General features: G+C 38.8%; 4 long non-coding RNA genes across 12 annotated transcripts; 1 reads left to right on the forward strand and 3 right to left on the reverse strand.

The window, feature by feature from the left end:
* Positions 1 to 20,091: 20,091 nt before the first annotated feature.
* LOC135718187 (uncharacterized) lies at positions 20,092 to 51,590 on the reverse strand. Of its 4 annotated transcripts, none has more exons than XR_012337815.1 (6): positions 51,174 to 51,590; positions 50,115 to 50,195; positions 49,901 to 49,974; positions 49,191 to 49,283; positions 21,062 to 21,292; positions 20,092 to 20,242 (listed from the first exon to the last, which is right to left on the reverse strand). It is a non-coding gene; the product is annotated as an uncharacterized lncRNA (long non-coding RNA). The 4 variants fall into 4 exon arrangements; XR_012337812.1 differs by having other exon boundaries at positions 50,766 to 51,590; XR_012337813.1 differs by having other exon boundaries at positions 50,760 to 51,590.
* Positions 51,591 to 54,398: 2,808 nt separating this feature from the next.
* LOC135753675 (uncharacterized) lies at positions 54,399 to 59,476 on the reverse strand. Of its 4 annotated transcripts, none has more exons than XR_012337818.1 (7): positions 58,721 to 59,476; positions 58,074 to 58,154; positions 57,870 to 57,943; positions 57,499 to 57,591; positions 57,308 to 57,371; positions 57,143 to 57,241; positions 54,399 to 54,549 (listed from the first exon to the last, which is right to left on the reverse strand). It is a non-coding gene; the product is annotated as an uncharacterized lncRNA (long non-coding RNA). The 4 variants fall into 4 exon arrangements; XR_012337817.1 differs by lacking the exon at positions 58,721 to 59,476 and adding an exon at positions 58,331 to 58,622; XR_010533817.2 differs by lacking the exon at positions 58,721 to 59,476 and having other exon boundaries at positions 58,074 to 58,622.
* A 7,837-nt stretch (positions 59,477 to 67,313) lies between these two features.
* On the reverse strand, positions 67,314 to 73,920 carry LOC135718186 (uncharacterized). 3 transcript variants are annotated; one of them, XR_012337811.1, is made up of 6 exons: positions 73,475 to 73,920; positions 72,499 to 72,624; positions 72,215 to 72,248; positions 71,957 to 72,035; positions 69,516 to 69,584; positions 67,314 to 68,313 (listed from the first exon to the last, which is right to left on the reverse strand). It is a non-coding gene; the product is annotated as an uncharacterized lncRNA (long non-coding RNA). The 3 variants fall into 3 exon arrangements; XR_012337810.1 differs by lacking the exon at positions 71,957 to 72,035 and having other exon boundaries at positions 72,507 to 72,624; XR_010520653.2 differs by lacking the exon at positions 71,957 to 72,035.
* A 54,889-nt stretch (positions 73,921 to 128,809) lies between these two features.
* LOC135718447 (uncharacterized) lies at positions 128,810 to 135,698 on the forward strand. Its single transcript, XR_010520806.2, has 8 exons — positions 128,810 to 128,873; positions 129,018 to 129,090; positions 129,404 to 129,500; positions 129,616 to 129,765; positions 133,915 to 133,982; positions 134,104 to 134,198; positions 134,265 to 134,364; positions 135,147 to 135,698. It is a non-coding gene; the product is annotated as an uncharacterized lncRNA (long non-coding RNA).
* Positions 135,699 to 144,179: the final 8,481 nt, after the last annotated feature.

Below are 144,179 nucleotides of genomic sequence, written 5' to 3' on the forward strand. Positions count from 1 at the left end.
ACATTTAATCGAGGTCACCTCCTAAATCCGTAAAGAATGTATAATACACGGAGCTAATGTCATCAAAACGTCTAACGTTAAATTGCGTATACTTCACCTTATAATGTAATGCGATTTATAAAACCATTTACTGTATTATTATAATAATATAATTTAAATACATTTAAATGTTTTAAGTTTAATTGGACAGTACCTTTTGCTATTGTAAATGTCACGGATAACAGAGTTTCATTATAATTTTTATTGATAATGTTCCACTTATTAATACATTTGAATGACAGGTTTAATATGCAATAGTCTTAGTCTACATAGACTATACATTTAGTAATATTACATTGTTCTTTAGCCCTTGCTCATCAACACAACTTGATATTAAAGGTGTCCAGATTTTATAGATACTTAAAGATAAATAAAAGAGTCACATTTTACTTCATTGGGTTTTATTGCATTTATAATTTTTAACAAAAAAAGTAATCTTATTTTTGGAACATGGCATGGACCTTCATCCCCTGTTGTTCATTACAATTAGAAATAAATGTGTCCAGGTCCTCAGCACATTCAAAAACAAATAAAAAAACATCCCTCGCATCATCTGATTCTCCCTGCAGGTAGTCCTCGATGGCCTGCTGTTGATTTTCCCTGTCCATTTGGAGAAAGGCAGGCTCTGTCACCTCCCCACAAAACAAATTGCGGTTCATCTGTATCCAGGACCATGCTGGACCAATGTCCCTTACAAACTTCCACTTCATGCTTTTTTGGTACTCCTGTAATAAATAGAGAATACATGTATGTTTATGTGTGGGGAAAGATGTTGTAGTTCTGCTGTGGAGATGAGTATTTACCTCATCATTGTCCTCTTCAACCATCGCAGGATCCCTTGTGGGTGACTGCTTAGTGGTGGTGGACTCTGACACCCTGAAGACAAGCTCAAGGGTTAGGTAAACAGACTATTTGTATAAAACCTTTATAGCTTTCTTGACATTCAAGACATTGAAAACATTCAACACCGTGTTCCTTCTGGAGACAGATAATTTTAAAGGGATGGTTCAGGGAAACAAAAAAAGGATGGTTCACAGAAACAAAAAAAATCTGTCATTTACTCACCCCCATGTTGTTACGAACCTGTATAAATTTCTTTGTTCTGATGAATACAAAGATGTTTTGAAGTACATTATGACAAAAATTTTCATTTTTGGGTGAACTATCCCTTTAACATTCCAGGAGTGTCTCTAGGTGAGTGTACCTTGCAGGTGACATGTTTTGTAGGAGCAAATGACACCACCACCTACGGAGCTGAGGGATGTCATCCTGGCAGATATGAGACAAAGCTTAGAATGCAGCTGAACAATTTACTGGAAGAAAGAAGAAACTCAGAATTTCATGTTTTTACCTGATTGAAGTCAAATGCCCAGTCCATGGCCATATACAGTGCATACTGAAATAGACAACAAAAACCATTTAGAAATTTTAAACACTAGAATTTTTTGCCATCACCATAACTGCCCACAATCTGTATTTCACAACTTGCCATCAGCATGAACACACCACTATCCTTTCCGTCTGTCTGGTTTGGAATATTCTGTCAAATAAGCATATTTAATTTATTTTACCATACATAAAACTACTGAACAATGACTGGAAAAAAGACTGGTAACTGCATTCCTGTACCTTGGTTTTGATGACCTTCCATGGTCCAGGGAGCAGCCGCATTGCAATTAAGCTTTAGAAGGATATATGGGGGGATAGAAGAAATATTTAGCCATTTTGTTAAACTGGAAGAAACTCCAGGGAATGTGGTATGGTGTAAAACAGAAAGAAAATTCATACTTAGTGGGGCAGCTACGTGCAAATGATGCAACCATAAAGCCTACTTGAAAAATGTTGTCAATTGAATTTATACGACTAAGAATGTAAACATCCCACAAATCCAGATGATATGCATATGAAGGGACCATGACCATTTTTGAGCTATGGCCTACATTGTTTTTGTACATGTTTTTTGACATATGATATCTAGCAGCCATCTTGTAAAGTGATAGTTATAAAAGATTAACTGTTTACTGATTACAGTTGCATCAACAGAATGATTTGCACTGTGCTGCCCCTTAATCACCCCACCACTCCCATCCCTGAAGCCATAGACAGGTGCCAAAGACTTACGTGATGGCCAAATGAAACTGGCCTGATTTATTGCCATTGTTTGCACCTACAAAACTTTTAAGGGCAACCGTCTAGAACTTACAGAGCAAGAACAATAAGGAGAATGTCATTTGAGGAACATCATGCAGAGCTCAAACAACATTCAACCTTTAAAACTTCAGAACACAAACTTACATGAACAATGAACGTTTTTTCCAGAACATCATGTCATAAGAAGCACTGAACCATTCAGAATATTTAAAAATTCAACCTGAACATGTTTACATAGTTAATGTCACCATAACCATTAACACTGGCTGAGTCAAGCTGATAAATCCAAAATCGCTTTGGAAGCAGGACCTGTGAAATACAGTGTTGAGTGCATTTGACTCATTAATGCCTTGCTTTTCATAGCAGACACAACCTGGTGTATCACAATCTATGGTCATAGGGAGAACCAGGGAATTCTCTGCTAACCATAAACACCATACTTGCATTTAATGTGGATCAATTAACACCTCTAGCAATAAATCAACATGATCTCACAAAGTTCCGTGGGATAGTCACGGAATTTTTTGCTCATTTTTCCGTGGCATTCTCACCGATCTCCGCATATTTCCGTGGCCCTGCCACGGACTTTCTTTTCCGTGGCATTCTCACGGATTGGTTACTCAACTGCTTTTTCCTATTTTTAAACCATTGTCGCTTCGGTTTAGGGTTAGATTTGGTGTTTGCGTTAGTATGTCACTTTAAGTATTGGTTTATACAATTTTTTTCTGATCTATTCTTTTATATTTTCTAAACTTTAATCAATTGTCGCCTGGTGTTGGGGTTAGAGTTGGGTTTGGGTAGGGATGTCAGTTTATGTAAATCTAACCCTAAACCGAAGCGACAATGGTAAGAAAATAGGACAAAACAGTTGAGTAACCAATCCGTGAGAATGCCACGGAAAAGAAAGTCCGTGGCAGGGCCACGGAAATATGAGGAGATCCGTGAGAGTGCCACGGAAAAATGAGCAAAAAATTCCGTGACTGTGCCACGGAAATTCGTGAGATCAGGTTGCAATAAATCTGTGTTTTCATGTCAAACAGTTTTTTTTCAGCACAGTCTCACAGCTGGATCAAAAGCTCACGCGCCATGTCTGTGACCACTGACACATTACCTTGTGTGCTTTTGGTAGAAGTCTTTTAAGTTACACATTCATTAAAAAATTGTCATTGTTTTCATAAGAAAATACATGCGTCAAAATACCTGGCTCTATACTATCAATTCTACTAGTAGTGCTGAGCATTTAAAGACTTACACTAAGAAACCAATGTCCACGTTTCCACACAGGGAAAAGGATGCAGTCTTTTGATGCTGCATTATCCTATAGGTGAAAATTGAGAAAAGAAAAACAATGTCTCTTTTAAAAAAGGTCATATTGTTTTGCTTTGCACACTTCACATACCAAAGATACTGTGACTAAATCCAAATTTGCAAAGGTGTTTTAAATATTACCCCAATAGCACCCATCCCAAATATAAATAAGAAAGCAAACACTAAAAAAGGCCAATATTCAAGTAATAACAAAAACAGCATGTAACAAGGTGCAGATATTGGCACAAAAAGAAGTACTTACAGGTAGAATCAGAAATGGGTCTTGGTAGGGATGTGACGAGATCTCGTGCGACGAGATCTCGCGAGATTAAATGTGTATCGCGAGATTAAGTGTGTCTCGCGAGATTTCTTGTGTAGGTGAAATTCTGGCCGTTTCTCAAATAAAAGACTGCATCCTTCGGAGGTCGCATTTTTAAACTGCATTTACTTAATAAAGACTGTCTTTTTAGAGACTACTAACAATTATAAAGTTTACTAATAATTTAGTTAATCGCAAATTGTTGTAATATGCTCACGACTTGCGAATGTGATGCTCAGTTAATGATCTGAAATAAACCTTATGACGTATGCAGCCTGCATTTGCGACCTCCGGAGGAGGCAGTTGCAGGCGCCTTTTTTAAATGATATTCTATGGGCATGGAGCGTTTATGGCAGTTGCAGGCGCCTTTTTTAAATAATATTCTATGGGCATGGAGCGTTTGCGCGCTGTTTATGCGCGCTGAGCGCCTTGCGGTTTTTGCCGGCGGCCGCAGCACGCGCCTTTGAAGGAGCGCTGAGAGCGGAGAAGCGCCCGACGTCATTCGCGTCTTTCCATTGTCCACTCGAATGAGGGGAGATGCGGGCCTTACGTTGTGGTGATGAGGGAAGTTTACAGTTGCTTTGAAGAACCGGACTCCACTCGCTCACTCTCTCCTGCGTGTTTGTGCACCTCTCACCCTCAAACAAGGTCAGAGCAAGCGTCATCTTTTTAAAGTTTCTGCTAATATGACAGTTAACAGCAAAAGAGCGCACGCTTTAATATTTGATTGACAAGACAGCTGACTAGGTGGTTGCCTAGCAATATTAAAAGCCGCGTCGACACGCACTGCTCTTTTTTTAAAAAGACAGTGCATCGCGCCTTGCGTTTCCAAGCGTTTAAAGCGTGGTTGGTAAAATTAGCCTCTTATAGTGCATGCATTATATTCTGTCTTTTACTGCATTTGCTTTTTTGTTTGGGTTTCCAATAATGTTCGTTTGGGAGCTCGTATGAAGTCTGAGACGTGTTGTGTTTGTCTGTTGTCAGTGTCAGATGTGAAGTCTCAGCAGATTAAACCATCACAGAGTTTACATGATTTAATGTCTGCATGTTCATTTCTATTGTAAAGAAATGGACGTATATTAAATATTCAAATGGGCTTCTTAAAAAGTGTAAAAATATCGTCTCGTCTCGTTCTCGTGAACCCAATCTCGTGTCTCGTCTCGTGGATTAAGTGTCTCGTCACACCCCTAGTGCATGGGTTAAAATGATCGGTGCAAATCACTTAATTAGAGTTAAAGAAAGCAGATAGCAGATAGAAAGATCAGCAAATAATTAAGGTAACTTTACGTGGGCCACACTACACTTTTTTGTGAATTTATTGATGCCCTTTCTATCAAGCATATATATAATTACTAATATAAATACTTCTTGGAATTACATTAGAATTGCAACCAAACACATATTTACTTACCGACATAGCTAATAACTTCGTCCACTTTCCTTCGACTGTATGTCTGTCTGGTGCGCGCGTCTTTTCTTTTTTTGTGTTATCAAGGCGAACCTTAAGGTGCATTATCACCGTCTGCTGTGTTGGAGCTGCTTTCTGGGTCCTGTTAATGAGAATGTGACGTATATGGACATGGGCGTGGCTTCTGAAGTGACGCTTGGATGTGGGCGGGGTTGGATGTCCACCGCAGGCTGCAGCGAGACCCTTCTCACTTTATTTCCAAACGTATCATGCATAAACTGCTCCAATTCATCCGCTATGCCTTAAAATGATCATTTATATTAGGGGTTCCCAATAAGTGCGTTGCACAGGGGAATAAGGTGGGTCATGCAGGTACTTGGCTGTGCATTACACTTAAAATATATAAAAACAAACTGCAGTTGTTCATTAGTTCACGCGTTTATTGTGCTTGGACACTGGATGCGCAAGCAGCATGCTACAATGCGGATAAAGCTTAATGGACGCATTTCTTAGACTTGCTGCATGCACTCCTTTCCGCCCTGAAAAATATTTGACTGACTGAAAGTACATAAATTAAGTACATTTCACTTTATATCGCATAGAAGTAGTTATTTTAACACTAATAATATTTCATAATATTGCCGTTTCACTGAAAATTAAATGCAGCATTGGTGACCACAACATTACAAAAACCTTTAAGATAACCATTACAGGTTAACCTTAAAGGTTATAACCTGATCTGTAACCTTTACAGATCAAAACTTTTGAATTGTATGTTGTGAAAATATTACTCACAGGAAGGTCTGCTTGTTGTTAATGCTTTATAAATATTTGTCTTGTTTTGCTTTCTTTTGCGGCTCATCATCCTCATCTAATTAAGACAAAGATATTTAAACCTCAGTGTATTTCTTAAAAAAACATCATTCCAGTCAAACCTATACCGCGATGGTTTAAACATAGGTTGTCTGGTTGGCTCATCATCACTTTCTTAGTTTGATGTCACTGTAGCCATCTTAACCTTTTTTTAGCTTTATATTTGTCTTTTGAAAAAATAATATTGAATATTAATTCTTTCCCCGCCATTGACGAGATATCTCGTCAATTAAGAGAAAACGCTTCCCCGCCAATGACGAGATTTTCCGTCTTTCCGCAATACCGCTATTATCCACCAGGTGGCCTTCCGCAACTTTTTAAAACCGGAAGTATTGCTCTATGGCAAGCTGCTGCATGTCCGTGTCTGTTTTAAAGATCGCTCTGAATGGGATCTCTATGAAAAGTCGGTCATAAAAATGGAATTATCTCTGTTTTTTGCTCAAAATATGGTGTTTTTGCAAAAACCTACCCATATTCAAAAGCTGATTACAAAAGAACCACTGAAGGTAGATTGAAACGTTTTTTGAAACCAGAGGGTCTGTTCTTTTAATTTGGTATATTGTATGTTTATATATTTAAAGAAGAACATTTTCTGGAAGGCATTAAACTTTGGTGAAAATCATGAAAAACGCTGGCGCTGGCTGGCAACTTTTTTTAAAAACGCTGGCGGGGAAAGAGTTAAAAGGCACCTATTATGCAAAATAAACTTTTACAATGTGTTTGGTCATAATGTGTTTGGCAGTGTGTGAGCACAACCACCCCAAGATGAAAAAAATCCACCCTCTCCTTGTTTTTTTTTTTTAATTGCCATTAAACCAAAGCAGTCTCTTTAGACATGCTGTTTTAATTTTCTTATCAATGTGTGGTCATTTTTAACCGAAAGTTCACAGAGACTTTCAGAGCACACCTGAGATTTATATTGCATCTTGTAAAAATGCCATAATATGTACCTTTTAATTGGTTAATTGACAACTGATACTCTTCATTTAAACTATTAAAAACAATTAATTGATCGATGATTGGTCATTTGACATGCCTGCATATCCAAGAATAGATACTCTGTATCTCTCCAAGGTTGCCTTGTCAGGCATCTCCTTTTTTATCCTCACCGACACATTTTTTCGTGGCCAGTAGCAGAAAACAGCCTACAAATAACATTTTAAACACACATTTTATTAAAAAAAGGATTTGGGATTAAAGACATAGAAATTATAAAAAACATACAAACTATGATGTCTTAGGTCCACCCACAGAACAGCTAAAATTGGGCACAGCTGACAACAATACAAAAAGTGTATTGGTCTCCGGTACCAAGCTATAGTATTTTTCAAAGTATCATGCTTACAAAGTTGTAGATACAGTTGTATTTTCATACCTTTTGTTTAACAATTTAACTTAAATTTTGGTACTTCTGTTGACATTAGACATAGGGTTTGTATCTAATAGTTTTGCATTTGTAGCTACGCAGAATCATGAAGACTCTTAGCAATGATGAAAGCATTTAAGACAATGCAGAAACAAAGTTGCAATGACAAGATCTCTGCAATCATGTGCAGTCTCTGCTTAATGCTTATCATTGCCATCGCAAGGGCCCCTGTGGGGGCGGTCGCGGCTGCGATTCTGGCTTTGATAAGTGATTGTGAAGGTTGTGAGTCTGTTACAGTATGGCTCGAAGAGATTTGGGGGGGGGCAGCTTTGAAAAGTTGCTGGTGCTGGCTTCTGTTTAATTGGATTGAGGATGATGCTGGTTTTATGTGGTGCAGTGTTATCTTGTATCTATTCGCTGGGCTGTGAGTGTTTGGTGGGCTTCTTTGATGAAAGTAGGGTCCGCCCTGATGTAAGTTTTGGAAGCTTCCAAAGACCAGCAACCTGGGGTTTGAATCTAGGAGTCCATTTTGGGCGGCTGTTGTGGCTGCTCCAATTCGGAAGTAATGACTTGACAAAAACGCATTACTGGACAGTTGAATTCATCTCCAAAAAGTGGGTCAGAAGAGGATTTAATCTGGGGCGATGGTTAAAGGTGTAGACTTTGAGAACTTGGTAAAGTTGGGTGTGAGTTTGAATGTTGAAGATATATATATAGATATATATATATATATATATATATATATATATATATATATATAGATATATATATATAGATATATATATATATATATATATATATATATATATATATAGATATATATATATATATATATATATATGGTGTCCTTGCCTTATTTGATCCATCTTGCTGTGTTTAACAAAAAATTAGATGGTTTCGTTGACTATTACAGCTAGATCAGAGACTGTTGGGTGTAGGTTTGGGTCGAAGGTGGCTAAAGCGGTGAATTCTGAACAACGAAGAAAACCAAAAAAGGCTAACATGAACATGGCGTCTAGGGTTCGGGCAGTATGTACTGAGGAGTAGCTTTTGCGGAGTATAGCTAGACATTTTGACAGAATTTCTAGGGTTATGGGTAGCCTAGAATCCAAGCTCTTGGGTTGGGTTTTTTCTATGCCTTTTAAAATCATGGTGGTCTGGGGATTGGTGATGGCAGTTGAGGGTGAACCTAGCATAAGTTTGTGAAAAAAATTGGATTCCGCTAATGTACCCTTTAATTGTGCTGATTCGAATGTGTTTGACTGTATGCAGGTACGATATAAATGAGGTTATAGTGAGTAGAGAGAAGTTGGCTAAAGGGATCTGGTGTGAATTATGGAAAACTCTGAAGCTTCTCCAGGCTGTCAGATAGCTTTGAAGAGTTTTCAAGGAGACTGCTTGGAGTATAGTATCTAGAGAGGCGGTCAGAAGGTCTTTGAGTGGATGATCTTTGGGAATATTAGTGTTGAATAGGGAGGCACTGGTGTTGGGTGAAGATCCGCTTCTGGTGCCAGCTGCCTGAATTTCTGCTAGGATCTGCTGCCTGATGTAACTGATGACAGGGGAGGTTCCATAATCAATGCGTTGGGGGGATGGGCATCTGTGACACGTGGCCAGCATGAAAGGTTGACGTGCCTGGGGGAAAGAATCTTGTAAAAAAGAAGCCACTGGAGCCACTTGCAGAGGCAACCTCACGCTTTGGGTCGATCCTTGGGCGAAAAGTTGAGAAAAAGTCATATAGGTCATATAAGTGGAAGAATCCTCACGCTCGTGTCGGCTCCTGCGGCAAAAGAGGGAGAAAAGTGAGGAGGAAAGTGCGTGAGACCGGCGCTGCTGCTGAATGCAACCCTGTATGATAGATAGACGGAGGGGCAGCAGGCCATTCGCCAGATGAAGAAAGCAGTGGTGGGAGGAGCAAAGCCATTGCAGAGGCTTGCCCTGTCTGGCTGGCTTGCTAGATGCCTTGTTTGTGGACTAGCCTCTAGAGAAACCGGCAGGCGGTCTAGATGATGGTATTTTGCGACGTCTTTGGGACCTCCTGAGTTTTTGTCGAAGTCTTTCTGGAATAAGGGGGTTTTTCGTGCTTGCTGGGATGAGAAGTCTTAACTTGCTGGCTCCACTACTTGCGGATGCTGCGTAGCCGTTCGACTAGAGCAGAGGAGGCCGAACAGTTCCGCCTTCGTTAGCCTCCTGGAAAAAGGAAAGTCCGCTGTCTCGGGCTAATTTGAGACCTTGGACGGTCCGTTTTTTGATGTCGAGGATCCCTGGGGAAACTGAAGCATGCGGGGTGTGGGAAGAAGATCTTTTTCTCCTCAGGGTTCTAGATGTGGTGCAGGAAGATCGCCCGGCCTGTGGGGTAGCCTCAGGCTCGAGTGAACTATCACTGCTGCCTTTTGTAGAATCGGGAGGATTCTGCTTTGTACGGTGCATTTCTTTCGGGGAGTTTTCTTATCTGTACATCTTGCGATAATTCCGGAGAATGAGGGTAAGGAGTCTTGATTATTAATAGAGCTGGTACTAAGTTGTTGTGTTGATTAGTGATTGATAACCAGCCGTGTTCATTGATTAATGATCGAGAGCCAGCCGTGTTCATTGATTAGTGATCAAAAGCCAGCCGTGTTCATTGTTTGATAGGCTCCTCCCAAACCTTGTTTATAAAACATCATACATCAACATATATATATTTTTTCATTTTAAACGATTCCGTCTTTTATAACTACTTCTGCCTGAAATACACATAACAAATATTAATTACATTTGTGGAAATTTGAACCCTTTATATGCCCATTTGTTTACATTAACACTCTGGGGTCGGCTGCGGCGCAGGCGCCGCAAACTCTTTATTTTTCAATCACTCCCCAAAGAGACTTAGATAACTCTGCTGATTTTGGACATACAGATATGATTTATACATCATTTAAAACGTTAAAGTGTCTAGTTTTTTTCTGTCCACTCCCAATAAAAACAGAATGTTGTGCTTTTCGCAAAATTAAGAAAATAAACATGATGCGCGTTTTGTTCTCTCTCCCTCAGTAAAGTCCTTTCAGAAACACGTCAGAAAAATTAACTGTAACTTAACGAATACTTGTCATACAAACAAAAGATAAATGTCTACATAATGCTTTGAATGTCTGCTTTTAAATGATTTAAGTGAAATCGAAAATAAATATTGTAATTCGTTGTTAAAGGGATACTTCACCGATTTAGCATTCAGCTTTGTATCTGTAGAAACCCGGCAGTATTACTGAATGACCATGTTTCCCTCCATCATTTCCCCCTGAGAGGAGAGATATCTGCATTTTGGTTCTGCAAAAAAGTCCTCCGATGATGCAAAAATCGTCATATTACATCATCGGAGGACTTTTTTGCAGAACCAAAATGCAGATATCTCTCCTCTCAGGGGGAAATGAGGGAGGGAAACATGGTCATTCAGTAATACTGCCGGGTTTCTACAGATACAAAGCTGAATGCTAAATCGGTGAAGTATCCCTTTAACTGTATCAGAAGAGAGAGATGTACCGTCTTTCTTCTGTTGCTTCATTATCTATAATGAGCCACGCCCCGCTCCATTGAAGAGAAGAGCAGAGATCATCCATATTCATTAGTCAACCCCACAGTCAATGGACATTCCGTCTCTGCAGCCATTCACTGCTGTATTGAGTTTTAATCCGAGTGCTGGAAGCATGACATCTACTTGTTTACTCGTGACTGTAACTAAAGTTATCTCCAGACGCGAGTGTGACTCGATCGACGTCCAAACACACACACAAACAAACACACAATGCCTCATATTTGAAGCGCTTTGTGGTATCATTATAAAAGATGCGATTGCACACATCACATAACTGTTTACTCGCGCCTAAATCTCCAAGACAGACGCGAGTGTGTGTGCTTCGTCAGTGTGATGGGATCGATGTCCAAACTCACACACAAACACACGATGCCTTATATTTGACGCGCTTTGTGGTATTCTTGTAAAAGATGCAAGTGTGTGTGCTTCATCTGTGTGACGCGATGTCCAAATGCACACACAAACACACGTTCCCTTATATTTGACGCGCTTTGTGGTGTTCTTATAAAAGATGCAAGTGTGTGTGCTTCGTCTGTGTGATGCGATGTCCAAACTCACACACAAACACACGATGCCTCATATTTGACGCGCTTTGTGGTGTTCTTATAAAAGATGCAAGTGTGTGTGCCTCGTCTGTGTGACGCGATGTCCAAATGCACACACAAAGACACAATGCCTCATTTGACGCGCTTTTTGGTATTCTTATAAAAGACGAATAGAACATCACATCTACTTGGTTACTCTTGCCTAGTAAATAAAAGTTATCTCCATGCGCTTATGTTTTCTTTGTGCTTCCGTCAGACGCGATCAACGGCCAAACGCATACACAAACACACAATGCCTCATATTTGACGCACTTTGTATTAAGACACATCTAAACACATCTAAAACCCAGTTTATTCGCGTATATCTCTGCACAGTAAGTTTATTTAACGCAGGATCATGCATGTGAAGGCATTTCTTTTGTGTTGCTTTCACAAACAAACACGTAACAATAATGGCATCTTCACATTCCTGCCTAAAGGCTCATTATGCAGCTCATTATGCAAGTGTATTGTTCTTCAGCTGTCAATCACAGATTATTCAAGAGCTTCCAGCCTCCTTGCATATTGCCTTCCTAACCAAAAAGTGACTTTGAAATTGTAAATCAATATATTGTGTTATGTGAAGGAGTAAGCAGAATGATTTTCACATCATTTTAAAGAAAAAACTCTAGACTACTAGATCCTGTTTTGAAAAGTCTTGGGAAAACATGTTTAGAATGAGTTTTGTGGACTTATATCAGCCACTTAAATTTTTTTCTTTTTCAAAAACCACGCATAAACATTTTTCTCTCAAAAATACAAACATGTACATACATGTTAATCATATAATATAGTAGCCCAGTTTGTGCTGAATGCAGTGTTATAAGACTTTTGCCATTATTATGTTTTTAAGCAACTGAAAAAAGCACAAATGTCAAAACTTCTCCAGGGCCCTAAAAACCCCTTAGACCCCAGAGGGTTAACCCTTGTTTTTTTAACAGAAAAAAAATGTTTTCCAAAAAACACATTTGAACAGCCTGATCTCACGAATTTCTGTGGGGTAGTCACAGAATTTTTTGCTCATTTTTCCGTAGCATTCTCGCGGATCTCCTAATTTTTTCATGGCCTGCTATGGACTGTATTTTTCCCTGGCATTCTCACAGATTGGTTACTCAACTGTTTTGTCCCATTTTCTTACCATTTTCGCTTCGGTTTAGAGTTAGATTTACATGAAATTACATCCCTACCCAAACCCAACTCTAACCCCAACGCCAGGCGACAATTTTTTTAAGTTTAGAAAATATAAAATAATAAATCAGAAAAAATAGTATAAACCAATAGTTAAAGTGACATACTAACGCAAACACCAAATCTAACCTTAAACTGAAGCGAAAATTGTTTGAAAATAGGAAAAAGCAGTTGAGTAACCAATCCGTAAGAATGCCACGGAAAAAGACAGTCTGTAGCAGGGCCACGGAAAAATGCGGAGATCCATGAGAATGCCATGGAAAATGAGCAAAAAATTCTGTGACTATCCCACGGAACTTTGTGAGATCAGGTTGCATTTGAACTACCTATTGATTATTATTATTATTATTATCATACCCTAGGATGGGTCAAGGATTGGTAGCAACTAGGGGTGTGACGAGACACTTAATCCACGAGACGAAACACGAGATTGGGTTCACGAGAACGAGACGAGATTTTTACACTTTTTAAGAAACCCACAATGATAAAATAAATGAATAAGAAACTGAAATAAAAAAAAGAGAAAGTACACGGAGGAACACGGAGTTAAAACACAACGAGAGAGGGAGGATGGAGGCGCGCTGGGCACTCGCTGCAAGAATTAAGCCGTTTTAAATAGTAAAATTAAAATGTAAATGGGAATCATGAAAAATCTATTTGTGGCGGCCAGTGTTGATTAATCAACATATGGGAGTAAATGCAGTTTAAAAATGCGACCTCCGAAGGATGCAGTCTTTTATTTGAGAGGCCAGCATTTCGCACGAGATCTCGTCACACCCCTAGTAGCAACTAGTGTTGCACGATGCAACGATACTTCAAACGTACCGCGATTCTCGGAAATAAAAAACTACATGATTCCAAAATATATTAATATCGATACTTCTAAGAATGAACGCGGCCCAGATTTGTAAGACACATTTCATGTTGGTGTGTGCAACGCACGTTTCCATTGTCTCCCTGTGGACGTCTGTGTTTTTTCTCCTCACACACGCAGCCAAAATTGCAGCTGTCATTTGACAAACACAACAGCGAGATGGCTGCATGTGCAAGCACAAGTGATACTGTGGTCACCGTTCTAGTCGATCGCAAAGTCAAAGCCTGTAGATCGCACACAAGTTAACTTTATGCTGCTCCACGAGCACCTGCGCCTTTCTTCTCAAATGTGTTGTTATACATCTTATGCATGCCCTCTGCAGCTCAGTCGTCTAACTTCTGAAATTCAACAGGATGCGCTCTCTTACCTTCAAGCTTTGTTTATTCTAGCGCTTTGGTCCGCAACATGAGCTTCCGCTGATCGCGCGTGCGTCATAAAGAGATGATGCACGCGCAGGGTGCGCGAGCGATAGGCAGCGGAGCTCGTATTTATAGGCTTCTGATATAATGTTGTCATTTTCTTTCAGTTTGTTTCACTAAACCGTAACTCCACTATTTTAAAGGAGCGGTGAATCAAATACTCAATTTTAACTTGATACTTTGTTATATAAGAGGTCATCATAGTTAAATGAACATCCTGCAAAATAGCGTATAACTTATTGTTTTTGATGTTTTTGAATGTAAAAACCACGCAAACATCATAAGTACACCTCAGACAACAGCATAAAACAATAACATTTACAAATTCATCGCCCCTTTAATGAATACTCGACATGCACTCAATGATTTTTTTTTTAATTCCTCAAAAAGAATGGAGTAATTAGTAAAAGGTTAATTCAACATCTCTAAAAAGGCAACTTTCATAAATGACATTAAGAATTTGCAAGCTGCTAAAATAAAGCATACAAAACATCAGCTAAAATGATCTATAGGCTATATGATTATAATCAGAGCATGTGCATGTTTGTCAGTGATTTATTTATATTAGGTTATTATATTAAAGCATTTAAAGAGCACAGACCAACGCAAAGGTGGTGTATTTCATTTGTGAAAAGCCTTGTAAGAAATTATGGACTCAAATTTAACTTGTTTGACTCTGTGGATTCTGTACCAGGTCCAGAATTATCTTATTTTGACTTAATATAAAATATTCCTTTAATATTTAATGGTCTGTCATGGACCCAGTACCACATATGAGATACTGTTTGAAAGCGTAGACTCTCTACTTTCTGCAGATATGCAACACTTTGAGATATCTTTTACTGTAAGAAAGTAATTTACACTTAATTTACACTATCCCCCCCCCCGACAATTTATTATATGATTTAATATTCACATATTTCATATTTTTCAAGTATGACAAACATGGGGAAGTCTTATATCAAATGAAAGCCCTCACTCTCAGGAATAAGGCTACAGCGTTATTTTTGTTCTATTCAACATATCTATTTGTCATCACATATCCAACAATCGTCGAATGAATAATGAGGTAAAAAAATCGTCTTTTGTAAACATACAGAAAACGTGAGTGTGAACTGCCTCAGATAGCACAGAAAGCCACAAATGATACACCATCTTTTATCTAAGGTCCTACTCTAAACAATGAATCCATTCAAAGCATTTTCTTTGGTTGTGTGCATGAATAATCCCTTGCTATTTTTATATGTACAAAACAAAAAATTCATATTTATATGAAAATTGTATTTTCACACCCTTCAGTAAAATAAGAATAACTTTTGAATGCGACATGCTAAAGAGTTCATTCTTTTTTGGAGTGTTAACTGTCTGCTGCTGCTAACAACCAGAACTGTCTGCAGTCTGCTAGAGCTCACAGAACCAGAGTTATACACTATCAAAGACAGTGTTTACAACATAAAATAAGACAATTTGGTGTTTCATCATATGAAAAACAACATAAATAACAATATTTGTCACAAACAGCAGCTTTTTATGTAACTTCAAAGGGTTTTCTGCAAAATGATATGAAGATATTGCATTTATTCCACTGTATGTGGTTATGGGAGCACTTCAAATATTTTTAGGCGGAAATTAAATACAAAAAGGGTATTATTCCTCCCTTCAGTTGGAGTAAAATAACCTTTGCATTTATTATGCTAGAGAAAAATTCCTTTTTCCTCTGTAAGCTGGCAATTGCTGGAATCAAACAAAACTGTCTGCAGGTTTCGTTACCACCCAGGGCCAGAGTTATACACTTTTAAATACAGACTTTAGAAAAAAAAAACATAAAAAAGCGCCTATTTATTTTTGTGTTTATTAGAGGACTGACAACACATACAACCATGTTGAGCATGTTTAACAGTGTTTTATGAAATTTCAAAGGGTTTCCTGTAAAATGTGACCCTTCACGGAAACCAGGGGCACAAGTCGGCAGCACAAGTTTCGAGAAAACGAGAAACAAAGGTTTTTTTTTCAAAATTTGTGATTTTCGTTTTATTGCAGAATCTGTTAGTTGAGATCACGAAGAAGCCTCTCCATGTTTGAGATAGCAGTTTTTGTATATTTAAAAGCGTACATTTTGCGGTTAAAATAGGCTTGTTTTTCCGGAGATTCTAGCGTGCAGCGGGGGGCGTCATTGTCTGTGTGTATATTTACATACTGTATAAGCTTTTGTTTTCGCCTCCGCCCCCAAAAGGAACAGCGTGACTACTAAATAAGGATAGTTCGCCCAAAAATGAAAATAATGTAATTAATGACTCACGCTTATGTCGTTCTAAACTCGGAAGACCTCCGTTCATCTTCGGAACACAGTTTAAGATGTTTTATCGTTAGATTTAGTCCGAGAGCTTTCTATCCCCTTCATTGAAAATCTATGTATGGTTTCCATGTCCAGAAAGGTAATAAAACATCATCAAAGTAGTCCATGTGACATCAGTGGGTCAGTAAGATTGTGTTGATGCAGTTTGGTCCAAAAATAGCAGAATTACGACTTTATTCAGCATTGTCTTCTCTTCCGGCTCGAGTGTGAAGTCACGTGACTGTAGTGCCCTGTTCCTCAGACATGTTTGCTAAGTTTTTTTTTAGTTTTTTTTACTTATAGCGTGCGTCTCCCCAGACTGTAAAGCTCGGGCGCACAAAACAAAAGAAAAATACAAGAAGCTGGGGCGGAACAAATAACAGTCAGCCGCATCGTACGTCAGCCACGTCACTGACTTTATGCGGCGCCGCAGTGGGATGACGTCAAAGTACCGCGAGAGCTCTTCAAGAAATCTTACGCAGTAGTTTAATTTCGACTCGCTCTCGCGGTACTTTGACGTCATCTCTATGTCAGTTCTTGCAGCGCAGCATGAGTCCAGACACAAAGACGTTACACAGATATCGTTGTATTCTTCATATAATTGGCTACATGTTTTGTTTATCAATATTTTCCATGAAGTCATTGGCTGATGGAGGAACGAGCGAGCCATTGGTAACCTCTCTAAAGGATGTCACGTTTTCGACGGCGCTGTTTGGATGATCTATTATACTACTTCCCTATTTTAAATACAAACTTTGAAGGCGGGTTCATGTGTTTAACGGAGTGTAAGCTCATATACCCTTACATGTTACGATTTAAATAGTCTTCAGATTATATATTATATTGTATTACCAGACATTCATGCGAAATCTGATGTAAACAATCTATATTTCACGGATTATACGCATTTGTGGACAAATATGGTCATTGGATAATCTGAAACAGACTGGATTCGACTTGTGATCCCCACAAAGGTAAAAGAGTCATGTTTATTTTTGCGGGTTGTCATTTGGTCATAAAATACTACATATGATGCTAGAACATCTCAAAAAGGGTTTTCAGGGGGTATGGCTTAGCTAAATGAGATGTAAATTAGCCCTATTGTCTCCCCCAGCTGAAAAGAAGAGTCCCTTTCGTCTCGATTTTCTCGGTTTGAGTATTTCTGAGTTCCTATATTCAAATGGCCACAACTTCTCTAAATCTTATCAGATTTCCATGTGTTACACATCGTTGGAAAGCTTAGAAACTGCACTTTCAGAATCTGTGAATAACTCAAAATGCCCAGATCCGACTTGTGTCCCTACTTTCCGTGACTGGTCACAAATGATACCAAACTTTTGTATGTGCACCTCTTCTTGTGGATAGGCCAAATCCAGGTGGAAATCCCTAAAATAGCCTCAGAGTGTAAGAGGATAAAGTTAACCACAGATAAATCAGACATTGAAGTACAGGAAACATTAACCTATATGAATCCATATATCACAGCATAAATCATAAGCCTTTCAAAATGCGTGTTGCAACTATGGTAGCCGTTATGTAATCACTGATCTCCTTTGTCCGTTGCAGCTGGTTCACGTGTTCTGAATGAAAACACGTTGTGGAAATGCGTTGGTAGCCTCCTTTGACTTCCCGTTCAATGTAAGTAAAAAGGAGAAATTCTAAGCTTACAAAGAAACGTCAGATCACTTTTCACTTTTTCATCAGGTCATTTGACACCAACAAGGACATATTTATGAAAAGACATTGATTTTGATTAATAAAACCCGTATAACCCTACTTACTGCCCCTTTAACCCTTGATTTTTTAACAGAAAAAAACCCCTTAATATTTTCCAAAAGACACATTTGAACTACCATGTGATTATTATTATTATTAGAGCCTACCCTGCTGAAAAAAAACTGCTTAAACCAGCTTAAGCTGGTTTTAGCTGGTCTCCCAGCCTGGTCATAGCTTGTGTATCATGCTGGTTTAAGAGGGGTTTTGGCGACTTTTTTTAGCTGGTCAGGCTGGTTTTAGCTGGTCAGGCTGGTTTTAGCTGGCCAGGCTGGTTTAAGCTGGTCTTAGCTGGTCAGGTGGCTGGTCTTAGCTGGTCAGGCTGGTTTTAGCTGGTCAGGCTGGTTTAAGGTGGCCAGGCTGGTTTAAGCTGGTCAGGCTGGTCTTAACTGGCCAGGTTGGTTTTAGCTGGTCAGGATGGCTGGTCTTAGTTGGCCAGGCTGGTTTTAGCTGGTTTAAAGGGATAGTTCGGGCAAAAACGATATTAAACCCATGATTTACTCACCCCCAAGCTGTCCGAGCTGCATATGTCCATCGTTTTTCAGACAAACACATTTTCGGATATTTTAGAAAATATTTTAGATCTTTCTGTTGATTAAATGTAATGTTACGGGGTCCAGCAATAGTCCACGACCTTTAAGTCCAAAAAAAGTGCGTCCATCCTTCACAAATGAAATCCAAATGGATCCAGGATGATAAATAAAGGTCTTCTGTGGGTAATCCGTGCGGTGTTGTTGTAGAAATATCCATATTTAAAATGTTATTAACGTAACTAACTTCCTTCCGGTAGCGCCGCCATCATGGAATCATCCGCATTCAGGATGAGAGCTTACGCAGCGTACATAGTTTCTCTGCTGCTGCACTGTCCCCCCGCCCTCCGAATTTGTCATACGTCACTAAGAAAAGTGCGTACACTACGCTAATACTCTCTCCTGAGTCTAAGATGGCGGCGCTACCGGAAGGTAGTAAATTACGTTAATAACATTTTAAATATGGATATTTCTACAACAACACTGCACGGATTACCCACAGAAGGCCTTTGTTTATCATCCTGGAGCCGTTTGGATTTAATTTGTGAAGGATGGACGCACTTTTTTTGGACTTGAAGGTCGTGGACTATTGCTGGACCCCGTAACATTACATTTAATCAACAGAAAAATCTAAAATATTTTCTAAAATATCCGAAAATGTGTTTGTCTGAAAAACGATGGACATATGCAACTCGGACAGCTTGGGGGTGAGTAAATCATGGGTTTAATATCGTTTTTGGCCGAACTATCCCTTTAAGCTGGTCTTAGCTGGCCAGGCTGGTTTTAGCTGGTTTAGGCTGGTCTTAGCTTCTCAGCCGACATTTCAACGTTGAATCAACGTCAGGGACCAACGTTGCATCAACGTTGAATTACCTTTTGGTTTTGCAAAGTGAATCAAAGTTGACTTCACAACGTTGTTTCAATGTTGATTTCAAAACATTTCAATGTTGTTTCAACGTCACACTTTCAACATAGGTTAGTCAAGGTTGATATCACGACGCAGTTTTAATGCACTTTTTAACACTAAATGTAGATTTTTACTTTACATTTCAATATTTACCAAATGATTTGCTGTACATATCATGATTTTAGTGTAATTATTACAAGAATGCAACTTGCTGCTCATTACCTACAGTACAACCCCATCCTTAAAACTAAACACCTAAAGTAGGTAAAGTTTGAATGTGAATGATGGCATGTGCCTACCCTTTCTAAATAAACATGAAAGCAGCTGATATAATTGATCTTTTATAGATAAAAACAAATTCTTTCAAACAGTTAGGTTTCAAGTTAGTAGTGCGGAAGTGGAATATTCCATACACAGAATAAAAACATAAAATAAACAAAATAATATTTAAAAGTAATTTATTCATCTGAATAGAAAAAAATATTCTAGGAAAACTGCAAATATGAATTTTGTTGTAGGTTTAGCTCACAGTCTTCTTATGGCCACCAACACCCTTCCATTCTGGCTAATACTGTACTTAAAACCTGATGACAGCATCTAAAGAGGAAACAAAAGTAATTTCATTTTCCAAAAATGATGAATTTTTAGCCCATGTATAAAAAAATCTTGTTATTGCACATCAGAGTGTTTGTGTGTTCTTTAATAGTCTGACTAGAAACATAGCATAGCCATCTGATGAAGGAAGAAAGCTGTTGTGTTTACAAAGGTGACAATAAGCTTCAATCAAGATCACCTACGGTGCATTCAGAAAGTATTCAGGGTAGACCCCTTTCACATTTAAATTTTAAGGTGGTTGCATGATACTGTAATTGTTTAGATATTTTCCTCATAAATCTACAATACATACCCCATGACAAAGTTAAAAATGGAATTTTAGAAACTTCTGCAAATGTATGGAAAAAGAAAACTGCAATATTATATTTACATTATACATATTCAGATCATTTGCATCAATATCTGCAATTTAGCTCAGCTGCATTCCAATTTCTCTTGATGGTTGCTGATGGGTTCTGATGAACACATGAAGATATTTTGAGGAATCTCTGTAACCAAACTGACCGGAAGCACCATTGACTTCCATAGTAGGATAAAAGAATACTATAGAAGTGAATGGTGCTTCTGATCGCTTTGGTTACAAATGAATCCAGGAGTTACAAAGATTGCTGTGTCATACCCAAAAAGACCTGAGGCTGTAACTGCTACTTCAAAAGGTGCTTCAACTAAGTACTGAGTAAAGGGTCGGAATACTTAGGTCATATCAACTTTAACCCCCCCCCCCAAAGAGATGCTGAACAGAGCAAACATTGACTGGTTGCTTTACATGTGGGTCAAACAAGCTTTTGTGCAGTCACTTACCAATAAAAGCTAAGATGGACTCCAGACCTTCTGGACTGTCTGTGAGAGACTTCAAACTCGCCCAGACCAACAAGGCATCTTGTTAGCAGATATCTCGACCTGATCAAAAAATTTGATTAGGAGATATTCTGGTCCTATTTTTAATATATGTTTTACAAACTTACCACAGGTGATCTGGCAAAGCAAAGACTTATAAAACAGCATCTTCCCAAATCTCCTCTTCAGGCTCATCTTAGCTATCATTGCATTTGAGTAAGTTCAGAAAAATAAAAACATATTTCAGTAGTATATGATCATAAATGTAATGTTTTGGTTAGAAATACAAAAAACTGTGGCCCAGGTACAACTTCGAAAGAAATAAAGAATGTTTACATTTTTTGTCATGGTACACTGTCACTTCATTACTTTTTGAGTGGTACAGATTTGGGCATCTGGAAAGACACATGACTTCACCTCTTTGTATTTTATCACACTTCTTCAAATTGCATGGTAATCTGCCTACAATATAAAACACATAATGAAATAAAAAACATAATAAGTAGAATTTGATCTGAATACAAAACAAATATAGCCTGGGTGCCAGCCGATCTTAGCCCCGCCCACAACATTTTGAGGAACGGGAAGATCGGTCTGGAGTTTCACCGTTGAGTTGCTACTATGCTCGACCCAAAGCTGGTCGAACCAATCAAATTGTCAGGGCGGGCTTTATATGATGATGGACAGATGATCAGTAACGTAAATCAACCACGTCACCAAAGAGCGCGTGTGTTGAATCTGTTGTTTACAACGAAATGGCTGCCGCGGTAGAAATCAGATGTGTGGACTCTGACATTGAGTCTGTTCTAAAAGATATCGACAGAGCATTGATTTTAAAAGAGGAACAGAGAAACGCGAGCAAGGCATTTGTTGATGTTTTTGCCGTCCTACGGGATTCGACAAAAGTTGTCGCACTTATGAAAGATCAAGTTAAAGAAGCAACTAAAATGGGTATCACGGCGATGCAACTCGGTGTGCACGACGAGATGGATATAACAAGCAAACGTAATGGGTATCGTCGTGGATGAAGTTCAACTAATGTACAAATGGTAAGAGATAGTCTTACTGTATGACTTAATGTGATATAAATGAAATGTTGTAAACATAGTAGGTAGTGATGGTCGTTTTCGAAGCACTGCTTCATGAGGCTTCGAAACATTTACGAATCTTTTGTTTCGAATCAGTGGTTCGGAGCTTGTTTCAAACTGGCCAAAGTCACGTGATTTTAGCAAACGAGGCTTCATTACGTCATAACTGTTTCGAAACGTTTCGAAAATCCGATGGTTCACCACTAGGGGGAGTTGATCACATGACCAGTGTTTAATATGTTTAGGTGAACTCGGGTCAGTTTTATTATGAAAGTTCATAAAACATTTATCCTTCTGACTAATAACACTGCCATATTGTCTACTTTTTGTTTATAAACAGATTTAATGACAAAAATGTGCATAATTAAAAGGGTAGTTAATTTTATTCATTTGTGTGCCCTAAATAAAACTAAAACACATAATACACTTTTAACTATGTCTTAATTAAGTTAAATAATTTTTTTAACATATTTTAATTAAAATGTTGCTATTATTTTGTAAAAAAAACTGTAAAATGTGTGGACAGATCTGCTTTTACACTGTTTTGACCAGCAGGTGTCGCCAGCGTGTGTGGGTTTCGAACTGCTTCGAAAAACTGAATCAATTTTCGAAGCAATTGGTTCAATTGATTCGAAGCTTCGAAAAGCTTCGTTTCTCCCATCACTAATAGTAGGTGTTGATGTACGTTCGCAAACTCAGACTTGTAGTGTGTGTCGTAGCGAAATAACTAGCAGTTCGGTCAAGCTGCAAATACGTCATTTCAACATACGTCTCACACCCCGTTGCTCTGATTGGTCGTAGGTCTATCCAATTGAGTGCAGAGGCATTTTTCGGTTGAGACACGCCTCATAATTATAGCTCAATGGAGCGGTATCAGACTCAAATTCTGACTAGAATTGAGTATGACAACGTCAGGCTAAAACAAATACTAAACGCATTGTAATGTTGTAGGGGAGATGCTTCAAAAATAAATAGTAAATTATTAATTTCTATTACAACATGCTAGCTTGGTGGTGCGTTACAATGGTGGGTGGTAGCTCATGGACATAGCCATCATTTAAAAAATTATGATTAAAACCATAATACATAAAGATAGAAAAAAATGCTGTTATGTACACCACCACAAAGACCAATTTTATATGTCAATATGAAGCCTCTCTAAAACTTATGTCAACATCCACTCTGAACTATGAATTAACTTTTGTATCTGTCTATTGAAAACAAAGGGTTTGAAATATGTAAGCCTACATACTGTAGAAGGAATAGTGACATACAAAAGAAATGAATTGCTGTGCTGAAATGACAATGATAAACCAGATATGCACTTTTTGAGCACTTATGTTTTGGATGAAAATATAAACACAAAGTAATACTTACTCTTCAGCCAATGGAAAACACAACAAGAAAATGACCTGTAAAGAAAAGTGAACATAAATATACAATAGTTATTGTAGTAATTGCAACAGATAATGTAGGCCAGAGTATGCTAACATTATATATTTTGGGGGACATTTTACAAATATTGCAGGTAGGCCTAATACATTAATAAAAAATATATTAATACTATATTCTAAAACATAAAAGATGAGGGAATCATAATGTTTTAAGAGATTAGTTCATAGTTATTAGTTATCGTTTATTAGTTTTTTAACAAACTTTAATATTCTGTATATTTTGTAATGCATTGTAAGTCGCTTTGGATAAAAGCCTTAATATTTTCATAAACATATAAAAATAACAGTATTTAATCTGTATTTAAATACATTTTACAACATATGACACTCTTAACCCAATGCAGGGTTTCTAAATTGATGCTTATATATTTTAGTCAAGGAACCTAATGTCAAGTACTGTAGGTGGGTAGTGCAGCTCTAAATATGACATATGAAATAACTGGCTTAATGATTTTAAACAGATTTATTGTCAGTGCAGTTTTGACATACAACGATGGCCGGGCAAATTGTAAGTTTCGAGCCCTGCGATAAGTTATTAACATAATTTACAAGTTCCTGTTATTTAACAGTGCTCACTTTGTTTGACGTCTTTGCTGGAAACTGTAGCGGGACAGGCTGAATCTCTGTCGGCATCCTCGCTGACTTGGGGTGTGGGAGGCGGATGGAGCGGACGAGGGCGCTTGGCAATCGTTAGCTGAGCTGCTGGTTAACAACATTGATGTGGATTACTATCGTTAACTTGAACTGCTAGCTAAAAACGGGGATGTAGCATTGCGAGGTTATTTGTAAATCTGAAAAAATGTTTCAGTAGTTCGCTTCATCTTTCCTATTAATGATGGCAGGCAGTGAACCAGGTAAGTGATTGACAGTTCTCTAATCCAATTGCGTTGGACATTGTCAGAATGACGGCAACCTAGCCCAATGGCGTTTTGGCTAATCATATTTCAATCCTTATTTAGTTGCTTCTAAGCCTATATCTCCGCACAGCAAGTTTATTAAACACAAGATCGCAAAAACACACAAAAGTAAACCTCTCGCTGGCCAACCAAACACTAACACTGTGTTTATTTTTACCATGGCCAAACAGTACCTTTACCATGTTTAGGCTACTATGGTTTTTAAAAGGTAACTATGTTTGTGAAATTAATAGAAAATATTTTTATAGAAATATATATATATAATGTGTGTGTGTATTTACATTATATTGAATTTTTTTTATTATAATAACTTTCCAAATAAACCTTATCATGGTTTTACTACAGCGAAAGTTACATTCCTGTTGAACATTCCTACAAGGCTCATTATGTGGCTCATTATGCGTCTCTTTTGTTTGCCAGCTGTCAGTCACTGATTATTCAGGAGCTTTCCCGCCTCCACGCATACGGCCTTTCCCAAGCAAAAGTGTCTTAGAAATTGTAAATCATTATATTGTTTTATGTGAATGAATAGGCCGAATGATTTGCACATCATTTTGAAGAAAAAACTCTAGACTGCTAGACAGAGATGGGACCAAGTCACACATGTGCAAGTCTCAAGTAAGTCTCAAGTCTGAACCTTCAAGTCTCAAGTAAGTCCCAAGTATTTTTTTTCTTGGTCAAGTCAAGTCGAGTCACAGGCTATGTCAAGTCAAGTCAAGTCCTGTAGTATGTCAAGTCAAGTCCAAGTCAAGTCACCTTATTATTGTAATTTTACCTGCAGAATCTGATCTTAATAAAGTGACAAGATATACAGTAAGTAACTATCAGTAAATTACAATAATTTGGATTTGCATTGTAAATAATCATGTTTAGTAAAATACATCTTTGAATCAAACAAAATTGTAACTTCATAAATTATTTATTTTTCACTTCTGCCAACCGTGTTTGAAATTTTCCACATTGAGTCCATAAAACAAATAACAGCTTAACATCCAACAGACCCCTCTCTGAACACCTCCCTCTCTCTCAAACACAGTTTACGTACAACGTTACGTTCTCTGTGTGTGTGTTCAGGTGGCAAACTTGAAAAAGAAGTATTCAAAAATAAAAATAAGTATTTAAAAAAATAAATCAAAATTATTTTGCCCACATTTGTCCCCAACACAGTATGATGAGGGCTACATCAGCTATTATTCCATTAGATAACTACCAACTAACCAGATATTAACAAATTGACAAGCACTTACTGGGCATAATGGCTCTTTAAATGACGACCAAAATTGGAGGTTGCCGTCTGGCTGCCTGTGATTTTAATGTTGCATGTCTTGCAACGCACTTTTCGTCTTTTGCCATCTTGTTGAAGCCAAAAGCGATGACCCTCCGTACCCCTCCGGCTGACATGTTAATATCTGATCTAAGTGGGCGTGGTGTGCGTAAGGTACGAGGGGGCATGGTGTGTCGTGATTCAGTCATGACAACACCATTCTCAGCCTGCGCTCCAGCTGGGTCAACTTTATTTTTTAAAATAATTTATATATTTTATATTTAAACTGAAAACATGATGTGATTAACACTCAAGTCATTCAAGTCATCGTGTCTCAAGTCAAGTCAAGTCCCGAGTCTTTAACTTCCAAGTCCGAGTCAAGTCTCAAGTATTTTATTTTTTGTCAAGTCAAGTCACAAGTCACAAAAATAGCGACTCGAGTCGACTCGAGTCCAAGTCACAAGTCCCCATGTCTGCTGCTAGATCATATTTTGAAAAGTCTTGGGAAAACATGTTAAGAATGAGTTTTGTGGACTTATATCAGTGACTTAAAAATTGTGCTTTTTCAAAAAACACGTATAAACATTTTTCTCTCAAAAATACAAACATGTTCATACGTGTTGATTATATAATATTGTAGCCCAGTTTGTGTTGAACGCAGTGTTATGAGACTTTTGCCATTAATATGGTTTTAAGCAACTGAAAAAAGCACAAATGTCAGTGCATGTCAAAACTTCCCCAGGTCCCTAAAAACCCCTTAGACCCCAGAGGGTTAACTAAACAATGTCAAATAAATTTGAAGAACGAGGATAACACATTTTTATAGACAGTAAAGACAAATAAAAGATCTGCACTACATTAGCTCAGATGCGTCACGAGCTCAGTCAAACCACTGCATCAACAGTCAACATTAAAGTTAATAATATTTGAGTCATATCAAGTTACTAAAAACAAAATAAACATAACTGTGAACTTATTTTAATGACTTAACCAGGAATTAATAAAAACTTACCTCAGAATTTACCATAGAAATAAAAACTGTCGTCTGAGGTAAACGGTTAAAATCCACTTTGAACTCACGAGGACGGAGGCACGCGCCCGCAAATACGTGTGTTCAACTTCTTGCTGCGCTGACAGGTTGATAACGTCAATGTACAGCGAGAGTGTAATTTGTTGACTCGCTCTCGCGATACATTGACGTCATCAACGTATGATGTCGGTTCTCGCAGCGCTGCATGAAGTCGAACATGACTAATAATCATAGCTAATAACACATAACAAAAGACAACATGTTAAAAAAACAATAAAGATGGTAAAAAAGATGTCCCACGTCCAGACTGAACTGAAAATTAGAACTTGTTCAACAATAAATATTTCTTGTATTAAAATAAACAGAAATATTGTGCTTTTAAAACATAGCTTTTTAGATCTTTTCCCCATCCTGCATCTGCTTTAAAAATAATTATAAATGTGAATAAAATCATGTTTAACTAAATTTGCCATACATGGTGATTAATAACATTATTAATGTTAAATACTGTATTCTCCAAAGTTTAGCATGTCTGCACAAACACTGTTAAAAGTGATATTACTGTTAAATAGTGGGAGATGGAACCCACAAATGACATTCTGTTATCATTTACTCAACCTCATATTGTGTCTAACCTTCATGATTTCTTTCTGAGTGAAACACACACAAAAAAAAATTGAGAAAAAAAAATTGTTGTTTTTCCCTGACTAGCAAAAAATACAATGGAGTGGGGACCAGACACTGTGGTTATCAACACTCTTTAAAATAACTTGTGTATCACACAATAAAGAAACTCATAAATGTTTGGATGGTCTGTTCTGTTATGTAAACTATGACTGAATTACATGTTTTAAGTTAACTATCCCTTTAAGACCATATTTTAGAGTTAACACTGCTTTAAATTCAACCATAACTGTGACAGTAGTACTGTTAACTGTATGTCTGTCTGTAATTTATTGTAGCTTTGTTTACAGTGCAGTACAGTACGGCATAGGCACCTATCACGTGGGCGCTCGAGACACGAGATATTCTCCATTTATAAAACTTTATTTGATGTGGTTTGTATATGACGTTTTATTTTATTGACAATTATCAAGAGCGATTTATTTCAGAACGCATTTAATCCGCTTCACTCGGATGTCAGGTGGATTCACTGAGAGTGAACTTTCCGTTTTTATTTGACTAAAACTGGATGCTTTCCCCATAGTAAAATCATTGTACTTTTTCGTAAGCGCTTAATTATAAATTATGCTCATTTACAAATCAGAAGTAATGTTAGCGCATCTTGCGGTCAAGTGCACGTTATGAAACGGAGCCCGCGTGACCGTCAACTTCACAGGATTAAGCTAATGCATTATTTTATTATTTGCACATCCACCCTGACCAGTTTACCTTAGCGGGTCAGACGTCTTGACTCTCCGTTGAAAAAGATGGTCAAAAACTGCGGGTGAGGAAGATCACGCTGGATTTTGTGATTCCATCGATAGCAGACTCTTGTTACTGATTGGCCATACGACTTGTCAATCATCCCCACTTTCTATGTGGTGGATGAGCCCAGTGCTATGATTGGACATATTTTTCTTTTTTCTGTTGCTTCTTTTGAGTACTTCGCGCGGCAAAGGGCGTCATCAGGTTTTTGCGTGGTTTAGAGTGACAAATCGTACCACCGTACTTTGAGGTCAAAATGAGTACCTGCTACGCAAAAATGCGTACAGGTTGGCAGGTCTGTAAAAGTGTAGTAAGTGGTTTTTGATTTAACAAAAGCAACAAACATCAAAAGAAAATTATCTGCTAAGATAATAACAACCAATGATAATTTGGGGGCCCATTTGGGATGTGGTGTGAGTTTGCCCTGCCCACACTCCCACAGTATACCCCACAGTGGGCCCGCATGGGCATGTTTTGCTTACAAAAGGCTGAGGGAGCCGTCTGTGGCACCGTAAAGAAAGCCGATAAAAGGTTGGATGTTATTATATTATTAATGGTATTCTTAAAATTTATATTTGAAATGTTATATTTTAGACATTGTGATGAAAAATAATAAAAATAAAACAACCATAATAATGCTTACAAAAATAGCCTAATCCATCTCCTGAATTCATATGGAAATGCATGCCCCACCAGTGTTATAATCAATCAAATAGTATACATAAAATATTTTTAGCTTCTTAAACATTATATAATATGAGCAACTTAGAAAAATATTTACCAAAAAGGCACTTGTTTTGAAAGGGAAAAATAAAGATACAAAGATGATTTATTTGCATGTGTCCAATATATTTTTAACCCTCTGGGGTCCGACCATTTTGGGACACTGTCAGAGGTTCTGACATGCTCTTACATTTGGTCTTTTTTCAGTTGTTTTAAAACATAATAATGGCAAGTGTCTCATACCCTGTGTTCAGCACAAACTGGGCTAAAATATTATATGAGCTACATGTATGTACATGTTTGTATTTTTGAGAGAAAAAGGTTTATGCGTGGTTTTTAAAAAAGCAACAATTTTAAGTCCACAAAACCCATACTAAACATGTTTTAACAAGACTTTCCTAAACAGAATCTAGTAGTCTAGAGTTTTTTCTTTAAAATGATGTGAAAATCATCAAATTCTAAGACACTTTTTGTTTAGACGGGCCGTATGCGAGAAGGATTGATTGACAGCTAGCAAACAAAGGCTTGCATAATGAGCTGCATAATGAGGCAGTAATGTGAGAGGGAACTACAGTAAAGAATGTGAGGACAAATGTATACATGTTTGTTTGAGATTTATTAAGAAGTTAACAATATAATCAAAAGAGAAATGAAGGTCAGTAGGACATTTTCAGTTTATTTGGAAACTAACCCTATTCAAAAACTTAACTTGTATAAGAAACTGATAAACAACAGAGCTGTAAACTTCATGTGGCTCATGTTACCATATAACTTTATGTCCAAAAAGTGTGAATATGTTTTTCCACTTCATAGTTTTGTACTCATGAGAGGGATGCAGACCTGTAAGAGAGTTATGAACAGCTGTTAGCATAAATTGTCCACAGAAATACCCTTACATACATAACTGATGGGTAAATGATAGCACTCAGGGGTGTGATTCTTCCGGATAAATCCGGAATTCCGGCTTTTCCGACCTGAAAATGAGGCTTTCGTGAATCATGCAAATCCAATTTTTTTGTGTGTATGTGGGGGGGGGGTTGCAAGGCACCGTTATAAATGACCTCATATCACTCCGCAAGTAGTTTATTTATTTGTCACGATCGAAAGCAGAGCTCACCAAAAAGCTTGCAGTCGGATCACCGGCGTGTGGTGTTGGCTGCGAATTAAAAAAAAATCATGCGTTCGCCTACAAATAGAATGAGAGAAACACATCTTTCACTCTCAACCAAACTAACAAACTAGCCAATCAGAGGTAGAATGGGGAGGGGTCTGTGATGTGTGGCTGAGATCCAGCTGCAGATGCCGCGCGGCTGCGGAAAAGTCACAACAAGTTGTCAGCAGGATGAAGATTAAGTAAATGAAGCCTAGCCTAGGTAAGACGACCTTATATATAAAGGACTTAAATCAGTGGCGCTGGGCTTGGATAGAAGGAATAGGCAGAGACAAACAGCAAAATTAAGAGAACCTGCCAGGTGTTTGCTGCTTTGACAAAACTGTCCGTTTCAAATCAAGCTATGCCAGTAATGTAAATATCAGATTTCTCGTCGAGGTGAAATGCTGTCTCGCAATATCAATATAAAGTTGCGTTTGTGTCAAAACGTTTGCTTGCATTATTATTCTGTAATCACTTACGTTAACGCACGCATATACACGAATCAGATCCAACGTCATCCTGACGAACACACGCCTGTATTTGCTCCTCTTAATGGTTTGTGAATCTTGCGATTACAGAATAATATAATGACAAACAAACACATTCATGGATCTGGTTTGCCCGTGTGCGTGCGTCTGTGTGTGTGAAACGCGTAGCTCAACTGTGCCAAAAGAACTATGCAAAAGACAAATGCACTTGACTGCCTTTCCAGAAAGTCACAACATTTGAATAACTTTAGTGTTACAGTATCCACTTTAAATTCAGCGTGTTGTAATCAATAATTAATCTGTATTAAATGCCCCCACTAATTATTCTATAAACATTAAACATGTTTTGACCAATGACAAATCTCATTTATCAAGTTGTGTATGTGGCTTGTGTGCCTTATTATTATTACCATATGCAACCAAAGATTTTACTAAAAGGGCACACATTTATTTACAAAAACATAAAAATCCTCATAGATCTAGTTACTTATTTTTACTCTTAAAATGCACCACACTGATATATTTACCTTTAAATGCACAAAGTGACTGATTTTGTTCAGTCTGAAACAGTGGCAAGGCTACATAATGGTCAGGGTGGCACTTGCCCACGCAGATTGACGATTGGCCACTCAGATCAATCAATTTTGAGCTCAAATTATATTTCAACTGTATTTCATTTTATAGTGTGTGTGTGTGTGTGTGTGTGTGTGTGTGTGTGCGTGTGCGTGAGTGCATGCGTATATATGTCGCCACGTCATGGTAGGTGTGCCATATATTTTCCTGCTTTTTTGTCCTTTGCCAATCACACCTATGAGCACTACATTCACATAAACTTTCATGTACATAAACTAAATTAGTATCTCAGATAAACATCTGCAATGATTAGTTATATAAAAAGCTGTTTTCAGATGACTGTTTTCAGATGCCCATCCCCTTATCGTTTAGCTTCTTTTTTAAACGCGTTTCTGTAAGCGAGTATGAACTTTAAAAACACATTGCATATGGCGTCCATCTGCACGAGCTTGTGTCTCCGTGTAAACAACGCGGAGCTCATAATAAAATGGGGTCGCGTGTAAAGCGCAATGTATGGAATGCGTTGCATGTAAACAATATCATATTACAGCAGATCCCCCAGTGCAGCATTACTCAAAGTTGCCATGAAGGATACCAAAGTGAATAACTGTGTCTAACACTGTACAGCATGTAACAATGAAATCCGCCATTACGTGATCACGCATACTCGTTTGTAAACAATGCGAATGTTTTTCAATCCGAAGCATGCAGTCTGCTGAGGTTGCTTATGTAGGCTGAACTGCACATGCCATAACATATTACATGATAGCAAATAAAAATGAAGACAAATGACTTAGTTTCATCAGGAATATATCCTCCTCCATTGCGTCTTCCATTGTTCTTCTTCTTAGGTAACGTTAAAGATAAACGCTTCTCTTCCTCAATGTCCAGACATAAATGAAGAAATTCCTCACGTGTGTGTATAAAGTTTATAATCCAAACATGCGGTAAAGTCTTTAAATCTGATAAAACTTTACGCTTTGTTTATTATTGTTGGAACTGCTCGTCTCTTCATTACCATGTCAACAGCCTGTGGGCATGACCGCATTTGAGATAATGAGCTCAGCCAGGAAAAACAGTACTCTCTTTACTTCAATGCAGATTATATAAACAGGAAACATTGATTATAATTAGCTTGTTTAAAAGTAGACATTTCAGGCTTTCTTTGGATATGTGTATCATGTTTGTGTGATGAGTATTCGCAGAGTTTCAACTGATTTTTGTAACGTGATTTGAGAGACAGCTGGCGGAAAAAGAAATGTCTAAATGCGCACCCTGTTTATTTTCTTTATTTGACAAAAACACAAAGATCTCTTGTTATTGTGAATGTACACTAATTAAAGAGGACCCTTCAGAGTTTCAAATGATGTCAAACACGTAAGTGTTTGATTATTAATGATGGAGTATTTTAAGTTGATTATGTTATAATAAGCAGAAAACACGTCAAAATGCGTCCCTGCGTTTTCGGACCCCTGGGGGTTAACTTGATCAATTACTTTTGTTTAATTTTAAAAATATAAGTATTTTCATTAAATGAGTTTTTAAATTTTTATCTAAAGGATTCACAAATTAAAATGTCATAAAACCGTTTACCATTCACCGTACTGACATTATTTCAACCAAATTTCAACGCTGATTTTTAAGCATTGTGTCACAGGTCGGAGCGGACCACAGATGTTGTATGTCACGCCCCTCAATGACCAGACACACAGAGTATAAGTATAATTAAAAATAAACTTTATTTAAATTACTTAACAAATACTTTGGGGAAAGGGGGAAGTTAATTTTCCGCCTTCTGCTCTCCAGCTAGGTCTCTTGAACCCGTGGCGCCCTCCTCTTCTCCTGGAGGCAGAATTAAAAGAAAGACACTGTCAATGCTCAATCCAGTAAGAGATGGCTACCTGACACTTAATTCTGTAGAGGTCACTGGAAAATCTCGATCCTCTGGTGTCTTCCAAGTAATTGAGGCTTTTCTTTCTCGCCCTTTAGGCTCTTTGCGGTGGACGGAGGCAAGAAATTACACAGGTAACTGGAACTTTTCCTTCTTCACTCCTTAGGTTCTTTGCTATAAGCAGAGGTAAGTATTACACAGGTGACTGGGACTTTTACTTCTCGCTCCTCAGGTTTTCTACTGTAAACGGAGGTGAGTGTTACACAGGTGACTGGGACTTTTACTTCTCGCCCCTCAGGTTTTCTACTGTAAACAGAGGTAAACGTTACACAGGTGACTGGGACTTTTACTTCTCGCTCCTCAGGTTTTCTACTGTAAACGGAGGAAGTGTTACACAGGTGACTGGGACTTTTACTTCTCGCCCCTCAGGTTTTCTACTGTAAACAGAGGTAAACGTTACACAGGTGACTGGGACATTTACTTCTCGCTCCTCAGGTTTTCTACTGTAAACGGAGGTGAGTGTTACACAGGTGACTGGGACTTTTACTTCTTGCCCCTCAGGTTTTCTACTGTAAACAGAGGTAAGCGTTACACAGGTGACTGGGACTTTTACCTCTCACTCCTCAGGTTCTTCACTGTAAACAGAGGTAAGCGTTACACAGGTGACTGGGACTTTTACTTCTCGCTTCTCAGGTTCTTTGGTGTAAGCAGAGGTAAGTATTACACAGGTGACTGGGACTTTTACTTCTCGCTCCTCAGGTTCTTCACTGTAAACAGAGGTAAGCGTTACACAGGTGACTGGGACTTTTACTTCTCACTCCTCAGGTTCTTCACTGTAAAAAGAGGTACGTATTACACAGGTGACTGGGACTTTTACTTCTCCCACCGTACAATGTTCCCTTCATACAACCTTCACTCTGGGGCAGTGGACTTTACAGGGCGATAGTTGAACACAGTGCGCAGCCGACTTACAGGCCTCCAGAAGGACAGGGGTAGCACACGGCCTACCTGAGGCTCCCTGCGTGTCGAAAGGACGTTGGGTATGGTCGTGCAGATCCGAACGCTTCCCTTGCTCCTCCTCCACTTACGGTTCCAGAGATACTGAGCAGGGGCGAACCTTTGAAGAGGCTCCACACACGGATGGTTATTTCGCACTGACGTTATAACAGTAACACTTCGTCCAAGAACAATAACTACCAGATGGTGTACTCACACTAGTTTGCAGGTATACTTCACCACTGCCCTCTTTCAGAGCCAGAACGGATCCATCAACTTCTACACAGGAAGCCCCACTTGAAACTGCCTTTACACCACGCTGCTCTAGCCTCAACGTGCTGTAATCTCCTCACGACTCCTCTGAACTCGAAGTGGCTTCTGTCAACACAAGCACAGCACTACACTGCAAGCTTTAGGTGTACACACGCACAATGAAGACAAAAACTCACCCACGGCACTCCACACACTTTAAGTGACTAAGGACTGAGCCAAAATCGACCCGGGTTCGTCATGTGGTTGGTTGGGCGTTGTTCTCAGTGGAGGGGAAAAGCACCTAAAGGATGGACATCGGGCCTCCTGCGTTTATTCCTAATAATATCTCCTCGGCTCACCCACGCTTCTCTCGACAGTGGGGCCGTAGATCTGTTCGTCCAACTCACAACACACGTTAGGTAATATACCCTCTTCAACAATACATAGTACAATGGATGATGTTACTCACGTGCAATTGGCAATACCTCACAACACTGACTTCCTATGTTATCTTCCAGCACTACTCCCCGGCTCGCCCACGTTTCTCTCCACAGTGGGGCCGCACACTGTTTGTCAGACTCACAATACACGTCAGGTAATACAATCTTCTCAATACTTCATGGTAAAACGTAACTTGTTCTCACACACCACTGATAACCTCCGCTGGTCTTGTTTCTTTTTCAGCTTGTCCACCGCTGTCGATCGTCCTTGACGATAGCTCCGGTGAGTACTCCCCAATGTTACTGTTACATCATAACAGTAAAACTCCTCGTATACTCAGCCCAGTGACTCGTATCCTTGATACTTCCTTCACCCAGTCGATTCAAACTTCTGTTTCCTCCTATAAGGACTTCACCCAGGCCTCCACTCTTTCCACTCGGATCGGTTTGTACAACCATGCACAGCACAACAATGGCAGAGAAAAGCACCCCATTTGTATTCCTAGAGCTTCTTTTATACTCCTTCTCTTCTCTTCTTTAGCCAATCCCCAACCGCTATGTTTATTGTGCACACCTGTATCAATGTATCAATGTTGAAAAAACAGCCTGGGAGACCAGCTTGGCCAGCCTGGCTGGGAGACCTGTTTTTTTCAGTAGGGTAGGAAGGGTCAAAGATTGGTAGCAACATTGATTTTGATGTATTGATATTTTTGTACAGGGTCAGATCAAAAACTGCTCTAAAAATATCATACATCAATATATGCCTTATGTGTGCTGTAATGCCTTGCCATTTTCACTACTCCTGCTATACTGTTCATAGTTATAGCAGTGTACTTGCATAAACAACATGAACAAGAACCAAAATGAAGATTGATTTTGTTTCGGTTCTGGCCTATCATTGTTTTTTTATTGAATTTTAGTTCAGTAAAATGCAGAATGTGGCCTTCAAAGAAAGAAGAATTCGGATATGTTGAATATGCCCCCCTGCCCCACTCAACACTGACCCCACCCTGACATCACCCCCACCCCCTTACCACTCAGAAAAACTTTTTTACACAAACGCCAATAGGGTCCGTGCACGTTCTACTTCCGCCGCCTTGAGTTTGAGGTCGACCATTTCCGGTTTGCGACTTCTATAGCAGCGACACGGCAGATTTTGATTGCGAAAGATGGCATATTTCACCTGTTGTTTACAAGGTCTCCCAAAAATCGACGTGAATGACATCTACAGGATTGTCGACCACTGTTCACCTGCACCCGGTTGCAAGCGTGAAAAAGGATTTCGGTTGTACATATCAAGTTACATCCACAACTTTGAAGGTGAGAAGCAATACCTCAGCTTTTACGTTACACATTGACTAGCTAGCAGCTAAGTATTTTAACTCGAGTTAAATCGTGTCAATATTACAACATACTTTATTAGTGTTATTAAATACATTACGTTTATCTGATTATCAACTGGTTGTGTGTATTTTTTATTTGGGATTTGTATTTCCTCTCGGTGTCCAAGAAAGATCCAGTGACAGGAGTAGTGTGTGTGAGGGCGTTATGTTATCCGTCAATGGACAGATCTAAACCACCTCACAGTTTAAGAGGGGGATTGAGTGTAGCGTTAAGATGGTTACCCATGTTCCTGGGCTAATCATGTTCTTTTGGTTCTTTGCATTACCCATGTTCCTGGGCTAGTCGTGTTCTTTTGTTTTTTGCTCTAGGTTAACCACGTTCATTTGCTTGACCATGTTCCCCATTCACGTTAAAAACGGACAGTGTATGCTTAGTCCTACGTTACTATGTTATGTTTTCACTAACAGCAATCAGTGGTGTAGTATAGTTTGTTTTTCCAGGTATACTGAACATCCCAGGGGAAAGGTGAAACACATAAGATGGGTATAGAAGTTTATGTAAACCTGCTAAGTCTAAGTAGGTATACTGCAATCTTGGTACTTTTTAAGTGGGGATTCTGAGTGAACCTGCAAATCAAATAGACTGCTCCACTGACCACATTAAAAGTAAAAGATTATTAATCCCTTTACTAACAATGTTTACAAGACAAAACATTTACGTTTTTACTAGCTATTTTAACAGTGTACAAAAATCATAGGTGTGATTGGCGAAGGACAAAAAAGCAGGAAAATATACGGCACACCTACCATGATGTGGCTACATACATATGCACGCATACACGCACATACACATATAGATAAAATGAAATACAGTTGAAATATAATTTGGCCTCGAAATTGATCGATCTGAATGGCGAATCATCAATCTGCGTGGGCAAGTGCCACCCTGACCATTATATAGCCTTGCCACTGCATCAGACTGAACAAAATCATTTTGTGCATTTAAAGGTAAATATATCAATGTGGTGCATTTTGAGAGTAAAAATAAGTGACTACATCTATGAGGATTTGTATGTTCTTGTAAACAAATTTGTGCCCTTTTAGTAAAATCTTTGGTTGCATATTGTAATAATAATAGGGCACACAAACCATATACACAACTTGATAAATGAGATTCGCCATTGGTCAAAACATGTTTAATGTTTATAGAATAATTAGTGGGGGCATTTAATACAGATTAATTATTGATTACAACATTTGAACGCTGAATTTAAAGTGGATACTGTAACATTTAAGTTACTTAATTCAAATGATGTTGTGACTTTCTGGAAAGGCAATCAAGTGCATTTGTCTTTTATATAGTTCTTTTGGCAAAGCATCCAACAGTAAAGAGCTTCGCATTTCACAAACCAGATCCACGAATGTTTGTGTTTGTCATTATATTATTCTGTAATCGCAAGCGTTACTGCCAGATTCACCAACCATTAAGAGAAGCAAACGTACGTGTGTGTTCGCCAGGATGACGTTTGATTTGATTTGCGTATATGCATGCGTTAACGTATGTGATTACAGAATAATATAATGCAAGCAAACTTTTTGACAAAAAAAGCAACTTTATATTGATATCGCGAGACAGCATTTCACCTCGATGAGTAATCTGATATTTACATTACTGGCATAGCCTGATTTGAAACGGACAGTTTTGTCAAAGCAGCAAACACCTGGCAGGTTCTCTTAAATTCTTACTAAAATGCTGTTTGTCTCTGCCTAATCCTTCTATCCATGCCCAGCACCACTGATTTAAGTAATTTATCAATTAGGTCGTCTGCTTCATATACTTACTCTTCATCCTGCTGACAAAGTTAACTTATTATGACTTCTCCGCGGCCGCGCGGCATCTGCAGCTGGATCTCAGCCACACCTCAAAGACCCCTCCCTATTCTACTTCTTATTGGCTGGTTTGTTAGTTTGGTTGAGAGTGAAATATGTGTTCCTCTCATATTATTTGTAGGCGAACACATGATTTTTTTTATTCGCAGCCACTACCACACGCCGGAGATCCGACTGCAAGCTTAGTGAGCTCTGCTTTGAATGAAGTTCCATCGTGACAAATAAATAAGACTACTTGCGGAGTGATATGCGGTCATTTATAACGGTGCCTTATACACACACACTCAAAAAATGGATTTGCATGATTCACGAAAGCCTCATTTTCAGGTCGGAAAAGCCGGAATTCCGGATTTATCCGGAAGAATCACACCCCTGAAAAATAAATAGTAGCTTACTTGAGTAGTCCATATTAATGTATGACAAATCAGTTATGCCACTTTTTAAAAAATGTTTTTTAACATCTTGTTACAGGTGGGTCTGAAGGACTCAATCCCTGTTGAGCTGGCCCATCACAGCTGTACATGTGTAGCTGGATCAGTGCTCTGTAACCATTGTGTGGCTCTACTTTTCCAGTCTGCACATTATTCTCAGCTAGACATTCCAGTTGTTCCACCAGTGCTGAGCTGTACAGAGAGTGAACAACAGTGGCACAAGCCAAGAACCCTGGCAAGACTTGGAATAATGTAACAATAATTTCCATACTACATCTACACACACATCACATACGCTCATCACTGCTTATTGTCTATATTCACAGGGTGTTAAACCAGGTCCCGTTGAGAAGATGGCTGTGATGTCTGCCAAACCAAAGCAGAGGACCATGATCGAGGGAGTAAAGTGAGAATTTGGCTAGTAGTTAGTAATCTATTAATTAACCTAGGGCTGTTAAAAGATTAATCACATCCAAAATAAAAGTTTGTGTTTACATAACATGTGTCTGTACGGTGTGTAACTCATGTATATATAAATACACATACATTCATGTATAGATTTAAGAAATATTTGCATTTATGTACTGTATATACATTTATATAATTTATATTATATATAAATATTTTATATATAAATATAACCAATTTTTCTTAAATATATACATGATTGTGTGTGTTTATATATACATAAGTTACACACCGTACAGACACATGTTATGTAAACACAAACTTTTATTTTGGATGTGATTAATCTTTTGACAGCCCTAAATTAACCCCTTCAGACCTGAATTGTTTAAAATTTCTGAAAAATCTTAAAGTACATTTTCCAGTTCACGAGCCTTCTATAATTGAGACCAAATAAAAATAAAATGTTAGGCTTTAATTGTAATTTTTTTGTCCATTTCAATGGACGTCAGGTCAAAACAAGTGTACTTTTTGTAGGTGTACAAAAATATACCAACATATAATTAAATAATAAACATTTTGTTGGTTTGAGGTTTTTGTTGGAATTTTATAGGCTATAGTAAGAAAAAATACTATGGAAGTCAATGGCAACTTTCAACTGTCTAGTTACCGAAATTCTTTAAAATATCTAATATTTATTTGTGTTTCTCAATTTGTTTCAAATAGGTCCACATTGTACAAAGCCATCAGTGGAGAGTTGCTGGACCTGTCCATTCTCAGTGTGTCAGAGACCTACAAAGAGTTCACCCCTTTTTCTGCACCAATCATCTGTACAATGGGTATCACCTGTGAGGTCCCACTAGTGGACTCTGCACTCGGTTTGGTACAAGTAGGCAGTCCCCTGTCATACAAACAACCCAAGGCAAGCAGTCGCCCTTTTGCTCACATTGATGCTCCACCACGCCCAGATTTGCCATTGGCTGGCTGCAGACTGGAGACATCATGCAGTATGTTTGTTTTCACTGAGCATCAACAGCTGCACTTCAAGTCACTTGAGGTTACCTGGGAGATGGCAAAAAAAATAGAGTATGCAATTAGGAGTCAAAGTCATCAGCAGACTGGCATAGACTAAGAAAACCCAGACTCACTTCCTCACATTTTGGGGAAATATGCCATGCTAAACCTTGCACCTTAGATAAGATGGCAGACCGGCTGCTCAAAGGGGTCCGTCAGACAGCAGCAATGAAGAGGGGTCTCGGAATGGAAGCTGATGCCATTGAAGAGTACTGCAAGCTTAAGAGGGTAAACTACTACCCTTGTGGCTTCATTATACACCCCGACACTCCATGGCTAGGTATATCCCTAGATGGGGTTGTCTTTGATCCTACAGAAAGTACTGAATTCGGCCTTGTGGAAATAAAATGTCCAAATGTTAAGAGCTATGTGGATTATCCTCATCTGAAAATGAAAGACGGCAACCTGGAATTGAAGCAGGATCATGGATACTACTGGCAGGTGCAGGGTCAGCTGCCCCTAACAGGGATGGAGTGGTGCGATTTTGTGGTGTTCGCGGAGGAAGACACCCTGATTCAAAGAATATACCGGGACAGTGATATGATGCAAAAAATAAGAGAGAGAGCAGACGACTTCTTTTTCTACACCTGTATAAATATTTGCTGTAATAAAATTAATTCTCAGTAGAACTGTCATGTTCTTGTTGATATCTCATTATAATGTGAGTTGTTTCAAGTTATTTAAATTTGTCATGTAACTGATTAGAAAATATGTGCTACTTTAAGGATTTACTACTTGACTTAAGGTGTACACAGCAAAGGTGAACACACACCAATGTATTGCTAGATGATAAAGGGATAGTTCACACAAAAATGAAAATTCTGTCATCATATACACACTCTTGTGTTATAAACCTGTATAAAATTTCTTGGTTCTGATGAACACAAAGGAAGATATTGAGAGAAATGTTTGTAACCAAAACATTTGTGGACTCCAATCTCTTCCATAGTTTAATTTTATTCCTACCATGTAAGTGAATGGGGTCCACAAACGGTTTGGTTACAATTTTTTTTTTTTAATATCTACCTGTTTATCTGAACAAAGAAATTTATACAGCTTTGTAACAACATGAGAGTGTGAAAATTATGAACTCATTTTCATTTTTGGGTGAACTGTCCCTTTAAACTAATATTCAGCAAGTCAGGCCGACTTGAGGGGAAATTAAAGAACACAAAAGGAGACCAAGGTAATATAGATTTCAAATAAATAATTTATTAATTAAAAATGTCAGTAAATGTAAGGCTAAATTGTGGTGTGAATCAGTATATTGTTTGTAAAAAAAAAAGTAAAACGAGGAAGAGGAGCAGCCAGCCATGAAGCAAACAGTCAGATTTCTACCTGGCTCTAATGTTCTCTCCAGTCTTTGACCAGAGGTCCATTTTGGTAGTTGGACAAGATGCAAGCTACAATGAAAAGCTGGCTAATGCTCCCTGAAATAGACAAAGGGATTACAGTGTCAAAAAGTGTGTTCTCCTTAACCCGCCTAATTAGCCTTTCAACATGAACTTGCAGCCGCGCAATTGATTGGGTCTCCAGGACGTCCTGTGCTGCCATTTGATCGTTGTTGGAGCGGAAGGCAGGCCTGTTAAGTTTTCCTGGCACAAGGTTTTCCACCCTAAAGCCCTTGTCTACCATCACAGCCATGTCAGGGGACAGGAGAGGTTTACTGCCTGACAATCTGAAGAGCTCACGGTCACTAATAGAGCCCCCATAGAGTGCAGAAACAAATGTCAGAGGACCATGTGGTGCCATGCCAATCATGGCCTTGAAGTTACAGTGTGATTTGTAGTGCGAGTACACCTCACTCTGTAACACAAGTCAGGATGGAGTTTGGCACCGCAGTTCTGTGCAGTCAACAGTGACCTGAGTATCTGCATAGTCCTTGAACTCAGGAAGTAGGTTAGCTGTGATTGCTTCAGGTGTCATCCAGATACACACAGCTCCCAGTACACAGTAAAGAAAGTTGGCCCAGATTGTGATGATCCTGCTGGCTGTTGTCCGATGCATGTTAAATCGGTGCCCAAGCTCTCTCTGTGTGCATCCGGTTGATAGATAATTTAGGAAAAGAAATAACTCATCTATGGGCAGCAACTTAGTTGATCTGTTTGCTATTGTCTTCTCTGCCACAGAGGCCGATGCTTCTCTAGCCACACTTGTCACACGGATCAAACTTGATGTTGCTGGTTCGATGAGCCGCCAGAATGCCATCAGGTGGTCATAAGAATGGAATCTTTTAAACAAAATACACAAAAATAACATTGTTGTTAGTCATGGTAGGCTAATTTAGTTACACATAATCAATTATCTTAATTTATACTCTACTTACTACATTTGTTTAACATGAAGATAATAAAAGGTTGTGTCTACGCATCTGACTATGTCAGTCATAAATTACTTTACTTTTGATATTTGATGTACACTTGAAGGAAAATACTCTTCCTCTTGTAAGGTGGACTTTTAGTGGAGCAACATTTTACATGTGTAGTAGCCCGTCTTTACTTTCACTCAAGTACATGACTTGCGTTATTTTCTGTCCATCAATGTTAATATGGTACAAGACATCAGCTTCCTGCAATTCAAAAAACCTTAATTATGACATACCTGGTAAAAAATCGGATGTCCTCGTCCGATCCTGCAAACCGCTTCAGTCCAAAACAACTCCGTAGCTGGAGAGCCTCAATGTGTAGTTCGAGCTCCTTAACTTTCTGGCGAAGTGTATCATTTTCTAACTGATCTGCGACCATTGCTGTTGTAGGAGTAATACAATAATCATGATCTGGTGCCAGGGTAGCCACTTCCATCTCTTCTTCTGAGTCGATGTCATGGACAGGTGGACGGGGCTATCTTGTCTGGGTCTCCGCTACCACACGCTCGCCCTCGGTGCCAGTATTTGAAAATCATTCCAGGAAAAAAGAGAAAGAATGGCCCCTTTCTTCAACTTTCTCAATTTCCCCGGGTTGTTAACAAAATCGCCCTTTTGAAAATGCCTGCTGCAAACACGACTCGTCTTGCTTGGGGTGAATTCTTCCCACCGTACTCTTACCATCCATTCGGCTCTCACCGACACATCTACTGGGAAGCTATGAAAGCTTATAGTACTGTTCTACTTTGACGAATTTGCACACAGGGGTACACAACAATGTTGTGCGGTTTTTGTCACGCGTTGAAACGCCAAACGCCTCTCTTTTACCCGAAATCCGCTCATATTTACTCAAAACTAGCAACTCTACAACAATAACACGACCAACAGGAAGTTGTCGACCTCACACTCAACACACGGAAGTTAACCGGAAGTTCTATTGTGCACGTAGGCTATTATCAACATTAAAGTTTTATCTTTTCAGTAGCAATGCGGTCCACAGAAAAAAGCTAAATTGTGACATTTTGATGAATGCATGAAATTAGGGTTGTGCCGATAGACGATAGTATCGGGCATCGACGATCTTCAGACATATCCCCAACGGCAGGCTGTCATGGCGATAGTCAAGACGATAGTTGGCGAATGGTTATTATTATCATAGTTCAACCTTAACATGCACATTGCATGCTTTTCCGCACATGAGGGTTTGTGGGCTTCACTTTACGCGGAGAGCTTGTAAAGAGAAAATTCCTTCTTGCACGTACCTTCACTTAATGCACGCATCTTGGACTCCTTCAAGCATGTCATGCACGTCATGAGCAGCTGCGCTTCTCTCTGTCTCACGTGCACACACTCTTGCATCTGTCCGAAAACTAAACGTAAACTAAAGTAGTAATCCTTATGTATTTATTCAGTTTAATGCGTTTCATGCGAGCTGAGGCAAACTATCCCTTTTGTTTAAATTATATAACCCGCTGCATATTGGCGCCTCTCTCACTCTCGCGGACGTGCAGAGAGCTGCGCTCTCTCCGAAGTCAGATCACTAGGTAGTATGATATGCATTCCAAGGAGTTGAAGCAATACATCCCTCGTGTTTAAAATATGATTGTGTTTAAAACATGATCGCGTTTCGCTGGACTGATGTGTTTAAAAAGGCACCTGTGAAAGCACCACTGCTTGACATGTGTAGCCTTCTGCAACAGCACTAAACAAATGCATTGAATTGTTTGTTTGTGCGTGCGCGTCTGTGTGCGCAGGTGCATGTTTTACATTCATTAAGTAATCACGTTAAATAATCAGGATTATGATTTTTCCCATAATTGAGCAACCCTAGCTTTGACATTTCCTTGCACCAGAGAGGCTGTTAGCGCGCAGAGGGTTAAAACCAGCGAGTCTCGTTCCCTGGCACGCAGGACATTTTAGAGCGCCTGATGACGCGCTCGTATTAATAGCATCAGTTTTAAGAAGGTTGGGGTCATGACGGTGTTGCTCTTGTTCTATTTTTCCACCAATCAAGTTAATTGTCATAATAAGTAAAAAAGAAAAAAAATAGTAAACTCTTGCCCCGCCCCCCCGATACTATTGTGTATCGCCGATCTTACAGGCTGACGATAGGACGATCTCAAAATGGGGCATATCGCCCAACACTACATGAAATGGTAAAAAAAATTGCGTCACCTGGTGGACAAGTATAAAAATCAAAACTTGATGGCCAGTAGTTCAAAATGATATATTGACATAAAGGCGTGTATTAGTTTATGTTAAGATAAATGGGGGTCAAAAATGGTAGTTATAATGGTTTTCAATGGGGCACTTTTGTCCCTAGGATCGCATGTGTCAGTTTTTGCGTAGCTTAGCTATGTTAAGCTAATTTAAAAAACTGAAACCAAAATTCTAAAATTTATAAAAAATGATTAATCTCTGGCAATTAAAAAATGTCCCTAGGATCTCTTAAGGGTTAAGGAAACATGCCAGAAATGTGGACAGAAGGTGCCTGTACACCTTCATGTCACCCATCACCAAAGGTGAGCTACCAGTCATTATATATGTTAAAAGTTTGGGGAAAACGATTGACTAGTGGTGTCCTTACATATGTATATAACCGTATTTAGGAGTTTTCCTATTTAAAGTCCTTGTGTGTGCTGTCTTGTTGTGGTCTGGTTCCTGTTTAATGTTAGTTTAATTGTTAGTTTGTCAAGTTTAGTTTTGTGAAAGTATTCCGCCTTGGCTAGGTTTGCCCCTCGTGGACTTTTGTTGTGTTTGCTATTTTAAATAAAACCTGTTTGTTTTCACCTCTGCCTGCATCTGGGTTCTGTCCATAAGAATCATGACACTTATTTCTCGTTTTAGATCTGAAGAACAGCCGAACTGCGCCTTAGAGTAAGACTTGTAATTTAAACCTTTGGAGCTTCACTACAGAGTTTACAATTAAATTCCACATTTAAAGCACTATGCATAATTTTGTAGGATGTAACACTTTCTTAAAAATTCACTAACAATGTTTATTCACAAATCACAGGAATCTAGACAGGGCTCCAGACTAACTTTTTTCACTAGGAGCACAGTGGCCCCCAACTGAAAATTTTAGGGGCGCAACCAAAAAAATTTAGGGGCACACATTGTAAATCAATATGCTTACCAAATATTCACATTTCTACTAATTTCCACTGTATTACTAATAAATGCTTTAATGATAGATGCAGAAAGTACAATGTGATGTTTCAAATTCAGTGTCACATCACAAAAAAAGGTCAAATTTACTGGTTCCACATGTGCGACTGGATGTAAAATTCAGTGGCACACTCTCACATTTTGGTGGCAAAATAGTCTGGAGCCCTGGTAGACAGGAATTCAGTGTATGCTATGCGGATGGCCTTATTGCATGAATACTTGGTTTCGTATGACAACCAAAAAGGTAATAATATGTCAATAAAAAATGTAATTACATATGCTGCAAGGACTTATGTGTTTATATTTTGACTGTGTTATTTTATTGGTTGTCTAACCACTAAAGGTATGCACAAATTCTAAAGTAAACTTATTTAAGGGTGTATTGGGGCATGCACTGTTACTCTTCTATTTGTTTTGTTTTAACAGGAGAATGTGACGCAGTTTCCGGAAAAAAAAATTATGCATAGTTTCTGTTTCAGCACAATTCGGTTTAATATTTTAGTATTCTGTTTGTGAAAACACATTTATCACTCGTAAGCTATAAATGTAAGCTAGTATGATGTAAAACCTGAGACTGCTCTACATTTAAGTAATAGTAACTACATAGAAGTAACTGACATGCATTTTGTGGCTGATTTCTGGTTTCCTATTGTTGTGTATGTTTTTGCTATGGTTAACTTTAGAATGTAGGCATATAGTATATGATAGAGGTGTCCAAACTTGGTTCTGTAGGGTCTTTGTCCTGCGGAGTTTAGCTATAGTACAAAAATAGGACAAAACAGTCGAGTAACCAATTCGTGAGAATGCCATGGAAAAGAAAATCTGTGGCAGGGCCACAAAAAAATGCGGAGATCCGTGAGAATGCCACGGAAATTCGTGAGATCATGTTGCTCAATGTCTGACAGAAGAGCAGTTTAGACATTACATAGAGCAGCAGTACCCACAACTTTTAAACAAGCCATTTGACTTTTGTCATGTAAACCGCCACCGCATGTTCATGCAGCTATCAGAGAAGACACCACGTGAAATTAGAAGAAGTGGAGAACTGGTGAGGTCGGCCCTCTACCTCAGACCAAGTGTAAGCTCCCAAATGTTATAAAAAAATGAAATGCTATAACCCTGATTGCTTTTGTTGTTAAATACAAATGGAAATTTCTTTCTAATTACATTCTACAGCAGCAGTTAAATGAAATTGATGATCAATGCGTGGCAGTGGTCAGTACATTTTATAATTAATAAATGTACCACTTTGAAAGCATTTTCTAACTTTCCTTACCAGTGATGTTTTTCATAGTTTTTTCACTGCCACAAATGAAAGGAAACAGTTGACAGCGAATCTTCTACAGAGAATGAACTGGTGAGGAAAAACACACAACTCTGACTCTTTCAAATATCATAATCATCCTTTTCAGAGTCATGAGTTCTATTAATTTGAAGGAGGTTATTGAAAGCAGTGATTTATTAATAAGGACTGATGGGGATGCTGCTGCTAATGAAACGCTATGAACTTACATTAACTGCTATGTGGACTTCACGTGTTTGCTATTCATAATCAAATCCACAACCCTTTTTAGGATGCTATCATTTATCTACAGATATATAATCTATAAAATGTAAAGTAGTATTAAAAAAGTTAAAATTTTTATTAGGAGACCATGGATGAAAGACGACGTCTAATCCAGCAACAAGATGCAGCATATCAAGAATCCCTGTTAGTGGATCAAGCACGGGTAATTCACTTACTAAATTTAAATAGCAAACAAGTTATTTTGGTTGTTGGCAATATGTTTTTCACAGATGTAAAATGAGCGGAGAGGGAAAAGACAGGAGGAGAGATGACTACAGACAAATTCATTTAATAACAGTAGTATTACCTCCCAGTCGGCATTTCAACGTTGATTCAACGTTGAATCAACGTCAGATACCAACGTTGAATCAACGTTGGATTACCTTTCGGTTTTGCAAAAAATTTCAACGTTGAAATCACGACGTTGTTTCAACGTCACACTTTCAACATAGGTGAATTATGGTTGATATCATGACGCAATTTCAACCTTCTATTTCCTTGTTGTTTTTAACACTAAATATAGATTTTTACTTTACACTGCAATACTCACTAAATGATTTACTGTAAACGTGTCATTTTTAATGCAATTATCATATGAATGCAACTTGCTACGCATAACTTACAGTACAACCCCATTCATAAAACTAAACACTTAAGGAAGGTAAAGTTTAAATGTGGACAAATAAGATGGCAGGTGCCTACCCTTTCCAAATAAACATGAAAGCAGCTGTTAAAAATATTTTTTTATGGATAAAAACACATTCTTTCAAACAGTTAGGTTTCCAGTTAATAGTGCAGAAGTGGAATTTTCTAAATATAGAATAAAATCATAAAATATGAAACAAAATCATGTTTAAAAGTCATTTTATTAATCTGAATAGAAAAACTTTATTCAAGAAAAACTGCAAATATGAATTTTGTTGTTGGTTTAGTTGACAGTCTTCTTATGGCCACCACCACCCATCTATTCTGGCTCATGCTGTACTTAATACGATGACAGCATCTAAAGAGGGGGAAAAAAACAAGATATTTAATTTTCAAAAAATGCTGCATTTTAGCCCATGTACAAAAAAATCTTGTTATTGCACATCAGGGCAAGATGCGTTTTCTTTCATAGTCTGACTTGAAACATTGCATAGCCATCTGATGAAAGAACAAAGCTGTTGTGTTTACGATGATGACAATGAGGTTCAATTAAAGGAGTAGTCCACTTTAGAGATGGGGTCCATTGACTTTTTATAGTAGGAAAAAAAATACTATGGAAAGTCAATGGGCCCCATCTATAAAGTGGACTACTCCTTTAAGATCATCTACAGTGCATTCAGAAATCATACACCTTTCACTTTCAATTTTATGTTGTTGCATGATACTGTAATTGTTTAGATATTTTTACAAAGTAAAAACAGAATTTTAGAAACTTTTGCAAATGTATGAAAAAAGAAAACACATCATATTTACATTATACATATTCAGACCCTTTGCAACAACATCTGCAATTTAGCTCAGTTGCCTCCAATTTCTCTTGAGGTTGCTGAGATGTTTCTACACCTTAAAGCGTCCTGATGAACACAAATATTTTTTTAAGGAATGTCTGCAACCAAACTGACCAGAAGCACCATTGACTTACATAGTAGGATAAAAGAATACTATGGTAGTGAATGGTGCTTCTGATCGATTTGGTTACAAATGAATCCAATACTGAATGCTTAAGTGATATTAACTTTATATTTTCAACACGCCCAAATGAGATGCTTAACAAAGCAAACACTGACAGGTTGCTTTACGTGTGGGTCAAACAGCCTTTTGTGTAGTCCTTTACCTCAGACCAGCAAGGCATCTTGTTAGCAGACATCCCGACCTGATCAACAACTTTTGATTAGGAGATGTTCTAATCCTATTTTTAATACATGTTTTACAAACTTACCACAGGTGATCTGGCAAAGCGACTTATGAAACAGCATCTTCCCAAATATCCTCTTCAGGCTCATCTTAGCGATCATTGCATTTGATAAAGTTTGGAAAAAGAAAAACATATTTCATTAGTATAGAAATATAAATGTAATCTTGTGGTAAGAAATACAGAAAACTGTGGCCCAAGTACAACTTTTAAAGAAATTAAGAATGTTTACATTTTTTGTCATAACACTATTCATTACCTTTTAAGGGGGAATGATTTGGGCATCTGGAAAGACACACTACTTCACCTCTTTGTATTTTATCACACATCTTCAAATTGCATGTTGATCTGCCTACAATTTAAAACACATAATAAAATAAAAACAAGTCATAGCCCCTTTTAAAAAGAAAACATAAATTGTGAAATACAAAACACTGCATCTTAATTATTAGGATTAGTAGAACTTGATCTGATTACAAAACAAATATTAAATGCATTGTAAGGTTTTAGGGGAGATGCTTCACAAAAAAGAAATGGTAAATTACGGATTTCTATTACAACATGGTATCTTGGTGGTGCATTACAAGGGTAGGTGGCAGCTCATTGACAATTAAAAAAAATATGATTAAACCCATAAAACATAAAGATAAGAACAAATAAATGCTGTCAAATACACCACCACAAAGACCCATTTTTTTCTGTCAATATGAAGCCTCTATAAAACTTGCATCAACAACCACTCTGAACACTGGATTTACTTTTTTCTCTGTCTACTGAAAACAAAGTGTTTGAAATATGTAGGCTTACATACTGTAGAAGGAATAGTGGCGTACAAAATAAATTAATTGCTGTGCTGAAAAGTAACCATTGTATCCTAAATTAGTTTCTCATATTTTCCTAATGACAATGATAAACCAGTCTTGAGAAACAATTAGCAGGTGTTTTTAAAAAGCCACTCTCAATTCTCACCTGTGAAGTTTCTTGTGTTTGTGTGTCATTCTGTTTCTGACCTGACAACCCTTGCTGTCTGTTTCTTGTTAAATCTTGACAAAATATAAAAAAAGTAAAATTAGTGCAATATTGGAAGAGAATTCTATAATGACTTTATCAGAACATGAATACATACACTTGCATACTGCATTTAAGTAAATATTGTAGAATAGCAGGGTTAACACAACATTACCTGATCCAGATGTAGTGGCTGCTGATGCATGAAAATCTCAGCATTGACAAGATCATCCTCACTTTTCTAATTTGAAGGGCTCTGATAACGAAGACATTACAAAAGAGTTATAAAAATATACTAAAAACAAGAGCATATTTGTCTAGATAACCAATATTTTATATTTCCATTAAAACTTGCTAATTATTCAACAAGTAAGCAAAATTACACCGTTACAATGTATTTCAATTCGAATAGAACATGCCAACTTACACGACATGATATTTTCGTACAAAGGAGTTAACTTAAGTGTTTCATGCCGCTTAAAATCATGGATACTGCGCGAATGACCGGAGGTGCGATCATAAGCGCAACATGTAATTGACTGATTGCCATGGAAACATAAGGGGCCACGTCGACTATCTTGTCCCTTTTAATTTTATAACTGCATTTATACACATTACCCCGTCGAGAAAACCTCAGCATGATTAATATGAGATTCGACGCCCATGTTATCACGTCATCAATAAGTTTGGATTAATGTCATTAACACGAACTGCTATACGTATCCGTTATTGCGAATTCGTGAGCCATAAAACACCAACATCTCATCTAAGTTTTAACACTTTATCAGTAATATGAATTTGAGAAACTAAGCAGCTTAACACTGACCGCACCGCACTCGAGCTGCTGCTCCTCCTTACAAAAGGCTGATAGGTGTCTGTGGCGCCTGTAAGACCTCTCGGATATAAATTACGCTGACTGAACTACGAAATCAACACTTTTTCACCGAAGTTGTCCAAAAAAGCGCTTACATTTATAACTAGTTGCTTTTCTGAAGCAAAAACAACCAAGTGGTTAAGTTGATAAAAACACACCTCATATTAATTTATTAATATTCATAATAACGAAGTCCAATTTCGGCGGGAACATCCGTGGACTAGCAAATTAACTACTATAACGAATACATTCGCAACTAACAGAAAAAAACCCGATTTGGCATCGTGCTTTTTTGTCATACCACTTTGTATATGTGAATAAAATAACGTTATGCGTTTACATTGACTTATATTTCCTTACCTCTTCTTTCTCTGAAGCATTTTCTCGTGTGATACGCAAGATCTCGAAGACAGCCGTTAAAACAGTCCAGTCTCGTGTAATCTCGCGAGATTACGTCGCTACCTGTATATTCAATTATTTGTTAAATTTTTTTTATAATGTCATCAATTTTATAAAATGAGTTTTTAATTTTTTTTCTGAATGATTCACATATTATAAAACATTATTTTATTGTCTCTCTGCAACCATTTACTTCACTGTTGTTTCAACGTTGTTTCAACGTTGAATCAACGTTGAACAAACAACTGACGTTATTTCAACCAAATTTCAACGTTGATTTTTAAGCATTTTATGAACCTTTTTCAACCGTTTACCATTCACCGTTGTTTCAACGTTGTTTCAACGTTGAACAAACAACTGACCTAATTTCAACCAAATTTCAACGTTGAAGGTTGGTCATATGCCCGCTGGGATTGGATTCGACGCCCATGTTATCACGTCATCAATATGTTTGGATTAATGTCATTAACACGAACTGCTATACGTATCCGTTATTGCGAATTCGTGAGCCATAAAACACCAACATCTCATCTAAGTTTTAACACTTTATCAGTAATATGAATTTGAGAAACTAAGCAGCTTAACACTGACTGCACCGCACTCGCGCTGCTTCTCCTTACAAAAGGCTGATAGGTGTCTGTGGCGCCTGTAAGACCTCTCGGATATAAGTAACGCTGAATGAACTACGAAATCAACACTTTTTCACCGAAGTTGTCCAAAAAAGCCGTTACATTTATAACTAGTTGCTTTTCTGAAGCAAAAACAACCAAGTGGTTAAGTTGATAAAAACACACCTCATATTAATTTATTAATATTCATAATAACGAAGTCCAATTTCGGCGGGAACATCCCGTGGACTAGCAAATTAACTACTATAATGAATACATTCGCAACTAACAGAAAAAAACCCGATTTGGCATCATGCTTTTTTGTCATACCACTTTGTATATGTGAATATAATAACGTTATGCGTTTACATTGACTTATATTTCCTTACCTCTTCTTTCTCTGAAGCATTTTCTCGTGTGATACGCAAGATCTCCCAGACAGCCGTTAAAACAGTCCAGTCTCATGTAATCTCGCGAGATTACCTCGCTACCTGTATATTCAATTATTTGTTATATTTTTGTATAATTTCATCAATTTTATAAAATGAGTTTTTACATTTTTTTTCTGAATGATTCACATATTATAAAACATTATTTTATTGTCTCTCTGCAACCATTTACTTCACTGTTGTTTCAACGTTGAATCAACGTTGAACAAACAACTGACATTATTTCAACCAAATTTCAATAGGGGTGGGCAAAAAAATCGATTCTTAGATGAATCGCGATTCGGACGTGGGCCGATTCTGAATCGATTCACAAATGTCAAGAATCGATTCTTAAATGTTAGTTTACAAAATAACGTCACGTTATCAGAACCAAAAGGCGGAACTCAACTGGGGGAACGGTGATGCACACGGACAACTTAAGAGAGCGCGCCCTGCAAGAGCGCATAGCGGAGCTTACAAGAGCAGAAGAGAAAGAACACTTTAAATGCTTGTAGGACTATACTGCATATATCTCTACATTGAATTTAGGGCTGTCACCATTACTCTATTCTTTTTGAGGAGTCTTAAAAAAAATCCTTGAGTACATGTCGAGTACTCCTTAAAATAGCGGAGATGCGGTTTAGTGAAACTAACAGTATTAGAAGCATACAAATCAGCGCTACGCTGCCTCTCTCTCTATCTCGTTTGCTCGCTCACACACACCGTGCGTGTGAATCAGGAACTGCGTGAGGCAAGAATGCGCATCCATGTGAATTTTGGAAGTTAAAGACGACGGAGCTGCAGTGGCATGGCAAAACACATTTGAGAAGAAAGGCGCAGCAACTCAAAAAGACCTGCATGTTTCACAATTACTCCAAAAGACCATAATGACAATTTTGCGCGTGGAGCAGCAGTTGTGCGATCTACCGGCATTGCCTTTGCGATCGACGTATTGTACACCCCTGCCCTAAACCATCCGCAGACTGTTTAGATATAACATGAATATACTTCTGTAAAAATATGCACATAGTTTGTTATTCAGTCGCTGGGTGCGCTGCATTATATAAATACAGTAATACTGCCAATCACTGTGTATAATGATGATGATTAGACGCTTAACGTTCGTGGAAGTTAATGCCGGTTAACATATAGAATTAATATGTCACGTTAAATTAATATTTTTACTGGTTTTAATGTCTTACAACAGAAACAACACATGTATGTATATAAGAATGACATTATTTATCCCTAGTTGCATTAAAGTACAGTATATGACAGTTCAGAGACTAGCAAAAGCGCAAACATTAACCTGGCTTTGAAAGCAAATGCGACGTAATGACGTCACAGATATGCAAATTAGTACGTCAAGAATCGATTCTGAATCGAATCGGGACCCTAAGAATCGATTCTGAATCGATTCATGAGGGTCCAAGCGATTCCCACCCCTAAATTTCAACGTTGATTTTTAAGCATTTTATTAACCTTTTTCAACCGTTTACCATTCACCGTTGTTTCAACGTTGTTTCAACGTTGAACAAACACCTGACCTAATTTCAACCAAATTTCAACGTTGAAGGTCGGTCATATGCCCGCTGGGCTGAAGCTACCCAGTCGGCATTTCAACGTTGATTCAACGTTGAATCAACGTCAGGTACCAACGTTGAATCAACGTTGGATTACCTTTCGGTTTTGCAAAAAATTTCAACGTTGATTTCACGACGTTGTTTCAACGTCACACTTTCAACATAGGTGAATTATGGTTGATATCATGACGCAATTTCAACCTTCTATTTCCTTGTTGTTTTTAACACTAAATATAGATTTTTACTTGACACTGCAATTCTCACTATATGATTTTCTGTAAACATGTTATTTTTAAAGCAATTATCATATGAATACAACTTGCTGCGCATAACTTACAGTACAACCCCATTCATAAAACTAAACACCTAAAGAAGGTAAAGTTTAAATGTGGACAAATAAGATGGCAGGTGCCTACCCTTTCCAAATAAACATGAAAGCAGCTGTTAAAAATATTTTTTAAGGATAAAAACACATTCTTTCAAACAGTTAGGTTTCCAGTTAGTAGTGCAGAAGTGTAATATTCTAAATATAGAATAAAATCATAAAATATGAAAACAAAATCATGTTTTAAAAGTCATTTTATTCATCTGAATAGAAAAACTTTATTCAAGAAAAAATGCAAATATGAATTTTGTTGTTGATTTAGTTGACAGTCTTCTTATGGCCACCACCACCCATCCATTCTGGCTCATGCTGTACTTAATACGATGACAGCATCTAAAGAGGGGGAAAAAACAAGATATTTAATTTTCAAAAAATGCTGCATTTTAGCCCATGTACAAAAAATCTTGTTATTGCACATCAGGACAAGATGCGTTTTCTTTGATAGTCTGACTTGAAACATTGCATAGCCATCTGGGGCGGCAGTGGCTCAGTGGTTCATGTAGGTTGTCTACAAACCGGAAGGTTGGTGGTTCAATCCCCGGCTCCACCTGACCAAGTGTCGAAGTGTCCTTGAGCAAGACACCTAACCCCAGCTGCTCCCGACGAGCTGGCTGGCGCCTTGCATGGCTGACACCGCCGTCAGTGTATGAATGTGCGCGTGAATGGGTGAATGTGAGGCTAATTGTAAAGCGCTTTGGATGGCCATAGGTCTGTTAAAGCGCTATATAAATGCAGTCCATTTACCATTTACCATTTTACCATCTGATGAAGGAAGAAAGCTGTTGTGTTTACGAAGAAAACAATGAGGTTCAATTAAGATCATCTGCAGTGCATTCAGAAATTATCATACACCTTTCACTTTCAAATGTTATGTTGTTGCATGATACTGTAATTGTTTAGATATTTTCTTCAAAGTAAAAACAGAATTTTAGAAACTTTTTCAAATGTATGAAAAAAGAAAACATATCATATTTGCATTATACATATTCAGACCCTTTGCAACAACATCTGTAATTTAGCTCTGTTGCCTCCAATTTCTTTTGAGGTTGCTGAGATGTTTCTACACCTTAAAGCGTCCTGATGAACCTGAATATTTTTTAAAGAATGTCTGAAACCAAACTGATCAGAAGCACCATTGACTTACATAGTAGGATAAAAGAATACTATGGTGGTGAATGGTGCTTCTGATCGATTTGGTTACAAATGAATCCAATACTGAATGCTTAAGTGATATCAACTTTATATTTTCAACACCCCCCAAATGATATGCTTAAAGGGATAGTTCGGCCAAAAACGATATTAAAACCCATGATTTACTCACCCCCAAGCTGTCCGAGTTGCATATGTCCATCGTTTTTCAGACAAACACATTTTCGGATATTTTAGAAAATATTTTAGATCTTTCAGTTGATTAAATGTAATATTACGGGGTCCACCCATAGTCCACGACCTTCAAGTCCAAAAAAAGTGCGTCCATCCTTCACAAATTAAATCCAAACGGCTCCAGGATGATAAACAAAGGTCTTCTGAGGGTAATCCACGCAGTGTTGTTGTAGAAATATCCATATTTAAAACTTTATTAACGAAAATAAATACCTTCCGGTAGCGCCGCCATCTTAGACTCCTCTGTATTCAGGAGAGAGTATTAGCATAGTGTACGCACTTTTCTTAGTGACGTTATGACAAATTCGGAGGGTGGGGGCACAGAGCAGCAGCAGAGTAGCCTCCGTAGGCCGCGTAAGCACTCATCCTGAATGCGGACGCGACTAAGATGGCGGCGCTACCGGAAGGTAGTTAATTACGTTAATAAAACTTTAAATATGGATATTTCTACAACACCGCACGGATTACCTTCAGTAGACCTTTTTTTATCATCCTGGAGCTGTTTGGATTTAATTTGTGAAGGATGGACTCACTTTTTTTGGACTTGAAGGTCGTGGACTATGGGTGGACCCCGTAACATTACATTTAATCAACTGAAAGATCTAAAATATTTTCTAAAATATCCGAAAATGTGTTTGTCTGAAAAACGATGGACATATGCAACTCGGACAGCTTGGGGGTGAGTAAATCATGGGTTTAATATCGTTTTGGCCGAACCATCCCTTTAAAGTGACACGCCCAGATTTTGGGAATTTAGCTTATTCACCATATCCCCCAGAGTTAGATAAGTCCATACATACCTTTCTCATCTCCGTGCGTGCTGTAACTCTGTCTGACGCAGCCCCCGCTAGCTTAGCTTAGCACACAGACTGGAAGTGAATGGCTTCAGCTAGCATACTGCTCCCAATAAGTGACAAAATAACGCGAACATTTTCCTATTTATGTGTTGTGATTTGTATAGTCACACCGTGTACAAATAACAAGGTCATATGAGACACAGCCATCTTTTAACAGTATACATACTGGGAACTATATTCTCAGAAGACAAAGCACTGCTACTTGGGCGGACCGATTTGCACAACTCTGACCGAACTCTCTGCTCCTCACCAGGGGCTTCTCGGGTGCTGTGAGCAAATCACTCCGCCCAAGTAGTGCTTCGCCTTCTGAGAATATAGTTCTCAGTATGTATAGTGTTAAAAGATGGCTGTGTCACATATGACCTTGTTATTTGTACATGTAATGACTACACAAACCACAACACATAAATAGGAAAATTTTTGCGTTATTTTGTCACTTATTGGGAGCAGTATGCTAGCTGAAGCTATTTACTTCCAGTCTTTGTGCTAAGCTAAGCTAGCGGGGACTGCGTCAGACAGAGGTACAGCACGCACGGAGATGAGAAAGGTATGTATGGACTTATCTAACTCCGGGGGATACGTTGAATAAGCTAAATTCCCAAAATCTGGGCGTGTTCCTTTAACAAAGCAAACACTGACAGGTTGCTTTACGTGTGGGTAAAACAGCCTTTTGTGTAGTCCCTTACCATTGAGATCGAAGATGGACTTCAGAACCTCTGGACTGTCTGTGTTAGACTTTAAACTCGCCCAAACCAGCAAGGCATCTTGTTAGCAGACATCCCGACCTGATCAAAAACTTTTGATTAGGAGATGTTCTAATCCTATTTTTAATATACGTTTTACAAACTTACCACAGGTGATCTGGCAAAGCGACTTATGAAACAGCATCTTCCCAAATCTCCTCTTCAGGCTCATCTTAGCGATCATTGCATTTGATAAAGTTTGGAAGAAGAAAAACATATTTCATTAGTATAGAAACATAAATGTAATGTTTTAGTTAGAAATACAGAAATACATTTTTTGTCATAACACTATTCATTACCTTTTAAGCGGGAATGATTTGGGCATCTGGAAAGACACACGACTTCACATCTCTGTATTTTATCACACGTCTTCAAATTGCATGTTGATCTGCCTACAATTTAAAACACATAATAAAATAAAAAAAAGTCATAGCCCCTTTTAAAAAGAAAACATAAATTGTGAGATACAAAACACTGCATCTTAATTATTAGGATTAGTAGAACTTGATCTGATTACAAAACAAATATTAAATGCATTGTAAGGTTTTACGGGAGACGCTTCACAAAAAAGTGTCCTAAATTAGCTTCTCATATTTTCCTAATGACAATGATAAACCAGTCTTGAGAAACAAGTAGCAGGTGTTTTTAAAAAGCCACTCTCACTTCTCACCTGTGAAGTTTCTCGTGTTTGTGTGTCATTCTGTTTCTGACCTGACAACCCTTTATGTCTGTTTCTTGTTCAATCTTGACAAAATATAAAAAAGTAAAATTAGTGCAATATTGGAAGAGAATTCTATAATGACCTTTATCAGAATGTAATGCATACACTTGGATACGTTAATATTGTAGAATAGCAGGGTTAACACAACATTACCTGATCCAGATGTAGTGGCTGTTGATGCATGAAAATCTCAGCATTGACAAGATCATCATCACTTTTCTAATTTGAAGGGCTCTGATAACGAAGACATTACAAAAGAGTTATAAAAATATACTGAAAATAAGAGCACATTTGTCTAGATAACCAATATTTTCTATTTCCATTAAAACTTGCTAACTATTCAACAAGAGAAGTAAGCAAAATTACACCGTTACAATGCATTTCAATTCGAATAGAACATGCCAACTTACACGACATGACATTTTCGTACAAAGGAGTTAACATAAGTGTTTTATGCCGCTTAAAATCATGGATACTGCGCGAATGACCGCAGCATAAACGTAACATGTGATTGACTGATTGCCATGGAAACATGAAGGTCACGTCGACTATCTTGTCCCTTTTAATTTTATAACTGCATTTATACACATTACCCCGTCGTGAAAACCTCAGCATGATTAATATTGGATTCGACGCCCATGTTATAACATCATCAGTAAGTTTAGATTAATGTCAATTACACGAACTGCTAAACGTATCCGTTATTGCGAATTCATGAGCCATAAAACACCAACATCTCATCTAAGTTTTAACACTTTATCAGTAATATATATATATAATATAAGCAGCTTAACACTGACCGCACCGCACTCGCGCTGCTCCTCCTTACAAAAGGCTGATAGGTGTCTGTGGCGCCTGTAAGACCTCTAGGATATACACTGACTGAACTACAATATCAACACTTTTTCACCAAAGTTGTCCAAAACAGCCCTTACATTTATAACTAGTTGCTTTTCTGAAGCAAAAACAACCAAGTGGTTAAGTTGATAACAACACATATCATATTAATTTATTAATATTCATAATAACGCAGTCCAATTTCGGCGGGAACATCCCGTGAACTAGCAAATTAACTGCTATGACGGATACATTCGCAACTAACAGAAAAAAAACCGAATTGGCATCGTGCTTTTTTGTCATACCACTTTGAATATGTGAATAAAATAACGTTATGCGTTTAAAACATTGACTTATTGACTTATATTTCCTTACCTCTTCTTTCTCCGAAGCATTTTCTCGTGTGATACGCAAGATCTCGCAGACAGCCGTTAAAACAGTCCAGTCTCGTGTAATCTCGCGAGATTACATCGCTACCTGTATATTCAATTATTTGTTACATCTTTAAATATTTTCATCAATTTCATAAAATGAGTTTTTACATTTTTTTCTAAATGATTCACAAATTATAAAACATTATTTTATTGTCTCTTTGCAACCGTTTACTTCACTGTTGTTTCAACGTTGTTTCAACGTTGAATCAACGTTGAACAAACAACTGACGTTATTTCAACCAAATTTCAACGTTGATTTTTCAGCATTTTATTAACCTTTTTCAACCGTTTACCATTCACCGTTGTTTCAACGTTGTTTCAACATTGAACAAACAACTGACCTAATTTCAACCAAATTTCAACGTTGAAGGTCGGTCATATGCCCGCTGGGTAATTACAACAGTTATAGTAATCATCAGTAATCTATCTTTTATCAATATTTCTCTATCTGTTCTCAATTTATGTGGTAAATATTTCAAAGTATCCATAATGCATTTCAATCCTTGAAAGAAATTTATTCTAAATTAATGCCTGGTGGCTGTTATGGTTAAATTGCAACATCTGACCATTTAGAGCACACTCTGCTCTTTTAACCAGATTGGCCTTACACACAAACCATCAAGCAATTTTGGCTAAAACAAAGCTAAATTTGGGCTGCCAGTATAAGTCTAATAGAAAAACCATAGCCCAAGAATAGACGTTGTGTATACTTTTAGAACAGTTAAAAGAAATTATTCACCAGTTCTTTCTGGTTCTCGAATCTGATTGGCTAAGAGGCGTGCAATATTCTACTGATAACGGCACAGTAACCGCTTCACCTTTCGTATCATTCCGCCACCTAGTGAATGGAGGTCCTCTAAACAGGCTCATCTCTGAATGGAAAACTGAAGACACACACAACCGCGCTGTTTTGAATCACTCTCCGTGTGTCTCATTAGTTTACTAGCTCATAAATCAGTCTGTGAATTCCCAATCGGAAGTTATTATTCCGTCAAAGATCAGCGCTCTTGGATGTTACGTTAAAGTTAATGGGAGTAATGTCTTGTCACATCGTGTGGACGATTAACACTTGGAAAGAGGAATGTAAACACTCATTTTTTTCTGGAGCTATATCTCTTATCAGAATGCGAAAACACTGTGGAACTGCAGGTAAGCACCGCAGCTTTTAAATGTGGACATTGATCATTTATTTAATCGCGACGTGACTATTAAAACATGTTATGAGATATCGCCACTGGTATATTTATAAGCAGCATGCAAAAACATCTCTCTGACACTTATAAAAAACAGTTTTATATAGTAACTTACTGACAAGAACGGAGTCTAATAATAACCGAGTGCTCGTATCGCATTAAGATTAAATGGTAAACCAATAGTAACATTATAGAAGTATAGTTTTATTAACTTTTACCTCGCGCCAAAACAATAACAACACAAAAGACACTAAATATGAATAAGAAAACAAGTAATAGTTTTATCATGACACCAAATACTGGTGATTTGATCAAATTTTTGACCATCAGGACAACATGAGAGCCAGGGAATCCCTGTCAGAGATGTAGCCCAGAGAGGGCGGTGGTCAGCGGGGCGAGTGAACACTGACGTCCGCTCATGCTTTGGTTCTCATTCGTACCGAATCTCACTAAGCAAACGTTCAAACAGGCGCTATCTTTACTAATCGACTGTAGATTTAAATATAATACATATATATTCTCGACTGAACTAATCTTAAAACTACACTTTGTGACCAAGAAATTGTAATATTTAAAAACGGCGAAGCCGTCCACTGAGTTAATATGAGATTCAAAGCAGTGTTCCCTGTCATTCTGGCCGCCCTCAAATCCGTGGCGGAAGAAGTAGTTCTCAAACAAAGAGGCTTTTAAAATTACTCCGTTGTTGTTTTCTAGTTTTCGTTTTTCAAATATGTGCCATCGAACTGTTGTATAAAAGCAATATCGCTCTCGGAGTCGTGTGATATAGCTCTATATCATCACGGCTGTGATTAGGCCAGAGGCACGAGGCCGTGTTTTTTATTGTGATAATGTTTAGGGTAAATAAGTAATTCTGTGTTTTGTACGGCTTAAGTGTAGTGTCATGGTCTTGCCAGAACTTTGTGCTAGATTCAGGTCTGAGTTCATTTGGCAAGACCATGACAGTACTGTTTTCTGTGCGGGGACACGTGGAGTCATATTGTATGTGTGGCTTCCACATGTTCCCAGTGTCTTGAAGCTGTCATGGTCTTGCCAGACCTTGTGCTGTATTCAGGTCTGATTTCAGATGGCAAGATCATGGCAGTACTGTGTTTTGTGTAGGGACACGTGTAGTCACATCATGTGTTGGTGTCACGTGTTCCCAGTGTCTTGTCACACCCCACTCCCTTATGTGCTTGATTATGTCATCATTTGCACCTGTTCCCCATTTGAGTTGTGTCTTTATAATGCCCTCTCATCCTCTGTCTTGTGCTCGTGCGTTCGTCAAAGATTCAGTGTGTTTGGTTCACGTTCTTCCGTGTTACCTGAATGTAGTCCTCAGAGTTTCTGTTATTTTCTATTCAGTGTTTGTTCCTGGTTCTGTTATTTACATCGTCAGTCATCACCTGTTTTACCCCCTCGTGGGTTTTTGTGTTTGTGATTTAAATAAACCTTCGGTTTATTTTACAGTTGTCTGCATTTGGGTTCTCTCCGTATTCCTACCGTGACATTTAGTTTTAAAATGGTAAGATACAGGAATTAGAAATGAGAGACCAAACAAAGGCAGATTACTACTTGAATTGACCAAATTCATGCACATTAGGTTCATGTTGGTCTAATTTGATTCCCTCTCTTACGCACAGTTGCCGTCGTCGGTCTCACTCTCAGCCTCCTTCCCATTACGAGGTGTTTTTGTAAAAAATGCCCTAAACATGGCATTCTAAAAACCGGATGGTTCATTTATAGTTCGAATACGGATGTGTCACGTTATGTTCGAATGCATATTCGAATATTGAATAAAAAGTGACAGCCCTACTGCACATATCATACATAGTTTGTATGTATGTTATGTGCAATGCCTTGTTAAAGGTCGCCTGGTTGAAAACCTGATATGCAGTGCCTTTATGAAGCTATAAATATACAGTGTGGTCGCCTTTTATGTGTTGGAAATCCTCAGACCTCAGGCTTCTTTGCCCAGGCCTTTACCAGTGGCCCATTTTCACAGTTTGTAAGGAGACAAGCCACCGTGTAGAGTTGATTGATGTTCCCAAAAACTCGTAGGGGAATCACAAAATCAAAAAATGTGTGCTCTTTGACATGGCAAATAAAGCGCTCCCACATGCACCCTTACACGTGCTATGGCCTGTGTCTCCCTAACCTCAGATGCAGACATTTGAGGCCTGCCAGAGAGGAAGGCTGGCCGGTAAACCTTGCAGGGTACAATGTCATTAATGAGAAAACCTCTGTCTACCATGACAGCCATCCCAGGTTTAACCCTTTAGGCGCCAGAGGTTTTTTCTTAAAACGTTTGATTTTGACATCTTAATTTCAAAAGGCTATATCTTAAACGTGATAAGAGATAGAGACTTTCTGTAAATTAGAGAAATATTAAGGATGACACACAGTTTATGGAGGGGAATAAAATGTCCCATTAAATTTGCATATTATGATGTCATATGTGGCAGCCATCTTGGGTTATAGAATTTTCATGAGTGACATGTTTGAATGATAAAATGCAGCACTTCTTTCCCCCCAAAATGTCCCTCACCTTCTGTATGCTATATTGCACAAAAAAACTCGCTGAGGTTGACAATATCGCTCTGATAAAATTACTCACTTGCACACTAGCTATGCTACTCTTGCGCTAAGATTTTGTATAGAAGCATGATGTTTTTCTGAGTCGGGTATAAAGTATGGCATGTCTGCCATCTAGTGGAGGGAAGGATGAACAAAATTTGACACCCTATTTGACAAAATCGGCAGTTACATTCAGTGACACATCTTGTCAACAAAAGTCGACCGTGGTGCCTAGAGGGTTAAGCAGATTGAGTATACCAGATTCACGGGTAATCTGTTTGTCGCTAACAGACCCACCATACAGCGCAGAGACAAATGTCACTGGCCAATGTGGCGCGATCCCAATGAGCCCTTTCAGAGTGCAGTGGCACTTGTAGGAGGAAAATACCTCACTCTGGAGGAGAGGGTAAGATGGGCAGAGATGTATAAAGTACTAGGGACCCAGACTTGAGTAAAAGTACAAGTGCTCTATCAAAAAAGTGACTTGAGTAGAAGTTGAAGTTCTCTTTAAGCACAGCACTTAAGTGGAAGTACTGAAGTATTAAACATGTTTTTTACTTAAGTATTACAAGTAGTTTATTTTAAAAATGCGACATCTGCGGGCTGTAAATTAAAGTGGTACTTGTTACCCCTTTGTTTCACGTAGTTACAGAGTAAGTACGACATCTGCGGGCTGTAAATTAAAGTGCCACTTGTTACCCTTGTTATATACTTGTTATATCTGCACACAAAATATAATATCCTTATGTCATAAACTTTTATTTGACAAAAAACTTCAAAACAGATTGTGAACTTTTCATTTTAAATGATATAGACATGATAATAAACTATAACATAATTTTTTACCTTTTTTTGTTGCTATTCCTCTTCATATTGTTTATCTTCTTTTTTTTCCCTTTCACTGAGGAATCTGATGATGAGGTGCTGGTGCTTAGCAAATTATTACTTTAAGTGTATAGTAGAAAATACATTTCTTAAGCATGATTTGACAAAAGTTTTTAGTGTGCAAACAGAACCAGAGTTTCTCTCTGTCTCATCCTGTTGACCCTGATGAAGCTGACTCTCAGTCCACGTTAAAGCGCACATACATTCACATTTAACTACCGGACAAATTTTTTTAATTGTGGTTTGATAATGGCATATTACTTTGTTTTCCAAGGACAATGGTGATGTTGTTAATCACTAAGCACTAAATCATTATAAATACGTGTTTAACCCTCTGAAGTCTAAGGGGTTTTTAGGGCCCTCGGGAAGTTTTGACATGCACTGACATTTGTGCTTTTTTCAGTTGCTTAAAAACATATTAATGGCAAAAGTCTCATAACACTGTGTTCATCACAAACTGGGCTACAATATCATATAATCAACATGTATGTACATGTTTGTATTTTTGAGAGAAAAATGTTTATGCGTGGTTTTTGAAAAAGCACTGATATAAGTCCACAAAACTCATTCTAAACATGTTTTCCCAAGACTTTTCAAAACAGGATCTAGTAGTCTAGAGTTTTTTCTTCAAAATGATGTGAAAATCATTCGGCCTACTCATTCACATAAAGCAAGATATTGATTTACAATTTCTAAGACACTTTTGCTTGGGAAAGGCTGTATGCGTGGAGGCGGGAAAGCTCCTGAATAATCAGTGATTGACAGCTGAGAGACAAAAGAGTTGAATAATGAGCCACATAATGAGCCTTATGGGGATGTTCAACAGGAATGTAACTTTCTCTGTAGTAAAACCATGATAAGGTTTACTTTTCAATATAATGTAAATACACACACATATATATTTCTATTGAAATATTTTCTATTAATTTCACAAGTATAAGTTACCTTTTAAAAACCATAGCCATTGTAAAGTGAACACAGGGTTTGTGTTTGGTTTACTTTTGTGCAGTAAAAAGCTCAAAAGAACAACTGCCCATCGTTGTCTGGACTCTTATTTGTGTTTTTGTAATCATTATAGTGGAAACACAACAAGGGACAAGCGTGATAAACTTATCAATGTTTGTTTACAGCCGCCGCCATTACCTCACGTGTTGATCATGAATGCAGTAAACGTGTGCACATACGAGTGATCCTGTGTTTAATACACTTGCTGTGCGGAGATATATGCTTAGACGCAACTAAATAAGGATTGTATCGTTTGCAATCTCGTATTTTATAAGAATACCAAAAAGCGTGTCGAGTTTCCTGACTCGCGTGTTTGTGTATGTGCGTTCCCGTCGTGTCAACTGTTTGATGGAAGACAAAGAAAACACTCGCGTCTGGAGATACTGACACACATACGCAAGTAAATAAGGATTTAGATGTCATGTTTGTTGCAATCGGATGGAACAACAAGGAATGGAGAGACTGGATTGTGGATTGCGTATCCATTGACTGCAGGAGGCACGAGTCATGCATATGGATGTTTCTGCTCGTTCACTTCAATGGCGCAGGGGTGTGGCGATCTCATCTCATTACAGATAATGAGGTAACTGGAGAAATACGGTACTTCTCCTCCTTCTCATACAGTTTACACCGAATGACAATATCTGTTTTCAATCTCACTTACATCATTTAAAAGGAGACATTCCAAGCATTATGTAGACATTTATCTTTTGTTTCTATGACAAGTATTCGTTAAGTTACAGTTTATTTTTCTGACGCGTTTCTGAAAGGACTTCACTGAGGGAGAGAGAACAAAACGCGCATCATGTTTATTTTCTTAATTTTGCGAAAAGCACAACATTCTCTTTTTATTGGGAGTGGACAGAAAAAAACTAGACACTTTAACGTCAGCGTATGTCAAAAATCAGCAGAGTAATTAAGTCTCTTTGCGGAGTGATTGAAAAATGAAGGGTTTGCGGCGCCCGCGCCGCAGTCGACCCCAGAGTGTTAATACTGTAAAATACCCTCGATATTACATTCACTGCACTTGCTGTCCAGAATGAAAGAGAACATTCCAACATAAACCCATTGTGTGAGCTGTCTCTTTAGTACCCCGTGGTTTATTTACATGTTGCTGCTGATTGGACTGCAGTTCTGACACACCCACAAAACAAGAGAAAAATATCTCAAACCCTGTTGCACATCAGTGCACACCTTTTCCAGGAAACATGTTGTTAAATCCGGAAACCGTAGCAAAATGTTGCACACCGTTTTGAACTTGAGTGTGCCCCAGATGTTAAGGCAGATTGTCGTGCCAGTGTGACATCATTGCCATAGAAACAGTGCATATAATCCGGAAAACTGCAGAACGCTACAGGACACACAGATCAGATCTAAACAGTTGTGATACACAATGTGGACAGTGAACTTAACTTAAATATCTTTAAATGTGTGTTTGTTCCTTCAGACAAAACTATTGAGTGTTTTAGAAGACTTTGAATATAGTGGCTAAAACGTTTATGGTGCTTTTATAGTACTTTGTCCTTTAAATAGCTGTTCAGTAACAACCACAGGTAACGCACAGTATCGGAATTGGATCGGTCCCCAAAAAAGCCAGAATCAGCCCCGATATGGATGCAAAATATTGGATCGATGCATCCCTACTTCTGAGATCTTGTCCCACAATTCCTTGTGGTTTGCGCGCATGGGAAATGTGATTGGTAGAGCCTGGTCGAGTTCTAACAAATAAAATGGCGGCCAAGAAAGTGGCTGAAGCACAAATTTACTTGTTTTCAATGCACATTTGATTTGTTTACCAGCAATGGATTTAGCACATTCAAAGAGAATGAATGTCTGGTCCCTGAGCCTTTCCCAACTCTACAGCTCCCAACAGTTTTCCAATGTAAATCTGTGGTGAAACATTAAACTGCAACGCATTCTAGTTGTAGTAATGGTTATGTTTGTATGCAGTATATCAGTGAGTATATTTCTTTTCTCACCTTGGATATATATAAGCAGCTGGGCTATTAACCTTATTCCGCCCCGCCCATTTTTAATTCTTCATTCTTCGGCATTTTGTCAACCGACTTCCGCTGCTAACATGCTACAGTGCATTCGGTAGCTAGTTTGGTGGTTAGAATATTGTTTGTAGTTCACTATAACTTTAGTGAAATGACAAATATCGCTACTGCTGTAAATCTTTTAAATAACCCAGACAGCACACATACATCTGGCCGACGTTGTGCCGACTTTCAAAGTTCCATCGGCAAGATGTCGCTCAGGGAGCGTTTGCTCATTGGGAAGATGTCGTCTAGATGTCGGCATCTCGTCGCAAATGCCCTCGGGCCGATGTTTAAACGATGCAATTACAGCCGCTCTGCACGGGCTTTACCGTGCATTTATTTATTAAATTAAACCTTTATTCATTCACACTTATGCAGAATAATGTGCTTCTTTGCAATAATAACTAAAAACAAGTACACCACTGTCAATAACCGTTGCAAATTTATTCATTTGACAAATATAACACATAAACAACTTGGATAAATCAGTAACAGAATATTTACATGTGTCACACATAAATTACATATTCTGTAACTATTATACACTGCTATACTACTGTGTAAACGTTTTACTTACACTTAACTAAAATATTTCTTATACCCTTCAAAATAATATACTCTTAAAGTATATGATTCAATTACGTTTGTGGACAAAAATATAGTCTCAACATATACATTTATTTTAATTGAGAACTAAAATTTTAGTTAAAACTTTTTTCAAATTACTTGGACAAAATAATAAAATAAACAAGTAATTCAAGCCCATAATACATAGAAATTTCTTTAAAAATATCTCAGGGTGAGATGTCAAAAAATTACTGAAAAAACCCAAGGGTATATATTTCAAATTCTAGGCAAAGGGTGGCTGCATTTGAAATGCTAAAATATAACAGTTTGGATTTCAGAAGTTTTAGTCTCAAGATAATTCACATATGTTGTACAAATGGGACACGGCCTGTGAAAACCCAGCAAAGTATTTCTTTGTGACTTACTGTTTTCTACATAAAATCATCCTACACAATTCAGAAAACATTCTCTGAAAATATAATCTTGACATATTCAATACTGACTGAGTAAGGTCATGCCAAAGACTGAACTCAATGTTAAATCAGTAAATTCAAACTTTAGATGTCATTAGATTTTAAGACAGTAGCCTGGATTTCATATACAAGGTCACATATTTATGTATCTTAGAAATATATTGTAAATAATAATGTGCATGTACATAACAAAAACATTTAATCATAAAACATTCTCGACAGGTCTTCTGTCTTTATTTTCTGCACTCGTCTCTGCAAGCAGTGCCTTTAAACCTTAGAGGTTCCTCTTTGTTGCCTTTGTTTCCTGTCCCGAACACCGCCTTTTAAACATCTGGATACTACTTCTTCCTCTCCATGGTTCCTCTTTGTTGCTTTAGGATCACCTAAATGGAAACATCCAACAAAAAATTATTAATCATACAATCACATTTTTATATTTAAATTTAGGTGCCTATGGCAAACATGAACAATCGTGTATATTGGATAGATAATCAAAAAGTGGACCCACAAAGCATACAGTACTTTATGTAAGCATATAAAACATCTGGTCTACTGTGTTGTTGCATTCCTGAGTGTCTGGCTGTGCATTATTAACAGTGTTAATTCTTCTTTGCATCCTCAAGTATTCTTAAAATGAGTGCTATAGGAGGAATTAATGCAAATGTCTTGAAAATTATACATTTTATTGTTAGAGATATCTAAAGATAACAGTCACCCACTTGCTTACCACCAAACTGTGTTGAACAAGTGCTTGCATCAGTGTTCATGTAATCGAGTAAAGTATAACCTTATTCACACAGCACTTTGGTCCCAGAAAATATCCGTAAAATTGGCAGACAGGCATTTGTGTGAACGCAAAGATGTTCTGGGATTGTTCCAGGAAAGAGGACCTAGTAACATTACCGTAAGATACCTGGAAAGCCCTCTTTGTGAATGAGACGCAAAAACAATGGCGTAGTTTTGAAGTTATGGTTCAGCTCTTTAAAACAAGGGTTTTACAAAGGTCGGCAAACTGGACTGAAGCAGAGATCAGGGAACTTGTCACTATCCACGCTGAAGCAGAGATCATTTAGCAGCATAACAGTTCTAGCGCATCAGGTGCTCACATGAGCTTATATTAAACAAAATACATGTGCGCCATCGCAACAAGATATACCATTCAGCTCTTTAAAACGGGGGTTTAAATGAACATTTACATTCACAATGAGAAATGTCTGCAAACTGGACTAGAACAGAGTTCAGGGAGTTTCAAAAATCCACTTTGAAATTGGGTTAATTCATGTGCATACTAGAACAGCGCATCACGCATTCCATTATAGTCTTATCATAAACAAAAATGCAGTCTTCTGCAGAGAAAAATAACCAATAATAACAAACCTTCAGACACTGTGGATAAAACCTATCAAGTGCAGGACTTTAAACACATCATGTGTCTTTACGGCATAAACACAGTTTCCGGAAAATCATTGGCAGTGTGAATGAACCAAAAATCAAATGGTCCTGGACCAAGTTTAAGTATAATATGAATGGGCCCTTCTTCAATGTATCGTGTCTAACAGATACCAAGTAGCAAAGTTTGTCTCACCTGTGGGCCACAACACCTAGTTCTGTCCTAGTATACGCCTTAGTCCTCGGTCTAGATCTCACCCAAACACTGTAAACGGAGCAGAACAGAAATGTTCATTTGTAAGTAGAAATGATAAGTGGACCCAGATTTGTTCCAGAATGTATTAAATGAAAATAACATGGTCTGCTTTGTCTAAGATAAAGGATAAAATGCACTGTTAAATAAAAGACATTTTAAAAGGGTTGAGTTGTCTGAACCAAGTCATCTTGTTGCTTTGACGTCTTTGTTTTAGTTTATCTTTACCCTTCTGCTTGTTAACAGCACATATCATCAGTAATGTTCAATTATCACTTTATGCATTACTTTATTATTTTATTAATGTTAACACACCTTCAGGATCGTCAGTGTACCTAAATAGATAAGACTGAGCAGTGTTGAATTACCACCAGGGATTTTGATCTGTAACTGAATTCAGTCAAAGCAACAAGATGACTGTCTGATGACTCAAATGAGTTAAAGGATTACTCCTCCCACCAAAATGAAAATTGACTGATTATTACTTTTTTAACAGAACACAATCAGAGTTATATTAAATCATTTCCTGGTTCTTTACATTTATATATTGTATTTATATTTTTGCTTTATAATGTCATTGACTGGGATCAATGTTTTTCAAAGCTCAAAAGTATATCCATCCATCATTAAAGTAATCCATATGTAACCCAGTGGATTAATAAATGTCTTCCGAAGCGAAACAATACGTTTGTGAGAAAAACTATTCATATTTATAGCTTTTTATGATAGAGACAAGACATTTACAAAGTTAAAAAGACAATTTAAATATGGCGGCACGTTATGCATCTCATGACTAGTCGTAAAATGAATTGTGATGAAACACAGTAGAGACACATGAGAAACAATGCGATTGAGTTGTTGTAGTCTGTTTACATTACATATACATCGTAACTCGCTTAAAGCTTAAAATATAAAGTTTTTCTCACAAGCCTATCATTTTGCATCAGAAGACCCACTGGGTTATATATGGATCACTTTAATGATGGATGGATGCACTTTTGGAACTTCAAAACATTGATGCCCAGTCAATGCCATTATTAAAGGAATAGTCTACTCATTTTCAATATTAAAATATGTTATTACCTTAACTAAGAACTGTTGAATCATCTCTCTACATCTGTGTGTGTGCACGTAAGCGCTGGAGCGCGCTGCGACGCTTCGATAGCATTTACCTTAGCCCCATTCATTCAATGGTACCATTTAGAGATAAAGTTAGAAGTGACCAAACACATCAACGTTTTTCCTATTTAAGACGAGTAGTTATACGAGCAAGTTTGGTGGTACAAAATAAAACATAGCGCTTTTCTAAGCGGATTTAAAAGAGTAACTATATTTTATGGCGTAATAGCACTTTTGGGAGTACTTCGACTTGGCGCAGTAACACTCTCCCTCTCCCATTATGAGAGTGAGAAGGGGAGCGGACTTTTCAGGCGAGTCGAAGTACTCCCAAAAGTGATATTATGCCATAAAATATAGTTCCTCTTTTAAATCCGCTTAGAAAAGCGCTACGTTTTATTTTGTACCACCAAACTTGCTCGTATAACTACTCGTCTTAAATAGGAAAAACGTTGATGTGTTTGGTCACTTCTAACTTTATCTCTAAATGGCAGCATAGAATGAATGGGGCTAAGCTAAATGCTATCGTAGCGTTGCAGCGCGCTCCAGCGCTTACGTGCACACACACAGATGATAGAGGGATGATTCAACAGTTCTTAGTTAAGGTAATAACATATTTTAATATTGAAAATGAGTAGACTATTCCTTTAAGCATTGAAGAACCAGGACCAGTGGCGGACAATGACTTATTTTCCGAGGGCGCAAAATGCAATGCGAAGCTCATCCCAACATGTATGTAGCCCGTCATGTGTGTGGTTCGTCATTTTAAAATATGTGTTAGGCGTATCGCATGTGAATCACGTGTCATTTCAAAATAAGTGCCTGCTGCACACACGTCATAATGGTTTATGATAAAAGATACCTGCATTATCTCATGCGTAATCAGAGTTTAATGTTAAGTGAATGTGTTGTGTGTATTTTGTGTATTTTGTGAACGTGAGCATCTCTTTTATCATAAAAGGTTTTGACGCGTGTGCAGCAGGCACTTCTTTTGACAAGACACGTGATGCACATGGTTTACATGATGTAACAAACACATATTTTTGAAGACACGAGCAACACACATGACACTCTGAACACTTATTTTGAATTCGCACCCCTCAGAAGAGCAGTCACGAGCCGCCACTGGCCAGGACAGTATTTAATATAACTCTGATTGTGTTTGGCTAAAGAAAGAAAGACAAACATCTTGGATAACATGGGGTTGAGTAAATAATCCTTCAAAGCTAAAAGTTTACGTAAAAATTATAATTGTATCATTTACTCACCTTCATGTTGTTATAAACTTGCCAAAAATTCTTTAATCTGATAAATGATGTCAATCATACAGTTGATGGTACCCATTGACTTCCATAATAGGAAAAAGACATTTTATTGAAGTAAATGAGCAGCTGTGTACTTAACATCATTTATCAAAATATCTTGTTTTGTGTATATCACAATAAATAAACTCATGCTGGTTAAGAACATAAACCGGGCCTGTGTGACCACTAAAGCACAATAAAAAACATGTAAAGCTATCTTACCTTGAAAGAAAATTTGACACGGACTACTGAAAATCTAATGAAGGAAAAAGACAAAAAATCATATATTATGCACAAACGTTAAAAACAACATTGCAGTGTAGTGTTTAGTATAATGCGTTTCAAATAAGTAAATTCAACTTATATTATTTGTATAGTATATATCAGTACAGGGACATGCACAAGTTTGGGCACCCCTGGTAAAAAAATTCTGATAATGTAAACATTTAAGCGAGGGGAAGATGAAATGATCTCCAAAAGTATCCAAAGTTAAACATGAAACGCACATGATTACCACTGTATGTAGTCCAGTGCTGGGATCGTCTGAAGTCCTTGCAAGGGTCGATGTCATCTTTCCATTTGTGTTAGGTCATCTGACAGAGGCAGGATCCAGACTGCAGCTCACATAAATGCTAGTAGAAATAGAAAAGCAAATTGAGAAAATTTGCATGACTGCTGTTCATAGCTTTTTAGGTAGTGGATGGTTGTGATTATTAAGTTATTTATAACCTGAGGCAAAGGTTAGTGAATGCAATTATGTGTATGCTAGACTTAGAGCTGTTGCTTTTGGTGGATAGAATCGGCGGTGTCAATTTCAACGTCGATAATAAGTCAACATAAATATTGTGTCATCACGACAAAAATATAGCCTTTTCCCCTTTGACATGGCAGATTTAAATGCAGATTAACATTCACAATGAGAAAAATCTGCAAACTGGACTGAAGAAGAAATCAGGGGGCTCGTCACTATCAGCTATGAACATTCACCAGCATAACAAAACAGCGTGTAACGCAGTGCTTCCCAATCCTGGTCCTCGAGCACCCCCTCCCAAAAACTTATTTAAAACACCTGATTCAACTTATCAGCCTCCTTCCAAAATGGTAAAAATGTCTCCCTAACAAGCTGATGAGTTAAATAAGGAGACATCTAAAACTTTTTGAGAGGGCGTGCTCGAGGACCAGGATTGGGAAGCACTGGTGTAACGCACTCCTTTATGATCTTATCATAAACAAAAAAATACACGTGTGGTTTCTCGAGAGAGAAATCACGGATAAGCAAACTACAGATACTACGAAAAACCTACCAAGTGCATGTGTGTGAAAGCACAAACAAATCTAGATAACTATTGGCAGCGTGAATTAACCAAAATCAAATAATCCCGAACAACTCCCGGATGTGTACTCTGTATTTTTTTCCATAATATGTGTGTGAAAAGGGCTACAGACATTAACCATTCATTGAAAGCAAGTTGTCCATTGAACCTTAAATGTCCTTGTCAGTATCGGGAAAGCGGTCCTGAAACAAATATCCTCGTCGTAAGAGATGTACGGCGTACTGTCTCGACTAAACATATGGAGTCCTTCTTTAGGATCTCTGACTGCCGCACTCTGATGTTGTTCACCTGGCGTGTAACACGACAACCCAAATTGTCTTCATTATCCCAGGCACCTGCACAGAAACATTGAGAACACAAGCACCAGGGAAGCAGTGAGTGTGCGTCTTACCTACACCTAATGTAGCGTGTACATGCCGGGCGATGGAGGCCCCGGTGATTCCAACATAGGGGGGAGAAGCAGTTATAAGTCGGTATCTCAAAAGCCTGAGGCAATGTGGTGGGAGAAGTGCTGGCTCGTGTCTTCCACTGTCGGTTTGCTGGCATTGGAGAGAATCTCATCTGGATTGATCGCATCCTAGATGTACATAACCTGCACAGAGAAACAGATGGCTTAGTACCTCTATGTCCTATCTCCGATAAAACTAATATGACAGTATGGTTAAGATCAAAAACACTTAGGGTTAAAGTCAAATAATAAAAATGTTTGTAACAGCTGGTTAAAAACAACTTACAGCAAATGATGTTGTGATCTGTTTTGCAAAGACATAAAACATAATAATTGAATATTACAGATTAACATAAATGATGTCCAGTTACACCCACTAAAATGTCTTGAGGTGTCTGTCAGTGAAACACTTACACAGCATTGCCAATGACCTGTTAGCACACAAGAAGAGAGGAAACATATATGAGGGAAATATTAGCTAAGGAAAAAGGCAAGAAATTTATTCAGTCATTTACAGCCCTTGATGTGTTTAAAATCCACAGTATGGCAAATGACTATGATATGAAACACCTGTTCATTAAATCACTGTACATTTCATACATCTGATATACAATAACGTAAATCAGATTGCACTGTGCATAACAAAATGGTTGTCAAAAAATCTGAACTAACTTAAATAATGTCAATGTAAACATCTTTTGTTTGTTTTGTTTTTAAATTTGCTGCCATTGTAAGCACTCAAACTATCATACAGATCATAATAATACACTTTATACAGTAACTAAAACTGCCAGAGCATCATAAATATATATAGAGACAAAAATCATATTATTCACACTCACTAAATGTGTTTAAAATGACAATTTACCTCAGACAAGATATTTGCAAAAGCTTTTCTAACAAACGGGACAGAACAATTAACCATATTATGTTGATCATTTAAACATCAAACAAACACTCACAATGAAATGAAACAACCAAAATTACTATGTTATTGAACTCAATTATATAATCATCGATAATCATGCTCATATTTTTCCTAAAATTTAAATTACCTCAGAATACTTCCAACTGCTGTTCAGAAAAGCAATGGCCATCTGCCTATATTAAGTTCATCGTTTACATAGCAACAAAAACACAATACTGAACAAGTGAAAGGTATTTAGATTGATAAAAATAATGGAAATTATAATCTCTATTAAATAAAACATTTTAGCAAAAATGCATCAAATCTGAATAGCGCTGCTAGTACTACAAACATTATGACTTTATTTGCTGTGCTGTAGTAGACGGAGTGCCTTATACTAACTTTTAAGACTTTAAATATAAGATTTTTGTCGAAAACTTACCTGAACCACGTACGTCTGCGAAGTCAGCTCCCGCATTTTTTCCTTGTTCATGGCAAGACGAGACTGGAGTGGCTTCTCTGGGTTAAGGAATATATCGCCATCTGTTGGTTTGGCATGCTCATGACAAAGCTTCATACCGGGGTTTTGCGTGTTCGAGTTGACGTGGAATTGTCTGTTTTTTTACGAAGGAGGGGAACACAAAACAATGATACGTGTAAAACAAGCCAATAATCCCTTATTTGTACTCACTTTCCCGAGTTGCCTTTTCTCTAACTTACTTGAGTATTAACGGCGGCTGGCAACCAGCGTATGTACATTACTACCCCCTCCTGCTTCGGATTAATGGAACTTAGCAGCTGTGTGTCATTAAAAGCAAAGAAAGCGCTGCTATTTTATTTATTTTTACTTTTATTGTTGAGAATTACCCCACTGATTGCTAGTTTTAAAGGCTGTTAACCACTTCAGTACTCTGATTAGGGAGGAGTCATCAGATTTCGCTTTTATTTATGCAAGTTTCAACCTTGTACACATGCCAGTATTCAACTGAGGTAGTTTCTGTAATAAACAAATAAGACATAAAAAATAACCTGTCTACATACGGATTCAACCGTATTACAAATGAAACATCATGAACTCTCATATATACACTAAGCAAGGATATAAACTACGGAAAGAAATATAATAGCATAAATCACGTTATGCAGCATTATTATAGCAACAGATAACAAACTGTAGAATACAGGATTATGCCCATAATAAGAAGAACTAAACATATATTGCAGGTATTAGTGTTATAAGCACCCGTGCTAACGCAAGTGTTAGCGCGATTACACTGATAATTATACAGATCACGAAACAGCGGCAAAACTGGCGTAATGCCAGAAATAGTTACGGTGCACACAAACATTAATCATTAAACATAGTATAATGATATGAACTTACTGTGTCATAAACTTTAACTTGCACTGAAGGATGCTGCACACGAGTGAAAAGCTTGCGAACTCTACGAAAACTCCAGCTAGTATACTTTCGTAACAGAGAATACCACACTTACGCTAGAAACGTATATGTTTAAACTATGCACTGCGCATTTCACGTAACCCAACACTTTAACGAGATAAGTTTCGTACAATAATAGATAAACCATAAAGAATTCGCAACATGTATATTATATTAAAACATTTACATTTACTTAACGGATTCCATTTTTCTTCACTTATTATCATTTACTTAGTTCTTGTACACACCCATGATGTCGCCTTTGCTCTGGTGGGTTGCATTGCAAAGGGAGGAGTAACTGGACACGCACCAACAGAGAGAAGCGCGGCATCGGCCTCCGGTATAGTTATCCGACCCAAAGCCGACGTAACAGACAAGCTTGATGAGCGGGACATACCGTTGACTTGACTGAAGATTTGGCCGATGCCTGGCCGATACTTATTAGATGTTTCAGATAAGGAGGCCGACGTACGCTCTTGAGCCGACGTCGGGCAGACGTACGTGTGCTGTCTGGGAAGGAGCATGGTTAAAACTTCATACGAAGCTCGGATAGTCTCATATTGTCCCATCAATCGTCACGTGGTTAGATGATATGAAGCAGCCGCGGCAAGTAACCTATGGGACATATTTAATAACCTCGTCCTGTCAGAAGGAGTTGATGGGAAATTATTAAAGTTATGCCTACCAATATTTACACAGGGTGTCGTGTACTGTTACACAGTGATTTCGTCTTTTTTAAAGCAAATGTGCACCTCGGCCAGTCCAATAACTCACTATTTCGTTTTAATGTGGTAATGTACCATGATAGAATTCAATGATCAATTAAACTTTAACTTTAGTAATGCAGGACTGTAATTAGCTGTTTATCAGGTGATGAATATCATTCCTTAGCTAAAATGCTGAAAATGTTACTGTTGAAGTCAAGGCATGAAATAAATGTACTATGAATCTGTTAATCTGAGTACAGTGTTTCCTCTAGGATTTTTTCCAGCTGTGGCGGCAGGGGGCGCCCATGATGATTATAAATGTACATTATTTTTTTTTAATGTAGAAAATAGGCTACAGTAAACTAACATGTATTTTTTATCATTTTCATGCTGTCATTTACTTTTCCTTATATTTATAGCATATTGCTTTTCTATGTTTGATCTAAACTGTATTTTCTTAAAAATACGTAAGTTTTATAGCTTCATAGAAATCTTTCATTGTAGTTTTAATGTAGTGTGCAAGTTCGTGCTCGGGTTTGCTGTTGCAAAGTCACGCACAGTCCTGTTTGATAATCCGCACCGCTGTGATTGACAGAACATTTATCCGACATCAGCAGGCAGCAATTTTATTCCACACCCGGCCTGTCTGACATAAAGACCCCGACCCGGTCACACCGCAAATCGCGCAGTTATAGAAACCTTTATGCCCTTCGCAGACAGATCTTAAACACAAATAAGCACGGGGACATTTAAAATCTGTTACCTATCGGAATCGAGTCGAATTCTGTTCTTGGATGTTAGACCCGCAGTTTACTCTCGCATATTGAGTCCCGACCTGGATCTACAACGCATATAACACGTTAATATTATTACACCCGTTACATCAAATATTAGAAGTTTCACCCGCGGGTACCCCGACCCTGTTGTTTCGTCTGAAAACAGATGAAACAGTCTCACCGTCTGCCTCCAGTTTTTATTACCAACGTCCTTCTCTTCCACGGGAATAAGTTTCCTTCCAAACAGATTCAACTTATGTCTTGCAGTCCTATATGAGTTGTATTCAGTATTTAGCCTTTTGTTTTTGGACAAACATCTTATCATTTAATGTGAAACTTTGTGAGTGTCTAAAGCACAGAAGATTGACTGACAGCTGAGCGGTCAGCAGCGCGCTGCGCTTATAGCCTATACTGAATAACTAATGGCCAGATAAGTTGATAATATGAGTACAGTGATTACAAATGAATGTCCAAAAAACTCGTAATATGTTAAATCGAAAGTTTAATCATGTCTTTTCTCGCAGCCCTGCGCTGCGTCCGTGTATATGCGCCTGTGAACAGCATACGCTTGATGACCTTGCAACTTAAATTACCCTTAATTTATTGCCAGACAGATAAAAGTAAAATAACATTCGAATCTGTAAATTGTGTATTTTTATTTATGTAAACTCACAATAAGGAGAAAACCTTGTGCTTATTTAAAATAATTAAAAACATGACGTGCTTTCTGCTGCTTTGGTTTAACAGCGCATCACAAAAAAAGAACAGCAACTCAAAACTTTTTTATTCGTTTTGTCAATCTGATAATTATAACATATTTCGTGTAGACTTATTTATTTTATTATTATTTCTCAAAACAGAGACGTAGCCTAATCATCATCCATTGATTTAAATCTATTTGTGCATGAACTAAACCCATGGGGGAAATAATGATATTTTAGGAGATTCATTTATAAATGAGTGAACAACGCGAATCCAGAAAGGAATTTTTTTCTTTCTTGCTGGGCGGACATTTCGGTATAGCTTTATTTATTTTGCGAGCTGCGGCTGTGGGTTTTGTCTAGAAGGGATACAGAAAATGGCAAAAAGTTTAGGATTAGATTTGGAGGTAGGATTTTTAGGATGAAAACAGCGGCTCTGGCTACATGAGATACACATACATCCTACAATCCTGTGAAATGTTGTGTTTAGAGTTGGGTTTGGGTGAAGGATTAGGATAAAACAGTGCCCATCCGGCGAGATTTCGTTTGCTGTATCCCTTCTATCCACAACCGCAGGCGTGGCGGGGATGTTTTAGGCGTGGCGGCCCGCCACGGTTGAATGTATATAGCGGAAACACTGGAGTATAATGTGGGTTTATTATCAGTAATGAACTAATCAAGGTAATCATCACACACACGCACGCAGGCGCACACACACACACACCAGAGGTCGCGTTAGACTTTCCCTTTTAAAAATTCTGCCATCACTTATTATTCGTCATTTCATACTTTAATTATAAAAATTGTTTTTGTTTACATTGTTAATCATGGACTTAGAACAGATAAACAGACAACATGCATCACTTTACATGTTTAACATCATGAAACAGATGAATTAATGTTTTTTTTTCTCACAGTGACAGCGGAGGCGATGAAACTTGTGCTGAACAGGCAAAAATAAACAAATCAAATCTCTGTTGCGATTAAAATAGCAACAAACGTGTAAACCCCGTGTTTTTACCTCAGACAGACGACGTCTTTTTACATTTTTACTTTTGTTCTGGAGAATGATCTCGCGCTCTTCTATTTCACTTCGGTTAACCCGATCTGACACGCAAGCACACACACACGGGAACGCAAGCACATGCACACAGTTACGACAGATTGTGTGTGATTTGTCTACAACACGAATTCCATTCCTGTACTCCACTGGAAACCCAAAATGTTCACACACAAGAGACTTAAATGTGTCCGGGGGATCTGCAATCTCAGGCGGAGCAGCCATCCTGTGACCTGCGCTCACTCCCAAGTCATATGACATGACATGCACTTGGAAAACAGTAAATTTGGAAAATACTATTTAGAAAAGCATTTAAAAAGCTCTTATTAGCCGTTACTAATACAATTTAATCAAATATATGCAAAAAAAATTTTTATAAATAGATTAGTAAGTCAGAGATAAGTGACATTAACCTCAACAATGGGCAGCAGGAGGCGTGAGAGTACCGCGACACGACACGGGAGGTTCGCGATTTGTATTGTGGGTGGTGTATCGCAATCGTTCGGTTCGGAATATCGTTACACCCCTATTCAATCCTATTGAGAAGACTGACTGCTGCATCAACTTGCATGCTGGGAGACTGCATCAACTTGCTCACATGGTGTGTTTGGCTCAAGATGTCGTACCACACCACTGTACAGATGCTGAAGCGATAGGATCCCACCTCCTCCGACAAGGACTGGGCCTCAACCTTAATGATGGGGTCTTTAGTGTGATCTCTCACTTCAATCAGTGCCTCTCTCACAGCAGCTTCCTGATATCTCAGGAGCTCAACACTCTTCACTTTACTTTCACACCTTGTGTCAGTCCACATCTTTAAAGTGATGCCCACATGTTTTTTCAGTATGGCCCATCTCTGAGTGGAGGCTGAGAACAGTGTAAAAAGCTTGTGTAAGATGCCAAAATAATTCATGGCATCAGTGGAAGCCTTAGAAGCATTGGCCACAACCAAATTCAGGGTATGAGCCCCACATGGCACAAAAAGAGCTCTTGGATTCATTTGTAGAAGCCTGGCTTGAACACCCTTGTTCTTCCCCTTTGTGTTTGCCCCATTATCGTAAGCCTGTCCTCGGCAGTCCTCAAAAGGAATTTTGAGCTCCTCTAGTCTCTTTAGAATGAGAGATGCCAAATGCAGCCCTGTTGATTCCTCTGCCTCCAAAATCCCCATGAAATGTTCCTTTATGCAGGGCTTCTCCTCTATCAGTGACACCACACAAATTACAACTGACAGCTGTTCGGTGTGGCTGATGTCTGGTGTGCAATCAAGAATAATTGAGAAAAATTTTGCCACTCACCATTTCAGAAATGAATGCCCATTAAATTAACCAGTTTGTTCTGTATTCTGTGACTGAGGTAGCTGGTGTGACCAGAGGTACTTTTTTGGACCCGGTTAAGGTGCTCTTTCATTACTGGGTCAAATTGTGCCATAAGTTAAAACTTTTTGAGGATGAATAATGTTTCTGTACTCCCCCTTAGTTCCAGATTTCTAACTGCCAGAGATTGCACAATTGTAATCAAACGGGTCAACACTGCTCTCCATCTCATCTTCTCAGTCTCTAGAAGTGCCATCTCCTGGTTATCAATTGTTTCCCCCTTTTTTATCCTGACTGCCAGTTCTTTCCTTACTTTCATGGAGTTGAGGTGTTCTGGACTGTTGTCGTGACAGGTGAGCAAAGAACTTGCATGTTTCCAGTCTGTCAGGCCTGAGCTTGTTAAGTTAATGGTCCGCTTAGAAAAGATTTTGCAGCAGAAGCAGAAAAGGCTGTTGTTTTTCCCTGAATAGACTAACCAGCTTCTGGGAATCTTTTCACCATTAACCAATGTCTTCTTGAAAGCTATTAGCAACAGGGCGAGGCTAATAAATAACCTATATCCTACTGTTACTCACGTCATCACTCATAGAAATCTGCATACCTTTATCTTTTGCCCGTTTCTCCTCTTCTTCTTTTCTTCTCTTTCTGAACTTGGCACCTGAAGGCTTCTTTGGCCTTTTACTTTGATGATCCAGAATGATGAAGGCATCATAACATAACCCCAACATCACCTTCCGTTCACCCGTCAATCAACCGGAGTCACGTGACTTGAATCACGCAAATTACTCTACAGATTTTTTTTTCCGCATATCCCCAATTAATTACAAGTTTGTAGGTATATGGGTCCATGTTAATTTTAGAAATGAAAAGAACGCAGTTCTGGAAGCAGACGCAGTTTGTGTTGTGTGGCCTCTGGCCTGGGATCAGTCTATCCCTCGCGCGCCCACCTCCTCCTTGCCGACCTCTGCAGTCGCAAGTTGATCCCCCCTCCCCTCGCCCTTGCCTCTTCTGACACACACTCCTGCGTATGACTCTCAACAGCAGCACTAACTTGACATGCATGGAAATGAGCGGTAGTCTAGACAACTGAGTTCTAGAGTTCTGTTTTAAGGAATTTTTTTTTATCACATAGATGAATGTGATGCAAGCAATATTAACCCTGTGTAAAGCTGATAAAGATGGTTGTTTCTCAGCAGAGATATGTACATTTGTGCCAGATCAACACATTGAAAAAGTTTCTTGGACAGGGTTTCCAGGACTAGGCCTTAATTATATTAGAACATTTTAGTTTTTCCAAACAAACCCTACAACAAAAAAAAACAAGACTAGTGCACATCTTGTGACAAAACAATTGCACTCATATATGTTGAGGTATGTCAATACAAGGTGTTTTTAAATTATTGTAGCTCAAATATGCATTTTAGCCTGGGACCAGGATGAGCCCTGTCCGGGAAACCACACCAGTGTTTTCCCATTTCAGATGTAGGTTGCTTCAGGTTGAGTTGTGATTTTAAAGTGTAGTTGTAGTCAGAGACAGATGGATCCTCACATTGTGTTTCTGCATCACAGTTTAGGTAAATGTTAATTGTATCGTCCTCAAATTTGTCCACTGCATCACTACACATCAATTTATCTGTGAAAATAATATAACCATAATTTTTTTTGTTAGTTTTTAAAATAAACTTGCATCATGAGAATTAATATAATGGTACCCATACTTAAACAGAACAGTGCGTGAGAGAGATGCATTAAAACGAGACAGTAACATTATACACACAACCTTTAACTTCAGTGTTAAATAATATGTTGTTTAATAGGTCATTATCAATATCTGAATGAGAAATTAACTGACCTCCTAGCATCTGAAATCTCTGTAACTTGTAGGAATCACGTGAACTACTGTAAATATGTAATGTACTATAATATATTGCTGTACTATCGTAAATATAAAAATATAGGTGGGCAATTAAAATAATTTAAAATAGTTGCATTTTATAAACTAACGTTACTGATCTTAAGTTTAGAACGGACTTCACACATCTAACTTTAGGATAACGAGGACATTTAGCTAAGATAGCTAACCTGAAACTGACCACCTTTTAAAACTCTTTCACCACCAGCGTTTTTAAAGGAGCGGTGAATCAAATACTCAATTTTAACTTGATAATTTGTTATATAAGAAGTCATCATACTTAAATGAACATCCTGCAAGTTTCAGATCTGAAAACGTCCGTGCTACTGAAATATAACCGTTTTTGGCACCAAGCCAGTAAAACAAGCCAGTGTGGAATTCGGAAATCTATGACGTCAAAGTAGAATTGAAGCACCGCCCCATAGCCAAATACAAGGACCACTTTTGAAGTCCCGCCCACAGCTTCGCGTGGCACACGTGTGTCTCAACAAGTAAACATGTCTTTAAAGATTGACAAATGTAACCAAAATGACTTTTAAATACATTTTTTCTGAGAGACTTTTATTTTGACGCGGTGATCTGTTATGATAGACTGGAAACGCATTTTCGGTTGTGGAAGAACCGCGTGGGAACAACACAGAAGCTAAATACTTTATTTCGGAGGCTTGGAACATAACATTAAATGCCTGGAAAAAGTTTGCTTTTTAAGAAGTTCCAGCTCGTGTGGGGAGTGTTTGTTAACTTTGTGTACACGGATTTATTTGGAAAGAAGTCGATGCTGGATTTGCAGAGAGACTGTGATTAAAAGTAGGGCTGAACGATTAATTGCATTTGCGATAAAATCACGATTTGACGGAACGCGATTTTCTAATCGCAACGTGCGCGATTTGAGGTGGTCACGTGACGCGAGCGAAAGAGCGGAGAAGACGGCTGCATCACTTTTTCATGCTGGCCAGCGCAATGGCCTCTTGCTCGACGGAACAGTCAGAAACTGACACAGCTGATACTTTAATCTCGAAGAGGAACAGCACGTTGGTGGTATGGAACTATTTTGGTTTTAAAAAAGATGATGTTGAGCAGCGTCAGGTGTTGTGCGGAGCATGCCGTGCTCCCATTGCTACTTCATGGGGTAACACTACAAATCTGTTTCAGCACTTAAAAAAATACCACAAATCAATGCATGACAGTTGTATGACCAAAATGCCAAGCACCAGTGCGAGAGTCAAGCCAAATACCTCAAGACAGGGATCACTGACAGAAATGTTCGAAAGTGTCACTCTGTATGAACGTAATTCAAAACGGCACGGGGAAATCACTCGGAGAATAACCGAGTTCATAGCCAAAGATATGATGCCTCTCAGCACGGTGACCAAGCCTGGGTTCATGGCATTAATACATACGCTTGATAAACGTTACAGTATGCCCTCCCGCACATACTTCAGTCAGACTGCCATACCGGAGCTGTACAAAAAGTGCAAAGAGAAAGTCGCCGCGGAACTTAAAACGGTGGATTTTTTTGCTAGCACTACTGATATGTGGTCAAGCCGCACAGCTGAGCCGTACCAGAGTCTTAAAGTCCATTTTATTGATGAAGATTTCAACCTCCGAGCTCGCTGCCTACAAACGATCTACTTCCCAGACGATCACACAGGGGAAAATATTGCAGCCGGCCTGAGAGAAGGGTTTGTCAGCTGGGATCTCCACGAGGAGAATCACGTCTGTATCACGACGGACAACGCGTCGAATATGGTGCTTGCTGCGCGGCTTAATGAATGGATGAGGCTCCAATGTTTTGGCCACAGATTACATCTTGCCATTGGTAAGTTATCGTGTGTGTGTGTGTGTGTGTGCGCGCGTGCGTGTGAGAGAGAGAGATGCGTCGGTTAGTACAGCTGAATATACAAATATATATAAAATAATGATATTATATAAATCGGATGGGATTAAATAAATTCATACTTTCACTCCTTTTTTAATATGTAAATTCATTTTACTTGAAATGCCCACCTGCATTTTTTTTAAATTGAGAGAGAGAGAGAGAGAGAGAGGGGACAGTGGTGTGGATGAGTGTATTTCAGAATTACAGCTAATGTGAGTGTGTAATAGTGAGAGCCTTGTATCACAAAACTCAAATTGTGTGTAATACACTACTTTTTATTTCTTTTAGAAAATGCACTCAAAGATGACAGAGTGTCAAGGGCAACAGGACTGTGCAGGAAGCTGGTGGGGCACTTTTCCCACAGTTGGAAGAAGAAAGCAGCCCTGACGGAGGCACAGAGAGAGCTCAAACTCCCTGAGCACAACCTCATAACGGAGTGCCCAACAAGATGGGGTTCTAAAGAAATGATGATTGCCAGAGTGCTTGAACAGGCCAAAGCCATTTCTCAGGTATTGTCTGTAGATCGATATGCACGCTCCGTTATCCCAACCTGGCAGGATATTGACGTGTTGGAGTCGATTCACAAGGCACTGCATCCTCTACTGGAGTTTACTGATGCTCTTTCTGGAGAGGAGTATGTAAGCATCTCCTACCTCAAGCCAGTTCTCCAACTTTTTGCCACATCAGTCCTGGCTGAAGATGCTGAGGACACTGACCTGACTAAATCAATAAAAACCAAAGTCCTAGCATACCTCAACAACAAATATGGAGACCCAAACATCCAGGAGCTTTTGGATGTTGCCTGTTTCCTGGACCCTAGGTTCAAAATACAGTACATCAGTACAGACAACATCCCTGCTATCAAGACTCGTCTGAAGACCGAGATAGTACACTTGGCACAACGTACATATCATTTGGTAAATAATTATGTATTTCACAAAAACAAACATTTTCTGTAAAATCTAACTGGAAAACTAATGGCTGTTGTTTTCATGTTTCAATAGGAGAAGAGGTCTCGTACTGAAAATGTTCAGATGCCTCAAAGTGCACAGTCCTTGGGGGAAAAGCCGAAGAAGTCTCTTGGCAGTTTTTTTAAGACCAGTTCAGCCTCTCCTTCTTTGCCTGTAAGTCTTGAAGATGTCGCAGAGGCAGAGATAAACAATTACCTGATGACTCCTACCATTGATGGAGAAGATGATCCATTGGCTTGGTGGAGGGTGCACAAGATCAGCTACCCACAGTTGTGCACCATGGCACGCAAGTATCTTTGTGTACCTGCTACAAGCGCTCCCTCAGAGCGTCTTTTTAGCACAGGAGGAAATATTGTGACTTGCACTTGCTCATCCTTGAAGCCAGCAAAAGTCAATATTCAGGTTTTCTTAGCAAAAAACCTGTGAGCCACTGAGAACAGAACTGTTGGATAATTATGTCTGGCAGTGCCATACTCGTAGTGAAATTTAGTCTGTGTGGTGTGTTATTGTTGTGTACTTGAGATAAGTGAGGTTCATCTATATTATAACATTCAAACAGTTTATAAAAAATAGTTTATTGTCTAAATTAAAAGTGCATTTCTCTTTTTTTATAACTTTATTTACTTTGATTTTACAAAATATTTTCAATGCAAATTCCTTGTTTCAGTTGTGTGAAATGTTACTGACTAGGGAGCAGTAAGATACATAATTTTAAATAATTTTTTTCTTAAGACTGTACATTTTGCACACAGTGTTTACAAAGTGCATGTTTTTGTTTAAATTATTTAAATGCACAGCGGCAAAGCCACAGATGTTTCTGTAATGAGAAGTTCAATAAAAATGTCATTTATTTCAAGTCATACATGTTTGAATTTAATACTAACAAATAGGCCCAGCCTATGTGAAAGAACATTTCACACTAAATGTATTTAATATTGTGTTTGGTCGTATCCAAATTATTCTTTGTTTTGTTGGGAAAAAAGAATAAAAATAAATCGCATATTAAATCGCAATCGCAATTTTGTGAAAAAAAAAAAAAAATAAAATAAAAAAAAAATCGCAATTAGATTATTTTCCCAAATCGTTCAGCCTTAATTAAAAGCACCACTTATATTGGATCTGACAACAATGACACAGCATTATACACAGTAAGACATTTTACTTTATTTAAGTTACTGCGTTTCACTAGAAGAGATCGCTTGATATGTCTGTTGTAACATCCGTGTCTAAACACGTATGTTTAACTGTTTTAATGTACTAAAAACATTAAACGATTAATAAAGATACACCACTTAAAAACACGACTGTAATTTAACGGTAGAAATATACAGTGTTATTTATAAAGAAGGATTTATCAGCCGCAGTTTAGATTCTGATGCCCGTTTACTGTGTTGTATACGGTAATTTAGGCGAGTTACGTTTGAAAGGTCAAACACTCAACAAAGCTTATTTTTTATCATATAACTGTGGTATTTAACATTACGTGAATGTAAAAGCAACATCACAAGCACAATCGAATTATACAAAGTTATTGATAAGGATTTATTAGCCGCAGTTTAGATTCTGATGCGCGCTTACTGTGTTGTATACGGTAATTTAGTCACGTCAAGTTTTGTTTCTACTTTAAATACGTATTGTCATTTATGTGTATCATATTTAGCACCCAGAATCTTTTGTGGCTCAAACATATTTGTGTTCGGCTGCTATTTTTATCACATTAATGTTTTTAAAACATTTCCCCACATGTAATGACGGGGAATGAAGCCGTCCAATCATAGCAGTGGGTGTTTACGTCCAGGTCTTCAATGCGGCCCGCCCCTTCAAACGAACCATTTCTCCAGACAGCCACTAATCTATGTTACAAAATAGCCTATTACTTATTGTTTTTGATGTTTTTGAATGTAAAAACCACGCGGACATCAGAAGTAGACATCAGGCAACAGTATAAAACAATAAAATCGACAAATTCACCGCCCCTTTAAAAAAAAGTTCCCAGCCAACGCCAGCGTTTTTCATGATTTTCACCAAAGTTTAATGCCTTCCAGAAAATGTTCTTCTTTAAATATATAAGCATACAATATACCAAATGAAAGAACAGACCCTCTGCTTTCAAACAAAAAAAAACCCGTTTCATCCTACCTTCAGTGGTTCTTTTGTAATCAGCTTTTGAATATGGGTAGGTTTCTGCAAAAACACCACATTTTGAGCAAAAAGCAGAGATAATTAAATTTTTGTGACGGACTTTTCATAGAGATCCCATTCAGAGCGATCTTTAAAACAGACACGGACATGCAACCGCTTGCCATAGGGCAATACTTCCGGGTTTAAAAAGTTGCGGAAGGGCGCCACCTGGTGGATAATAGCGGTATTGCGGAAAGACGGAAAATCTCGTCATTGGAGGGGAAGCGTTTTCTCTTAATTGACGAGATATCTCGTCAATGGCGGGGAAAGAGTAAACACCCGGCGTGGTTTAAGTTACTGGAACATCTTAGTCGAACCATTACTCGGGATAAGGGTGTTCCTCAGTCGGCTTCCCGTCCATTAAAATTGGTAAGAAACAAACATTAAGGCACGTGAGCTTTTTAAGTTTAACACGTCGCCTTCAGCCACTGCCTCAGCTGCTCATCATCTATGCGGCAGGAAGTGCGTTGACAAAATGAGCGCAATGGCTAGTTATCCTCCAGACAGTGACGGTCCGGACCTTCACTAGACTTAAGTAAATAAGTCTAGTTTTAAGACAAATAATATACAATTTAAGTGAAATTGTCCTTAAAACAAGCAAAATTATCTGCCAATGGGGTGAGAAAAAAATTGTGAAATAAGATTTCTTTTTTCTTGAACACTTAAAGTAAAATTTTCTCACCCCATTGGCAGATATTTTTGCTTGTTTTAAGCATAAATTCACTTTAATTGTATATTTTTTGTCTAAAAGCTAGTATTATTTTCTTAGGTCATTTTCCTCATCAAGAAAATACATCTTAATTTAAGAATATTATATATAATATATTGATATTTCTACTGAAAACAAGACAAAAATACTAAGTAAGAAAGTCCTTTTTTGCAGTGTATTTGATATAAATTTAAAACAAGACAAACTCTTTAAATCTTTGTTAAAGCTCCACTGTGTAGGATCTACTCCCATCTAGCGGTGAAAGTCTATATGACAACCAACTGAATATTACTTTCTAGCCCCCCCCCATTCGAAACGCGTTTTAACTGGTAGGGTGGCCCGGCCATGTCATGCCAAGGTTAACATGGCTTCCAGGAGCTACAAAGCAAAAGCAATGAAAAAAAATGAACAATTTGCAATGTCCTTTGCCTGTGATCCATCAAAGCACACAGATTTATGTTTAACATGAAAAAAGTCTGATTGTCATGATATGTCCGCTTAAAATCACATACAAAAAGCAACCATAAACGTAGCTTAGACACTCCTTTTTCATGGACGCGAGGAAAAATATCACAGTGGCTGTTAAACTTGGTATTAAGATGTGTTTTTGTCGATCAGATCAGAAGCGGAGAAGAGAGACACATTACGTTTACACTGGGTGTTTAAATCCGTCTCTTTTTGTCCATTTTCTCTCCAGAACACTGAGGGGATGGTCTGTGGACGAGTCCCTCTCCTGTCATTTAATCATGAGCGGGAGTAATGACGGGTTTAAATGGACGCGAACTAATATTATGTCAGAGCCCAATGCTTATGTTTTAAGTAAACGTTACATGTCCGTGTATATGTAAGAGCTTTCTCTGATATTGGTGAAAAAAGATCGCGCAACTTTCACACGCTTGTAAAATGAAACGAAAGACGCGCAGATCAGCTGCGTTTTATCAATGAAAGGCTAAAAATAGGGCTGTCACCGTGTGTATTATGCTAGAGGTCAGAAAAGATGAAAAACATTTATCTCAGTACCTCAGATTACATAAATGGGCGGAGAGACGGCATGTGGCTGTTCGAACACATTAAACCACATGCATGTTTACACTAACAAGTGTTATGCATAATCATGCTAAAGTTAGCCAAGGAACTATAAAACTTCAAGTTTACAACATGGACTGTATAGATGTAAATGAATATGCTGAATTACCTGTGGAGAAGATATAAAGTGCAACTTCACTGTCCCTTGAGCCCCATCTTGGAAAACTAACTCCAATATTGACTTTGGTCTTGATGTCTTTCCTGTCACGTTGTCGTTTAAAATCCCCGTTTCGCTTCCTTGCCGATTTGTTTTAATGTCCTCGAGAATATGTCTTCAACAGGCTTTCAAATCAAAGCATTAGATCGCAGGTTCATGACGGTGTGCGGCTGTTGTAAAATCCGAAGGATTCAGCTACGCAGGTCGCAGGCTGGATACGTCATCAAGCCTGGTTTATTTAAATTAACTGAGCATTACATTCGCAAGTCATAAGCATATTACATCAATTTACAATTAACTAAGAATAATTGTCAGCTTTATAATTGTTAATATTCTGAAATAAGACTGTCTTGATGACGTATACCACCTACACATGCAACCTCCGGAGGCTTCAGCTAGTGGCCAGCGTGAGTGTAGTCTGAAAGCGCGAAAGGCGGAGCTTGAATTTCAGGAATGTCCCTCGTCGGCGAATGGATTTCAAAGATGGAGGCACAACATGGATTCAGCCAGAGAGCGATTCGACGGTATGCATTTTAAATAGCAGATTCTACCCTTACGAGAATACTTTGATTAGTGGGGTGGAAGTAACTACACATGAATGAGCACATACTTTTGAAAGAAAACATGGGTTTTTGCTAAGAATTAACTCAAATAAGTACACAGTGGAGCTTTAAGGTTTATCTAAGTTTTGTTCAATAACAAATGGCATGTTTTTAATATTAATATTATTTTAAATAGGGATGTCCCGATCAGGTTTTTTTGCCCTCGAGTCCGAGTCATTTGATTTTGAGTATCTGCCGATACCGAGTCTCGATCCGATACATTCTATAATACATAAAAATAAGAATAAAGACGAGCGAATAAACAGATCCAGGATCTTCCTTATGTCATGCCACACGCATTGCTGTTTCTGTGTGGAGTCAAAAGGGTCTAACTCTGTGCCAGCGCATCACTATAGATGTGTTAAAAAATAATGAGAATATAGGATATATGTGACCAGTCACGGAAAGTAGGGACACAAGTCGGATCTGGGCATTTTGAGTTATTCACAGATTCTGAAAGTGCAGTTTCTAAGCTTTCCAACGATGTGTAACACATGAAAATCTGATAAGATTTGGAGAAGTTGTGGCCATTTGAATATAGGAACTCAGAAATACTCAAACCGAGAAAATCGAGACGGAAGGGACTCTTCTTTTCAGCTGGGGGAGACAATAGGGCTCATTTACATCTCATTTAGCTAAGCCATGCCCCCTGTAAAACCCTTTTTGAGATGTTCTAGCATCATATGTAGTATTTTATGACCAAATGACAACCCGCAAAAATAAACATGACTCTTTTACCTTTGTGGGGATCACAAGTCGAATCCAGTCTGTTTCAGATTATCCAATGACCATATTTGTCCACAAATGCGTATAATCCGTGAAATATAGATTGTTTACATCAGATTTCGCATGAATGTCTGGTAATACAATATAATATATAATCTGAAGACTATTTAAATCGTAACATGTAAGGGTATATGAGCTTACACTCCGTTAAACACATGAACCCGCCTTCAAAGTTTGTATTTAAAATAGGGAAGTAGTATAATAGATCATCCAAACAGCGCCGTCGAAAACGTGACATCCTTTAGAGAGGTTACCAATGGCTCGCTCGTTTCTCCATCAGCCAATGACTTAATGGAAAATATTGATAGACAAAACATGTAGCCAATTATATGAAGAATACAACTATATCTGTGTAACTTCTGTGTGTTTGGACTCATGCTGCGCTGCAAGAACTGACATACAGATGACGTCAAAGTACCGCGAGAGCGAGTCGAAATTAAACTACTCCGTAAGATTTCTTGAAGAGCTCTCGCGGTACTTTGACGTCATCCGACTGCGGCGCCGCATAAAGTCAGTGACGCGGCTGACGTACGATGCGGCTGACTGTTATTTGTTCCGCCCCAGCTTCTTTTATTTTTCTTTTGTTTTGTGCGCCCGAGCTTTACAGTCTGGGGAGACGCAGGCTATAAGTTTGAAAAAAAAAAAAAACTTAGCAAACATGTCTGAGGAACAGGGCAGCGCGTTTTAGAACGACATAAGGGTGAGTCATTAATTACATTATTTTCATTTTTGGGCGAACTATCCTTATTTAGTAGTCACGCTGTTCCCTTTGGGGGCGGAGGCGAAAACACAAGCTTATACAGTATGTAAATATACACACAGACAATGACGCCCCCCGCTGCACGCTAGAATCTCCGGAAAAACAAGCCTATTTTAACCGCAAAATGTACGCTTGTAAATATACAAAAACTGTTATCTCAAACACGGAGAGGCTTCTTCGTGATCTCAACTAACAGATTCTGCAATAAAACGAAAATCACAAATTTCGAAAAAAAACCTTTGTTTCTCATTTTCTCGAAACTTGTGCTGCCGACTTGAGTCCCTGGTTTGTGTGACGGGTCACATATGTTCAGGGGTTAAATTGGGGTTTGTTTTGTGGGGATTCTCTGTTCGGAGGGAGGGTTCGAGGTGTAACATGTTTTATCCTAATGACAGCAAAGCCACTGGTGTGTTTCAATGACATTTTGGACCTCTGATAGGATTTTATAAAGTTTCAGCTTTAAAGCTGTGCCTCAGGTTGACCCAAACTTTAAAACCTGAACTTTAAATTATGCACATTGTGGGATTTGAGTTTGTTTTATTAATCGTGCTGTTTATAATCTTAATTCATGTGTATTGATACAACAATGATTTCTGTGCTGCATACAAGAATGTTATCTGTGTGTGTGTAAAGGCTGCAAGAGGGATTAGTTAGGAATGTGCATCTGGTAATAGTCAAGATAAAAGGGGCCTGAGGGAAAACACACTGAATAGATGGTTTTTAATAATGATTAAAGTGTTTGCTTAGAAGTAGTATTGCAGTAAAAGATTAATATGTGTTTATCTATCTAAAGAAGTTAATGTGTGCCTTATTCATATAACCAATTTTACGAATAATGAAATGATGTCATGATATTGAAATGTGTTTTACATAATAATCACTTTCATCTTACAGCTTATGTTTTTTATGAATAAATGAATGTTTTATTAATGATTTGTTTTTAAGAAAGCATTATAATATGCTATGTGAAGTCAATCATATGTGAAGTGGAGGAGTACTAGGGAGGAAGTGACGGACTGCATGGCTCTCAGGGATGAGCGAAGAACAGTTTGTTTTTTCTTTGTCTGTGTGTGTCTATCTTCGCCTGCAGGCTGAAACTGGGTGTGGTGAGGGAGTCAGATTCACGAGGAAAAGCAGCCTTTGTGGGTGGAGATTCTAAGAAGAAGAACGACGTCATATACTCTATAAATAAATGTTTTCCCAAATGCTGTGCATTCGTTGCTTGCCGATTGTGGCCTTGAGACGATCCAGCGCGCTGTAAAACTTTTTCATATCTGATCAATAAATATTTGAACTTAGATATTTGTATTTTGTGCCTTTCCTCTAAATTATGAACATGCAATGGACGCCTTAAAGTCCAACAATTGGTGACCGCCGACGTTTTGTGGAGGGAAAGGAGAGAGTGAGAGGAAGCAGGGTTTCGTTGCAGAGACCTAAGTAAGGGAGGAGTCCATTTCAACACAAAAGAGCGCTCTACTAAAACAAGGTAAGCAGAAACCTGTTTTATCGAATTCTGCTGTTTGAATATACCAAATTGTTTGTGTTGATACGGAACTCCGAACTGAACTAAATAGTTTTTATTGTAAAACTGATCAGAGTGAAAAACTTTTTGAAATCATTGAATTTTGTTATTAAATATAGGGTTGAGGATTCCTTTAACGTATTAGGCGTTATAAAATACCGACTCGGTTGTAGCCGTAGGGGGTGCAAGGCCCGTGGATGAAAGGTCCACAAATACTGTTAATGGCGGTGTAAGTTAACAGAATTAATTAAAAAAGGTTGAGGAGTCCTTTAATACATTAGGTATTATAAAATACCGACTCGGTTGTAGCCGTAGGGGGTGAAAGGCCTGTGGATGAAAGGTCCAGAAATACTGGAAAAGAGAAGTGACGTCTTAATGTGAATTGAATTGTTGATATATTGCTGTTATTTTCGTGACATTTCTGTGAAAGTTGTATTGTGTTTGTATTGCGGGTTGGAATTGAGATAAATCATGGCTGACTTTCAGAAAGAGTGTGATGAATATGGGTGTCCACCAGTGTATGTGCAATGGCAAAAAATAATTAAATTAATGATGGCCCAAACTGATCCTAAAGATGTTAAGAAAAGACAAAAAGAGGTTGCATTAGCGTGGAACACGTTGAGAGAAGAAAACTGTTGGGAGGCAGAGGAGAAAAAGAGAGTTCCTCTCACGCCTATTCTTTTTGCCATGGAACATAGACGGGTAAACAAAATTAAGATTGTAAAAGCAGAAGGAAAAAGTGGTTTGGTAAAGGGCCAAATGTGACAAGCTTAGAGAAAGAGTTGAGGATTTGGACGAGATTAGCTCTGGTTGCTGCTGCCATGCAGGCTATTAAATCAAATAAAAAAGGGGAAGTTGACAGTGGTGCAGCTGCAAAGCAAAAGGAAGTTGAACAAGGAAACAGTCAGCCAGACTCAAGTGTGACGCCCACAGCTCCTCCCATGGCTCCTCCTCAAGTGAAGTCACTATACCCCTCAGTGCAAACAACTCCTCCTTATGAGGAAAAGTCTGTCTCAAACTCAAAGCAACAGCCGGTGTTAACAGTACACAGTGGTGAACTAGATGTTGAATTTTATGAAATACAGAACTTAAAAAAAAAAAAATGCCCAAGCAGGCCCAACCAACACCAGTGCCTATGACAACTAATGTCCCAGATAACGCCCAATAACCCAATCATCCCATAAATCCATACATAAGCCCAACCTATAGAGGGAACCCATGGGAGGGATATAACCAACAGAATAGGGGAGGCCCAAGAGGCAGAGGGCGATATGGAGGCATTGGAGGTAATACATGTTTTCTGTGTGGACAGGAAGGTCATTGGGCGCGAACATGCCCTAGTAGCGGCCCACAGCCTCATTATTCCGGTGTAAGACATCCATTTAACGCACCAAATGCAAGGGGATGGGGTCCCAACAGAGGAGGTGGCGGACGTGGAAATGATGGTTTTGGCAGGGGACCATCAGCGTCACACAACCCATCACTGCCTGATTGGATGGCGCCTGTGCACCCTACATGGGGCCAGGGTAGTGGTGCGGAGGAATGACGAGGCACACAGGGAACCACCATGAGAGGAATGGCTGAGCCTCTCATGGACATAGTGGTGAATATCACACCACTAAAAGCTCTGGTGGACACTGGAGCTACATATTCTTACATATAGTTACTAAAGGCACCATACAGCTAAAAGATCTAAGTAATAAAACAGTGGGTGTGATGGGTTTCTTTGGTGAAATTGAAAAGTGGCCATTAACAAAATATTTACCAACCACAATTGCTAATCAGTCTGTTTCACACACAAATTGTGAAAAGCGCTATATAAATAAAATTGAATTGAAATTGAATTGAATTGTTTCACATGAATTTCTGTATTCCTCCAACGCACCAGTTAATGATTGATAGGGACCTAGAAATTAAGATGACCTGTCATTCTTGTAATGTGCTCCCGGATGGACGGGGCACAAATGAATGGCAGAGACAAAGCCTTATGTCTGACCCATGACCAGAAACTGTGAGAGACATGTTGTCATTTTTGGGCCCTATACACTTCGGCAAACAAAACATAACAAAGTATTTACCAATATATATTACGTTGTCCTAGAGAAAGCTTACCAAAATCCTGGCCAGCCAAACATAGAATTAAGTCCATGAGGGTGTAAACGTGACTGACCTGATCACAGAGGGGATGCCACATGATTGTATTCAGATATAATAAAACCACAAAACAAACAATGGGCCAATTGAATCAGACATAATTTGTTTACAGCACCATTGCCAACTACCACACCAGCCATTACACTGTTTACGGATTAATGTTGTTTTAGATCATCAGATGGTACGCTAAAGGCAGGCTTTGCCGTGGTGGAGCAAGTTGAGGGTGATTTTGTAACAGGAGTGAGTGGCAGGTTGGAAGGTAAACAGTAAGCACGGAGAGCTGAAATGTTAGCTGTTATCAAAGCCTTACACTACGCTGGTGAAGAGAGGGTGATTGTTTATAGTGACTGTGCATATGTGATTGGTGAAGTATATATGGAATATGGCAGATAGGTGGGTTTGAAACCAGGAAAGGCCGGCCTATAACACGTGCTAGCAAAAGCCTGAGACATGCTACAGGCTGTGAAGGTACCTAATGAAGTGGCTGTTGTCAACTGCCTAATACACCACTTATATCCACAACCATGGATTCCCAAGACAAAGTTAGATCTGACAAACTGACAAACACGCAATGGAATTGACATATAGTTTCGGGGCTGCTGGTCACCCCAATGACAGAGCAAAGCTGAAATACTGAACCTGACCTTGACATCAAAACTTGACTTGACAAAATCTGTGCACAGACAAAAATAACATGGCTTGACGCATTGCCAATTGCATCAATGTCTATTCGCTCTTCTGTTAACAGGATCACTGGTTTCACACCATTTGAATTGCTTACAGGTCGTCAGTTTCCGGGTCCGAGGAATGCCCTGGTGAAGGACCCTATCCCTGCCACTAACAAATGCTGTTTATTTTGACACACTAACTGCTCTGATTAAACATTTTTCCTGCCAGGCTACCAAAACAAGTGACGGTGACAGTGACCAAACCCAAAGTATAGCTGACTGGGTGAGAGTCAAGGTGTTCAGGAGAAAGTGGAACGAGCCCAGATGGTCCAAACCGCTAAGAGTGACTGCCAGGCCGTCGCATTGTGTGTAGCTCCAAGGAAAAGGAGACACCTGGTTCCATGTTTCTTCTTGTGTTCCATGTGATTTTCCTTCCAGGTCAATGACAGACACAGGTGTGGACCTGAGGACTCAGGTCCAAGAGAGGGAGAGTGTTGAAAGTGAACCTGCTGGAGAGCAGAGAGAACAGACGGGAAGTGAACCACCATTGCCCAGCAACGGAACCTTTAGCACACTGTGTAAGCGCAGATTGTGCATATGGAGCAGGTATAGCCATACAATTCAAGGCAAAGTACGGTACACAAAAGGTTGTAAGTCAAAACAAACACACAGGTGAATGTGCAGTTACCCATGAGGACGACGGCAGATTGATCTTTCATTTAATAACCAAACAAAATTGTACTGATTTACCAACATATGAGAATTTTACCCACAGCCTCAGATGCATGAGAGATTGGTGTGAGAAAAAAGGAATAACAAGTGTATCCACTCCCCGGCTGGGGTGTGGCCTGGATAAATTGGATTTCCACAAAGTGCTGGGAATCCTGACAGAAGTGTTCAGGGACATGAACATCACAATTACGGTTTATTCATTGTGAATGTCATCTAAGTTTTAGTTTTTACTATTATTATCGTGTTACTTCCTTTTAATTTTGTATTAGTATTATCGTTTTACTTCTTTCACTATACTCCTACCTTTTATCAAGTATTAAGTTTAAGAGTGTTTTTTGAATTTAGCCAATAGGCATAAGTGTATTTTTCCACAGAGATGAAGCTGTGTGGGAATTGGAAGGTTCTGTGGGCCCTAGGGGTTATAACTGCAATTATAATTATCATGATATTTGGCATAAACAATGGAGGTAATCTGAAAAATGACAAAAGGTCCAAAACAACATCACACGATCAGTGTTTAAAGACATATGGGGGAATTGAATTAGATTACATAAAAAATTCAACGACGTCATACACCTTTGATTTATGCAGTGTGATAGACTGTGGAGGGAAGAATAGCTCATGGAGGGGATATGATATATACTTGTGTCTGGATATTATGACCACACTGTGGTGTCGGGAGAGAGGCCATGATGACAGATCATGGTGCCCAAGATGGAGTAGTGTAGTGGCTTATACGGGAACATGGGATCTCCCAAAAAGCACGGGTACAGATGGGGAAATGTGGGAAAACTTAAAAATACAAAGAGATTACAGTCCAGTTCAAAATCCTGTTACCATGTCAATAGGAGAGTGGAGTAGGTTACCCCGGGGAGGCACAGCTATGAGGTATGGGGGAAAGGAGGAGACAACCATGTGGTTGGTAATAGGTGCAGATGTGGATGGAACAGACCCTAAGGGTCTCATAAAAATAAACATTATAGAATCAGTAGAACCCAATACAATCACGACCGCAGAACTGCCTGACCCGGTGGAAAAGAAACAAGCTAATGAAATCATTGAAATAGATTATACCAAACTAAAACCAGAAGACATAATAGAGATGGCCACAGGCTATGGGGAAACCAATTTATGGCTGGAATGGATCATTTCCACGGCCAGAGAACAGAAACTAGAAGATTGTGTAGGCTGTGCTAGAGGTAGATCGGTACTATATACAGAACCAGCTCCCCTATACCCGGAAGACCCGTGGGGTTATGAGTGCATGCTAGCATTAACTAAAGAGGCCTCTCCAAAAAACTGCACGACCTTATCCTCAGTTTTTCCACCAATAGGTAATAACTCGAGAGCGGGACCATTTAGGCCCCATATAGCCAATTACACAGTTTTTACAGTTTTAATTTCACCAGGACCAACCCAAAAATTAATCTGGGAACCATTGACCCCGGGTGGTGTAATATCACCTACCAAGACAATGGGTCCATGATTGGAGGATGGGCCAGGTCAGGAATATATTATTATTGTGGGAGTCAAAGGTTAGTAACTAAAATCGAACAAGCATCTAAAGGAACATGTAAGGTTGGGGGCAGCAATAGTCTTAATAGGAGAAAAAGCTGTGAAGCTCCAATCACAACCCAATGCCATTACTGCCAGACGACGTAGGCATGTTCTAGATAAAAGAGCAGCAAAAAGAAACGTAGATTTGTCATTAAATAGTCCCACATACATCGATGCAATAGGTGTGCCCAGGGGTGTACCTGACGAATACAAATTAGCTGACCAGATAGCTGCCGGATTTTAAAATATCCCAATATTATCGGCCTTTTTTCCAGTTACCCCGAATAAAAATGTGGATAGGATCAATTATGTGCATTATAATGTTATGAGATTAGCGAACATGACCAGAGATGCGGTGGACGGCCTAGCAGAACAATTGGCACCCACTTCCCTTATGGCAGTTCAAAATAGAATGGCCCTAGACATGCTGTTGGTCGAAAAGAATGGTGTATGTCATTTATTTTCTGATTTTTGTTGTACGTACATTTCGAAAAATACAGCACCGGATGGGTCAGTGACCAGGGCACTGGAAGGACAAAAAACTCTGTCCATAGAAATGCGAGAACACTCAGGTGTTGACAACCCCATATCTGACTGGCTGGATAAAGTATTGGGCAAATGGAAGGCAATAGTGACCTCAGTAGTAGTGTCCATTGGTGTATTCGTGGCCATCCTGGTCACTTGTGGATGTTGTTGTATCCCCTGTCTCAGATCCCTGTGTAACAGGCTGATAGTGTCTGCAATAGAGAAAAAAGAAAATCCACCCCCATACACCATGCCGCTATTAGGCCTATAGAACCTGGATGAGGAGGAAGAAGGAAATGTGTGACCTCTTTCAGAGGTCAAGAGAGGGAATTGTGGGATTTGAGTTTGTTTTATTAATCGTGCTGTTTATAATCTTAATTCATGTGTATTGATACAACAATGATTTCTGTGCTGCATACAAGAATGTTATCTGTGTGTGTGTAAAGGCTGCAAGAGGGATTAGTTAGGAATGTGCATCTGGTAATAGTCAAGATAAAAGGGGCCTGAGGGAAAACACACTGAATAGATGGTTTTTAATAATGATTAAAGTGTTTGCTTAGAAGTAGTATTGCAGTAAAAGATTAATATGTGTTTATCTATCTAAAGAAGTGAATGTGTGCCTTATTCATATAACCAATTTTACGAATAATGAAATGATGTCATGATATTGAAATGTGTTTTACATAATAATCACTTTCATCTTACAGCTTATGTTTTTTATGAATTAATGAATGTTTTATTAATGATTTGTTTTTAAGAAAGCATTATAATATGCTATGTGAAGTCAATCATATGTAAAGTGGAGGAGTACTAGGGAGGAAGTGACGGACTGCATGGCTCTCAGGGATGAGCGGAGAACAGTTTGTTTTTTCTTTGTCTGTGTGTGTCTATCTTCGCCTGCAGGCTGAAACTGGGTGTGGTGAGGGAGTCAGATTCACGAGGAAAAGCAGCCTTTGTGGGTGGAGATTCTAAGAAGAAGAACGACGTCATATACTCTATAAATAAATGTTTTCCCAAATGCTGTGCATTCGTTGCTTGCCGATTGTGGCCTTGAGACGATCCAGCGCGCTGTAAAACTTTTTCATATCTGATCAATAAATATTTGAACTTAGATATTTGTATTTTGTGCCTTTCCTCTGAATTATGAACATGCAATGGACGCCTTAAAGTCCAACAACATCTATGAGTCTGACACCCTATATGCATTTGTTGCACATGTCATTATGCACAATTGATCAAACTTTGAAGGAAGTTATAAGACTCAACCTCCTTTACTACTTCTAGGCATAAGATAGACTACCCAAAAAGACTCAATTAACAAGAAAAACAACATACTTATTCAGCAATAGGCTATGTCTTATAAATTAGCCATAGAGATTCCCAAAGATGGTCAGCAGTTAGTAAAACAATCACTATAGTTAGGTCGTAATTGATTTGTATAATCAAAATACATTATTTTATTAAACTATACAATAAGTTATATCCAGTTATCTAGTTAACATATTGTAATAAGATGAATGACATGGCTATACATACTTAAATACTTTGTTTCTAGACTTCTATTAAGTTTTTTGGACGTGTGCACCATTCTGACCTCTCTCTCTATCTCTCATCTCTACAATGTGTAATATGATCCTCCTGCGCGAACGCGCATTCTTGAGATTCTGAGTGAGACACGGAGCTGCGTACTGATGTAGATTAACTGAGCACATAGTGACAAAAACGATCGACGCGTCGTTTAAATGAGCGGTAAAAACCCGGGTTTGTCGCACATGCACGAGTGTGTGAAGCCTATGAATGAAAACACGTCATTATTCGTGTCACTTCACATGCACCAGCGCAGCGCGTACACTGGCACGGAGCAGAGCGAGACCTTCAGTATGCGTGCGGTCCTGCCGGCCCAATTTAAACCCTGCATAAGTATCCGAGTCCTGATCGGAAGGTAACGTCCGATTCCGATCGAGTCTGAAACCACGTGATCGGGGCCGATTTCCGATCACGTGATCGGATCGGGACATCCCTAATTTTAACATTTTTGTTTAATGATTTCCACAGGGGGTATCGAAGAAGCTGCCACGGGGACATTTCAAGAACCATAAAGAAGGGTTCAGTTTTTGAAGGTTTACAAATGGATATTTCAACTTGGCTCAAGATTATGCACAAGTCAGTGTTTTTTTTTTTTTTTAATGAATGGACTTCAATGCATTTTTTAAGCATTTTTATGTGAAACAATAGTTATATTTTTACCTTTAGAGAATTGTATATTTTAGCTCAATTTGTCTCACAACACAACACATTCGTTAAATATTATTTTTTAATTCAACAATCACGAGATACATTACATAATGTAGCATTTATTTTTTCTTGCGTATGGATTAACAGTATTTATTTTGAATTGTCAGTTTTGCTCAAGGTCTCAGGAAAAGACATGTGGACATGATTGAGGAAAGGGTTTGTGGAAGCAGTGCATCAATCACTAAAGTGTATGCCACACTTCGCCACTGCTGCGTCACTGCCATTCAACGACTTAAGAAGAGAAAAAAAGATGAGAATTGGTGGTCTTTTGTTGTCATTGATGAAAGTAAATTCTGCCACAAAAGAAAGGTACAACACTGAATGCCAGATGATGTTGACAAGCGGGATAAAAATATTTAAAAAATAATTTTCTTCCATTAATGAATAATAACATGGCTGTTTCATTTTTATTTGACTATTTGTAGTACAACCGTGGACGATTTGGGAGAGTCTGGAGACGAAAACGTACATAGGTCTTTGGATTGCTGGAGGTGAAGGCTGGACGTCGAAGACCAGTTTTGAAGTTGGTCAAAAGCCGTTCCAGAAGGCATCTGCTACCCATCATACAAAAGTATGTAAGAACTGGGAGTCAAATTCTCAGTGATCGCTGGAGAGCATACAATACCTTGCAACAGCAGGGTTACATTCACTTTCATGTGAACCACAGACGCTTTTTCGTCTATCCACAATCGAGCATTTGAATTGTGATGTCTACACTTGTTTATAAGTATGTGTATATTGCATTCATATACACAATGAGTAAAGTACCGTGTTATAAACTCGTAAATTTATAGAAATAATAAGGAAATAATAAATTTTTGGTTTAAACATTTTTAACCTAGTTTAAAAAAATTTCAACCTAGTTTAAAGGTATTTAATCATTTAGGTAAAATTGTTGCCCGCTGCTGGACATAATTTTTTAGTAAAAGATTAATAGTTCGAACCAGATTATGGAAACGCCAAAAAGCATAATTGCGTTGCTGCGTGAGTCACAGATTCGAGTGGTAGGTCTACATATTTTGCGCAAAATAGTCTGCTAAAACAAGGATGAGGGAAGCGATCTAACTCATTTTCTCCAAGTGACTTTTCCAGGAGACCGCAATGCCACGGCTACTACTAGTTTTTTTTTATTACTGTATCATGGCAAGACCTACAAAAAAGTCTCTTGGAGCAAAGCCGTAAACCAAACAGGAAGTCAGCTATTCTGAGTTATTTCTGTGAATTTGGCTCAGTTTTTGTCATTTCCAGGCGTCATACTTTAACGAATGCTTCCTACAGTTTTCGTTGGATCATCTTCATATTTGGTGAGTGTCATCTTAAGGCCTTGGTGATCCTAAATTGCGAAGGATTTGACTCTACATAAAAATTTGTGTCGGTTCTGGCCCAACAAAATTTTATGTTTTCCTATGAAATAGGAAGTTGCTGGAACTCATGCATAAAGTGTCCAATCTGTCTCAAATTTCACATAATTGCTAAGAGTCCTGACCTGAACACATCTACATTCCAATTTTCATTTATAGTCATAGCGCCACCAGCTGGCAACCTAAAGAGGCATGTTTTAGGGCCACTTTTAAATATTCAACAAAGCAGCCCTCGGACTGTGTTTAACATATGTGTACGAATTTCGGTATGCTTCTGTATCATGACAAGACCTACAAAAAAGTATCTTGGAGCAATGCCCTAAACCAAACAGGAAGTCAGCTATTTTCAATTATTTCTCAGATTTTGGCTGAATTTTTGTCATTTCCAGCAATCATACTTTAACGAGTGTTTATCGGATCATCATTTTATTTGGCGAGTATCATATTAAGGCCTTTGTGATGCTAAATTGCGAATGATTTGATTCTATGTAAAAAATTGTGTCTGTTCCGGCGCCCCAAAGCTTGACGTTTCGCTATAAAACAGGTTGCTGGAACTCAGGCACACAGTGTCCGATCTGTCCAAAACTTCACATGGTTAATAAGAGTCCTGGACTAAACACATCTACATGTCAAAAGCCACTTATGGTCATAGCGCCACCAGCTGGAAACAGCAAGTGACATGTTTACAATGATTATGCAATGTCCAATCCGTCCCAAATTTTACATGATTAATAAGAGTCCTGGACTGAACACATCTACATGCCAATAGTCACTTATGGTCATAGCGCCACCAGTTGGAAACAGGAAGTGACATGTGTACAATGATTATGCAATTTTAAATCTGTTCCAAATTTTACATGATTAATAAGAGTCCTGGACTGAACACATCTACATGTCAATAGCCACTTATGGTCATAGCGCCACCAGCTGGCAACAGGAAGTTACATGTTTACATTGATTATGCAATGTCCGATTTGTCCCAAACTTCACATGATTAATAAGAGTCCTGGACTGAACGCATCTACATGCCAATAATCACTTATGGCCATAGCACCATCAGCTGGCAACTGTAAGGATTTAAACAAGAAAATGAACCCAAATGCAGACAGACTACAAAATAATAATTTATTGCACAAACAGGGGAAAAACAAAGACCCACGAGTAGTGATGTTACGTCTGACACTGAAGCTTCGATGCTTGCTTCAGACTCGAACTTCAGACTTTGATACCCCAATCCGGCGTTGACGGGTTTGAAACTTGGCGGCTTTATTTTTCACGCAACTGAAGCCAAACCATAGAAAAGCTTTCTAAACAATTTTTGTGTACTCCAGCATCATCTGTTTCGTGCGAGAGAATATTCTCCAAAGCTGGTGAATTTGTTTAAAAAAAATATCGCCCACATCACCAAATGTATAGCCTATTAGGCTATATTATAAAATTATTAAAAAATATAAAAATATATTATAATTAATATTTAATTATATTTCTGAATAAAAACCACAACATTTAATGAATACCCTCCTCCACATTGTCCAAGACCTGTCAAGTTGCCCTCTGCCACATTATAAATACATTTTTAAATAAATAAATGTCCAGTTAGTAAGTTGTAGAGTGCTGTATCCTACAGCTAAATATTCACACACAAACACATCTCAGGTTCAATGTTTTATTGAGGGTTTGAAACATGAACACAGTGTCAAGGCTCTGACAGCCCAAATGGGGCAGTAACATTAGCCTACTTGCATTGTCAGCTTTGTTGCATTACATTTACTTCACCAGCAGATGGTGGTGTGCATTTTCTGTTTGAACGAAGCTTCAAATAATGAACCATTTTCGGCACAATTGTATCGGAAAGCAATAATGCTTCGAAACGCTTCATTTGGCCATCACTACCCACGAGGGGGTAAAACAAGACAGGAGCACACTACACTAAACTAACATAAAACTAAACATAAACCAACATTAAACTACAGATACAAACTACACTAATATACTCAATACTCACAAGGCAAGACTCTGGAACACGACAGGGAAGGTAACAAGACGAACGCGCACTGGACAACAAACACAAGGACTCTTAAATAGGGAGAAAGTAAATTACATACACCTGGAAATCATTACAAATAAGGGATCGGGGAAAAAGTGACGAGACCCGGGAAATGCGTGGTCAGAATAATTCAATACTAAAACCACACATTTCCCACATAAAACATGGTACTGCCAGGACCCCGAACACAAAGACTAGATGTAATAAAACACATGATTTCAGACGGGTCCTGACAGCAACAAGAAGTGACATGTTTACAATGATTATGCCAGTGGTCACCAATCCTGGTCCTAGAGGGCCGGTGTGTCTGCAGAGTTTAGCTCCAACCTTAATCAAACACACCTGAAGCAACTTAATTAGCTACTTCAGGTGTGTTTGATAAGGGTTGGAGCTAAACTCAGCAGAGACACCGGCCCTCCAGGACCAGGATTGGTGACCACTGGATTATGCAATGTCAGATCTGCCCTACATTTTACATGATCAATTAGAGTCCTGGACTGAACACATATACGTGCCAATATTTACATATAGGGCCCTATCTTGCACCCAGCGCAATTGACTTTGTCAGTGACGCATGTATCATTCGTATTTTGCACCGGCGCACAGCGGGTTTTTCCCTCCACAGACGCACGTCGGCAAACTCGGGAATGAACTTGCGCTCCCTAGGTGGTTCAGCGCAAAAAAGGAGGCGTGTTCCGGCGCAAACCATCCCTGATGCTATTTTCCAGTTTCAAAAAACAATTGCGCCACTGACCAAAAAAAAAACTAGTCTAAAGTCAGTGGCGCGTTGCGCGTTGTTCATTATGCTATTTTAAGGGCGCATGATTGACCATATTTGTATAGCGTGCACAACGCGCGCACACTTTGCTTTTCTAATCTACACAGATGCAACAGTTATTTTTGCAAATCATAAATTGTTACAATAAAAAATATTAAGACATGAGATAAGGGAAATCATTGTGGTGAACATTGTGGTGATAGTTTTTATTTATTGTGTGGCTGCGTTAAAAAATTCTCATGCAAATAACGATTAAAATATTTTCATAAGTTTGTTGTGTGGCTGTATTACGTTTATTTTATGTAAATAATAATCAAAATGTTTTCATAAGAAACCTTAATGTATATGAACTTCATTTGTAAGAGTACTTTGGGGTTGGACCTTGCTTGCGTTTCTTGGGTCCGATTTCAAAGCCCCCAAATCCTTTCAGCGGTGAGGTGACGCAGCGATGTCCTCTGCTGGCGTCAGGTCCTGAGACAGATCCACCTCCCGTTACACGGCGTGCCCGATTTATGCTGGCAAGCTTGGTATTCCCCGTCTCCTGACATCATTGTAGCGCTTGGCGCAACGATGGGGATGCCAGCTGATTAGACTGTGGCTATTTCCTCTCACGCCTGTTTAACCTACGCTGATTTGGGCGGGTTTTTCCTATCCCCATACAAAACAACTTCTCTGTCTTTGACTGCTCTTACAAGAACGGGGGTCTCCTCGGCTGTGAACCGCTCCTGGCGTACGCCTGGTAAATCCGTCATAATAATAGCAACCCGCCGTGGAACTTGCGCCCTTGCATTTAAAGGGAATGTTGGATAGCGTTCTGATTGGTTTATTTGACGTTACGCCCAAACCACACCTATGAATAATGAACCTACTTCAGACCAACCCCTTATTGATTTGCGCCCGGCGCAAGAGTTATTTCTCACGCTGGGAAAATAGCAACAGCGCCCGAGATCCGCCTACAACCTCACTTCCGCTTTGCGCTTCGTACTTGCGTTTCAGATCGTTAAAATAGGGCCCATTGTCTCTCTCACTCACACTCTCTCACTCACACACACACACACACACACACACACACACTCTCTCTCTCTCTCTTTCTCTCTCTCTCATGCTATCTTACACGATGCTACCTCACTGTCATTTGTAATTAGCAACAGGAAATGTGGCACATTGTACTACACTTTTAAATGGTTCACTTATGTTTATATTCTTAAATGCCTATTGACTACTGTTCCCTTTAATTCTTATGCCACAGCGTGTCGGTGTCATGTATGCGAGGGCCCTTCCATCACTGCTTGCAGTTTTAATTATTGTTGTTGTTTTTTGTGTGTTTACACTATGTAAGTCAGCTTTGGTAAACATTTGCTGCCAACATCTAATTGTGGTCAAAAGTTTTATAAAGACCATGAGTTTCCAAGTAAAAAAAAAAACAGATTAAGATAGAGGCTAGTCAAAGCTGGTCATTAGCAGGAGCTGTTATAACCAGTTGATACTCCTCCTCCCCCCAGCAGTTGCATCTGATGAGGGAAGTACTCTTGCTCCTACTGCCTCTGTTCTCTTTTAAAAACTGATGGAAGAGAAGAGTGTGTTGATGGACCGGAGAGATAAGTTAAGAACAGAGCTGGATCAGTTGATGGATTCTGCTGCTGCTGCACCTGCTCCATTAACTGCACCTGCCCCTACTCACAGCTACAGTAAGTTACATTGTTGTTTTTAAACATGATGTGCTTTAAAATATTTATATTTCAAGTTTTATTGAGCTATAAATATGACAAAACTATTTGAATTTGAATTGTGTACATTTGAATTATTTGCAAGTGTAATCTAACAAAACTGAATTTTAGTTGGTAGTTTAAATGGTTCCGAGTTATATTTTTTTAAACGAACATTGATTATTTGAAATTTAACAAATTGAAATGTTTTTTAAGGCTGAATTTTATAGACATGTATTTTCAAACAGCTATTGTTTTTGTTCTGAATTCGTATACTGCAAATATTCAGTTAAAAAAAATTCAGATTCAAGTTTTCAAGATGAAGAAAAAAGGAACTTCAAATTCAGTTTTCTAAAATTCAATGTCAGAAATTCAATATCAAACATTCAGATCTAGGTCACAGGTCATCCACAGGGATGAGTAGATGATCTCAGAAAAGTCGAACAGAGCATTTTGGCTTAGTTAGATCTTGACCCATACTCCCAATAGGTGGCGGTAATGCACCTTAAAGTTGTGTGCCAACTGCCTTTAAAATAATAAGAAGAAAAGCATTTTGGACAATTTGGGACTACAGAAGTTTTCCAGCGCGAACATGGTGGTGTTTGGAGAAGTTGCACAAGCTGATCATGAATCGCCCGGAGTTAAGTGATTCTTAAACAAGAATGATTTTGTGTTTATATGTTAGGTTAGCATTCTTAGCACGTGAGACATTTGTCTAAGCGGTCTCTGGGGTATAGACTGCGTCGTACATGTAAGCAGATGTGACTTATTCAGGAGACAGCACTAGCCTTGAGTACCTTAGTATATTAACCTGTCTCTTTGAAGGTGAACCAGGCCATCTTGTTCCATCATCTTCAAAATTTCTCATAAAGAGTGATCTGTTCCTAGTTGCGGGACGCATGATTGGACATGCATTCCTACATGGTGGACCTCGACTGGCTGGAGTCAGCCAAGCAATAGTCCATGTACTTCTAGGTGGTTAAGCTGAGACTGCTACAGTGCAAATCGAAGACTGTCCTGACCATGATATTCGTGAAACCATAAAACTGGTAAGTACATTGGTAGTATAATTAGTAACTTAAACAATTCATAATTGTTGCGTTGCGTTATTTATTTTTCTTCATTTCCACTATTCTACATGGAGCTTGATGGAGAGGCAGAACTCAGTAGTGAAGAATATCAAGCTGTCCTTAACCTAAGTCTTGCTTGGGATCTTCCTAGCCCCAACCAAAGAAAACCGGAAGTGGCTTTTTGAGCGCCTATTATCACATGCGGTAGTGTTCTTTTATTGTCTGCTTGAGCATTGCTGTACTGTAGCATTATTTTTTTCATGTAACCTAATAATCAAAAATATGCAATACTGTAGGTCATTGGAAGGAGATTACGGCAGTTGTTGATTGAACAGTTGGCCACTGTTGATTGAAAGGAAAGATGTGGAAATCTTTCTGAGGAAAAATGAAAATTCACTCACCCAATCTGTAAATTTAATTTTATAAAGTGGTATGTGTGTGTGTTATTATACATCTGTACAGGTGAAACTCAAGATTGGAATATGGTCAATTTTAAAGTCAATTTTAGTAATTAAATTTAAACGGTGAAACTTATTATATAGATTCATTACATGCAAAGTGAGTTCTGTCAAGCCTTTGTTATCATTTTGATTCTTATGGCTTACAGCTTATGAAAACCTTTTCACAATATTTCTAATTTTGAATTTGTGCTTTTTATAAGCTATCATACAAATTATAACAAATAAAGGCTTGAAATATGTCACTTTGCATGTAATGTGTAATCTGTATATTAGTTTCACCTTTTAAATTTAATTACCGAAATAAATGACATTTTGCACGATATTCCAATTTCTCTAGTTTCACATTTGTATGTATATATACATAAACATAGTTCCCTTTCAATACGGTTCACTTCACATTGCGTCAGTTAGCTCACGCTATGGAGGAAACTCCTGTTTACGCCGCCATTAAAGCCTATTGGTTAACGTCTGTACAAAGTACAGACCAATGACGTTTCAACCCGCGAGCGGGATGCACACGTCCTTATATAAGCGCGGGTCAAGTGTCAAGAGCTCATAAATTTTCTCCTTCAGCGCGAACCTCTCGCTGCTCCGAAGAATAAGAAGCCTTACCTCGCCGTCGATACAAGCCCTGCAGCGGAGTCCAGGCCTGGCGTCTTCCCCTGCCGTTTTCCGGCTGAGAACCGAAGATAGCAGAATCCAGGTCTAGCGTCTTCCCCTGCCGCTTTCCGGCCGAGAACCGAAGATAGCCTTTGCTTGCCGTGGTACGAGCCCTGTGCAGCGGACACATGCCTGACGAGGTCTCCCCTGCGGCCGCCCGGTAAGATCAATATTTTTGATATAAAGCTATAAGCTAAAAGAGCAGGCGCTGTTGTAATAGCGTCCAGCACAGCGGCTCTGTGAGCCTCTCTGCTATGAATTTTCCGAGCGCGTCACCGGTCTGGCACCTCCCACGCCGGGACCGCGCTTATATGCATCGGTTGTCGTATCCATGTTTCGTGCTCCCCTGCTGTTCCTCTCTCACCAGGATGAACACACGTCGAGCCATGAGACTAGATGGATGCATAGACAAGCACACACGGGCTAACCCCCCCTGTGTTCTGTCACAACTCAACCGTTCATGCTTTACATTCACAGAGTCCCTCGCTCCTCTCACATTCAGTGGCGAGATCTCTGGCACATTCATATGAATCCCCCGAGTGCATCGGGTAATACCGTTCATACGACGCATGGCTGTTCTATCTGTGTTGCTGCTCCCCTCCGCCGTTCCTCTCTTGTTGATGAACAAGCGGGGGAACCGTAGAACTACGATAGATGCATATGACAAGCAAACACAGGTGGGTCTGCCTCTGTTCCCTATCATAGCACAGCCACTGGTGCTCTACGCTTGCGGAGTCCCTCGCTCCTTTCCCCGCAGTGGTGAGGTCTCTTAACGGCTTCTAAGAGTTAGCACGCGGTCTTACGGCTTGCTGCCTCTAAATGCAGCTGTCTAGTGTTCAACGATTACAGAGCTTCATGCCCCTCCCCTCCTGGAACGGCGCTATTGGAGCACCAAGAACACTCATTATAAGAGCTTAACCGGCCTGAGTCTGTCTCACTCCGGTAGAGCTCACTATTCGTCTATACAGAGCTTCATGCCCCTCCCCTCCTGGAGTGGCGCGATTTAATTCGTCTGCTCGATAAGGCGGACACGCCTCTATTGGAGCGCTAAAAACACTTATTATAAGAGCTTAACCGGCCTGAGTCTGTTCTCACTTCAGGAGAGCTCACTATTCGTCTGCCCGGTCCTTTCTCTCTGGTTTAGACGGAATCAGAGGAATTTGTTTATAATATACTGAGGCCCGAATACGTGCACCTGAACAGCCGATCTCTGGTCTTTGCAGCACAGCTGCGTCAACAGAGAACAAACTGTCTGGGAGAGGAGGGGTTAAGTCGCGCCTCGGCTGGACTGCCCTGAAATGTTTTCTGTGTGCTGTTTATCCAAAAAATACTTTGTAATACTGTCGGTTATGCAACCTCACTATAGTGGAGAACGGTATTGAATTCCTCTTAGAGCAATTTCCGTGCTTACTATACTGTGTATTGACAACCCACGGCTGTACGGTGTCTCTAAACACTTTTCGCCTTACCGACAAGCAGTCAGTTATACGCACACATGGCCCGCCGTCCATAATTGTATCGACGCTTGCCGAAAAAACCCCAGTTTGGCCATATACTGTGTATTGACACCCCACGGCTGTACGGTGTCTCTAACACCTTTCTGCCAAATTCGCTCGCAGCCCACCTCAGTTTCTCCGCTTCGATACTGACGGCTCAATCGAGCACAGTCTTACGGGTGTTATTTTACGGCCACATATAGCTGATTTATATCAGCGGATCCGAAGACGCTCACACCTCCACTCTGCTCCAATTCTCGGAGATATTAAGGGTAATATCAACCTCAAGTGAGCTTGCTACCCGCCACAATAAGTTTCGTTTATGATGCTCGGAAGGCGAGCCCAACGCGCTCCCACAGTCAGACGGGCGGCATCTCGTTTAAGACAGGCTCACGTACCCCTCTAACGAGCCCCAGAAAGCTGAATATCATGGCATTCTGATCATAAGACCACTTCAGTTTGACTAAGCAAAGGTCCCGCCCCGAGCTGACGGCTGGGAAGCTTATGCTTTAAGTTACACACGGCTGCATGAAGTGCTACCCCTTTGCGAGGCGTCCTTATGTGAAATCTGATCTATTCTGTCTAGTGACAGCGAAAAGTCTAAACCCCCCGTGGATCGTGGGTGGAACACTTTTCTCCTCACTACAGAGGCTCGTGCACGGCGGCTCTCTCCCCTACCTATATATATGTGGCGGTGATAACAGCGAACCACGCTTTTACGACCGACCATTCATTTAATTCACAAGCCTGTTATCTCTCAGATGCGGACGGCGACGGTAACAGCGAGCCATGCTTTTACGGCTGGCCATTCACTTTATTCATAAGCCTGTCATTTCTCAGATGCGGACGGTGCCCGAGGCACAGCGCTCTGGAACTGTCCAAGGTCCTGTATGACAGATACGTCTGACATACATCAGACGATAAGCTGTTCATCTACATCACAGATCACTCACTAGCGCACCTGTCAATACAGGTTATTTATGGATCGTTGACATTATCACCTCCCGTGACAATGATGCTCACTCGTGGTTAGTCTACTCCATGCTGGTCCCCGCCGTCCACGTTGTCAGTTTACAGCTTCGACATCCCTGCTTCGCGCACTACTGAGGTTTCTTGCATTAAAGGTGCTCCCGTTAGCTCACCTGTATGCACAATATGGTTTTTAATTATATGCGTCCACCATGCGCTCAGAGAAGCTCACATATGCACGCTATAACATTTCGGTATCCACTCAGATGCGCTTGGAAAAACTCACCTGTATACACGGCTGTGTTATGCTTTGTGACACATACATTGTTGTTCATCTGTTTACGTTGGGTGCCCACCGTTACGTTCATCAATCATATCTGTACACATTCACGGCGCGTTCTGTGCACTGATTTATCTATACGCTTCACGGTGCACTGAAGGGTTCACCCGTGTGCGCACAATTTATTATCAGAACACATGACGGGGCGCTCGAGAATCTTGCCGGCCTGTGCATTATAACACTCTGATTCATCTATATGCATTCATGATGTACTCAAGTGTTCACCTGTGCCCGTGCAATTTATAGTCAATACACATTTACGGCGCGCGTGGAAAGTTCACCGATCTGTGCACTATAATACTACCTATATGCATCCCGATGCGCTCGAGGGCGCACCTGGGTTCACACATATTATAATCAGATCGGCCGTTTGGGAGCTTCGCAGATCACTCACTACGTATGCCTGTTGCTAACAGTGGTTATTTAGATGGATCGTTGAAGCCATCGCACTGGCTCACACCCCTCTATGAGCTATGTCCTATATGTTAAAGCCCACTATGGGCGAGTTTGACTTCATCATGGACTTGGTCTACAGGGGTATCTATATTTGATATTTGCTATGCGGCCGGCTGGTCTTCGCCGTCTACGTTTGTCAGATTGTACAGCTTAGACGTCCCTGCCCTACTAGCGCAGGTTCTCTCGGCTCAATTATGCACGTTCATGTGTTTTATGTGTACACCACGGTGCACTCAGCGAGCTCACCAACGTGACTCAGAATTTACTTATCTTGCTCACCCGCGGCGCACTCGGTATCTCGCCATCTTGTGCTGTGTTATGTGCTCCCGGTGCGTTTAAAACCCCACCGTATGCGCGTCAACTTTTTATATGGTGCTTACATCTTTGCTTTAAAGTTGTGAATATGCTGGGTATAGGGCCACCCGCAGTGTCTCCGGTAAGGCACTTCAGTACGTTGTGTATGCACGGCGTGATGGGATTACGTTCCCCCATAGCGTCAGCTAACTGACGCAATGCGAAGTGAACCATATTGAAAGGGAACGCTTAGGTTGCTCACGTAACCCCGGTTCCCTGAAATAACGGGAACGAAGCATTGCGTCTCTTGCTGTGCTACAAACGTCTACGCAGCGAGTGTTATTCGGCTGCGCGCTTCAGTCAAATAATAATGAGCTCTTGACGCTTGACCCGCGCTTATATAAGGACGTGTGCATCCCGCGCGCAGGTTCAAACGTCATTGGTCTGTACTTTGTACAGACGTTAACCAATAGGCTTCAATCGCGGAGTAAACAGGAGTTTCCCCCATAGCGTCAGCTAACTGACGCAATGCTTCGTTCCCGTTATTTCAGGGAACTGGGGTTACGTGAGTAACCTAAGCGTTTTTTTTTTAGGTGTGTGTGTCTTATCTATATAAATGTATATAAATAAATGCAGACCTGTATTGTTTCCAGATGCTGCTTCAATGTATCTGCTGGCCCTCGGATATTAGTGAGAATGATGACGACAACGATGACGAAGATTGTTCGCTAGAAGATAGACGTCGCATCTCGTGGTATTTGCGTCACATAAAATTTTTTTAAATACATTTTCCTATGGGGTTTTACAATTTGAGTACAATAAAGCCTGTGGTAAACTACTTGATTAAACTTTTTTGTTTGTTTGGAATGACTTTTGGTGAGTAATTAATTGTTGATTTTGTTTTATTTAGCATCCAGCTCAAACCTTAAAAACTTGGTGAAGTTTTGGCTTGTGTGGAAAGTGCCAGAAGGAAATATGGTAGTGGAAGTGGTTAATTATAAGATGCCGAAGTCCTCCACTTGTTTCAATTTGCTACGCCTCCCTGCCGACTACAAGGATTTCAGCAAATTTGTTGAATTATGTGCATTGGCACTTCAGAATATGGTTTTGGCCTTGTTTAGATCTGTGAAATCACAAACCGTAATGATTACACCATATCTATAAATTAGATTATCAAAGTTTGTCCTGTTTTTTGGACATTGAAGTTAAAGTAATACGTTCTTGTTTTATTGTAGTTTTACTTTTTGGAGAAGGGTTAAAAACCCATTACAAGAGATAACACACCTGCTCTAAAGCAATCCGTAGTTATATATATTCAAACATACACATGTAATTTTATGGTTTAATTTTCCAGCAAATAAATTCAAATTGTTTCAGAAGTTAATGTGTCAGTCAAGTGCTTGGCAAAACTGCATCTGTTCTCAAAGGGTGATTATCCCACCCATGTCGGAAAAAGTTCAGATCATCTTGTAGCCTTGGTAGGAATGTATAGTGGCTAGAGTTCTCAACAGGTTGGGCCGGCCCGACAAACCCCGACGGGACCCGCGGATCCGGGTTCGGGTCAAAAATATATGCAAATGGGTCAGGTCGGACCTCGGGCTTAATCTTTTACACTCTGTGAAAAAAATTATTAATCATCACTGCTGTTCACCGTAAAGAAAGTCTGGTCTGGCTGCTGCGTGCAACGTGCATCACAGAGAGGGACGGGGGATAGCAATAAGCTCCGGGGCGGATCAGCAACGGATCCAGACCGGAGCTGCCGGCTTCAGAGCGGATACGTTGCAGATCCGCCCCGGAGCTTATTGCTATCACTGCGTGCATGCCTGTTGCCTGGAGAAGAAGAGATGGAGAAAAGTAAACTTGCCGCAGGTGAATTCACAGTTGCTTGCTACTACAGGAGGAAAAGCCGCTGGCGCTGGGTACATGTTTGAGTTATTTTTATTTATTATTGTGTGATTTTTATTTAAGGTATATTTATACAGCCTATATTTAAAGTTTATTGTTTCAGTTGTTTGTATTGTTAAAAGGCGTGGACAGTAAAGCTTGATTTGAATTCCCGTCTGCTGTTCATGATAATAGCCTACGTGTATGAGGAAAAAAGGCAGGCGGCGTTGGGCCGCGGGTCGGGCTTTAAAAGACACGGGCCGGGTCGGGTTGTAATTTTCAGGCCCGTTGAGAACTCTTATAGTGGCAACAGAAGAGATGTGTTTGGTCTGCAATATTAAGGTAGTTGTCCTCCTGAAGATAGTGTAGCACATTATAGTACACACTGGTCACTGCAGTCCACACATCTCTCCACAGTCTCTCTATTCTATAACAAGGCATTACAAGAAAACTCATAAGCAATTAGGTGGTTCCAACAAACACTTGAAGTATAAAGCACACAGTTACATAGTGGAGATATCTCAGCCACACAGTACTTTCTTTAAATACATTTGGTTGTGGACACTTTTTCCTGAAATGAAACTGCTTCTCCCTGTGCCACGAATTGTGAACATTAAACATGCAATGTCCACATTCTCCACCCCATGGTCCCCTCTGACCCAATAATGTTACAAAGTTGGTCAATGTTTTAATCCTCAACCCAGTCCTCATTTAGGTTAATTTAATGTTCCTGGTGAAAATGCCTAAATGCCTGCTTGTTACATTTGTGCATTGGACAACATTTAACATTAACATCACTACACCATACTTCTGTAAGGAATTGACGAAAGGCTGTTGAATTATTAGAAAAATAATCCACACCAGAGGTGTAATCGCCATTCCGCTTCGTGGCTGCATTACCACCTTGGGTGTGCGTTATTTTTCTAATAATTATTCAGCTTATTCAATCAGAGCGCATTTCCGAAATTTCCGCTCCGCTCGCTCAATACGCTCAGCACCGTTCTGTTAGGAATGACAAATACAAGGATCCCAGCGCAGAGGTGTTTATTCAAGATGTATAACTGGAGACACTCAGTGAAAGTCAATATGTATATGAGATGACACTCTGTGTTCGTGGAGATGTATGCGAGGAGGAGACAACACAGGCGAGACAGGCTCAACGGAATCCCTTCGGGAAAGGCTCCGAGTGGGAAACACAGCACGGCCGTAGAACGTCCACTCGCACATCCGAAATCTTCAGAGAAGAAATCCTGGCGGGGCACAGAGAGAGAGAGAGGCAGTAAGAGTCTTCAGCAGAGTCTGTGCTGGACAGCGCACAGCGGCAGTCCGAGCCTTACGCAGAATTACGCGCCCGAAAGCGCACTGCTGCTGGACAGCGCAAGAGGTAGACTGGCGCTCGGAGAATCCACAGACAGAGAGAGCACTGAGGTTTGACGGTGACACACCACTCGGGAGAGACTGACAGCAGGGCTCGGAGTCTAACGGGGTAAAGGCAGCAGAGAGCACGGTGAGTAATCCAAAATGACAATAAGAGACAGAAACCAAGACACGACAGGACTAGAACTAGACAAGCTAGCGGGCAGGAACATACTAAGACGAACTTGCAAGGAACAGAGGAAACGAGGGGAATTTAAATCAAACCGGATGGGCAAATAATAAGGATCAGGTGTGGGACGCCGGTGAGAAGAGTCGGAGATAATGAGGTCACCAGGTGGAAGGCGTGCACGTGTGGAGCTGTCAAAACATAAACACAACACAACACATGGTGAAACAAAGACAAAGCGGCCAATAAGACCGAAATCATGACACGTTCGCTCATCCCAGAATGCCCTTTGGTAATTTGCTAGTTCGAGAATCTGTAAAAACGGCTAGCAATAAGTTGTGAATTTTAAATATTGTTTTTATAAAGTCTCCAGCCTTATATAGAAATGAAAGAAATGAAACTAAGATGACAGAATTGTACCGTCGTCTGCTTCTAGATGCAGTTTTAACGGGACATTCCACAAGACGTTTTTAAGATATTAAATAAATCTTTGATGTCCCCAGAGTACATATGTGAAGTTTTAGCTCAAAATACCATATAGGTAATTTATTGTGACATGTTAAAATAGGCACTTTATGGGTCTGAGCACAAATGCACCGTTTTTGTGTGTATCCCTTTAAATCCAAATGAGCTGCTCAGGTGGGCGGAGTCTCAAGCGCTTGCACTGTAGACATGACAGATCATCGAGGAAGATTCTCTCACGAAAGAAGTTAGTGAGCGATGTTCAGCAATATATATTTTAACAAGTTTAAAAAGTCAATCATCTGTTTTATGCATACTAAATACATGTTTAACAGCAGATGGGGAACATTGTGGAATAAAAATAAAGACTTTTAGCTCTCATGCTGCTGCCAGTGTTTTAAACAGGCACAATGATTTTCAGCATTTTACAAATAAAATACACGTCCACAAACACTCAGAAGTTTACTTTTTGACCAAACTACATGAGCACATTTAAATGATCAGTAATAAAACAACACTTTTAATGCTTAAACTTTAGAGAAACAGATCAAATGACATGTTTAAGTTTATTGTGTACACATATTGAACACATACGCGTTTCTGTCAGTCTCTCACTTTCTATCTTGTAACTCCGCGTATTCATTTGAAACTTCAGATAAACATTAAACAACATATTTACTTATTGTGTATGATAGTGAATACGCGTTGTTCTCTCACTCTGTCTTGTGCAGTGCATTAATCCTCATGTTCATTCATATAAACTTCAGAGAAACATATTAAACAATATACTTGAAAGCAAACCGTCGCGTTGCTCTCTCTCTCTCTCGTTCGTTCGCTCCAAACGTTGGTTTGTCCTGTATGTCAGCGCGTTGTCAGTGTCTTCTCCGCTCTGTATTTTTCACTGCGTGAGAACGTGAGGGGGCGTGTAACACAGACTGTTAACAATTGTTTTTAATCAGTATTTAAACATTCTTTATGATAAAAAATGTTTAAAAAAATATTTTAATAACACGGTTTTGGCGGTTATAGAGTTCTAATGACCGTGTTCAACTATAACCGTCGGTCTAACGGTTATATAAGGACCGTCACATCCCTATGTATTCAGGTGAGCAGCCGTGTATACAGGTGAGCTTCTCCAAGTGCACCTTTAGTGTATACCGAAATCTTATGGCGTGCATAGGTGAGCTTCTCTAAGCGCACAGTGGACGCATATAATATATTGCGCATACAGGTGAGCTTACGGGCGCACCTTTAATGCAACAAAACTCCAGTAGCGTGCAAGGCAGGGATCTCGAAGCTGTAAAATTGAGAACGTGAACGGCGAGGACCAGCCGGCCGTGTCACAAGTCAAAAATGAAAAACCTCTAAGACTTTGCCCTAGGTAAAGCTAATCCAAACATGGAGTAGGTATAACCACGAGTAAGCATTTTTTGTTAAGGGAGGGGATAACTTCAACGATCCACAGATAACCTGTGTTGACAGGTGCGCTAGTGAGACATCTGTGAAGCAGACAAACAGCTGATCGTCTGATGTATGTCAGACGTAACTGTCATTCAGGACCTTGGACAGTTCCAGAGCGCTGCGTCTCGGGCACCGTCCGTAGACTGTAGACTTTTCGCCGGACAGGGACAGAGCAGACTTTGCATTAGGACGCCTCGTGAAAGGGGTCCTATCTGCTCATGTTATCATGTCATAAAGTAGTCTGCACCCTGGTGGTTAAAGCACAAGATGCGTATCACTCTGATTGAACATAGCTTATAAAGGCGATGCAATGAGCTTATAAATTAGATGACTCGTCAGCTTGTACAGGGGGCGAGATCTCAGCCTGGCTCGGTGAAAATGAAATCACCGTAGTAAGACCACATCAGTTTGACTAAGCGAAGGTCCCGCCCCGAGCTGCGGCCAGACGCTTATGCTTTAAGTTACACACGGCTGCATGAAGTGCTATCGATACGAGCTCACCCAGCATCTGCTGTGGGTTGGACATGCCTTGCGACGGCAATCAGCCTTTGGCGCGTGGAACGCTCGTTTGTCTCATATCAATCACTTCGTACTGTACATGCAGTTCATTTAAGAGGGTGATTTTAGCACTACAGCTCAACCTCATTAATCGCGTGCTAATAGTGCTCTGGTTCAGATAATGTATTTCAATGTTTGTAAAGTTTTTGTAATTAAAACGCTTTTGTATGTACGACTAATTCCTTACAAACCTAATACCATGCCCCGTTGCTAATCCCAAAACGTCATTTTAGAGCTATTGTAGTAATGTAGGTTTGAGCCACTGATAGCAGACTAATGCTGGCTCACTCTTAATGACTAGATGACACATTCTCTGACTCTTTTCATCAACGACTGCAGAAGATTTTAAACACTGCTGTAAACATAGACTGAACGTGCTGAACACTCGTTTGGGCATGATCAATCATAAGTATCAAATTACATTCATAACCAGCCTTACAGTAAGTGTGTCTGTGTCCCCAGCTTTATGCAGTTATTAGAAAACGAGAGAGATGTTGCAATGAGACAGAAAAGCATGTGTGTCAATATTATTATTTATTTATTTCGTTTTAATTATTTAGTTGCTATTAGGGTTGTGGGGGACCCCATATGATGTTAAAGGAGTGACACCACAACACATCCACGATGGATAACAGATGCAAATATACACACACACTTGTGTTACATTCGTATTATGTTACTGTCAAATTACTAAATTAGCATTGTAATGTTATATTAATTCAAATTTCTTTTTTTCTGAAATGCATTAACACTTATGTGTTGAAGGAGAGGGGACATGTTTGGTTTCTCAGAATTGGGCATTTTCCTTGTAATTTTTTTATTTTATATTATTATATCATTCTGCTGAAATGAACAAAATTACTCAAAAAAAAAAATTTTCACTTTGATGAACGTGTTTCATAGATCCGAGTCAGTGAAATGATCCGAAACTTCCTACTACTTATTGTTATGAGATCCTCTCAGCCGTGCAATAAAGCATATTTATAGGCATTGCCTGAAGTCTCTCTGAGTTATCTGCTGCGCAGCAGTTTAGTGGGACACTAAAGACCTTAACCTCAGGAAATAGTGTCCATAAGGTGTGAGACACCTTCTGACTCTGCAGTGTTAATTGGTCTTGCACTAGAGGACAAACAGTGTTATTTATTAAATGCCCCCATTTAACCCTCTGGGGTCTAAGGGGTTTTTAGGGCCCTGGGGAAGTTTTGACATGCACTGACATTTGTGCTTTTTTCAGTTGCTTAAAAACATATTAATGGCAAAAGTCTCATAACACTGTGTTCATCACAAACTGGGCTACAATATCATATAATCAACATGTATGTACATGTTTGTATTTTTGAGAGAAAAATGTTTATGCGTGGTTTTTGAAAATACACTGATATAAGTCCACAAAACTAATTCTAACATGTTTTCCCAAGACTTTTCAAAACAGGATCTAGTAGTCTAGAGTTTTTTCTTCAAAATTATGTGAAAATCATTCGGCCTACTCATTCAAATAAAGCAAGATATTGATTTACAATTTCTAAGACACTTTTGCTTAGGAAAGGCTGTATGCGTGGAGGCGGGAAAGCTCCTGAATAATCAGTGATTGACAGCTGAGAGACAAAAGAGTTGAATAATGAGCCACATAATGAGCCTTGTGGGGATGTTCAACAGGAATGTAACTTTCTCTGTAGTAAATCATGATAAGGTTTACTTTTCAATATAATGTAAATACACACACACACACACACACACACACACACACACACACACACACACACACACACACACACACACTATATATATAGAGAGAGAGAGAAATATTTTCTATTAATTTTACAAGTATAGTTACCTTTTAAAAGTCTGCTCGATTGTTTGGTTGGCCAGCGAGAGGTTTACTTTTGTGCAGTAAAAAGCTCAAAAGAACAACTGCCTAACGTTGTCTGGACTCTTATTTGTGTTTTTGTAATCATTATAGTAGAAACACAACAAGGGACACGAGTGATAAACTTATCAATGTTTGTTTACAGCCGCCGCCATTACCTCACGTGTTGATCATGAATGCAGTAAACGTGTGCACATGCGAGTGATCCTGTGTTTAATAAACTTGCTGTAAGGAGATATATGCTTAGACGCAACTAAATAAGGATTGTACTTTTTGCAATCACGTATTTTATAAGAATACCAAAAAGCGCGTTGAGTTTCCTGACTCGCGTGTTTGTGTATGTGCGTTCCCGTTGTGTCAACTGTTTGAAGGAAGACAAGGAAAACACTCGCGTCTGGAGATTCTGACACACATACGCAAGTAAATAAGGATTTAGATGTCATGTTTGTTGCAATCGGATGGAACAACAAGGAATGGAGAGACTGGATTGTGGATTGCGTATCCATTGACTGCAGGAGGCACGAGTCATGCATGTGGATGTTTCTGCTCGTTTACTTCAATGGCGCGGGGGTGTGGTGATCTCATCTCATTACAGATAATGAGGTAACTGGAGAAATACGGTACTTCTCCTCCTTCTCATACAGTTTACACCGAATGACAATATCTGTTTTCAATCTCACTTACATCATTTAAAAGGAGACATTCCAAGCATTATGTAGACATTTATCTTTTGTTTCTATGACAAGTATTCGTTAAGTAACAGTTTATTTTTCTGACGCATCCACCCCTCCAAACAAGACGATGTTATACCTAAAAACACAGGCATTAGACCACGATTCTCAACTCTGGCTCTTGAGTTCCACTTTCCTGCAGAGTTTAGCTCCAGCCTTGATTAAACTCACTTGCCCATTACTTTCTAGTAATCCTGAAAACATTGATTAGCTTGTGTAAATGTTTTTTATATACATTGTAGGGCTGCACGTTTTCAAGCTTTTAATTTAAATTAACTGACACCCTTAGCGGTTAATACTCGGTTAACCATATTATGCGCACAGCAACCCAGAGATACATACACACGAGAAAGGGGTAGTTAATTTTTAACACCTTTAGTAACTGGTTGGACAACATTTAAAACGAAATTAATTTATAGAAATAAAACACAGTGGTAAGGAAAGAGCAGCTTAAGTATGTCACTGACTTTTGCGTTCGCGGGGATGGTAGGCTGGGCGAAGGTACTCGCAGGCTCCGCGGCCGCCTCTCTATGATGCCCGGGTTTTGGCTGGGTTTGTCGATAGTCTGTGAAACGGTGATTACCGGTGCTTCAGCCTCTCACCGGTTAGATCACTTGCCCACCCTTTCACCGTCGTTTTGATTTTTTCTTGTAATTAAATCATCTAGTTTTGTTAGAGAGAGCAAACACTAGCAACAACTGAATGTGTCTGCTGCCTGAATTCAGCGGAGCTGAACGCACATCACAGAGCAGCAGGTGTCAGATTTCATTTATTTCTGTCAGAGTTTGCGAGGCGAGCTGAATGACCAGACAATGGCAGAAGCCGCGTGCTTACTCGTTTTTGTTATAATGCACATACAGTGGATATAAAAAGTCTACACACCCCTGTTTAAATTGCATGTTTTTGTGATTTATAAAATGAAACCAATGCACACTTATGCAACCTGGTTATTGTACAACTTTACTTGCCATTTTTTCACCACCAAAGTTTTCTTATTGTTATTAGCTTTAATATATAGGTTGGAAGTATGGAATTAAGTTGGAACAGGTTCCAAAATGATTCATCTTGTTTTCATTTTTTAAATCACAAAAACCTGCAATTTTAACAGGGGTGTGTAGACTTTTTATATCCACTGTATATAATGTTTATTATAAGCGAGATCGTTTTGTTGTATTTTTATCAAGAAAAATAATAAACCCATCATTCAAGCAGCGTTTTATGGAGAAGTAGCCGGTTGCACTGCTTGGAACTGGCGAGTTCTGCGAGAATTACCTGCGCACATTGACTAAACCAGCTGTTGCACTCGCATTGCACGCAAATTCATACACGATTTAATGCAGCTTACGCAAGCGCTGCATTTAAACATTTGCGTAATTCAAAAGTGAAAGTAAAAGGCGCACGTCTGCATGCACATTTATAAGCCCACCGGTGAGAAAATTCTGTCACCGCAGCAACCCTAGGTTGTACATGAAGAAACCACTGCATTGCAATACTTGCAATTTGCCCCGTCATTCTCGATTTTAAAGTGCTCCCACGCTATGCTTTCTGTGCCCGCTTCATATTAGAAAACTGGTCATGACTTTTTCTTGGACATTACAAATGTCTGGGAGCGCTTTGGCGGTCTCTGGTGGTGCAAAAATGTATTAAAACTAAATTCAATGCACGCCATTAATGCCACTTAACCGAGCAAAATGATTCACTCGGTTAAACAATTTTTAACAGTTAATCGGTTAACCATGGACACCCCTAATACTGTGAGGGATTGCAGGACAGATGAACCCAAACGCAAACGATGTCGGGGAGAACAAAAACACTTTATTGTACTGTACTGACAAGAAACAAAAACCCACGAGGGGGTACACAACATGAAACACCTAACAGATATACTAAACTTGACAAGATATATGACTAGACTTCCACACGAAACACGGGAACAGAACAAAATGAACCTGCACAGAACTAAAGATACACTGACATTAAATAGGAGAAACCAAACAAGATAACGAGCGGGAACAGGTGATGGGAGAAAACCAATGATTACTAATAAGCAGGAGAACGAGGGGGCGGGGTCACAAGACAAGACACCGGAGGCACATGCCAAACACAAAAACAAGGCATGAACCTCCACACAACGCCAGGGACTGCCAGGACTCTGCCACCATGACAAAATACAAATATAACAAGACTTCAAGGCAGAGACCTGACAAATACATTGCAAGTGTATATACATTTTGTCTGATTGTTTATTGTTTGATGTTGTATTGTGGTCGTGCTGTTTTGTATTATTATTTTTGTATTACTGTAATATTAATTATTGGGGAGGGCGTTTATAAGCTTTTTGCTTCGGCCTACTCCTTTTGAGCAGAATAGCTACTGCTCAAATAAATAAATAAATAAAATAAAAATTAGGGTTGGAGCTAAACTCTACACGTTCATATCATTATAAGTAAGTTTATTAGTCTTTGCCAGTTTGCTTTGCAAACAAGCCTTGCATTACCAGTCTAATGTGCTGAAGTAATATGTGCGCATCTGAGATGGTACAAGACTGGCATTTGTGGTTAAAAAGTATATAATTATTTTTTTGAAAATGACTGATCGTTTCACTAGATAAGACCCTTAATCTCGACTGGGATCATGTTGAGACTTTGAAGCTGGATTGAGATGGACATGGCCTTTAAACCATTGGTTTAGATTGAAGCCCATTATATTGAGAAAAATATAATGAGAAAAATCATTATATTGAGAAAAATCCTGGAATGTTTTCCTCAAAAAAAAAAAAAAAAAAAAAGACAGACATCTTTGATGACATCAGGGTAAGTAAATTATCAGCAAAACTATTTAAAAAGTAAAATAATTATTTTAAGATTTTTTTCACAGGGAAAATACAGTGTTTAAATATGTCATTTTGGTGAACAAAAATTAGTTTTTAAGGGATGAGTTTCAATAAATAACTAGAAAATGCATTTCCGGAGGAACTGCAAAAGTGTGCTTGCTCTGGTGCACTCACTAACGTGATTTGTGAAATGTAAAATTTAAAAATGTTTTTTTATCTTGTGCATCCTCACATTGGATTCCCAAGTTCATGTACAAAGTTTGGTTTCAATACATGAAACCATTCCTGAGACACACACAGAGAATTGTATACAGACTTGTAACAACAGTTTCTCTAAAATGTACGATTAAAGAAAATATTTCACTCAGTGATTGACAGCATAATGCAATCGATCGTGTTCCGTTCAACAGTATCTAAGCATAAGGGACGTGCACAGGAATTTTGAGGGGCAGTTGCTCTGACCTAAAAAAAGGGCACCTCCCCCCCAAAAACAAAATCCAAGTCACTGATAGGTTTCTCCAAATTTAATAACTGAAAATGTGTTCGTCTGAAAAATGATGGACATATGCATCTCGGACAGCTTAGGGGTGAGTAAATCATGAGTTTAATATTATAAACATAGCAATCTCAGCCTGGTTTCATGAAGATTTTAACAGAGGTGGAAAGATTATACAAAAACTAGTAAAAGTACAGGTAACTAAATAACTAATTACTAGTAAAAGACTTTAAAATTTACTTAGTAAAAAGGTATGCAATGTAAAAATACTCAAGTAGCGAGTTACTTGTTACTCTTGAAAACACCCCAGCGGGCACCTTGACGTCAATTTGACATCAACAAATAGTCAAGATTTTGACCACCATGTATAACGTGCATTAGGGCTGCACGATCACAGGAAAAATGATGATCACGATTGTTTTGCTCAAACTTTTGATCACGATTAAAAATACGATCATTCTTTTATTGAAGAACTTCTATTTACTTCAGTATTTTTATTACACTTTACAGCCATGTATATAATATTATTTACATTTTATAGGCCTATATTATAAAATATTTTATTGTTTTGTAATATCCACAGCTCCCATTCTCTTAGATCTTTTTAAAACATTTAAAATAATTCCGCAAAATTCCGCATAGATTTTGCAAAAGAAATCCGCAGAAATAACAAAAATAACTCCTAACACAGATTCCTTACAGCTGTACGACTATTGCAGCAATTAAAGCAGTTCAGTTTTAACTGGCAAAATTATAAAATATCTTTTATTTATTTTAGAGCCTTTTTTGTTTGTTAAATTAAGGTTTTTGATACTGACCAAGCGGTTAGCGGCCGACAGCTAACGTCATGTTGACGACTTGTTTGATCAAATGAGCCTCTCAAATCAACAATTCACTTGCCTACAATAACATCTATATAATATATATATTTTCAGCATATAACAATGTTAGTTTAAATGTTTATTATCAACACACTATTTTTTTTTAAAAGCGGAGGGGGGCTGCTTTGTTGCTTGCAGACGGCGGGGTGCAGAAAAATAATGAATCAAAACAAAACGAAATAAACATGAAACGAAATAAACATGCAGGTTGCTTTACCTTACACATTCGCTATGCATCAATTAAAATTCAAGGCTTTACACCGCATTTTTTACATGACTACCGAAAGAAGTCTTTTATAGATTATGCACAGCATTTAAGGTTTTTATTCAGTTCTCCATATTCCCCGATGCGCTGAAGGTCCTGCTGCTGGCGGAGACGCTAAACACCGTTACAACAGGTGCATTCTAAATGTGCGTAGTGGACTCGTGCGATAGGTTAAACGTCTTTCTTTTACAATTTATCAATGTCTCAACGTTTCTTTTAATTAAATTATTATATATAAAGGTGGAGAAGCCTAAAAAATCCAGAGGCCTGGCCGCATATCAACTGTGATGTTAAAATTGGTCCGAAACCCGACCCGAGGGGCGTAAAAAGGCTTAAATGCAGGGCTCTAATATACATTTATATCAAATTAGAATTAAACTAAAATAAAAACAAAACATTTTTGAATAAAAAATGCCTAAGATATGCCTTTTATGTGGCAATATTTTTTAAACCTCTTGCTGCTCACGGTGCTTATTGGACACATATCCTTGGCTAACTTACATGATCCGCGATCCGTTATTGTTGTCTGTGTCGTGGATGGTCATGGATTTTTTATGGTTGCGGCTTGTGTCTTCAGCTTTTGAAACTCTTGATATTTCACGTTTGGACGGAACAGGAGCACAGTTTGCACAAGACTCGTGACTTACCTGATCAACATCACTTTCCTCAAATCCGAAATATCCAAACAATGGAGTAGGCCTATATGACCCTTTTTGGGAATTAAACATACATATTTCTGCACTTTCTTCTTGTTGCTCTGCCATTATGTTCGAATGACTGTAAATCTCGTGATGCTAACGTATTTCTACCTTAACACAGACTGCACTTGGAAAGAAACACTCCGTTTACTCTGACTCCGCCCATAACAAACACTTTGCTTGATTCTAGACCGTGTGTTTTGTGCTTGGTCTTTGCACATTAATCGCGACGATTGTCATTAATTAATCGTGGGGCGCGCATATCGTTATCATGATAAAAATACGATTAATCGTGCAGCCCTAACGTGCATGAATATGCATATTTTCATTATATTTTGTAATTATTTCCTTGTGGTTGTAAAGAGGCCCAACAAAGGTATCGATCTGACATGTTTTTTCTGGTCCCTATATCTCAGGTCAATATCATTGAAATTAAAAAAAATGTTGATTTGATGTCAGGAAATAAGATGTCAAATTGATGTTAAATTTATGTCAAAACAATGTCTGTAAAAGTATATTTATTACTCATTGTAAATCAATGAGACTCATTTTTAACATCTTGAAAGTTGTAGGTTTATGTATTTTGCATGTGTTTTATTTATTTATTTAAATCCTAGCATGTTTACAAGTAGTTCACATTTAAAATGACACTATAATTGCATATACTATAAAAGGTCAATTTAATCTGATATCGAAGCTTGATATTGAATGATCCAAGCAGTCATATGACCGACCTTCAACGTTGAAATTTGGTTGAAAAAGCTTAGTTGTTTGTTCAACGTTGACACAACGTTGAAACAACAGTGAATGGTAAACAGTTGCAAAGGGTCAATAAAATAAATGTTTAAAGGCGGAGTCCACGATGTTTGAAAAACGGTTTGGAAAAGGAGACGGGCCGACTACCAAAACACACTTATAGCCAATCAAATCAAATCAAATGCCGGGTTGCGTATGTGTGGGGCGGGTCTATCAACAGAAGGTCCAGATTCTATTGGGGTAGGGGCGTGTTTGTTTAGGCGATTTCAAATATCAACACTGGCTTTCAAACATCATGGACTCCGCCTTTAATGACATTGTAATTTGTGAATCATTCAGTAAAAAGCTGTAAAAACTCGTTTTATGAAACTGATAAAAATACTATTTTAAAATTTACCAAAAGTAATTGGGAGAGTTAAAAATGTAATAGACACATGCAAATAAACTATTATTATTGTTGTTTTATTGTTATTATATTTTCATCACAGTGTCTTAAATATAACATGTTAAATATAAATTTTAAGAATACCATTAATAATAAAATACATCAAGACTTTTATCGGTTTAATTCATACAAGTCAGTTTGGAATGTTTGATCCTGACTAAAAAAGTAGCGAGGTAATCTCGCGAGATTACAGCCTCCCCATATAGAGATTACACGAGACTGGAGAGTTTAACGGCTGTCTGCGTGATCATCGAGAAAGTGCATTGAGGTAAGGAAATAAAGTCAATAAGTCAATGTTTAAAACGCGTAACATTATTTTATTCACACATAAAATGTTTTATGTTTAATATGCATCGTGCTTTTTCTGTTATTTGTGAACGTATCCGTTATAATGGTTGATTCGCTATTCCACGGCATGTTCCCGCCGAAATTGGACTACGGTTACATTAATATGATTGTAATATGAATATTAATCAATTAATATGACATCTGGTCTTATCAACTTAACCACTTGGTTGTTTATTGCTTCAGAAAAGCACTTAAATGTAAGGGCTTTTTGGACAACTGTTCGGTAGAAAAGCGTTGATATCGTTGTTCAGTCAGTGAATGTCTGATAGGTCTTACAGGCGCCACAGACACCTCTGTCAGACATTTGTAAAGAGGAGCACCACGGCAGCTGGATGAGTGCGGTCAGTTAATTAATGCTGCTTGCTTAATTTCATGTTACTGATTAAGTGTTTATACTTAACGTTAGATGAGATGTTGGTGTTTTATTGCTCGCGAATTTGCAATAACTGCATTTATCAGGCATCACACGTTACGTCACACGCTTATGCTTGTATCTGCGGTCCCTCGCGCTGTATCCATGATTTAAAGCGGAATAAAACTCTTAACTCCTTTGTAAGGAAAAAGTCAAACAGTGTAAGTTGTTGGCATGTGCTATTTGAATTTAAATGAAGTGTAATGGTGTAATTTTGCTTACTTCTCTTGATGAATAATTAGCAAGTTTAATGGAACTTGAAAATATTTATCCAGACAAATGTGCTCTTGTTTTCAGTGTATTTTTATAACTCTTTTGTAATGTCTTTGTTATCAGAGCCCTTCAAATTAAAAATAGTGATGGTGATAGTCAATGCTGAGATTTTAATGCATCAACAGCCATTACATCTGGCTGGATCAGGTAATGTTGTGACATGTTAACCCTGATATTTCACAGTATATACTTAAATGCATTAATGCAAGTGTATGCATTACATTCTGATGAAGGTCATCATTTATAGAATTCTCTTTTACTATTGCACTAATTTTACTTTTTTGTTGTCAGGATTGAACAAGAATCAGACAGCAAGGGTTGTCACATCAGAAACGTAATAACACAAACATAAGAAACTTCACAGGTAAGCTTTTAAAAACCACCTACTACTTGTTTCTCAGTACTAGTTTATCATTGTCATTAGGAAAATATAAGAAAATAATTTAGGATGCAATGGTCTCTGTTCAGCACAGCAATTAATTTCTTCTGTATGTCACTATTCCCTCTATATTATATACATGTTTCACACCCTTTGTTTTCAATAGACAGAGCCAGAATTTAATTCATAGTTCAGAGCAGATGTTGATGGAAGTTTTGAAAAGGGTTCATATTGACAGACAAAATGGATCTTTGTGGTTGTGTACATAACAGCTTTCTTTCCTTCTTATCTTTATTAGGGCTGTGACAGTGACAGTATTTTACCACCGCGATGGTAATGCACCAATTCACCACTGTGGTGCGGTGGTTATAGAATGTGTTTGTGTGAGGGGGGAGGTATATTATCTTTTATATATATAAATATATATATAATGCATACATATATTTTGAAATATAAAAATGTAAACAAAGATCAGATATGATGTTTCTTAACAAATGTGTGTGTTCATAGGCGGCAATTTCTTTTTCCGCCGGTGGGTGCTCATCACAACCTCAAGCTTTACTTCGCAATGCCAGGTGCTCTAGAGTCTGGAGCGCTCAAAGGCTTTGAAGAGGTGGAAAGTGGCGCAGTCACGTTTTCGTGTGAATTGTGAAGTTAAAGGTAATGTTTTTCCTGTGTTTTTGATTGTGTTCATGTTTTGTGTGAAAAAACAGTATTTTTCACACAATTTACTGTATAGTAATGTTTTCACTGTCCTCAAAACAGGCTGATGTCTTCCTTGTTCTATGAAGTCCCTCCTTCAGAATTATGTAACGAGTTCTGATTGTGTAGTTTGTTTAGTGTGTTGTGATTCAACAGCAGCTTAGCTTAGTCAGAGCTAGGGCTGCACGATTAATCAAAAACGATTGTCACGGACATCTCGTCAGTAAAGCTGGTTCCTTGATAAGTAAAAAATCACCATCAGCTGCTTTCAGATGGAGCACCATTTACTACACAGACCCGACAAAAGGAGAAATCATTGCCGATTATGAATGCGATATTTTCCCTTTTGTCAGTGAACTACGGCTCTGTGTAGTAAATGGCGCTCCATCTGAAAGCAGCTGATGGTGATTTATTACTAATCAAGGAACCAGCTTTACTGACGAGATGTCCGTGACAATCGTGTGTGATTAATTGTGCAGCCAGAGCCATTTGAGCTTAGCTGGCGACTGACGTGTTCCTGTGGGCGGAGGTTAGTCAATGCTCGTCATTCAACCAGGAATTAGAGGGCTATAGTACAAACTGGTCGTTCACTGTATGGTTTGAAAGGGGAATATATCGCTTGGCAGTAGGCATGTTGCGATAGTCGGTGAAACGGTGATTACCGGTGCTTCAGCCTCTCACCGTTTAGATCACCACCGCGACACCGTCTTTCACCATCGTTTTGATATTTTCTTGTAATTAAATCATTTAGTTTCGTTAGAGAGAGCAAACACTTACAACTGAATGTGTCTGCTGTTTGAATTCAGCGGAGCTGAACGCGCATCATCACAGAGCAGCGGCTGCGGGTGTCAGATTTCATTTATTCCTGTCAGACTGCTGCGAGCAGATGATGGCAGAAGCCGCGTGCTTACTCGTTTTTGTTATAAGATACATATATGATGTTTAATATAGGTCAGATCGTTTTGTTGTTGTGTTTTTCATTAAGAATAATAATAAACCCACCATTCAAGCAGCGCTTTATGAAGGAATAGCCGGTTGCTCTGCTTGGGACTGGCGGGTTCTGTCAGAAGTACCTGCGCACATTGACTCAAGCACTTAAACCAGCTGTTGTACTCGCATTTGCACGCAAATTCATACGCAATTTAACGCAGCGTGCGCAAGCGCTGGATTTAAACAACAGTTGCATCTAATTCAAAAGTGAAAGTAAAATGCTCCTATATAATGCATTTATAAGCCCCTTCCACCCGGTGAAACCGGTATCACCGGGTTTGTCACGCGCTGATTTACCGGTGGGAAAATTCTGTCACCGCAACAACCCTACTTGGCAGTGAACTTAGAGCATAAATAATACAGGGTTTCCGCGGGGTTGTAAAAAGTAGTAAAAGGTAGTAAATTAAATTATGCCAAATTAAGGCCAGTAAAAAGTAGTAAAAAGTAGTAAGCGTCTTCTGACGAGGTAGTAAATTATCGATTGCCTTTTGTAATGTTATGATGCCTGGAAATTAGTTCAAATCACCTGCATATCTGGGCAAATAATCAAAGGTCTTTCGTCTCTGGGATGTGATCAAAGCCTGGAGTGGAACCAAATCACGTTCCTCTCTCCGCTGTAAGCGTTCTGTAATCAAATCGGACCGGATCCACTCCGGGTTTTCTGACTGTATCACGTTAAGCTGAGGTAAAACTTTTTCAGCTAGCATGGTCAAACTTATAATGCAGGAAGGCTCCGATGTTTTGAAGATCGATAAAGGTGTAAAAGACGATTGACTTGGCTTAGCGAAATGATGAAGATTGGCAAGCCTTTCAGTTCGTGGGCTAAGAAAACAGGTAATTGCGTGTCTTTGCACAGTATGACTAACGTAAGGGGTCCTCTATTTTGGGGGTAAATGATTTCTCACGTTACTGATCATCCGCGGCACGCTTTTTAATGCTATGCTGATATAGCCAGTGGCTGGTACAACGGGTTTGTTTAACTCGTGGGTAAACTTCATGTGGCGCCACAACAACCAAAAGGCAGATGACATCCAAATCCTGTGAGAGCGATTGACGAGGAATCATAAGAGGAAATTGCTTCCGAAATGCTCTCGCGGGACTTTGATGTCATCCACCTGTCGGTTCTTGCAGTTGCATTTGCGTGTGGGCACAAAAACGTAACATTCGTACACATATTTAAGCACAGCAGTTTAAAAACAAGTGATTTTAAGCCATTCAAACACAAACAACAGTGCGTCCGCTGTTTCTGTGTCAGAGGAGCACGCTAGCCGCGCATTCGATTCTCATTGAGCATGTGTTGTACGTATTTTTGCCGCTTTATTGGCCTTAAATAACACATATGCCTCAAAAATCCCGTCTTTGCCAATATCCTCATATAAACACGACCATTTAGGTCTTAGGAGAAAGTAAACAGCAGAAACATTGCGCATAACTAGCACATCAGCGCTGCCTCTATTGTAACATAATATTTTGTTGATAAATGTATAGTCATTCAATTAACAACTGTCACTATGGTTACAGACATCCTGTGTGAATTCTACACGAGTTTGACTCGAGTTACTCGTTCATACATAAAGTTTCTGTATTAGAGCTGTGACTGTAAGCTGTTGTGTGAACAGAACAGACCCTGGGTTATTCGTTTATGTGTACTGAATAATATGATATGAAAAAGTTGTATTTGTTCACATTAGTAAATGCATTATATAACATAAACAAACAATGAAAAATATAGAGTATATAATCATTAATTAATTCTTGTTTATGTCATTACAGTAATTGACCGTGGTTCATGGTGCATTCACTAATGTTAACAGTTTCAACTTTGATTAAAAAATTATTAGTAAATGCTAAAATAAATACATTTACAATTAATAAATAATTAATAAAAGATTCATTAAAGGTGGTGATATTCATGTTTTCTTTTTATACAGTATAGTCAGTTATTTATGTTTCGCTTTAATCTGAAATGCCCTGCAAACTACAGCTACCTATATGCCACATGAGACTTCAATATGGAATTTATGGCAAAAAAATCTCCCCTTAAAATGCTATTGGTCTCGCCTACATAAAGTGTTAGGTAAAGGAATATGACTTGGCCTGAAAAATGTTTCAGTCAGAAGAATTTTTTTCACTTTAATTCTTTTTTGTATGTTATATATGTCAAAATCTGTGTAAATAATAGAAAGGTCGCTGATTAACACTTGCAATTCAGTGTCGTGATGGTTTTAAAAAATATTCTGAAGGTAGTAAAAAAGGTAGTAAAAAGTAGTAAATTTAACTTAAGGATTTCTGTATAAACCCTGTAATACCTTAGCTCAAACAGCAACATTACACACATTACACACGAACTAAATTTGCGATCAGGAAAAACAGTACCTTTAATGTGAATAAACTGATCATATGTGCTTTGCCATTTCGCTGGGTGCTTGAGCCGAGCTTCTGAGCACCCACGGGATTGGCGCCTATGTGTGTTTATTGTAGCACTTCAATCCATGAAACAAAAAGTGAGAAACCTTATTGGGGTTACAATGTTTCCAGCAGCACTAAAAACATGTTCTGATGGTGTACGGGTAGCGCAGATTGATACTTTTTCGCAACCTTGAGTGACCAAGAAAGAATATTTTGCCTCTGTTCTGCTCCCAAGCCACCGTGTCATCACTGATATCAGTTGCAAATAGCGCTCTAACTCTGAATCTGCTGGCTGTTTGCGTTCACACAAACTTGAAGATATCTCGCTGGGGGAGATTGTACTTTATATTTTTTCATAGTTTGTGACGTGCACGCAACCGCAGGCCGCACTTTACCACCACGGTGGTTATGAGAACTGTCACAGCCCTAATCTTTATGTATTATGGCTCTAATCATCACTTTTAAAATTATGGCTATGCCCATGAGTTATAAAATTCAAGTTATCACCAACCATTGTAATCCACCCCCAAGCTACCATGTAGTAATGGAACCTTACAATAGAGTTTTTACTTGTTTTGGATTGTATTCCGATCAAATTCTAGTAATCCTAATAATTAAGATGCAGTGTTTTGTATTTCACAATTTATGTTTTCTTTTTAAAAGGGGCTATGACTTGTTTTTAATTTTTTTATGTGTTTTATATTGTAGGCAGATCACCGTGCAACTTGGTGAAGTCATGTGTCTTTCCAGATGGCCAAATCTGTACCCCTCAAAAAGTAAGGAAATAATAGTGTCCCATGACAAAAAATGGAAACATTCTTAATTTTTTTTAATAGTTGTGCTTGGGCCACAGTTTTTTTATGTTTTTGTACAAATGAAATATGTTTTTTTTTTCAGAACTTTATTAAATGCCATGATAGACAAGATGAGCCTTAAGAGGAGATTTGGGAAGATGCTGTTTCATAAGTCTTTGCTTTGCCAGATTATTTGTGGTAAGTTTGTAAAATCTATATTAAAAATAGGACAAGAATATCTCCTAATCAAAATTTTTTGATCAGGTTGGGGTGTCTGCCAACATGATGCCTTGCTGGTCTGGTTTGAGTTTGAAGTCTCTCACAGACAGTCCAGAAGGTCTGGAGTCCATCTTAGCTTTCATTGGTAAGTGACTGCACAAGAGGCTGTTTGACCCACACATAAGGTAAACATTCAATGTTTGCTTTGTTTAGCATCTCAATTTGGGGGGGGATATAGAGTCAATATCACCCAAGTATTCAGACCCTTTACTCTGTATTTAGTTAACGCGCCTTTTGAAGCAGCAGTTACAGCCTCAGGTCTTTTTGGGAAGGATGCAGCAAACCTTGCAACACCTGGATTTGTTTTTAAAAAAACAGTTAGAAGCACCATTCACTTCCATTGTATTCTTTTATCCTGCTATGGAAGTCAGTGGTGCTTCTGGTCAGTTTGGTTACAGACATTCCTCAAAATATCTTTGTGTTCATCAGAACCCTTTAAGGTGTAGAAACATCAAGACCAATAGGAGACACCTGAGCTAAATTCCAGGTATTGTTGGAAAGGGTCTGAATATGTATAATGTAAAAAATTATACATTTGCAAACGTTTCAAAAAACGTTTGCAAATGTAAAAAAATGTATGAGGAAAAATGTAAACAATTGCAGTATCATGAAAGAACATAACAAAATTGAAAAGTGAAGAGGGTCTTAATACCTTCTGAATGCACTGTAGATGATCTTAATTGAAGCTCATTGTCACATTTGTAAACACAACAGCTTTCTTCCTTCATCAGCTATGCTATGTTTCTAGTCAGACCATTAAAGAACACACATCTTGCCTTCATGTGCAATAACTTTTTTTATACATGGCCTAAAAAACATAGCATTTTTGACAATGAAATAACATGCGGTTTGTTTTTCCTCTTTTAGATGCTGTCATCATTTTTTAAGTGCATGAGCCAGAATGGACGGGTGGTGGTGGCCATAAGAAGACTGTCAACTAAACTAGGGTGACCATACGTGCCATTCTTCCCGGACCCGTCCTGTCCAGTCTTTTGGAACTCGTATTTGTCGACCGCATACGTCACAGAGGATTATTATTATTATTACAGAAAAGCAACCGTTACATTTTAAGGTAAGAAGAATGAAACTACGATTGTATATCTTATGTTTTTAACTGAATGGCGTATGCGGTCAACAAATACGACTTCCGGAAGACGCACCGAAATCCTGGACGGGATGCGTCCGGGAAGAATGGCACGTATGGTCACCCTAACTAAACCAACAACAAAATTCATATTTGCAGTTATAAATAAAATGACTTTTAAACCTGATTTTGTTTTCTTATTTTATGATTTCATTCTATATTTGGAATATTCCATTTTTGCACTACTAACTGGAAACTGTTTGAAAGAATGTGTTTTTATTAAAAGACAAATTTCAAAGGTGAATCATATGCCGGCTGGGATATCAAAATAGCATTAAAATGACATCAACATCATAACATCTTGATATCAAATAGATGTAGAATTGACATCAAAATGACATCAGCAGGGGTCAAAATCTTGACATCAAATTGACATCAACACTTTGACGTCAAAATGACTTTCATTTTTGACCTATTCTGTGACGTAATTTTGACGTCGATGTTTGATGTCAAATTGATGTTAAATTGACATCAAATGCCCGCTGGGACACATACACATTCTGGTTTCCATGTTTTGTGGAGACATTCCATAAACGTAATGCATTTTATACTGTAAAAACTGTATATTGTATTCCCCTTACCTACCCCATTCCCTAACCCCAACCATCACAGAAACCTTTCTGCTACTTCACATTTTCAAGAAACATCATTCTGTTTGATTTATAAGCTTGTTTCCTCATGGGGACATCAAAATGTCCACACTGGTATTCCTATATTTGTGGGGACAATTTTGGATGGATTTTCTTCAATCTTTGCTACAATGCTTCTGGAGGCTGCGCACGTTTAACTGTGTTTGACGACAAACAGGTCGCAGTACATGTTTGAAGTTTTGCTTTTAGTTAAAAGATTGGTAAATTTATATCCACATCATCCAACACTGTTTACGTTCTGCGCATTTCTAACGTTACATAGGCTAGTAAAACAGCATGAGACGATCTAGTTTTTGCAGCGATCTGAACAATTCATTCAAACTGATTTGCAAACCAATTCAAAATGTTTGGCCCATTTGCTTTGTAAAGAATCGACTCAAAAGACTTGTTTATTTGCAATACTTTGTAAGGAATCGACTCAAACGAGTCATAAATACGTGAATGCCCCAGAAACACAAGACGGCACTTTAAAAATAAAATTTAGTAATTAATTAAAATACAGTAACGAAGAAACGCCGCACAGTGTAATGAAGTAAAAGTACAATTTATTTGTTTCCACCTCGGAAGGGCAACTTGAGTCGAGAAGGGCATGGGCAGTTGCCTGGGCAACCTGAGCAACCCCCCTCCCCCTGTGCACGTCCCTGATCACATGCATGATTTTATGGTAATGCTGACTTTTTCGCGTCAATCCACAATCATTTAAGACATAAACAATGTAGCTGTCATAGAGCCGACGCCGAACCGATCGCGCCATTTCAGCACTGCCCCTGTTGGGCAAGGAGGCGCCACTCACGCATTCAGACCCTACGCGTATTTACAAACTAATAAGTTTACAGTATTACATTGATGAAAAAGGGAATTAAACTTGTCATGCCATATATCATAAAAAAAAGAAAGGGTGAAAGGGTTTAACGTATCATATCATTCCTACCTGAAACTGCGCATATCCTCCAGACGAGGTTGTTGCTCCAAGCGTTCAGAAACATCCATTTGCAGTTTTGTGCACAAACGTATATGAGAAATATTAATATTCTATCGGATTAAGTATTAAATAATACTCAATATATATAGTTTTTTCAATAATCACACAGTCAGTTTCTGTCTAGTCACGTGTGAAGGCACGTTTGAACGTAAAGGCTGCCCTCTAGTGGTGAAGGCGCATTGCATTTTTTCTTATTAGGGCCCGAGCACACCGGGGTGTGAGGACCCTATTGTTCTTCAAGGAGTTATTATTATTTTTTTTTTATTTTTCTCCGACTTCAGCGGGACTTTAGAGGGCCTAAACATACTCGAAAACTCATGAAATTTTGCACAGATGTCAAGAGTGATGAAAATGTACATGTGGTGTATGCTTTAGAATTAGACGTGAGAAAATGGCTCTATAGCGCCACCTACAAATTTTCAACGAAGCAGCCCTCGGACTGTGTTTGACGTACAATTACGAAATTCGGTACGCGTCTGTAGCATGACAAGACCTACAAAAAAGTATCTTGGAGCGAAGCCGTAAACCAGACAGGAAGTCAGCTATTCTGAGTTATTTTTGTGATTTGGGCGCAGTTTTTGTCATTTCCAGGCGTCATACTTTAACTAACTCCTCCTACAGTTTTCGTCGGATCATCTTCATATTTGGTGAGTGTCATCTTAAGGCCTTTGTGATGCTAAATTGCGAAGGATTTGACTCTACGTAAAAATTTGTGTCGGTTCTGGCCCGACAAAGTTTGATGTTTTCCAATGAAACAGGAAGTTGCTGGAACTCATGCATACAGTGTCCGATCTGTCTCAAATTTCACATGATTGCTAAGAGTCCTGACCTGAACACATCTACATAACAATTTTCATTTATAGCCATAGCGCCACCAGCTGGCAACCTGAAGGAACATGTTTTAGCGCCACTTTCAAATATTGAATGAAGCAGCCCTTGGACTGTGTTTAACTTACATGTACGAATTTCGGTATGCTCATGTATTATTACAAGCCCTACAAAAAAGTCTCTTGGAGCAACGCCCTAAACCAAACAGGAAGTCAGCTATTTTGAATTATTTCTCAGATTTTGGCTCAGTTTTTCTCATTTCCAGCAGTCATACTTTAACTAACTCCTCCTACAGTTTTCGTCGGATCATCATCATATTTGGCGAGTGTCATCTTAAGGCCTTTGTGATGCTAAATTGCGAAGGATTTGATTCTATATTAAAATTTGTGTCTGTTTCGGCCAGCCAAAGTTTGATGTTTCGCTATGAAACAGGTTGCTGGAACTCAGGCATACAGTGTCCGATCTGTCCCAAACTTCACATGATTGCTAAGAGTCATGACCTGAACACATCTACATGTCAATAGTCACTTATGGTTATAGCGCCACCAGCTGGCAACAGGAAGTGACATGTTTACAATGATTATCCAATGTCTGATCTGTCCCAAACTTCACATGATTAATAAGAGTCCTGGACTGAACACATCTACATGTCAATAGTCACTTATGGTTATAGCGCCACCAGCTGGCAACAGGAAGTGACATGTTTACAATGATTATCCAATGTCTGATCTGTCCCAAACTTCACATGATTAATAAGAGTCCTGGAGTGAACACATCTACATGTCATTAGTCACTTATGGTTATAGCGCCACCAGCTGGCAACAGGAAGTGACATGTTTACAATGATTATCCAATGTCTGATCTGTCCCAAACTTCACATGATTAATAAGAGTCCTGGAGTGAACACATCTACATGTCAATAGTCACTTATGGTTATAGCGCCACCAGCTGGCAACAGGAAGTGACATGTTTACACTGATTATGCAATGTCTGATCTGTCCCAAACTTCACATGCTTAATAAGAGTCCTGGACTGAACACATCTACATGTCAATAGTCACTTATGGTTATAGCGCCACCAGCTGACAACAGGAAGTGACATGTTTACACTGATTATGCAATGTCCGATCTTTCCCTAACTTCACATGATTAATAAGAGTCCTGGACTGAACACATCTACATGTCAATAGTCACTTATGGTTATAGCGCCACCAGCTGACAACAGGAAGTGACATGTTTACACTGATTATGCAATGTCTGATCTGTCCCAAACTTCACATGCTTAATAAGAGTCCTGGACTGAACACATCTACATGTCAATAGTCACTTATGGTTATAGCGCCACCAGCTGACAACAGGAAGTGACATGTTTACACTGATTATGCAATGTCCGATCTTTCCCTAACTTCACATGATTAATAAGAGTCCTGGGGCCTCATTTATCAACATTGCGTAGAAAATGCTCTATATTTGTACCTACGAATGAAATTTAGAATGTGCCTAAGTACAAAAAAATCGGGATTTATCAAACGTGCGCACGTGGTTCGTACGCACATCAGTAAGTAATCCTTGATGATAAATCCCAAGTGTTCTTAAGCACCATGCTCGTGCACGTTCATGGTCATTTGCATTCCGAAACGCCTCCGATGAACCATATATGGTGACAACACCTCCCGTTATAAGTCACGTGGTTGTGCTTTTTCCCTCATCGCAATAATGGCAAAGAGAGCGTAAAGAGGAACTTTACAGACACAGAAATTGAGTTACTGGTGGATGAGGTTAATAACACATCTGTTTGGTTCACTTAGTACGGGAGGAATGACTAACAAAAGAAAACAAATCTGCATGGGAACATGTTACCAGTGAGTTTAATTCCATTGGGTATGAGAACACTTCTAGAAATAAAAAAGTGGTTTGACATTAAATTATCAGCCAAAAAAAAAAAAAAAAAAAAACGCGTCACAGCACACCGACGTGAAATCAGTCCAACTGTAGGAGGACAGACGATGAAAGAACTTGGACAGCCGCATAACCATCATCATCGGCGCGATCTTTGAAAACGCGCTCCCGGCGGAATGGATTATTTGCCAAGTCTTTCAGTAATGCAAGATAAGCCATTGCACTGTGTCAAGCATTTGACGGAGCTTTCTTACATAGGGTTAGACACTAATTTCATTAATTAGCTTCAAAACTGATTTGCAGTTACTTTATTAACAGTAATCATTTTTAACACCTTGGGGTGGATAATAAATAGACAAAGTGTTCTTTTAACGCTGGGGATGGACGGTCCTGTGTAGTATCGCTATTCTACCACTAGATGCTCTGCGTACGCATACTCCGAGGTGTGCGTATATTTACACACATTTCTACGTATAAGTGCAATTTGATAAATTCCACACTTTGCGTAAAACTGTTCCTACGCACACTTTACGCACACTTCTGTGCGTACGAACGCTTGATAAATGAGGCCCCTGGACTGAACACATCTACATGTCAATAGTCACTTATGGTTATAGCGCCACCAGCTGACAACAGGAAGTGACATGTTTACACTGATTATGCAATGTCCGATCTTTCCCTAACTTCACATGATTAATAAGAGTCCTGGACTGAACACATCTACATGTCAATAGTCACTTATGGTTATAGCGCCACCAGCTGGCAACAGGAAGTGACATGTTTACAATGATTATCCAATGTCTGATCTGTCCCAAACTTCACATGATTAATAAGAGTCCTGGACTGAACACATCTACATGTCAATAGTCACTTATGGTTATAGCGCCACCAGCTGGCAACAGGAAGTGACATGTTTACAATGATTATCCAATGTCTGATCTGTCCCAAACTTCACATGATTAATAAGAGTCCTGGAGTGAACACATCTACATGTCATTAGTCACTTATGGTTATAGCGCCACCAGCTGGCAACAGGAAGTGACATGTTTACAATGATTATCCAATGTCTGATCTGTCCCAAACTTCACATGATTAATAAGAGTCCTGGACTGAACACATCTACATGTCAATAGTCACTTATGGTTATAGCGCCACCAGCTGGCAACAGGAAGTGACATGTTTACACTGATTATGCAATGTCCGATCTTTCCCTAACTTCATATGATTAATAAGAGTCCTGGACTGAACACATCTACATGTCAATAGTCACTTATGGTTATAGCGCCACCAGCTGACAACAGGAAGTGACATGTTTACACTGATTATGCAATGTCTGATCTGTCCCAAACTTCACATGATTAATAAGAGTCCTATACTGAACACATCTACATGTCAATAGTCACTTATGGTTATAGCGCCACCAGCTGACAACAGGAAGTGACATGTTTACACTGATTATGCAATGTCCAATCTTTCCCTAACTTCACATGATTAATAAGAGTTCTGGACTGAACACATCTACATGTCAATAGTCACCAGTGTTGGGCAAGTTACTAAAAAATTAGTAATTAGTTACAGTTACTAATTACTTCTTTTAAAAGTAACTGAATTACTCTACCGGTTACTGTATATCAAAAGTAATTAGTTACTTAGAAAAGTAACTTTTAAGTTACTTTTATGTCTGCTTTTTAAATGTAAATATGAACAGTACTGAACAGTCAAACAGTAAAATGATATGGATGGGCTATTTTACACATAAGACTCTAATATATCACATACTGTAGGAGCCTATTTTGCTTTAGATTCAACCTTTGAATATTTTTGTTAGAAATTATCTTAATATTTAAACTTAGTTTATTTATGTATATCATTTAGACCATTTAGACAAATATTCTGCATGTTTACAAAAATATAAAATGTGTTAAAATTGTGTAGTGTCTCTTTAAAAATTTGGAGACAATTGTGTCAACATGTCAAATTTTCTAAAATAAATTATAATTTTTCTGATTTCATATTTATTTTAATAAGTTAGAAACGTCTCCGCTGTGTCCTGCTGACAGGCACGATGCGTGTGCAGCAGATGAGGCAAATTATGGGTCCTCCGAAGGTTAGACCGTCTCATTTCAGTTCTCTTCGCGAACTTCTGAGCGCCTTGAATGGGCAAGTGCTCACCTTTTATTGCATGCTTAGTAGGGTGCAGCACTTGAATTGGAACACAGCTTGTGAAGCTTGCCACAGGGACTGCGCTCTTTGGTCATATATTGTTTGTTTTCTGTTGGATTTAAATGATACACAGGATTAAAGGAAGATATTTATTCAGAAAACGGAGTAGGCTACGTGGATTGTTTTGTCGGACGGACACAGAGCGAGTGGATTGTTTTGTCAGATGGACACAGAGCGAGTGGATTTTTTGTTCGGATACGGAGAGACTGAAACTAAAACTAAAAGCGAGCTCACACATACTATGGAGTTTTAACACGGGTGTACACCGCAGTGTGAATATTTTAGTGGAAACAACAATCGCGGATTGTTCTCTTCCATGAAGCCGATGTAAACATCTAAGAATATATGAACATTTCTTAGATTTATTACCTTTGTGGACTACAAATGCAAGTTGATGTCATACTGCGATTGCTTGGTGAAGATAATTTACAAACATGAGAACGGATGGATTATGACTTGCGCACAATTTTTAAACAAAGGTATGTTGTCCCGTTTAGATTTTTCATGTTCATTCTATATGCACTGTCAGCTATGATGAAGTGTAATGAATTATTGCGCCGCCAACTACAGTCCTGCGACGTCAGATATGTCTTGTCTATTTTTTACAAAATAGAGTAACGCGCGTAACGAACTCATTTAAATTTCAGTAATTGTAATTGCGTTACTTGATTTAAAAAAATAGTGGAGTTACAGTAACGCGTTACTCCCATCACTGATAGTCACTTATGATGCCAATAGTCAGTTACGGTCATAGCGCCACCAGCTGGTAACAGGAAGTAACATGTTTACAATGATAATGCAATGTCAGATTTGTCCCAAACTTCACATGATTGATAAGAGTCCTGGACAGAACACATCTACGTGCCAATATTTACATGTAGTCACTCATACACACACACACTCGCTCACTCACTCTCTCTCTCTCTCTCATGCTATCTTACACGATGCTACCTCGCTGTCATTTGTAATTAGCAACAGGAAATGTGGCACATTATACTACACTTTTAAATGGTTCACCTATGTTTACATGCTTAAATGCCTATTTACTACTGTTCCCTTTAATTCTTCTCATGCCACGGCGTGGCGGTGTCAGGTGTGCGAGGGCCCTTCCATCACTGCTTGCAGTTTTAATTTACATAGGGTTCAATTGGATATTTTAAAGTGAAAATAACATAATATAGACATGTTACTGCAATGTTTTTTTATCTTAAGCATTGTTAGATTTTCTTGAATTTGGCTGCTAAGTCTTTCATGGCTCGCCAACGTATTAGAATATATCTAATACGTAAAATAATAAGCAGGACCAAGTGCATGTGGGGAAAAGAGATTTAATGAAGGTTCTTATGTACCATAGTTCTTCAGGAGCGATGTTGTCGTGTCAACCTTCTACATTATTAACCCAAAGTTCGCCTACTGGAGATTGGTCTATTGAGCAGTCTACACTGAGGAATGGTGATTCTTTGTTATTCACACTGATCAGTTTCTATCGGTCATTTGGTTCACACCTTCACTGCAGACATATATGTTAATTACATCAGGGCACAGTTGTAATGTAATCAGAAGGTTGATAACATCAGGGCACAGTTGCAATGTTAAGCATCAGACATTGATTACACGTAAAATAAATATACACAAAATCCTTCAATCCCCCATTTGATCATATTTTGATCACACAAAAAATTAAATAAAAGATTTTGTCAATCATGTAAACATGCAGTATACATGGCTTGCAGTTCTTGCTTGTGATTACTGAAAAAGGTTTCAATGTAAAAATGGCTGCATTTCTTTGTGAAAGAGTCATTTTTAGAATTTCATTTAAAAGTTGTAATCATGTGGACTTGGCGGATGTGGTTGTGTTTTGGTCTTTTTGTACTCTGCGGAGTCCTGCAGGCAGAGATGGGGACTTGTGACTTGGTGACTTGGACTCGAGTCGACTCGAGTCGCTATTTTTGTGACTTGTGACTTCACTTGACAAAAAATAAAATACTTGAGACTTGACTCGGACTTGGAAGTTAAAGACTCGGGACTTGACTTGACTTGAGACACGATGACTTGAATGACTTGAGTGTTAATCACATCATGTTTTCAGTTTAAATATAAAATATATAAATTATTTAAAAAAATAAAGTCGACCCAGCTGGAGCGCAGGCTGAGAATGGTGTTGTCATGACTGAA

The sequence above is a fragment of the Paramisgurnus dabryanus genome, chromosome 10 (assembly GCF_030506205.2).
Source record: "Paramisgurnus dabryanus chromosome 10, PD_genome_1.1, whole genome shotgun sequence".
Lineage (NCBI taxonomy): Eukaryota > Metazoa > Chordata > Actinopteri > Cypriniformes > Cobitidae > Paramisgurnus > Paramisgurnus dabryanus.